At 39.5% G+C, this 144,179-nt stretch overlaps 4 protein-coding genes and 2 long non-coding RNA genes across 12 annotated transcripts; 4 read left to right on the top strand and 2 right to left on the bottom strand.

Annotated features, from left to right (window-relative positions):
* Positions 1-3,082: 3,082 nt before the first annotated feature.
* On the bottom strand, positions 3,083-9,494 carry LOC115021839 (uncharacterized). The gene is made up of 3 exons (XR_003833758.1): positions 9,387-9,494; positions 7,499-7,639; positions 3,083-3,185 (listed from the first exon to the last, which is right to left on the bottom strand). It is a non-coding gene; the product is annotated as an uncharacterized LOC115021839 (long non-coding RNA).
* Positions 9,495-19,741: 10,247 nt separating this feature from the next.
* On the top strand, positions 19,742-20,835 carry LOC115021648 (uncharacterized). The gene is made up of 3 exons (XR_003833750.1): positions 19,742-19,998; positions 20,076-20,260; positions 20,564-20,835. It is a non-coding gene; the product is annotated as an uncharacterized LOC115021648 (long non-coding RNA).
* A 12,377-nt stretch (positions 20,836-33,212) lies between these two features.
* LOC115021849 (DEP domain-containing protein 1B) lies at positions 33,213-42,625 on the top strand. 2 transcript variants are annotated; one of them, XM_029452568.1, is made up of 12 exons: positions 33,213-33,394; positions 35,455-35,720; positions 35,843-35,987; positions 36,139-36,266; positions 36,828-36,958; positions 37,050-37,097; positions 37,375-37,515; positions 37,604-37,770; positions 38,892-39,068; positions 40,026-40,208; positions 40,375-40,576; positions 42,063-42,625. In XM_029452568.1, the coding sequence occupies exons 1-11, from the start codon at positions 33,347-33,349 to the stop codon at positions 40,537-40,539; spliced, it is 1,599 nt and encodes a 532-aa protein (XP_029308428.1). In that variant the 5' UTR covers positions 33,213-33,346; the 3' UTR covers positions 40,540-40,576; positions 42,063-42,625. The 2 variants fall into 2 exon arrangements, with proteins under 2 accessions (XP_029308428.1, XP_029308427.1); XM_029452567.1 differs by having other exon boundaries at positions 40,375-42,625.
* Positions 42,626-54,596: 11,971 nt separating this feature from the next.
* LOC115021715 (galanin receptor type 1-like) lies at positions 54,597-65,480 on the bottom strand. Its single transcript, XM_029452332.1, has 3 exons — positions 64,545-65,480; positions 64,391-64,456; positions 54,597-55,299 (listed from the first exon to the last, which is right to left on the bottom strand). The coding sequence occupies exons 1-3, from the start codon at positions 65,208-65,210 to the stop codon at positions 54,979-54,981; spliced, it is 1,053 nt and encodes a 350-aa protein (XP_029308192.1). The 5' UTR covers positions 65,211-65,480; the 3' UTR covers positions 54,597-54,978.
* Positions 65,481-79,230: 13,750 nt separating this feature from the next.
* Positions 79,231-125,910, top strand: LOC115021505 (myelin basic protein-like). Of its 2 annotated transcripts, XM_029452001.1 has the most exons (4): positions 79,285-79,344; positions 90,014-90,072; positions 97,322-97,466; positions 125,508-125,910. In XM_029452001.1, the coding sequence occupies exons 2-4, from the start codon at positions 90,028-90,030 to the stop codon at positions 125,804-125,806; spliced, it is 489 nt and encodes a 162-aa protein (XP_029307861.1). In that variant the 5' UTR covers positions 79,285-79,344; positions 90,014-90,027; the 3' UTR covers positions 125,807-125,910. The 2 variants fall into 2 exon arrangements, with proteins under 2 accessions (XP_029307860.1, XP_029307861.1); XM_029452000.1 differs by lacking the exon at positions 90,014-90,072 and having other exon boundaries at positions 79,231-79,344.
* On the top strand, positions 125,783-140,943 carry mbpb (myelin basic protein b). Of its 5 annotated transcripts, XM_029452004.1 has the most exons (7): positions 125,783-126,054; positions 134,523-134,624; positions 134,809-134,835; positions 135,465-135,494; positions 136,306-136,389; positions 136,537-136,555; positions 139,506-140,943. In XM_029452004.1, exons 1-6 carry the CDS (start codon positions 125,935-125,937, stop codon positions 136,537-136,539), a joined length of 366 nt encoding a protein of 121 aa, XP_029307864.1. In that variant the 5' UTR covers positions 125,783-125,934; the 3' UTR covers positions 136,540-136,555; positions 139,506-140,943. The 5 variants fall into 5 exon arrangements, with proteins under 5 accessions (XP_029307864.1, XP_029307867.1, XP_029307863.1 ...); XM_029452007.1 differs by lacking the exon at positions 135,465-135,494 and having other exon boundaries at positions 136,315-136,389; XM_029452003.1 differs by lacking the exon at positions 136,537-136,555.
* Positions 140,944-144,179: the final 3,236 nt, after the last annotated feature.

Genomic DNA, 144,179 nt, shown 5'->3' with positions numbered 1-144,179 from the left:
TATGTTTTGTATCACAAATGTTCAGAAATTGTAAGATAAAATATTCAAATGAAGCATATTTATAATCTGAACATTGGAATAAGCTAGGTTGAAAATTCTTGATAATTGTTTTTACAGGTTTTTACAGAGGGAATTTTAGCTATCTCTTTGTACCACTGCATAAATCAGAAAATACTGTCAACAGCCTTTAAAAAATGAATTAAAAAATGTATTTAAAAGTTTTAGTTAACAGATATCACCATGTAACTTCCCCCGTTGATTACTTACATTATGACGGTTATTTTTTGTATTACAACTTTTCTCAAAGGTTATGTTTAAATATTTAAATGGGACATTATCTAATGCTAACTTTTGATGAATTTTGAATAAATCTACAGACACAAATAGACGAAGTGTAGTAGATATTTACTCTCCACTAGTCGGAAAGAAGACATGTTATGGAAGCACAACCCAAACTCTCAAAATTACAAAAACGATGTCTTTGAAATCCCTCTTTGCATTCTGAATATGGTTGCTGTAAGAAATAAGGCAAGTGCCAACCTCTTGAGTGAAGATGCTACATTTTGGAGCTCAAGTCAAGAGCACAACCAATGATCTAAACCTTTTATTTGGAATTTCATTCCAAGTACTCCCGCTCTTTGCGTTTGTTTGTTTCCAGGCCTATGTGTCTTTGAGCCATAGAAAAGCGATAAGAACACACATTAACACAGATCATCACAAGTAAACCCTCAGAGGTACAACTTGATGCAGTTAAAGGAGAAATAACCAATCACAACTTTGGCTTCACTGAAAACCTTAACATGATTTGCAGCTAAGTTAGAGCCCAGTGAGCATGTGTGTTATCCAATTTTCATTGTTCTTTGGGATTGAAGTGATGTTCCAAATCATCTTATAGGCACAGCTAATGTGGTTTCAATTGATCACAGGTTTGAAGGAGAACCATTCGCTCATTGTCTGTCAGGTGCCTGAGGATAGCATGTAGCAAATGTATATTTCCCATAAAAACTGAATATGTGAGCATTAAAATATACACCTGGGTTTTTCTAACTGCACCCAGGTGATCACCACGTTTCTTCCATTTACAGCAAGTCCCCTCTTCCTGAGCCATGGATACTCCATTAAAACCCCACTTCACCATAAGCCCCAGTGGATAACATAAAATACTGCACTTCTCTGTATTGACTGAGTAAAATGAAATAATCTATGATGCATGAACAAGCTCTAAATGAAATAATAATGTCCTTAGCGGTGAAAAACGGATTGATGGTACAGTAATTGAGCAGATTTATTTCCACCCGCTGGAAAATGGGAGGAGAGGGAGGTGGCGGTAGTCTGCTGAAAACTGCCCTGCTATTTTATTTAATCTCATATTGAGGGAATTATTGGCTGGTAATCTATTGTTAAACATCATTTAGAGTGATGGATTGAGAGCGTCAAGCTTTTCCCCACGTAATCAATTCATATCTCATTAGCACGTATTATTTATGATTCTCATAATGTCCCTGCGGGGATAGGGCTCAGGGAGAGCCGGCCCCACTGGAGGTCTCAGCTGTTGCTGGAATGAAGTGTGACATACTGTAGCTTATGACCTAATAACTGCATATATAAAAATGCTTTTGTTTGCACTATTGATTTGTTTCTGGCCATTCTAGAAAAGAATTGAAAAGATTGAGGGTCACAGTGCCTCGTTCCCCCTTTAGTACAGCCGAGAAAAAGAACATTGAGAGGAAAGAAAAATAGAGCAACTCTGTAAGGTGTGCAATATGTGTTTCCCATATTACCGAAAGAGAATCATAATATGTCTGATTGATTTAGGTAGCACACACATGAACTCATAAGTAGAACTACCATGTACAGTAAATATACTGGGAATACTTACTACACAGTGAAAATGAATATTTTCACCATGAAGACGTGAAATTCAGTTTTTTTCTTAATGTCAACAAATCCCATGTAAATGAACTGATCCTATTATATTAGTCCTCTGTGACCTATAACTATATTGTTGTCCAAAATCTACAACACTCAACATAGGCACTTCGTTACTGCCGCCGAGGAGGTTATGTTTTCGGGTTGGTTTGTCTGTTTGTCAGCAGAATTACGGAAAAACTACTGGCCCAATGTTCATGAAATTTGGTGGAGGGGATGCAGCATGGCCAAGATACAATCCATTACATTTTGCAGCAGATCAGAATCCAAGGACAGATGCACAAATTATCTTTCACTTTTGTTAACGTTGCAATATAGGGCATTTGTGCTGCATTAATGTGGTGTCGGAATAATCTGAAAAATGATTTCCTCAAGTCAGAACATCAACTCGGAAATAAATAATAATGAGTTGTTTAAACACTCTGAGCAATAAAATACAACACATGATCTTTGTAGGGTCCGTGTTGTTTCCACATTACGGCTTAAAGTTCGGAAGAGCCCCTTCCAAACTTGGGAAATGGGACCATTAGAGGGGTAAGTTAATGCACCATTAGCCTTGGTGGAGGTCTGCGCTCTCCGAGTGTCTTTCGGGTATATTTTAAATTGTTCCCGCATACACTGTCCTGGCGTTGGAAATACTCACTAAGGCACCAAATGTGTATTCATCGGCAGCCAAAAATATTCCAGAGTTCTGAAAAGGCCTCAAGGAAATGTGCTTTATTCCTAAACAATTTGGCAAGCTGTCATCATACAAACTTAACCACAGCACTTGTACTGATAAAGTGACAAAATCTCTGATTCAAACCGTTGATAAACCTGTGATACATCATGAAAATATCCAGCAAGAAGAGAGACACTAAAGAAAGCGTCACTCTTCTGAAATCAGTAGAAATGGATTACCATTCGTAAAATCTGTACTTCCCAAAATGAGAATGAGTGTGATGTTCTGACAATGAAAAAGGCAGAATGATTTTTCCCCTAACAGGCTTGAGAGGTCTTAGGTCTGAGATCTGTGATCAATATCCTGGACGGGGGCATGCTGAGCTGCAGGAGCTTTCCTTCTGTTCACTGAGCCAGCACAGAAAAGGAAAAGTGTCATATTGTGATCTTTATCCAGTAATCGCCCTGACACACAGTCAAGTGATATATATGTCCGCTGGTTTGCTCCGGGGCTCCATGACTGTCCGCAGTGTGCAGCGCAGCTATAACATCTCTGCTGAGCCCTGCTAGCACATGGCAATAGAAAAAGCTCAGAACTAGAGGAGAATGGAAAAAAGCAATTACAGACAAGTTATGTTCAATTGGACATTGTTGCAACAAAACAGTCCAGGAATGGACGGATACTGGTGATAAGTTTTGGGATCAGTCAATGTTTATTTTCAGCAGCCACGCAAAACAAGCTGTTTGGTTAAGTAGATGCACCACCTGTTCCAAGGTAACCCTGCATGCTCTCAGTCAGCACTGCACACACCTCGAGTTAATCCACACAAAACCTCATGCACACCAGTCACAATATTTATTCCATGTCCGGGCTACTTCAGCATATCCTAGTTTGCACTGGGCAGAAGGCTTAGAAACTTTATACTACCTCACTTTACTTTTAGTTCTGCCACTAGACCCCTGTTGGCTTTTATTCAAACCGACAACTGGGTGAACTGCACACTAGGGTTGGGCCGGTGTAAAACATTTTAAACACGTTTGATATTAAGCCAAACACTGGACTGGACTACTGAATTTTACTAATTTCTACCGCGGTGTTAACAAGTTGCCTCGTCTGTTTTGATGTATTTATCCAAGATGGCGGCATGCACAGATGCGGCAGCCAGGCGCTTTAGCTTTAGTTTTCTTTGAGACAAACTCTGCCATGCCTTGTCTCATCAGCCCACAAAACACATAAGCCTTATAGTAAACAAACACAACATGTGCCGCGAGCATCTTCCTGTTGCCGGCTGCCTCGGCCTGTCATACATAAATATTATGTCGGTTTTATAAACAAACAAAATATCATTTTAATCACGTTGTCGTATTGCTTATTACTAATGTAATACAAGTTGGATTTAGCGGTGTGTCGCTGTAGGCACAGATTGCTTATTTTTAATTTGCCAGAACGTGTCATAATGGAATCTGCCGGTTCTGTCGATTTGCATAAAATCGAACCAGTTTAAGCTTGTACACCGGCAGACCGGATCGGCAAAATCAGAAAAATCGGAAATCGACCCGACTCCACTGTGCACACTGATAGGGAATGATTCGTTGTCAATGCATTACCTGTAAGCGATGAACTAATCAGTATTGTAAGATTTTGGACTTTATTCCTACAGTATATCTTTACTCTCTAAGTGATTTGTTCTGTGGTAGTTAGGGAAATAGCAATCACCTCAACGTTTTGAGAGACTCACTTCCCTGTGAGATTATTCAACAACACAATCATCATTCCCTTCTTGCTATGTAATCATTTGCATAACTTTTAGGTGGAGGTAGGGGGAAAAAGTCAAAACTAGTGATAAACCGATTATCATTGTATTAATATTTAGCAGCTAATATACAACTTCTGCCAATTTATCCAAGTGGCCCTTGGATAAATTGGTATAATTACTTGTACCTGCTGCTAACACACAATAAGGTGATCCAGGACAAAATGTCAGGTGTTTTTTTATGGTCACAGGAGAAGCCAGGTTGCTTGCATTGACAGTACTTGGGTCCATGTTATGGATAAAACATGGGGAAACCAGAAAGTGGAGGCATTGGGTATGAGCATTGGAGCCAATGGGAATGGACCTGGATGCTGTTAAATTTTAGGACTTTGCAGGAACAGCAGACAGGTCTGAGTGAACTCATTATAAATGTGAAAATAGATTTGAAAGAAACTTGAGTGTTTTTTATCTCGTTATCCAAATGCAGTCATCAGGCTTAGCACTCGAGTCAAGGTGGCAATAGCATTGCCTTTACAAAATAATGTGAAGCGACATGTGTACATGGCAGCTGAGTGATCTGAAAATAAACAAACCCCTGTCAAAAAAACATGTTTGTCAGAAGGCTTTCTGTGATACACGCAGCATATTCCAGAGATTGGTGCATCCAAAGCCTGAAAACCTGAATACACAGACTTGACTTGAGCACCACTCTAGAATCAGAATCATGTTTATTGCCAAGTAGGTTTTCACATCCAAGATAAGCAACTTTAGAGAAGCTTAATGAATCTATTAACACCATAGATATATTTTGTATCCACACACAGCCCTCCAAGGTGTTCAGTGAGATTACTTTCCTCCATGTGTACATCAGCTGATTTTGGCTGATTTCTGAAGTTTGTCGACAAACAAGCATTAAAAGAGTATGAACAAGTATGAACAGAAGGAGCTTTCCACCTAAAAGCGAGGCGTTGGCGTGTGTAGTAACAGAGCAGTGTAGACACTTTGAAGTCCCCTCAGCGTGCCATCACTACCACAACGAGGATAAACTGGTGCCAGAAGCACTCCCCCATTCGGGGATGAATGTGGCGGTTTCTTTTTAGCCAAGATCTTGTCAGTATATTTACATAACCCAACAGCTTATGTTCCATGTAGCGTTTTCTGAAATGCAAACTGTAGACAAAAGCTCACACGGCTGACCCCTTGATTAGTCGAGTAATCTGTAATTTCGGTTTTAGTCGACTAACTTTCTTTCGCCGTCTTTTTTAGGCTTTTTTCATGCTGAGTAACTTATTTCCAAGTAACTTATGTGCACATCTCTGGTAAACACAGTATTTAAAGTGGTGCTTTTGCAGGATTGTTTGTGGAGTAACTCAGTTTTTCAGATCTTAAATCAATCCATGCTACTTTTTATTTCTACATTTCAGAGGGAAATATTGTACTTTTTACTGCACTACATTTCTTTAAAGGTTTTAGTTATTTTACAAATGTAAGATTTTGGCATACAAAACATATGAAGAATATAAATCAAACTACTACTGCACCTAATAATACATACAAGTAGAGATAAAGCAATGCATTGATTAAATTGATCAGTTGATTGAAAGAAGATTAATAGTAGATATTTTTATCAGTTAATACTTACATTGTATGTTTGAATTTGGACTATTGGACAAGACAAAAGTTGTGAAAAAACTAAGAACAGTCAATCAAATCGATAACTCAAGACAATAATCATGATTTTGAAGTAATCCAAAAGTGTTTCAATTAGATTGCTTTATTTTGTAATGCCATAAATTACATTACTAATTACAAAACTTGCCGTGTAATTTGTATTAAGTAACTGACTGCATTTCAAAGTAACCTGACCCAAACCTGATTAACTGTGTTGTACTTGTGAATTAACACAAGTAATTAAGTTTGTATGTGTGGTTTGAATATTCATGTCAGTTGTGTTACATTTTGGACCCTGTGGTGTTTACCAAGTACAACAAGGATGAGAGGGACTGGAAGTGTCAGTGAGGTAAGGTGTCACCAACACCTTTTCTTATACAAACCTGACATCTACTGGGCAACTACAGGATTATCAATCAGAAAGCATAAAAAATAAGTTTAGCAATACAACAATACTATACAGCAAATATAATTCAGTTACATTATTTATTAAGAAAAACTGATATACAGTGTGTAGCATCTCAGTTTTATAATAACATATAAGGATTCTAGGATCATTTCTTTTCATTCTGCATCACATTGTTGCACAACAAAACGTGTAGTCCATTATGCTACACATGAAAACAATGACAAAACAGAACAGAACAAAAGCAGCAGTAGTAGCAGAAGGTTTTGTTTTGTTTTTGCATCAGAAGGAAAGTAAACAAACAAAAACACTGGTGAATTATCTGGGCGGATAATAGGGCCAGTATCTTTAACATAAAAAGATTCAACATCAGGGAAACATTGTCCATTAATGTGGACGTTTGGGCACCAAGCATCATCGACGTAAACACAGTCCGCCTCCTCTCATCCTACCGGAGTCCTGCACTCTGTCCTGCAGTCCTCCGTCAAGTGGAACAGCATGATCCCTGGATGACATGGTGGAGCCACACAGTCCTATTGCCGGGTTAGCCTGAGTCTTATGCGACCGGACTGTCATATTGTTTAAGTCTGTGTTGCTTTTCCCATGCTCTAGCATTTGAGAAGCATCTGCTAAGTTATTCATAAAGCCCCATTACTCCTTATGCATTTTTAATTGGCCAGACATAGCCTTTATGTCATGATATGGAGGCTTGTAATGAATATTTACTGTCCAATTATTAATGTCCGGGACGATTAATAATAACCTGAAAGGCATGGCACATTAAATTCCGCCACACTATTCATTCTCAGGATAAAGGTTGTATTATATATTGATGGATACATTTAATTATCATAACGCTGAGTAATATTTGAATCATTGATCTTGTTCTTTATTCTTTGACCTTCATTGAGGTCGTGGGATATTTTTATTCGAACTACTGTAGAGGAATCAGTTTGGTTTGCATTTGCTCGGAAAAAAGATCAAGTAACTCCGTAGAAGGTCTCACTCCATTTGTCCCTTATTGGTTGCTGAGTAGAATATCATTGATTTTTTTTTCCCCCTGACCAAATGTCCTTACCTTGAATGTCAGAGATGTTCATCACCCTTTTTCCAATATTTGTTCACCATCGCTCCGTCCCATCACTCACACAGACTTCCAGTGTATTTAAAAATGCACCTTCAGCAGCTCCACGATAGGTTCGATGATTGCCAGCTTTTACTTTTGAGAAAGATGGGAAAAAAGAACAAAGAGGAGACTGTCAAGTTGGAATTTGAAGTACAAAAATGTTATCCTGCTGTATTGAGGTTGGCAAGTTAAGCATTTTACAATAAAAAAAAGATTGTTGTTTTCACTTACCGATCACTTGCGGTAACACATATGCAGAGTTATCCTATCTGCTGTCTACTTCTATTATTTCTTTAATCACATTTACAGACATCAGACAAGTGATACATGGACGTGTCTGCAGCCATGTAGTGAGGACAGTAAAACACACACACACACACTTCCAACTAATTGTATTAAATGACCATATTGAAAAAAGTGAGATTTTAATGTCTTTTTTTATTTTTTAACAGGTCTAGGTGACTTATAAATACTGTAAAAGTATCAAGATGCTCAATTCTTGAAGAAATGCGCACAACCCGTATTGAGAGACTTTTCCCTTAAATGATCAGTCACGACTTCTGTAAGGTTATGGTGTCATAACTTTACAATAAAGTGCTGCTACACTTTTTTACAGTCATTCCCCGGCTGCAATTACGGTGTGGAGACGTGGAGAGCATAGATACAGAAGATCCGGAAACTCTAACCAATCAGAGCAGACTGGGCTTTTTCGAGAGCGCGGCCTTAAAGAGACAGGCGCTAAAACGGAGCGTTTCAGACAGAGGGTAAATACAAGGATATTCAGACAGACTATATGAGAAAAATTATGTGTTTTTTTAACATTAAAGCATGTAAACATATTACAGTATAAACCTTTAATACAAGTACAAACCTGTAAATGAGCATAATATGTCCCCTTTAAAACTTCATATGGAAAATTGGGTCACTAATTGTATCAAATTTAAGTCAAATTGAACAAAAAGTGTTGAAAAAAAGAAAAACATTCTTTATTGAAGATATGTCAGCATGTATGTGGGAAATTTTGATCTCCTTAATTGAGGGAAGGTATTGATATCAATCCCTTTATTTCATGGAAACCCTTTTTGACTGAGCTTTGGCGATTGGATGTCTAGAGATGGATGTCCTCTATTCTACAAGACACCTGTCTCTTATCTCCCCAGCTTATCTGTGAGGATCGAAGCATGCAGACTCTTGAATTACCTATCCATACAATGTCATCTGTTTGTCCCCCAAGTTGGTTGTAACCCGACCTTGAAATCAGAGCCACCTAAAATAAATAAATGAAACCCTAATCAAAAATGCTACTCTCCTTTTGGATGGGTGTCAAAGAGAGGAAGGATGATCCATCCTGATTTGATTTTGTTTCCAAACCACATGATGCATTCGGACAATTAAAATTTCAGCAAGTCATTCGCTGATAGCCCTGTGAGTGAGTGCCGCTGGGCCGGGTCTTGGGTTTTGGATTTCTTGTGGTTCGGCCGACACTCCGAGGGCAGGTTATTTATTTTGGCCCGCTGCCATCGTCTGAGGAAACCCATGTTTCTCTGAGTGTGTGTCTGGAGTCACAGAACAAGGTCAAAAGTGTTCAAGGAGCAGTGAAGAGAACCAGTTCACTTTAACAGAATAGGCTGATGTGTATTCAGTGCTTTGTTCACCTGTTGTTGTCCTCTATAGCAGCGGTCTCCAACCTTTTTTGCGACACGGACCGGTTTCATGTAAGAAAATATCTTTACGGACCGGCCTTCAAAGTGTGTGTGTGGGGGGGGGGGGGGGGTAAATATGACGGAATAAAATGATACGGCCGGCATATAAACAAATATAAAGTGCATCAAAAACTCACCATTATGCTGTATTAGTGAGAGCCCTGAGCTTGTGTCTCTGCAACGAGCCGGTCCAATATAGGGGTATAAATTCTTCACCAATAGTAAAATGTTTCTTCTCTTAGCGACACGGTTATGAGTATAAGTTATAAGTATGACGCTCTCAGTGCATTCGCATTTGTTGATGTGGTGGCCATAAGTAATTGTTTATGTCAAAAAACTCCAAGGGCTTGTCTTTTAATGCCGGGTGCTGGCGTTATGAAGGCTTCGTTGCCTCATTTTCAAGCCTATATATTATGCAGAGCGGCGCATGAGAATCACCTGTAGCGTTAAACACGTATTTTAAGTGACTCCTGATATTGTCTTTTAAATGTCTTCTCATTGGGTCTTTTCCCTTTTCCAAAAAGCTCTTTAAAGACGTTTGTTTTCTACTCATTGTTGCTTGTGGGCTTAATTTTTTTAAGTAAAGTATCACGTGACTGAGACGAGCGTCTTGACATATGTCAAGAGACACAGACGCACAGACAGATGTATCCGGTGAGTTTTCAAAATAAAACCTCTTTCAAAATAAAATATGTTTTTATTCAATCTTTCTATGCGGCCCGGTACCAAATGACCCACCGGTTGGGGACTACTGCTCTATAGTGTTCATTTGTCATCTGATTACACATTCATTAACATTTAAGTTAAAGTGCAAACCAGTGAGATTTGCACTGTCTGGTGCAAATGAGGAATTCCATTATGTCACTTTTACTCATAACACTTGCATGCATTAGTAGAATAAATAGACACGTTTTTAATGGCACCTCAAATAGTGCATTCAGCTACATACTTCACTTCTGAGATAATATAACTGTCCTTAAATAAATACAAACTAAAACCAAACTAAAACTGGCAAAAACTCTGAAAGAAATCAAAAAATTAACTAACATGAAATTGAAATGTCAAAAGTAAAATGTAATTCAAAACTAAAAATCTAAGCTATTAAAAACCTTGATACACACCCTATCATCAATATGTTACATAGAATATGTTTTACTCACTTTACACATCAACACCAACATGGATTAGGTTTATAAATTATTATCATATGCCATATATAGAAAAGATTTGTAATTGAAGTAGTGGTTGAATATAATACAACCTTTTCAGGTACTTACTATATTATGTTTTACTTCACTACATTTATCTGACAGCTTACTTAGAAAATATGATGCTTTCTAACTATTAAATGTTCAATGTGTAAAATATGCCAACAGCGAGTGAAGAGGTAACAGTGTTGACGTTATGTCAAAGACGTCTCTGTGTTGTGTTGCAGAGATATCTACTGAAGTTAGCATGCTAACTGACAGTTCCAGCCATTAATGTCTCAGATGAATAGTGAGTCACTGTAGCTCCAGTCTGCCCTCAGACCAGAGGGAGAAGAAGTACAGCTGCCTGACTTGGACAGACTCAGGGCGTGTCAACATTACATCCATGATCCCTGCACGTTTTGATAGATTGTTTTGGTTTAATCCAAAGTGACTAGAAAAAGACTTGCACTCACACCTCTTCCTCACCGTTCTGTGGCTGCTCCGCCGGGAGTAGAGTGTGCAAGAGAGACGGACAGATCTTCCGTTAGCAGTTAGCAGATAGCTCTGATTTAGTCGACTTCCCATTGTGAAACTTTCTGTTGCTGTTGTTGCACAGGTTAGACCCAGCGCTCCATCAGCCCACTGTTACTCCCGGTACTGGGATATACGCCGGAAGTATCCTGCTGGCCGGACCCATGCCCTACATACAAACTCTCAAAACGTAACGTTACACTGAGCGTACAGCCCCCAGTGCCACAGTAAATACACAGATATCTGAGCCCAGTGAAGATTATAAGATAGCGGTGTTATTTAGATCGGCTCTCAGAGTTTCAGCAGTCTGCTCTAATGAACTGACTGACTGACTGACACAGGAGTGAGCAGGTGGCTCAGAATTACACATTGCACCTTTAAACCTAGCTCCATCTCAAACAGTAAAGTGCTGCTGACACATTGGTGAATCTGTAATATTAGTCCAATAGTAAAATCTAGAATATTAACACACCCACAGGATATATGTTTCAGCATCATTAGCACAGTATGTTTATATTGGATACTTAGTAGATCTAGTTTACAATACTTGCATATTGTTATATACATAAGTTTCATTGCAGGACTTTTAATTGTCATGGTGTGTTTTCACAGTGTGGTATTGCTCCTAAGAAAAGGAGCTGAATACTTATTCTACCACTGAATTTGAGGAACATTTTTAATTTGATGACACCTGTTAGCTAAAGCCTAATGAAAGAAATACAAACTCAGTCACTCAGGCCGTGTGTTGAACACTGTGTGTTGTCACTGCAGAGTTTCTGTGTTATAGCTGTAATACTTTGTGAAATTAGCTTAATATTCATCATGTAAACTTGAGTGAATCATGTCTTTCAGCTTAAAGTGGATTAAAGGGAATTGCAAACATTTCTGTGACTTCACAGCTTGAAAATGTATAAGCAATTCTATAACTTTTAGTACATAATAAAACCAATTTCAATATGTTATACGTACGAATAAACATGTACAAAGACATTTATAATGTCTTATAAATGCATTCTTAAATATTCACAGTTTTCTGGTTGCTTGTTTGGTTTTGTGGTGAGTGTGATTGCTCTAGTTATTAGTTAGATTAGAAGTCTTACCAATTTAAAAGTAGTGTTAACTATGTGGCATTAGAGCAAGCAGGAAGTTTTCCTTCAAATTGAACAACAGCAGACTTATGTCGACGTGTGTGTGTCCCTGTGTGTAAATGCAGCTTGTGTGCAGCCACTTGTGGAATGTTTTAGCAGCCATTGTGGCATAGCGCTGCAGAGATAAAAGAAAATTAAAGTGAATGTGATTAAGATGAAGTCATCAAGTATAATCTGCTGCTGCAAAGCAACACTGCAGGGACTTCTGATAGGGGATACTTCTGTGCTGGGCACTGGACGAGCAGATATGGCTGTGCAGCAGTCCGTGACAACCTTTTACCCAGAGGGGTCCATCCACAATGAGAGTGACAGCGATGATGATGTCATCAAAATGGGCCCCGGCACGATGTGCTTGAGAACGGTGCTCGGCAATGGGGGAGTTGTCGATTTAGTAAGCAGCGAAGCATGGCAGCTCCACTACAGGCAGTGCATAATTCCCAGCAACATGGGGAAAGGACATGTGCTTTAAAAAAAAAAAGAGAAAGAAAGTGTATGGCTTCACCATGAATAATGAAAATACAAATGGCGTTTTTTTCCTCCTGGCTGGCTAAGGGTTTTGTTTTTCTTATTACACTCCATTGGGTTTTTTCCTCATTGAATTTTAATCTCAGAGAAACAAAGACCACTCTTCAAAAACAAGTCAACAGGAAATGACTAAACGAGCACTCCTCCAGGATTAAAAGCAGTCTGGGAACTTTCTTTATCGGTTTTGCATTATTGTCTGATTGTCTGAATAGAAGTTGTGGCAGTGCTTTAACTGAGGCTGTAAAGAAACCATATTTCTTTCTGCTCATTTCCCCGGTGCTTTCCGAAGGTAAAAGTGATTCATCAAGACATTCTCTTTTCCCTTGCCAGTGGAAATACAAAAAAAAAGAAGTATATGTGCTAAACATATTCAGGTTGATCAAACATAAAAAACATCAACTGACAGAGCAGACAGGTAAATAGCTAGAATAGATTTAGAAGAAGAAACCAACAGACAGACAGGTGCTAACAGACAACATTAGTGCAACTAAAGCACTGTGTATTCTTTTCACCATCATTCCAAACAATGATGATATTATATTCCTGCCCCTCAGGATGGTCTTGGTGGCATTAGTGTTGTTTATTCTCATGTGGAAGCAATAAAGTGTTCCATCAAGACACAATGCTGCCATCAAGTGAGGGACTGTGAGCATTACAGTTGCTCCCTGAACTCATTTCCAGACAGGTACAATAGTGCAATTGATGTAGTTTTGTACAACTTTAAGCTGCTTTTGTCTCGATTGTTTGTTTGTCCGTTTTTTTTTATTGTTTGGTAGGTTTCCATAAGGTGTTTGTATGTCAAAACCTCAATTTTAGTGAGAACATTGTACATGTTACTCTTTAATGTGAACCTTTGCACATCAGCTGGTAGAGTGGTCGTCCAGTGGTGGGAGGGTCGGTGGTTCGATCGCCAGCCCCTGCTGTCAGCAAGTTGAAATGTACTTGGGAAAGATACTGAACCCCAAATTGCTCCCGATGGCCAACGGTGTGTGAATGTTCATTACTACTGACGGGCTGATGTGCACCTTGTGTGGTAGCCACTGACTCTGTATGAAAGTGTGTGAATGGGCGAATGCTGACGTGTGTTGTAAAGCGCTTTGAGTGATTGCAAAGATTGGAAAAGTGCTATTTAAATTAATAAACTGTACAGCACTCTCATTCTGCAGATATTACAGTTATATTGCCCATATTACAGTTATATTGTCCATATTAGTTATATTGCCCATATTACAGTTATATTGTGCATATTACAGTTATAGTGCATTATATTTGTTGTATATTTTATAGCATCTTTCTTCATATTTGAATTGTAATTTTTCTATTCTATATTAATGTACTTGAATGTTGCAGTACTTTGCCTGTATTTTAATTTCTTCTTAATATGTTTATTGTATGCAACAAACACCAAAGCAAATTCTTTGAAAGTGAAGAATCTACTTGACAATAAACTGAAGATGATGAAGTTAATTATCAATTGCTGATGAACAAGACTAAGAGTCTACAGCCAAGATACCGTATGTGTCACACATTAAGTCAACTCTACGCGTAAAGAGTTTCTTTTTAAATGTGCTACTCAAAGAAACATTTCACGGCATGAAACCTTTTTTTCTCTTGAACAATCCCTTCATCCGTGGCTCTGTTAAAACAAAGGTTACATCAGAAGTGGATATCACTCCTCCGTGTCTTCCCAGCAAATTAGAGTCAGGGGGCATTGAGGTATGGGCTTAAGGGGCTCTCTGCAATGGAAACGTGCTTTTTCTGATTTACCCCTTTAACTCAACAGTGGTGTATTTGCTATGCCTGTCACATCTTACTAATGAGAACATCCCACATGGCATTACTTACCCGCAGAATAAGATATAAGAGTTAAACCTGCAGAGGTCACCATAACACTGTGTATAAAATCTCCAGAGCATTGTTCTTCCAGCTTCCACCAATGAGAGGGCCAAACACACACACATGATGATGTGATGTTCTCACCAAAAGGAAAACGTAAACATTGCTCTGTGTAATGAGGTACTAGCTAAATTATAAGTGATTTCGAACAGGAAGCGTTTCACCGTCGATTGTGGTATATGTAATTATTATAAGACACTATAAAGACATTTCTATTTCAAATCATCATTATCAAATGTTGAATGACTTTCTCCAGTTAAAAGATCAATCTGAAAATATTGTATAAAATATTTCACATCAAACCTTCATTGCTCAAGAACTCATATTGCATCATGTCGCCTCATGTAAAATAATATGTATATGGAATCATACAGAAGCCCTGAGAAGCAAAGAGAAAAGACAAATGTTGGTGATCCATTTTCTAAGATCTCGTTTGTTTTCTATGCTATGTTTATGACGTGCCAGGATATCCTTATAAAGCTCCTCTGTAAAAAATGTTTTACCAGGTTCACTTTACTAACTTACTTTTTTTCATCTGTAAAACAGGTGCAATTGTTTTGTCAGGATAATTTTGTTTGTGTTGTAACATAATTTGCTAAGTAACAGAATACATCTATCTTGTGTTTGATGTAACATTAACACGAACACAGGAGAGAAAAATATTTCTAAATACTTGACATATTGACAAATATTTCTCACTTGACTCTCCAGGTTTCCGTAATTGGACATTAAATCAATTGTTTTGATGGTTAAATCAGAGTTCACAACACTGCAGCAAGACTATTAACTACATGTAAAAAGAGAGGCTCTTTACTAGATTCCACTTATTTCATCGTTGAATTAATGCTCTACCTCCATATATCTCAAAGCACTTTAAATCAAATTTGATATGTTGAAAGCTAAGTCACATAAGTCACATAAAGCAAAAGGCCAAGAGATGAATATGATTTGCAGCATCAGATATAACTCCAATAAAGAGTTAAAAGCACTAAGAGAGCTTTTCTCTACGGTACCAATTAACTCAGTGTTGTGTCACTGAGGAGTGAGGAGTGATGAATAGAAGATGTTGCTTTTATGCTGCAGAGAGAAAGAGAAATGGACTACAGACTGACAAAGACACTGTCAACCTGATTAGACCAGGTAAAGGTGTTCCGTCTCCATGGTAACAAGCATCCAAAAGAAAGAAGACGTGACTTCAATGAAGATCGGCCTAATTCTACTTAATGGTTTAAGCGGAAGAGCAGAAATCTGTGGGAGGATGACACATGAGCACAGCCTCAAAACAGGTGTCAGAGAGTCTCAATATGATCGGACCTTCTCTTGGCTTCACATTATCTTCAGATAATGGCCCGATTGATCAGGGCCAGGAGACTTGGCCTTTTGCATGACCTGGTACTCCTTGGAAAGCGATGTTTTACTTGCTTCTTATGCTCTGGAAAAAGATACAAGGACGCACAAGGATGCATATGTATGCAAATGAGGCAATGAGACATATTCATAAATGGCAGCACCTGCAAAATGCAGCAAAGAACTAGAATTATCGCATGTGTGGCTGTATGCATCCGCTAACCAGTGTAGTTGATGTTTAAATCCATGTCTGTCCGTTTGTTATTTTATTTTATTAGAAATTTGTGTGAAATTGTCATAATTAGCACATGAAGTCTGGAGTTATGGCCAGAAACGTGTTTTGTAAGGTCACAGTGACCTTGACCTTTGACCACCACATCAGTTCTTCAATAATCAGTTCATCCATGAGTCCGGGTGGACATTGGTGCCAAATTTGAAGAAATTCCCTCCAGGTGTTCCTGAGACATAACATTCATGATAATGGGACGGACGTACAACCTGAATGAAATAATACTATATAAGTATAAGAATATTCAGCTTTGCTAAGGAAAAGAAGCTGCATTAGGCTTATTTCTGCTTCAAGGATACGCAAAATGGGTTTTAGTGAGAATGTAATATTACAGGGAAACTCCACAGGGTATTTTTGATTGCTTCAATAACCTTCCTTATGCTTCAGCTGCAAGTGTTGCATCTAGTGAATACCTTTGTTGAGGACTGTATTTCAATGAGCCATCATGGTGGAATTTGAATGTGAGCAGTAAAGAGGACCGATAATTAATGTATCTACAGGGATGAGCAGATTTCACACAAACATGTGTACAGGTATGTTTATGATGTTCAGAGTCTTAGTTGAACATGTTAGCAAGCTGGGGCTGATGGGAATGTCAATAGTTTTGCAGGGTTTTGTTCATAAACCAAAGTATTGGACTAACGGCAATTCTCACCTGATAATGGCTCCATGGGTAAAAGTCAGAAGACCACCAGTTATTACAATTCACACTCAAGAGACCATACATGCCTTTACAAAATGTCATGGCAATCCATCTAATATTTGTGCTGTGCGGTTGAAAAGTCAAAAGTGAAAATGTACCTCTCAGAGCACCAGTTAATGGGTGGACTATTAATTTTGAACTCTGCTGGTACATCTAATTGTTACCTAACTTTGACACGTTTGCAGGAGGTTTGCACAGCTGCCTCTCTCCTGCCAGTGTTGGGTGATCTCATCCATTCTCAATAGCTAAAATGTTCCCATTAAATAGTCACACTACACCATTAAAACACAGGGGGACTCGTTGATTCTAAAGATGCTTCACTTTGAAGCTCAAGAGGCGAAGAGGTTAGCTGAGAAGTTTGATTTAATTAGAGATTATTGAATGATGACTTTTATTAACTTCTTAGATACACACGGTAGCCTGTGACTCACCCCACTCATCATTAACCAGAGATTGCAGCATCACATCTAGGTGTTAATCAGTTGATAATTTGCCAAAAATGACTTGCTCTCACTTCTTCATGCAATGCCCTCCATAAAACATGTGCTCTAGTGTGTTTCTGTGGCCCTGCCCACTGCCACTGGTGGTGGCTTTAAAATATATATAGTGAACCCAATATTTCAAATTGGGAATAGGTTTTTGAATACTCAATACACCTGCACCTTGTCCCCTTATACATCACCGGCATTATTAATACTATGGGAGTAGTAAAATGTAGTAACATACATATATCAACACTATTAGCTGATCTTCACAGTTCCCATGAGTTGATTGGAGTTTATTCAGATCACCTGCTGGCTCCTAATTAAGAATTGAGAGCAGCTTGGAGCATTTTCCCTCTCGGCCAATCAGAGTGTGACAACGCCCTTTCTTTATATATATTTTCAGCCAGACACTAGGGCTTTCCCGTTTTCCCCTTTGAACATCCTCGATTCCTCTTCTTTTCGAGGCAACAGGCTTTTAACAAAATGAGAAATCCTTTCCTCGTCATTTTAAAGCGATGTCAAGTAAATATCACGTGATGCGCAGCTGTGTCAACTCATATATTTACTTTTAATTCAATTCACGACATGTCTAGAATGACAAGAATGTCGGCTACAGATGCCCGGCACCACAATATAGTGAAGAGGGGTAAATAAAAAATTGTGAGTCCCAAACTTTTTCATAAAATAAAATAGGTTGATTTAACCAAGGAATAGCCTCAGAAATGCTGAATAAAAACAACATAAGCCTATGGTTTCCAAATCAAACAATGCATTTATTAATCAGAGCACTAACAGAAGAATGTGGGTAACACTATTAGAGACAAAATATATTTAGAATATTTTATTTACCCCACTGCCACGTGAACCACCAATTAAAGCTTGGCGAGCCGCGCAATGAGTAACACTGGTGTAAAGCATAATGTATACCTCAACAGTAAATTCAGAAAAGCAAATCCAGACTTAAGAGGGAATGGGTTTTGTGAAGGGGGAAATGCTTGATTTGTCTAATTATTATACAATGGTGAACATGTTTTTATGTGAACAATGTATTTAACAGGAAAAATAATTTGCTTTGTGGCAAGAAACTGCTTACTTCAAAGCACATTCAGTCTGATCTGTCTTTTCCAGTCGTTGAGAGATTTTGCCTGATGCGAAAGTTGTATACAAGGATGCAACGGAGACAGAGGTAATACAAAAATATTCAGAGACCTCATTGGACGAGGCAACGTGGCGCTGACAGTTTTCTCAGGTGATTGTAAGATAAAAAAGACCAGTATAATCAATCACTGAGCAGAATAAAATTATCAATATCTTTTCTTTTTCTTTAGAGTTCTCCGGATGGTCCTTTATCCTCTGCTTCTGATAAGTTCAAGCTTCAAGCTTCAGCTCAAGTGCATCAACTGCGAATGTTGATGAGGTTCCGAGCAAGAGACAAAGAATCGAGGATACACTTGATGCAGTGTCTGCTAAACAGGTCATAACAAAGCTTGGGCACATCCCCACTAAAGCTATAAGAGAAGAGTATGCTCTTGGGATAGTGACGCCGTTCCATTCCATAAAAGATCCATATACTTAGAAAGGCTATGTAATATTCCTTATTATTGTTTTCCTTCAAGGATACGCAAAATGGGTTTTAGTGAGAATGTAATATTACAGGGAAACTCCAAAGGGTATTTTTGATTGCTTCAATAACCTTCCTTATGCTTCAGCTGCAAGTGTTGCATCTAGTGAATACCTTTGTTGAGGACTGTATTTCAATGAGCCATCATGGTGGAATTTGAATGTGAGCAGTAAAGAGGACCGATAATTAATGTATCTACAGGGATGAGCAGATCTCACACAAACATGTGTACAGGTATGTTTATGATGTTCAGAGTCTTAGTTGAACATGTTAGCAAGCTTAGTACTAAACACAAAGTACAACTGGGGCTGATGGGAATGTCAATAGTTTTGCAGGGTTTTGTTCATAAACCAAAGTATTGGACTAACGGCAATTCTCACCTGATAATGGCTCCATGGGTAAAAGTCAGAAGACCACCAGTTATTACAATTCACACTCAAGAGACCATACATGCCTTTACAAAATGTCATGGCAATCCATCTAATATTTGTGCTGATAGTGTGGTTGAAAAGTCAAAAGTGAAAATGTACCTCTCAGAGCACCAGTTGATGGGTGGACTATTCATTTTGTTTGCATGAAAGTTGCATATCAAACGTGCATATTATGACACAACGGTGTTTGTATGACATTGACATTTGAGTTCTTTAAAGTATGACCAAAATATTTTTTTGTTTTATTTCAGGAACACTTCCATGATGCTGCAAGGCAGCACAGGATACATTTCTTGGCGTCTGAAAGCAATCCAACGAAAGATTTGTCGAGGATCTGCACCATCACCAAATAGCCCTATGGACACTTCTCCCAAATGTCCAACGAGCTGTTAATGTAGAAAGACAGCCGGGTGGGGATGCTTGCCAAGAGGACGTGTCTTTGCTCAACCATACCACAGACATTTCCCTGATTTTTCAGAAAATGAGAGAAACTTTTCAGCACCGTCAGAAGCGTGTTAATGACCTAAGCAGAGGTGTTGATATCCTCTGCACCTTCCCAAGATTCCTGGATAGCAAAGGATTGGTAAGTTTGGAATTAAATGTTTACAATGGCTTGACGCATTTCCTGTAGTAGTAACGGTGATATCTTCTTTCGTAAAGGTGGTTCAAGACTTCACCCTCCTATTTGATCATGAAACATCCTCCAGGCTCCTTCAGAAATGGGATGTGTTCTTCAGTCCAAATGTCATAAAAGAGGCTAAGCGGCTTACTTCAACACCCAGAGTTGCATGGCTTGTTGCAGTCAGCAGAGAGTCCCACAGGAAGTGATCATGATGAGACAACAAGTGAGTTGTATTTGTTTAGCTTGTTTAAAGCAGTTGTCATATCTCCAAAAAGACTTTTAGTTTTTCATAAGGTAATTATATTATTAAGGTGATTATAATTGTCACGTCACCTTCTTAGCCACATGTGTAAAAGAGGGTTGTTAAAAAGTGAATGAAATTGAAATGAAGTCTTCACAAGCATTCCCATCTTGCACTAGCCAGTAAGAAGATGTTTGAATAACTGATCACTTCTATAATGTAGATTTCTCTGTGGCTGCACATTATTCTTGTTTGTAATGTTAGGTTTCTTTATCTCAACCCTAGTCATGCTGCAGTTTGGAGGAGCATCTCCGCAACCAGCAGGGTCCTCGCTGTTGGGCGTCAGAAGAGCAAGATTGACAGCTTCTACATCACCATGGATAAGCATCTCATCCCACGCCAAGCAAACCGCTCCCTACTTTGGGGCTTTCGACAAACTTTCCAAAACCATTTTGTGTTTATTTTGTCGTATGATGCTGCGTTACTGAATTTTTACACATTCTTGCAGACAACAGGGTATAACATTGATGTGGGGAAAATTAAGGAGTCAGTCAGAGTCAGAGACTTGAGAGCCAGACTGCTTGACCAGCTAGTACCGGTCTCACGCTCTGAGTAAGCGTGAGACTTGTATATATATATAAATACATATATGTATATATATACATGTATGTATATACATACATGTATATATATACATGTATGTATATATATATACGTATATATATATATATATATATATATATATACATATATGTATATATACATGTATGTATATATATATATACGTATAGATATATATATATATATATATATATATATATATATATATATATATATATGTATATACATATATATATATATATATATATATATATGTATATATATACATGTATGTATATATACATGTATGTATATATATACATGTATGTATATATATATATATATATATATATATATATATATATATATATATATATATATATATATATATATATATATATATATATACACATACACATGTATATATCACTGTGTTATAATTATTGATGCATTAAGGCATCATTATTGTTTCAGGTGGTAAAGGTGGAGTCACTTTTATTTACTGTATATATGGCTGGGTAGCCTCACCTATAATAATACATCATTATTAGTTGATTTATAACTTATATTAATCTAAATCTGTAAACAGTAATTAATGTCAAATAAATCTAATGAAGTAAAAAGTACAACATTAAAAAACCATCAGGGTTTATAAAAGATCAAATGTTCAGCTCATTTACTGATGCAGACTTAAACACATGCATATTATCTATCATATAATTGTCTGCACTTTGTCAAAAATACAAAAGTTACCCCGATGATGGAACTAAATACAATATTACAATTGCACTCTCGCAGTGTGGTCATCATACCTGTCAACATTGGAATTTCAAAATAAGGGACATTTTCTGGCGGACTCCGCCCTTACCTTAACAGCTCTGAGCCAGCCAGCCCCAACCCATATAATGTAAATGTAAACACATAAGGGACGGGTTCAGGAATTACATGTTTATTTAAAGTATGTATTACTTGTACAGACATGTTTATAAGATGTATGTATTTTAATCGCATGTATACATTTTATTCAGTGTGGGAGTCCCTAGCATCTTCAAGGGACCTGTTGTAAACAAAGGTTGCAGACTTTGTCTGCCTCAAGGCTAGCTGAAGGCTATATTATTTTTAAAAACATTGACATCTTTACCTCAGCTGTGGTCACTTGGTTTGCCTCTGAAACAGTTCTTGTCACAAATTAAGTCATTGACAGTGTATGTTTTTGTTTTTGCTTGTGCTTGGACGATTGTTCATGCTGGCGAACATCGCTTTTTCCGTCGTGTGCAATGCTAAAATCTGAATGGCACACTTTACAAAAAGCACGAGTTGTCCCGACTTTGCTTTTTATTTGTCTTCTTCTGTGTTATTGTTCCTGTTTTCTTCTTCTTCTGTGTGTTTACTGGCAGATAACTTTTTTCAACTAAAGTTGCCACATGCTTTACCGGAGGCCACTTTACCACTGTACACTTTTTTATATTAGGCCTATTTTTATTTTTGAAAGGTTAAAAATATGTGATAATTACGGGACAATATTTAAAGACAGATAGATAGATAGAAGGAAAAATACGGGATAATCCCGGGAAGAACGGCAGGGTTGACAGGTATGCTACAGCCCCTACACACAGCACAGCTCTGAAACAACAGCTAGCAATAGTCTGTATAATGTATCTCAGCCAGTAATTGTGTTGTTTTTGCTATTTTACTATAGATACATAAAGCTTAAGAGAGGGACAGAGTGGGAAAACAATACAACTCACACAATATATATTTGAGCCTTTTTGTATTCTATTTATTTACACAAACGTTGAAAGGTAGAAAGTCGGATCGCAAATCTGATCATCTTAAATAACTATAATTATGCATACAGAAGGAACAGTTATATTTGTATATTCCTGCCGTGGTTTGAGATCATTTCAGCCTCTTTTATACACCACGGTGCCGAAAACACTTTCGCTCATAGCTCCTCCTTCAATTTTAGGTAAGGGTAATTAAAGTTATCCTATCTTAAGGCCCTGTCACACATATCCGTATGGCAGAAACGTATGCTGGCGTATACGAAATATCGGTAATACATTGATATATATTAATGAAAAGTTGTGATCGTTCTTGACCGCCCTTCGCAAAGTACAGTGGAGGAGGGAATGTGAATGCGCAAAGCAAAACAAATTTATTTGTAATAATGAATTGCTTTATCTACAAACAATTTTGCGACCCCCCTGCAGTACCTCCACGGACCCCCTGTTGAAGACCTATGCTTTAATGTAAAATACACACTGTCTGTCTGAATATACCTGTATTCACCCTCTTTCTGAAATGCTTCGTTTTAGTGGTTTATCCTAAAGAGAAAGCATGTGACATAGGAAGGGGAGCCAAATCTGAAAAGCTTGTTGAATCCTATGTTTTCTGATCTAGCAGCCCTCAAAAAAATTACTACCTTGTCTTATTCCACGTTTTATAGGTTGGGAGGCACTCCAGATAAGCATCTGTATGTCCGTTTTTATTTTCCAAAACCTTGTATTGTGAACTGACATTAATAGAGAATAGTTGTATCTCAGGAGAGGTTCTTCATCTTCATCGGCACAGGTAATCTACCTCATGCTGTGTCCAACAAGAAAGCAGGATGTAATTAGTTGGACCTCTGTCTCAGGAGTATTTCATGGAATATAGGAAGCACTGGCACCCCAGGGAATAGATCAGATGTGGTTTCTTTCTGTTGTTTTGCCAAACCTAATGTGTGCCAAGGCATATCAATACATGAAATACTAGTCACTTCAGTTATCACCACACCAGCTGCAGCTATGAGCTTGCTATAAGCCAGTGCAGAGTGTGAAGAGAAATAAGTCTCCAGGATGCTCCATGTGGACAGGAAGAGTTAAATGATGACATTTCCCTCCTGCTCTGATTGGATATTTCGCCCTGTAATAGGTTATTACAAAGTCCCGGTTGAGAAGACTGATAGACAGCCTTACCATCACTAGAGTTGATCATTTGACAAATCATTTTTGTTTAGGAAAGAAAAAAGTTTCAACTTGCAGAAGAATTTGAAATGTGTTTATATTAATATTTATACAATTTTCATCTTCAAATAGGAAACTGTAGATGTTTTGGCTATTTTTATATGCCAGCATTTTTGGTACCACTTTACTTTAGCCCCCCCTATTTAGCATTCAAAAGCAGTGCATACACCTTATTACATGGTTTATAACACACTATAATGTAGTTCTAAGTAGTTCTATTTTTCAACAAATATACCTCCTCCTGTGCTGCGTTGTTGACAAACAATTTTTTTCAAACCTGTAAAAACAAAACAAAAACAAAAAGAATTATGACGAAAATGTATTCCATTTTTATGTAAACAAAATAAAAGTCAAACGACAATGTGCAAGATGGGAAGATTGGAGAAATGAATTACTCATTTCAATGCAAAGTCTTATTCAGCGTATTATTCAACGGCCTGCATGCATCTGTGAAGTCCCACACCATTGTAAATAGGTGCTGTGGATGCAACATATGTCATTGAATAAACATAGAAAATCTAAATGATTTGCAGCGTCTTGGGTATGACTGAAATTGTTGCCACATCGACCAGTCTGTCCATCATTCTGTGCATTTTCCCTCATTCACATCTTCTTGACTTCAGTCAGTGATTTTCTTGGATGACCAGGATGATTAAAGACAAGTTTCAGAGGTGATTATTTTACTCTTTTTGATTGACAGATGAGATTATTATTATCTCCCTGCCACAAAAATCTAAATTCAAAGCCCTTTTTACCAGTCGTGTGTATCAAGCTAGAAATGTTAAAGTGGTGAAAAGACCAGGCTATCACCTGAATCAGAAGCAGGCAGGGGGAGGGGGGTGGCTCCCCCCACTCCCTCTCCACTCATGCTCTCAAAGTTCATTTTGTTGCATTTATGAACTGCTGGAGTGTTCTGAGGAAATGAACTGTGGATTTCAACACACTTTAAATCACATCTCACGTCTCATAGCCTACTGGCATTTTCAAATTGCTGAGAAAATTGCCATCAGCATACAGTTCGTGTGTGAGATCATGGGAAGTGTTTTAATACTTTAGTTTGTGATATTTGTAGCAGTGAGAAAAAACAGTTGTGCTCATTCGCTCCCCACAGATCTAGATTGGACAGCCTTTGTTTACCATGATGGTCCTTTTTTCATTATTTGCTGAGTCCAATAAGTCACACATCTTTCCAAGCTTAAGTATCTTGTATGAAAATCTAATACATTTACAATAATACATGTTGTTTATATTCTTTTGCATATTGATTTAAGTACTTTTATTAAAATACAAGGTCATTTCTTATTTGATTAGCTTGGTTTCTTCCCACGAAGCGTCTGAGTCTGACAGAAGCATCGAGGAACTCCCAGGGCCAGGTGGGTTCCCAGGAATTGATTTGTGGCTGGAGCAAGCTCAGGACAGGTGGACTGCTGAGACAGGAACCCAAGGCTTATGGACGGGTGTGGAGGCTGGATGCTGGATGCTGGCAGTCTGGAGTGAAACTGATTGCTGGCAGGCTGGGAAGCACACTGGGGGCTAGCTAATAGGGAAGCAGGTTGGGGGCTACCAAACTGGATGCGCGCAGGCTTGGAAGACAGTTATACGATAGTTCCTGTTTCTGCCGTAGAGAGGGTTGCCGCTGTACTTACACCCTACACCCTAAAGAAGGGATGCTCATTCAGCTGTCCTAAAAGTCGCTATCACATCAACGCCTAATTTGAATAATAGTAGGAGAGCGGAATAATGTTGTGGGAGAGATTTTTAAAAAGTGTGTAAAAAACACCCTAAATATGTCTAGAACTACAAATGAACTTGTATTTATTTTTTGACATTGAAATAGGCCATCACTTATCGCTGTCGGGAAACAGTTTTCCAGGCGGCTCTTCATAACCCCATGTCCGGTCATCTAGGATACGACAAGTCATTCAATCGGATCATGGCCCGATTTTATTGGCCGGACATTCGCTCAGACGTGAAGCGGTGGTGTGCGTCTTGCCGCGAATGCCAGCTGGTTAACCCGCCGGCAACCCCAAAAGCGCCGTTGCGGTTCCGTTTGAAAGAATTGGCATGGACCTCATCGGGCCATTTGACCGGAGTGCACGGGGATATCGCTTTGTGTTGGATAACGTGATATCCGGAGGCAATGGCAACTGTTCCATGTTATCTCCCGAGTTGGGATCCCGAAAGAGATCTTAACTGACATGGGCACGTCCTTTATGTCACGCACGTTACACGAGCTGTACGGACCGCTTGGTGTCTGCTCCATTGGGACTAGTGTGTACCATCCGTGGACAGACAGGCTGGTGGAGCGGTTTAACAAAACGCTGAAGAACATGGTCCATAAGTTTGTTCACGATGATGGCCGTAATTGGGATAAGTGGTTAGACCCTCTGTTGTTCGCAGTGCGGGAGGTGTGGAGAAGACTCTCCCTGCTCTCCATCCTCTCCGTGCTCTCCATCCTCTCCCTGCTCTCCTCTCTTCTGCCTCAGTCTCCTTCTCCCTTAAACAAAACAAAATTTTAGAGTAAGTTTAGCTATACACCATTAAACAAAAGCAGATTAAGTTGCAAAATAAGTACACATATTATAAATAATAAAATATGTATAATCAATCTCAATGATTGCACTTCATTAAGATAGTTGACACTGTCAACTACAGTATATCTCAAAAGTGAGTACACCCTTTAGATTTTTGCAAATATTCTGTTATATCCTTTCAAGGGATAACATTATCCTACTGAAACTTTGATATAACTTAAAGTAGTCAGTGTGCTGCTTGAATAACAGTATAGATTTATTGTCCTTTGAAAATTACTCAGTACACAGCTGTTAATGTCTAAACAGCTGGCAACAAAAGTGAGTACACCCCATAGTGAACATGTCCTAATTGTGCCCAAAGTGTCAATATTTTGTGTGACCACCATTGTTATCTAGCACTGCTTTAACCCTCCTGGGCATGGAATTCACCAGAGCTGCACAGGTTGCTTCTGGAATCTTCTTCCACTCCTCCACGACGACATCACGGAGCGCACGGATGTTGGACACCTTGCACTCCTCCACCTTCCTCTTGAGGATGCCCCACATGTGCTCAATTGGGTTTAGGTCTGGAGACATACTTGGCCTCATTGAAATGCAGCTCCCCAGTGCCGGCAGCACTCATGCAGCCCCAGACCATGATGCTGCCACCACCATGCTTGACTGTAGGCAAAACACATTTGTCTTGGTACTCCTCACCAGGGTGCCGCCACACACGCCGGACACCATCTGACCCAAACAGGTTTATTTTGGTCTCATCAGACCACAGGACATGGTTCCAGTAACTCATGTTCTTGGATTCATTGTCTTCAGCAAACTGTTTGCGGGCTTTCTTATGCATCGGTTTCAGAAGGGGCTTCTGTCTGGGGCGACGGCCATACAAACCGATTTGATGCAGTGTGCGGCGTATGGTCTGGGCACTGACAGGCTGACATCCCACTTCTGCAACCTCTGCAGCAATGCTGGAAGCACTCGCACGTCTATTTTTGGAAACCAACCTCTGGATATGACGCTGAGCACGTGGACTCAACTTCTTTGGTCGACCCTGGCGAGGCCTTGTTCCGAGTGGAACCTGTCCTGGAAAACCGCTGTATGATCTTAGCCACTGTGCTGCAACTCATTTTCATGGTGTTGGCAATCTTCTTATAGCCAAGGCCATCTTTGTGAAGCGCAACAATCCTTTTTTTCAGCCGCTCAGAGAGTTCCTTGCCATGAGGTGCCATGTTGTCCAGCATTCAGAGAGAATTGTGCCCAAAACACCAAATTTAACAGCCCTGCTTATCATTTACACCTGAATCCTTGTAACACTAACGAGTCACATGACACCAGGGCGGGAAAACAACATCATTGGGCACAATTAGGACATGTTCACTATGGGGTGTACTCACTTTTGTTGCCAGCTGTTTAGACATTAACAGCTGTGTACTGAGTAATTTTCAAAGGACAATAAATCTATACTGTTATTCAAGCAGCACACTGACTACTTTAAGTTATATCAAAGTTTCAGTAGGATAATGTTATCCCCTGAAAGGATATAACAGAATATTTGCAAAAATCTAAAGGGTGTACTCACTTTTGAGATATACTGTATCTTAATGCATGGGAGGAGAGTTAAAGCATTTGCCATTGCTCATAATACTACTTTATAGTTAATATTTTGTTCATCAGATATATATTTCTTGTGTTGAAATGGTAAAATTGAATCTGAAATACAATCTTGGAAAGCCTGCTCTTTTAACAGTTTAATAATCTCCTGTGTTACAGCTAAATAAGGTGAGTCAGTATTTGAGTGCTACTAACCAATGTGCAAATGAATAAGGTTAATTACTGACAGTAAGAAACTACATTTTGAAAACAGCTGTAATTCATTTGAATATTGGGAGTCAAGTAGGTACTGGCTGATTATTCAAAGAGTAATCCTCAATACTTATTCACATACAGTAGCATGATTCAAATGAATGCGTGTGTGGAGCAGTGACCTTGGAGCGTGTACAGATGTGCCTTTCAGCTTCATTTGCTATGACCTCATACTGCACAGTGCTAAAGGCGGAAAATAAGAGCTTATCTTGTTGTTGTAGTAATTTACTATCTGATAAATAGGTAAATATGATATAATATAAAAGGGGGAGATGTCTTAATCATAGTACCAAAGTAGAGGAGTTATGAGAAAGATCATAATCATATCATTCTTTGTGCAGATATTGGCTAAGCTGTAAATGTGACGGTTTTGCAAAGTCATCTGTGAGGCAGTGTTAAATTGACTTTTAGACTTAGTCTATTTACCATCTCTCCATTTGCTCAAAGAGACCAAGGGCACTTGAATACAAATTAAGTGATATCTCAGTATGATCACTCTCCCAGTGCCGTTTTGTTATTAGAATTCAGCAAATGACACATGACTAAAGAGAGCGCTGAGTGCAAGGCCATAGCCAGCATGGAAAAGTGGTAGTTTACTGTGTTTTGAACCTGCAATAAATAAAATAAGTGTTGCCAAATGGAGGCAATGGAAACAAGTTGTAAACACAACATTGACATTTCATCATCTTTTAAGTTTCAATGGCAAACTTGTTAGCAAACAGTGGGTAAAATAGATTTTTAGAAAAATGCTATGAGAGCAGTGAGAGTGATCCAAAACAGGAAAATAAAACATGAGCTGAAACTCACTATAAAAGCTCCATAAAGTGGATGGGAGCTGCAGATTGAACTGTAGGTTCATCACTTACACATTGTCTCATTGTTTTCACAATGACAGTTGATTCATGAACACTACAAAAACTAGAAGGGCACTCAGAGTGCGCAGACCTCTGCCAAAGCTGTTTTTATAATGGAAAAAATGATGTGCCCCGTGATTCCAGATCCACTCCAAAATTGTTCCGTCTTGGCCAATTCTACACCCTTCCACCAAGTTTCATGGAAAGCCATTAGTTTCTGTTATTCTGCATAGCCTGCTTGGCGGAGGAAAATATCAATTATAGCTGATTTAATAACGCATTATATATAATATGTGTTTGACATGTGAGGTTATTTTATGCCAACATTCCAATGACATGTTGCCCCTACAGGACGTAGTATCATCACAGGTGATCTTTCCTTGGTGCCTTTTTGTATTTGATCTGGACAGCTTGAGCTACCAACTTTTGCACTGGCTGTCTTTATGTGCAATGCTTGTTTTAATAGTCTTCTTAAAAGCTAAAGCCAAAGGGATAACACAGACATCAAATGGCATTATACTCTTTAAATCTCTACATGTGGTCTGAAATTGAGTTCCTGATCAATCTGTAGAACTTCAAATAGACCGATAACAATGTCATGAGCTTGCAGTTTAATATCACACGGAGTAGCAGCTGTCTGAGTTCAATGTTTCTCATTATGTGCTCGTGTCAAATAGTTCTCTCTTGCTGCACTCGTACCATGCCTCCTCCTACTTGATGCATGTCGTTTTTCCCACCAGTGCACTCAAGACAAGTACATGCTGTGCCACAAAGGCCCAAACCTGATTTCCCTGATCTCTCAGCAGTATGGCCTCTCTCAAGTCCTCTGTCAATGAAGCTGCCAGTCACATTGGATAGTGACAGGTCTGAGAGTAAGGATGTCTTTCACGCAATAGGAACAATAGGTTTACCTGCCAAACACAGAGCTGTACATCTCAAAAGCAGTGCATTTATCTTTTTGAAAAGTTGGCAATATGTTGAATGTTTATTTCAATCGAAATGTTACTCTAATGCCGGGTTCAGACTAAACATTTATTCTGACCGTTACGATGGTCACTGTGTCAGGTTAGGCGATTACAGAGTCATAAGATCTTGCCGAGAGACGTGACAGACTACACGATCAATCAAATCTTGCCTTTCACGACACGCATGATGTCATCCATTAGTCCATGAGTTTCTAATGGCTCAATCTCAGAACCTACCATGCTATATTTTTTGAGGTGAAGCCAGCACATATCCGTGCCAAGATTCATTTTCCGTATGCCAACTTTTTTTTAACAAGTAGCCAATTTACAAGCTAATAAAAATCTAAATGAAAGCCAATAACATTACAGGGACTACATTCAGTTTGGTACAAATATATCAACCTTCACTCTCCCATCTTTGGTTTCTCATTAACTCTGTATCCAAAAATAATCTGCCCTTATCAAGACGGCGCCTTCACACCTCCTCACATGTCCACTCAATGGTGAAAATTATCATTTTCCACTGCCTCTTAAAATCCGGGCGGTGGTAGCTCACTTTCAACAATTCCCCAGACAACACAATCAGCACAATAAAGCTGTCTTTCCTCTCACATTGTGTCACTGCTTTGCACTGCTACACGTTGAGGTCACTGGTTGTCTTGGTTGTAATGTTAAATGTGTTTTGCTGCAAAGCTGATAGAGTTAACAGACTGCCTAAGCTGATTCTACAAATATTGACATAGTGGGGTTGAATACTACAAAGTGTTTTGTATTTGATATTCATTTAGTTCACTTTGTAGATATTTGTTTTCACGTTGACATTAAAGGCTCTTTGTTGATCAGTGTCAAAAAAGACAAATTAAATCTACTTTGAATGTTGTAAGAAAATAAAACGTCTAAGGTGAGGTTGAATACAATCAAATCAAAATTCAATTGTGCCAATACATGGCATAATCTGATAGCAGAAATCTGATCGGCATCATATTGCGTAATCTTGATTCAATGATGTGCGAGTTATTGCAATGAGTTTTGTCCTGCTCAGGCACACAATTTCTTATTTTCCTCTATCGATCGCTGCCTTGACCTCCCATCTCGTTATTGAAGTCTTCAGTATCTTTACTCTTGGCCTCATCTTGTTATCATTGTGACCTTTCCCTGAAAACTCAAGGATGAGATATGAGGCGCAGTAACGAGCCATATTTATCAAGTGGAATGTGTAACTGTGTTTAAATGTAGACTACGGGCAGTCACTGGGTTCATCAGAGCAGGTAAAGAGATGTTTCATTAAAATAGCTTTTGACACCTCCATAAGGCTCAACAGTGATGTCAGGCATTGAAAAACCCAAAGACAGCTAAAGTTACTACACCAAGGCCCTAGATCTCAGGCTTATTTAGTTCCAAATGTATTCACGATGACTGACCAAGCGAGAACAGCTAACACCAATCTCTGACACTCGTGCTTGTGGACCTTTAGCTATCAATTGTATCCAGATGAATGAGTTTATTTTTCAGCCTTGACTTGATTAGGCTGCATTCAACAGACCTATGCCTTTCCTATGCACTAGGAATAGTTTATATAGCAACTAGAATGCCAGTCAGTGGGCGTAGACCAAGGCTGTTTTCAAAACTGAAAAATAATGTAATCTGTTACAATGTTATGATCTAATACAGAAGTCTTCAACAGGGGGTCGTGACATTTTTGGTTGATTAGACAATTTTGTATTAAAAAAAGAAAGAAATTTCAACCAACAAACATATTGTAGCAAACGGATAAATGGAGGCAGAAGACATTATCTTTCAGTCAGCAATGCACACATTCAGTATTAATTGAATAGCTTAGTATTGAATGCACAATAACAGGGTAGCTATGTTTATACATGGCACTAGGCCCAGTTTAATATAAAACACAATGTTATACAATATAGTAGAGGGTCCCTGCTCCATCTCTCCATCAGTTTGGGGGTCCTTGGCCTGAAAAACATTGAAGACCCCTGATCTAATGGATTAGTTCTGAATCCCTGTTAAGCCATAGCTTTGTAAAAAGATAAACTTGGTAAAAAATGACAGTGCCCTGATGTATAGGCTCCCCACCTACCTATACTCATTTATCGTAGGGAGCCGGATGACCAATAATATTTATTTCTTACATGCAGTAAAAATAAATACACAAAGCACATGTTTTTCCTTAGTGTTTTCCTTACAAGAACAAGGTCATGTTTAAAGAAGTTTACTGGATTTTTCTGAAAAACTGTAAGACTCAAAGCTTCACTGGTGCTCTCAATAAGTGTTTCTTGTTCTATTCCAATTAAACATTTGGAAAGAAGGTTATTAAAGGGGTTGTGCAGTCATTCTCTGTGGACCGCTTCAATTAGTAAGTGCCACTGATTTGGAGAAGGTCATCTCTGCAATTATTTCCTTTTACTTTGTCTAATAAAACTCATCAAGACAGTCCTATCATACCTGCAGTCTAACCCGAAAGCTGTATAAAGGATTCTATGGGGGGAAAAAAAAGATAATTTCACTTGCTATTTGAGTATATTTTAAAAGTAATGTCAACATGCATTGAGACTTATTGTGACTTGACTCCACATAGGTTAACATGTATAAATAGCTTCATTACACTGATCCTAACTTATTACTTTTAATTCAAAATGAAGCAGGGTTGACTGACCAAAGTCTGGCCCAAGGACAAAAAAGGCAAATCTAGCAAAATGTAAAATGTGTCACTTATTTTTATAGAAATAGTACCTGAGCAATTAGTAATATCTGTATGTCATTTTTTGCTAAGTAAATAGTACAATAACATTGAAAAATAGTGTTCATTTGTTTGATTTTTGTTGTGAAAGTGTATTTAAAATAGTCTTTTGTGCGTTTATATGATCCTTGAGTAAACAGTTTTATTTTTATTTGTTTAAACCTCATCAAAATGTAAATGTATATTATTATAGTAGGAGTAGCCGTAGTAAAAGTAGTATATTAGTAGGAGTAGCAGCATCTTTGGTAGTAGCGGCAGTTGAATGTTGATGCGTGTATTGTCTTTCACAAAAGCTGCATTCTGTGTAGTCACGTGACCAGCTCGCTGTCTAATCACGTCGTTCAAATGATGTGACGCAGGAAATTCAAAGTTGGCAGCAACGTTTCTGTTGAGAGGTTTAACCTGTAGCATAATTTACTCCAGCCGAAGGCTTAGAAATCTTTTTAAAAGTTGTAAATATCCATGTTTTCATACGAGTGACGTGGGTTTTCACTCAGAATGGACGGTAAAGTCATAGGAACGGGTCCGTACAGGGCAACAAAGCTGGTGAGTCTGTTGGTAACGTTAGCAATGCACAAACAAATGTGACGTTGAAAAGCTTCATGCTAAGCTAAATGTGTGAAGTTTGCTTCATGTTAAGATAACTTACTTTCAAACTTAGTCGGGTTTAACGGTAATTACATTTAGCCAGCAGTCGTTTTACTTGTACTCTTGTAGGGAGTTCAAGCGTTATTAAAATCGTCCTGACAAAATAGGAAGGCTCGCAAAACAGCATTAAAAGTATGTTCAACAAAAGCAACTTTTGTGAAAAAAATTGGGCTCTGCCTTCAAGTGGGTAGACCGTAGCATCATAAACTCAATATGCTAAGTTTTGTCGTAACTGTTTCCCCAACTATGCCGCAATGTAATTTAGTATTTATTAAAACCTAATTTACAAGAATATACTAAGGTGTTTACACTTCGAGTAACTGCTGTGTTAATGCATCATGCGTCCTTTCATGTAAAAGCATCATACAAAACATACCATGTTGTTACTGGCTCGCTTGCTGTGGCTTGGAATCTTTAACCCCTTTTAACTCTAACACATTACTGCATAGGCTACATTATTGCAAATTGCAAAATCGAAAACATGCATTATTTATAGGCTATTCCTGTTGTAACATGCAATATCAGAACATGCATATATGTAAAGGCAAATGTGATTGTTAGTGAGTTAATTCACCCACCTGATGCTGTTTAAATGTTTCCTGTAAACCTCTTTCATACCAGACTCTTGGACTTGATTCAAAATGACTGAGAAAGGTGCAGGTGTTAATACTAATGTTAACATGGCTGTGTCCCAGGGAGCTGCCAGCATGCACAATAACAGGACCCTGAAACCAGAGCAGCTAAATGGAATTCAGCTGTTATTCATTTTATTATTTGCACCTGTGCCTTTCTTACTGTGATGTGTCAAAATGTCAAATAAAAAGATGGCCTGACACTCAGTGTCAAGACAATCTGTACTGGAAAGTCTAGTGCTGATCAGGAATGATGAAATGTAGACTTGATCGTACTATTTCTTTTATCCTTTTCCTGATTGGTTTCTGTGTCGTTCATTCAGCTAGAGTTAGGCTGAATGCAGTATATGCTATGTCATTGTAGGCTTCTGTCTATCCTGTTCGGCTTTTGTTACCTATCTGGTATTTTTATCAACCTCTTTGTACTTATATTAGTTTTATTCTATTTAACTATTACTCTCCAGTTTACTTCATATGTTCTTTTGCTGTAACAAGGTACATTTCCCCGTTGTGGGACTTATAAAGTTATAACATTTCGCTCTCTACACTAGTTTAGTTTGGGCTCAAGGCCAGCTTCTTGGCTTTTACTTGTCTTAAATGTTTACATTTGTCCCATTCCACAATTAGCTCTTTTCAAGATTCAGACCAGTAATTTGCTTCCTACAGTTTGATACTCTCCTTGGTTCTAATGATCTTGTGTAGCTGAATTCTCTGCCTGCATCTTTCTGCTCTTATCTCCATCATTCTTCTCCTGCCCATCTGGATACTTTGTGAGATCTGATCATCCATATAACCTTGGCACCATCCAAATCACTACGGGGAGATACTTCTATTTGTTGGGATGTCTGCCTACTTTTTGTTGACTAGATGAATGTGGCCTGGATCCTGTGTGTGATTTCAATCACTATTAAGAGAGACAGTGACTGTTGCATGCACAGATTTAGTGCTTCAACATAAATATAGTCTGAATGAAATGAGAGACAAATGCTAACAGCCTTCTTCACATTGAAAACAGGAACTTATAAAATGCTGCTATCTGGGCTCTATCAGCTGTGTACTTTGTTGATTAAGTTGGAGGGAAACATTTTTTTTCAATTGCGTATGTAATGGTTTTACAAGTGTTTCTGGCAAAATTATGATTTTGGCTTTTTTTACTGAATAAGATCTGATCTGTGAACACTAAAGTGAAATATTTACATGCGATATCTAACAGTATATTTCACTAGATTGCAAAGGAACACTCTTTGTCTGTGACACAGATTCTACAGCATTTGTCACACCACATTTTCTCCCTCTCTTTGTCACATATGTCTCCCATTTATGCAGTGGAATGAAACCATAAAACTCTTCCGTGGAGGCATGCCACTGAGAAGGCACTGGGCACACTTCCGCTACTATGATTGCAGTTTCACAGGATCTGAGGCAGTGGATTATTTGCATGAGCTGCTGAGGCGCAACTACAATTTTGGGCCTGAGGTGACTCGCTACCAAACTCTGCAGTTACTCAGGAAGTTCCTCAAGGCCCATGTCATTGAAGACATCAAAGGACGCCATGGGACCGAGGACTTTGAAGACAATGGCCATCTGTACAGGTGCTACTTTGTCATCCTGTACTGTCATTGATGTTAGTTGATACACCATTGGTGTTGTTGCTGCATCTTCACAGTTTTTCCCCCTTTTCAGCTGAGCCCATTGTTGTTGTCTTACTCTGCAGGTTCCCAACACTATCTCCCCTGAAGTCTTTCCCAACAAGGCCTCTGTTGAGAGACAGCCGTGACCTTCCCAGACTCATTCGTTGGGATGACTACGAAGAATTGCCTCAGCGGGAAAACAGTGCACCCCTGAAGTCTGCTGTCATGGTGGGAAAGAGACAGAGATGTTTCAGCTATTCCACTGCTTGCTTAGACTGTTGTATTGGATTGTTATGACACAGAGCTGTTGGTGTTTCTGCTCACTCAACGTAAGTCAAAAGTAACCTTTTCATTCATGTCTCTGTTCCTTTTTGATCAGACCTCAGATTTGTGGAATAAAAGGCACAGTGTAGCTATTGGGGATGTGCATGAGTGCAAGCTCATACGAAGGAAGGAGATCACTCCAAAGCAAGTGGACCACATCTGGAAATCCATGACAGCTGAGCAGTATGTAACCCTTTTACATCACTTTGTAAACACTTGCACCGTTCATGTTGTTTGTATCTTTATGCTCTAGATCAGTGGTTCCCAAACTTCTTTTATACCAGGCACCCCTTCATGGCATCTATATGCACAATAGGCTGTTCTGCAGCCATAGATTTAATATTAATATATAATGTTATGTTTTATGAAATCAGTGGAGTCAGTCTAAAGGGGGCTTTGCAGATTTATAGTAGTATAATCTAGTATATATAATATTAACATAAAATGTTAATTATTACATTTTTCTTCAAAATTAAAGTGGCTTATATTTAAGATGAACAAGTTCAAACAAAACAAAACTGTTAGTTGTTTGCTGTAGACTCACTGACGGAGCATTGTTGTCTTGTTTTTAAGTAGAGCTGATGGAGCCACATCACACATGTATGCAATACCACAGTGAATGTGGACAGTGATGTATATTTGTTTTCCACAAGCAGCAAAAACCTCCCCGTTAGGACATTAGCCGCCCCCAGGGTGACGCGGGACCACTGCTCTACACACTTGATGCCAACTCTGTTGTTTTAGTTTACAGAGGGTGTTGGGCCTGAAGTCATTGGATGGAGTTTTAAACCTAACGCATGTGAACGGCAAGCACATCGTTCATAACGTGTTCAGCGTTAATAAGGCGGGCATAGTCGTGTTGGAGAACAAAGCCGGTATGATGCATTTGATTCATATTTTGAAAAAAGCAATTGTTTTGTTGCAACTCAAACATTATGACTGACATATCTCCTTTTGCATCTCCAGAGGACATGCCGTATTGGGTGGTATCAGCAATGAAATGCCTCGCCAATTGTAAGTATACATTTCATGCTCATTCTCAAAATGACTTAACAAAACAAAAATGACAATCTGCTTTGGAACTGCAGTGGGTCAAAGTACCTGAAGGACATAAGTAAAATCTCTAAAACAATGAATTAAGCCTGTGAGCCTGAAGCTGAAGCTTAAACTGATCATTTGAAAGAAGGTGCCATATTTTCCAGATGGTTGATATCAATATTAACTGTGGCTAACTGTAGGTTTCTCATTGTGTGTATGAAGCACTCAAAACTGCATCCGTCTTCTTCCTCAGGGCCTAATGGGAATGGAAGCAAACAACCAGTGTATCCGGGTTTCGAGAGGGATGTTCTGAAAACAGTAGCAGATTACTTTCAGAGGCTCAAAGAACCGCTGCTCACTTTCCATCTATATGAAGTTTTTGTCAACATTCTCAGTGAGTGCTTCATCATGTGGATCTACGGATATTTGTACGCTGTGTGTCTGCCCTCAGGCGTAGGACTCTTCACCTTATGTCTCTGCAGGTCTGCTGCAGGATCAGGAGGTCGCCACTGAAGCCTTGCAAGTCAGCTGTCTCTTACTGCCACCGGCCAACCGAAGACGCCTCCATCTTTTACTGCGTCTCATGGCCCGGGTCTGCCAGAACCCCCACCTGCCTCCACTCAATGACTTCATCACTACCTGCACACTGGTACACAAACCTAACAGTTATTACTACGAATTCAAATAGGAGTAGGATTGTTGGGAAATCCCAAACAAACTATTTTATACAGATATGATAAATAATTAATACAACCGTTTTATTAAACGTTTTTATATTGTGTAAGAGAGGTTTCGTTTGCCATTGTTTGTATTGGATTTTGAAAGGTGAACACCTCTGACTCGGTCTCCAAGGGAAAAAAACATGCAGGCGTCGTGGCAGAGAGAAGCTGTGGGGGGTTTGTCCAGAATCCTTGCTGCCTATTAAAAGTCAATAGGAGGGGAACAATCATTTCTGGATTACAGAACGGTCTGAACCTGCGGTACATATAGTAAGAGGGTTCCTAGCGATAGACCTATGACTGCAAAAATAGTGTTTGTTGCAGCTTTATTGCAGTAAAATTAAATTTGGAGCTTCATTCATAACGTTGACATCAACAAATCAACATTTAAATGCTGCGTATTTTCTTTTCTTTTTTCTTGTCTATGATTATTAGAAATTCGAAATTTTCTGAAAAAAAGATAAATGTAATTGTTTCCAAAATTCACAACATGTTTTAATATAATGAAACCTTCTGCTTGCACTGACAAGTTATATTCATATTCTTATATTCATGAAAGTTAATTTAATAAAATAAAAAAAGATCACTTTATTCATATTGAGGATTTTGTTTAAAGATAAAAAAAAATGGGGGATTGCATAAAATATGACTCAGACATTTGAAGCTTCATTCAAAAAACCTAAATAGAAGATTTGACTGTAAAACCAAAACAAACAAAAAGACTACGGTACAGCCCTCGATGCTACGTACACCAGCAATATAGAATCATCTGAACTTAGCCTCCAGAACCGGCACATCTAATATTGATGTTTTATCAGCAACTCAGACTATATTAAATATATATTTTGCTGTATAGGTAATACTTGAAGGCTCAAAGCGAGCCCAGTCTGTAACCCTGCATATAACATTTAAATATTAAAAGCTTCATTAAGGCGGTGTGGGGTCCGAGGCTATAACTGGATTTATTGTTTATTGTAATGTAATTTGTATAGTTGGTGCTTACTGTAGCTGGAAGTTGGTTGCTCACCCTCCTGTTGTGCTCTCTGTCCAGATGGTGCAGATGTTCTCACACTGCGTTCTGGGCTCAGTGGATGAGATGGACTTGGACGAGCTGCTTTCCACCAAACTGGTGACCTTCATGATGGAGCACCACAACACCATCTTCCAGGTTCCTTCCAAGCTGCGCTGCCAGGTCCAGGAGCACCTGTCCCACCTCAAAAGAGTCCAAGTCAGTACACTCTCTGCACTTACAATTCATTAATGAATGAGTCCATGTGTACGGAGCCTTATCTGCATCATTTGTGAAGACAATGTACCGGATTGGTTCCATCCTTTTGCCAAACACAAAGCGTGGTGAAGTGGTACAGTCACGGGTAAATGTAGACATTAAAGACGCATAAAATCGAGATATTACATAAATGTTAATGTGAGTAGAATTAGAAGTAGAGTGTCCCATCTGGCAAAATTACTTCTTGCATTTTGCATCTGTTCCAACACCTACATTGGATGTTTTCATTTTGCTGTATTTGCAACGTCTCTGGGCGTTTCTCTGCCCTCGCTCTGCCTCTGCCTCCAGCTGTCACCGCTCGGCCTCTGCTCCACCTGCCTGGCACTGTAATTGGTATCGTCTCAGTTGGAAGCTTGAGAAGCTAAATTCTTCTGTTTGGAAACTAAAATACTCTGCCCATTAAAGCGTCTCGTGCTAATTTAAACAAGAGTCATGTGTGGCGTTGCAGCATCAGAGCTGACACAGGCCGATCAACAGTTTTCTCAGATGTTGTGCCTGCTGTAGTCAGAGGGCTCCTTCTCCTTTTATTGTATTCCTCTGTGCCGTTTGTTCATATTGATGTGTGCATGTGTTTTCTTTTGGCAAGCACATCAGAAAATGTAGAACAGTATGTATTGACAGTCAACATTGTTTGGCCTAGAAATGATTGATTTGATCTTTTAGTCCAACAGTGGAAGCATCGTAAGTCAGTTCCTACGGTTACTTATTGAAAGTGTTTTTTGCATTAGAACTTTTGGCCTTGAGTTGTATTGTGTGCTCATGATAGTTACTAATGAGGATGCAGTACATTTCCTTTACGTCAAGCAAATATCCAGAATATCATAGTTTGTGTCACACAGTGTATCACTAAATATGTTAATTAATCATAATAATCGAGTCCTCTGTGTCTACCATCAGATCAAATACGCAGGTTCAGACACAGACTTCAGTGCATCTCCAGCTTTTTGTAAACAGATCCGCAGGATGGAGTCTGAGGATCAGAAGGTGATAGGAACCCAGACCCCCCTGCAGGCGCTGCTGGAAGGCCTGATTGCAGACAAAGAACTTCCTGCCAAGGACAAGAGGAAAAGGCTCAAACAGGTACAGCTACACTAATGTGCTAAAAGAGAAATGCCTCTTTGAAGTCGTGAAGGGCAAACACAGCAACATCACACTGCTCTTGATCAAAATGTACTTATGAATGTGTTTATACATTCATGTCTTTGCTGTTCATGTACAGTTATGATGCATATCCTCCCTTTTTCAGTTCCAGAGGTCGTACCCAGATGTCTACCACAATCGACTTCCCACCGAGGAAAGCAAAGCTGCTGTAGTGCCTGAGAAAACCCCACGACTCAAACCTCATCTCATGTTTTTCAACCTCAAGAAACCCTTCCAGCCGTTCCAGAGGAGCTGGAGCTTTAGGGCGTGATCAGGCTGTACACACAACTCATGAGACGAGGAACAATGTGGCTGTAATGATGCTTTGGGCATACAATTAATGTTAAAAATAATTACTTGGCTGTTAATTAGCACTGTTGAACTAAGATAATAATTTAAAGGGTCAGTTCACACAAATACACATAATGGTAGTAATAATAATAACACACCTACACTGACTCTTAGTGAATTGACCCTTTTCACATTACATTTTTACTGTGTTGCTAGAAAACTTGAGCAAAGTATAGGAAACGATGCACTGACGCTAAAAGAACCACTGATGTTTCTTAAAATGAACTAAAATAGTTGTACATTTTTTACTAAGATACTTTATGTTAGAAAGATCTATTAAGTGACTGACATTGCCCTCCCTATAACTTCATTGAATGAAATGCATTTCAAAAGTATTACTAAGTTATTAGAGGTTGCGAAAACTTAATGATCAAAGGGCGTCCTACTCTTGAAACATTTGTATATAGTTTTCTACTGTAACACATGTTCAGATACATTTCTTGGCATGAAATAGCCTTCAAACAGATTATGTAATTTCATGAGATTGACTCTTGCAATGCAGAAATGCATTTAATTTTACATTATGAATACTGTTTATGTAGAATGGTCATTATGATGTTGAATCTAGGCAACTCCAAGCTTAATCTAAAATGTATATTTTTTATATTTGTCAGTTGAAACTGGAGAAGGCAGTTTATTTGTAGCATTATTGGGCAGAAATTCCATAATAACATTTTAGCGTATTGTGTTTAAAGTGGTACTACACGGTATGTTGTTTTCTGGAAAAGGCAAAAAAACAAAGCGGCAGACCTTGAGAATAAAGCTCTCATCCAGCATCTCTGTCCGTATTTGTATCAGGATATTATCGAAGGCACGTACAAGCGCATTAATATTTGCAGAACAATAATAGGAACGCTCTCTCTCTGAGATCACGTGTGATTGGAAGTTGAGTTTTCGCTCAGTCCACTTGAGTTACAATATGCTGAAAGGTTATTATGGAACCTTTGCCCAATGATGCCAAAAATATATGGCCTACAGTATCTCCGCTTTAATATCAATGAACATATCAAGGGCTTGCTAAGAAAGGGAGTGTGTTACTTGTTACAGAGTAACTGAGAAGCTCTACTTGAGCTTTATCCATATCTCTATAATTGCATTTGTAACTGCAAAAAATACCTCACAAATGAGGGGAAAGCTTCAAGGCCAGGGGGAAATGTAGTTTAAATTTGCTATAAGAAAAGTGTACAACTACACTTAATAATTTGTATATATGTATATGCTGAATCATAATCTCAGAAGAAGGAAGGAAAGCAAAATCAAACATTTCACTTGTTACAAAATGTCCTTTCTCTCTAAGCCCTCCTTCCACCTTACCTGACGGGTCCTGCTGTACGTGCACTCTTAAAACAACTCATTCCATGTTTTATTCTGGATATAAGAACTCTTTTCTTGATGCATGTCTTTCATGGTTTTTCAATGTCATTTGTTATTTTCTGTTACCAGAGGCCGGCACTACGAAGCAAGTTCAACAGACCAGGATATCTTTGTTGACTTAACTAACCCTCACAACCGCGATCCCGCTAAGCGGTCCTACGACAGTGGTTCTCAACTCGGTGAGTGAACCCAGATGTTCTCCGTCTGGCTATGAGCGCGTTCACATAAAAGGGGCGGGGTTTGACAAACGGGTACAAGTGTGCTGTCAGCAGCGCGTCATATTGCACAAATGAAGCGTAAACTACTTTAATAAACAAATGCGTAGAAGTTAAACACTTAATCCGGGCTATAAAGTAACAGTTTACTATACTACTATAATTACATTAGTCTATTCTATTAAATGAAGGAGTTACTTAGACCAAATTATTATCATACAAGCCATAAGAATACATGCAATACTTTCAGCGGCAACCCCGGCTGTGTAAAACTCATGGGAGCAAATAAAAACATCATTCAAATCTGTAAGCAGACGTGCTTTCATATATTGATAATCACCCACAGCAGACAGTCTGGGACTGTCGGCAAACGACCCAGACGTGTTGCACAGCAGCTGACGGCTCAAGAAGCTGACATACAGTGAATATATATATATATATATATATATATATATATATATATAAAAGCATATATATATTTATATTTGTATATAAAAGCATATATATATTTATATTTGTATATAAAAGCATATATATATTTATATTTGTATATAAAAGCATATATATATTTATTTGTTATTTGCCCCCAAGTCCGTTTCACACCACAGGGGTGCAACTGAACAATAAGACTAAAATATTGCCATTCACACCATAAGAATACATCCAAGCAACACATTAATATTACGGAATAAACACATGTAATTATAGATACACGCCCTATACGGAGCAGTGATATTATAAACTTGTTAATTTACGCATTCACACAGTTGGAAATAGTTGACCAGCTCTTCTTACTCCATTTGGCTGTTTAGACTGTTGCTTTTAGCCTGGATTATGATTTAATACACCTTATAACTTCATAATATTTTACGATCCGCGCACCAAGCTGTGATTAGTCAGCAGACGGTGTTTTTACACGAGTTGATCTTTAATCCCAGAACCACCGCCGTAGGTCTGAAGACCCAGCAGGGTTAACCTGCTTGGTAGTACATGTCTCTGCTGTTCTGTCATCACGTTGTATTTCACTTAATTTTAGACTTTGAATTGTTTATTTTTATAATGACTACGTGCTGATATTCCTATATGGATTTTCTCTAAATGCACTTGAACAAATGTATTAATGCTGGAATAACTGTTACACTTGAATTGCTGCTCTGTGCTGGAAAAATTCAAAAGGATGATAATGAATTAACATTGATACTGATTTTTCTATAAATATTGTAATTGTCAAATGTAACCGTGTTGTTCCTCGTTCTTGGCTGTTATGTGCAGTTGCACATGAGGCACATGCAGGGAACATGAGTTGAAATGAGACAAACATTTACATGCATCCTCCTGTCAAGGATTGGGATCTGAATGAGTGCTTTAGTGTGACAGCACAAGAGATGCAAGTCATCCTACACATTACAACACTTTGGAGTCATCACCGCAGATATAATGCTGGCACAAGTCAATGATTATAGAAAAGTGAGACCATGATAGTGGAAATAGTGGGCGTGTTGGAAATGTTGTGTGACAAAAGCCGTCAACAGCTTGTATTTTATATTTGCCTCGGTGTTGCTACCACAGCATTGTTCAGCGTTCGGTTGTAAAAGGCACACGAAGAAGTTGGCTGTACAGTTTTTCCGCTAAGTACGTTCTTTTTTCTTTTCTTTTTAAGCAGGGTATTTGCAAACCAAAATTAGCATTAATATCACAGTACACGTGAATTACCGACGCACCTGGGCAACCTGGATCCGCCGGTCCTCGCTCCTGTTTATCTCTACCCTTCAGTCCAAATGGTCACTTCTGGCTTCAAAAACGACAAAGTTGAGGCTTCAAAGCGGTGACTTCAGTGGCTAAGTCTTCTTTGTTCATACAGTATATGGACTTAACTCAAACATATCATTTGGTGCAGTCATGGAACCACACATTTTAAAAAGCTACTGAACTACAACACCCATAATGTAGCCATCACTAATGAATGCATGTCTCTCAGGTCTTAGTTAGTAGCAGGATAATGACTCTGGATATTATCTGTGGCTAATAATGTGGTAATATGGAAACGTGTGAAATGATCACAGGACTCTAATGAATAGTGAGGTCTGTGGTCATTATGCTTTACGGTATTATCATGGATTAATATTCCAGGCTGCAGTTAGTGCAGTAGGTGTTCCATTCAGGGTGACTGGGAATAACCGACATCTTAGGAAAAGGAATTAACTCCATCATAGGGGACCTCTTCAGCCTTCTTCGTAAGCCATGAGGACAAGACCTGAATACAAAGCTGCCGATTTGCTGTCATGCATCACGATTGTATAACTGGCATAATGTACAGCTGCTGACAGGGCGTCACACGCAAACTACAATGGCACTCGGAGAGCGCAGACCTCCGCCAAGGCCAATGGTGATCCTCCGATGGTCCGAAGTAAGGAAGTTGTTCTTCCGACTTCGGTGTGTTCACAAACTTTAAGTCGTAATGTGAAAACAACACGGAGGCTACAAAGATGTGTTGTATTTTATTTATAACATGTCTCGTGGCTGTTTCCAAGTTGGTGTTCCGACGTAAATCTTTTTAGTCTGATTATACCAACACCACATGAATGCAGCACAAATGCCCTATCTCGCAATGTTAAAAACATGTGAAACATAACTCCTGTATTAGCTCCGTGATTCAGATCTGCTCCAAAATGTAATGGGTTTATTCTTGGTCCATGCTACACACGACCACAAAGCTTCATAACAAGAAATCCTGCTGACAAACATCAGCTCCTTGGCTGAGGTGACCTTATTAAGCCAAATTGACAGCGAAGGGAAAGAAAGAAAATTCTAAATATTTACACTCCTAACATCAATCCAATTTTCCTAAATACTGTCGTTAGCACTTATTGACTAATTCTGCAGTTTTTGTTAGCTCCCTGCTATGGCTAAGTGTTGGTACTGAATGCTCCAGATCTTGGATAAAGCTGGACTCGGGTCCTCACTGTATGTCATGTGTTTCCTTTGTGTGCAGTTTACACTCACTTATAGACTAGATTGCCAATAGGGCAATTACTCTTGATGTTTTTTTGAGGCGAGCTAAAGTTTGACATTGTTCTTCTGCAGTTGTGAGGCTGTCAAAGCCGCATGCGCACATACAAACATGTTTGGTATAATGTAAATCAGCCCAAGCTGTCCAGTTTGAAAGTCCACGCTGTTTCCCTAATGCTTTTCTGGGAATAGACATGTAGCTGTGTGCCGTAGTAATTATTTGGAAGGCTTTTTGCTCTAGACCTGAAAGCAATGCATCACAGGGATTAAGAAAATCCTGTCGTACATGTCATTTTGTCCCAATATAAAGTGCAGAAAAAATGTTTTATATATATATTTTATGAAATATTGGTTGCCAGTTTTCCTAGCGCTGCCAACACTAATTTGTTGGATTAAGTCTACTCCTGCTGCTCCAATGTTCGTTTTTGCCAGCAACAGAAACATGATGTTGGAAGTTAAATTCACTTATCCTAAATTAAAGACCCTGTCACATATCTGTATGACAGAAACGTATGCCGGCGCATTCGAAAATCTGTCAGAGTCCAAATACGTCCAACTTTTCATCGGATCGGAAAAGTGAACGTATACAGATACACATGTCTAACCTATTGATAGAGTATCACTTACTTATACATAATGTATCAGACGAATACCCAACGAATGCATAACGTATACAAAAATATGTTGTTTGACATACGTATAATAATTAGTTATGTATACGTCAGCTACAACACCACTGTGGAAAAGATGGACGTATTTGGACTCTGACACATTTTGAGCTACTTTTCATATACGCCGGCATGTTTCTGCCATACGGGACTGTGTGACAGGGCCGTATGTCTGCCGTGTTCGGCGTAACGTTTGCGTCCTTCAAGCGATCACAACTTACCCTTAATTTATATCAACGTATTGCCGATATTTCATATGCGCTGGCATACGTTTCTGTCATACGGATATGTGTGACAGGGCCTTAAGGGGAAAAATAAATTTGTTTACACACTAACTGTGTCTCCACTAATCATTCATTAATTATAATGACAAGAGCACAAACATTCACACCATGATGTTCACCTGCTCTGCAGAGAGGCAGGAAAACAATTTTCTGCTACTTTATTTCGACTACTGGAGGCATCATACATGTTACTGTCGGCACAAACTGATGCAAACACAGGTGCAGAGGAATGTAACATTCAAAGCATGTCATTTTCTGGAAAGTTAGGAAGAGAATATATTTTTAATGCAGCAGCTTTCTATTCATTTAACAGGCAGCTAAATGTATAAGCTATGAGGCAGACAGACACGTTAAACATGAAGTAAATTAGGAATGTTAAAGGTTCAGGAAATGAATAGTGGCTTATATGTCATGTGAAATGCTATAATACACACACTTGGTGATGAGCAAACCTTTTCAATCCGGTGCTCTATTCTTTTGGATTTTATCTCTGGTCTGCACAGCTGCTTGGTGAAGCCAAACTTGAATCTATTCTCGCTCCATCAATGTGAATTAGATAACTGCAAATTAAGAGAAACATGAGGCTACGCTGTGTGTACGTGGGTAGAGTGAGCAACATGTTTATAAGTGAGTGAGATGTCTTTAAATCTACGTGTTGATTACTGCGTCGAATGTTTTTCTGCTGTATGAGCAAGAGTGCTTTTTGTCTTTTCCTTTTGTGGCGAAGACAACACAACGTGAGAGGCTCTACGCTTCTGTGCTGATCTCAAACTGTCAGTGTAAGATTAGCATTAATAAGCCAACCTTTCCTCATGAGAGAGAAATAACAAAGCATTATGTATTAGAGGGCAACAAAAACAAACATGAATTGAAATGAAGTGTTACTTGCGTATTCTTCCCGTATTTCTTTAATGAAAGCAGAATCCTTTCATTTGTTTTTAATGAAAAGAGAGATGAAAAATCCCACAGGTTGCTGGACTTGAATGTGAAGAAGAAGAAAAACAGGCAATGGCCCTGACGTCTGCAGGATTCATTCAGGCTCATGTTGAACGACCTCGGATGCTAAACCTACTGGTCCGTGTCAGTGCCACTCAGATATCTGCCAACGTCAGACAGAACCGCAAGAGTGGGGAATGTCAAACAGTCGCACCAGAGGATTAATGTGATCATATTTTCAGGAAAATTATCATTTAGTACAAATAAGTGTAAATGTGTCATCTGAATTTCTTTTTACTCCTATTACATAATTAAATTACAACACAAGCCCAACTGGAAGCCTGTTTATATTCTGCATGAAAACATTGAAGGTCATAAGCAAAGCTCATTTAATGAATAATTGATGCATTTGAAGCTTTCGTATCTCTCGTGCGTGCGACAGCACAGACTAAAACCAAATGCTCACTAAGTGTCACAAAATGGTCAAATTATCGTACGCTACAGCACTTTTTAAAATATTTTATCGTGCAGATGGCAGAACGATACGATAATTATCGTATATATCTGGCAACACTGGACAGAAAACATAAGTAATGAGTATTCTGGTTTACATTTTAGTAAAGTAAAGGCCCTGTCACACATCCGTATGGCAGAAACGTATGCCGGCGCATATGAAATATCGGCAATAGGTTGATATAAATTAAGGGTAAATTGTGATCGTTCGAAGGACGCAGACGATACGCCGAACACGCCAGACATACGGCCCTGTCATATCCGTATGGCAGAAACATACCGCCGTATATGAAAAGTAGATCAAAATTTGTCCAAATACGTCCAACTTTTCCACAGCGGTGTTGTAGCTGACGTATAGATAACGTATACATAATCGAATTATTATACGCATAGTCAAACATTAATAGCGTATCACTTACTTATTTAAAACGTATCAGAGCGTCTGGCCAACGGAGCTGGAAAAGTGCCATCTGGTTCACGTCATGCTGATGCTGGAGAACGGCTAGAATGCTGAACGCTAGCTGTACTGTAGAAACACGTTTAATAAGTTACTCCGTCGTCAGGCATCATCTTAACATAAGGGTAGGAATAGGGTATCCACTCGTTATCAATACATTGGCTGTAGGATTCACCGTCGGCCGACGTAGCCTATATCTAACGTACCTCTAACGTAGTCACGTAGGTATTCACGTAGGTAAGTATTCACATACGTATTCCGTATTCACGTATATCTAACGTAACGTAACTTATGTGTAACGTCTGCATATCGTCGGGTACGTCCGGTAATTTTGAACATGCTCAAAACATCAGCGTTCAACAACGCACCCCAGCGTAACACAGTGAGTTCTTAATGAATACTACTTATACCTTACCTTATATCTACGTAAACCAGCGTGTTGCCCATATTTTGTATACGCCATATTTTGTATACGTTATGCATTCGTTGGGTATTCGTCTGATACATTATGTATAAGTAAGTGATACTCTATCAATAGGTTAGACATGCGTATCTGTATATGTTCACTTTAACCGATTCGATAAAAAGTTGGAAGTATTTGGACTCTGACAAATATTCATATGCACCGTCATACGTTTCTGTCATACGGAGATGTGTGACAGGGCCTTAAGGTATGTAAGAGAGAGATGAGACTCCAGATGCACCACGTGTTATATGTACCCAGGACTGCTGTATAATGAATCCCTTTAGATCTTAATTTGGAGGCTCGTTGTCGATTGTTTATTATTATTACTATAGGTAACGCCCCCTAAACACTATATCAAGGCAGATGTTGTGCCGTGTGCAAATAACTGACACATACCCAGGAGTTGTGAAGATGCCACCAAAATGTCTAAATATAGTGAAATGCAGGTAGTGTTAAATAAAATTAACAAAGTAAAGGAGATTTCAGTACTAGAGTTTTTATAGTCTTAATTAGAATCAATGGACTAATATTTATTGAATAATCCAATCATTATATATTACTTTAAAACATATCATTTTAATTTGATTATATGATATTCATGCATTATTTTATGTTCCTCAAATGTAATACTTTCATTGGACCCTGAAAAGTAGATGTGTTTTTCTTGGTTGAGTGCTCTCGACTACAAAAAAATAAAAATAAGTGGATTGTGGATGTGAACAAAAATAAGAGGACATTAGTTATTATATCGCTTCCTGCGTGATGCCCAATGTCTCGTTTCCTTTGTGTTACTTTGATTGTCTTGCTAATGCTTCTAAACCCACAACTCGCCTTCATTCAAGGGAAATGGAAGAGACTAGCTGCAGTTGAGATACAATCCACCATAGTTAACATGAATCTTACGAGAATGAACACGAGGTTCTGTCTTCTGAAGGAAACACACCTGACAACGTTTGAACGACAAAAACTTTAAACAAAATCAATCAAATGTTTGTCTTCATCATACGATTCTAAAAAAGGAGGAGTTGCTATGTGGTAAATAAAAGCAAAGTAATACAACCAAATGATCGCTTTGTTAAATAAATGGACACACAATACAAATGTTAAATAGCAATAGCCAATGCCTAATGATTTTTTTAAGCAATATTTTCACATCTTAAAGATTTTTCTGAATCGGTAATCATAGTAAGGGGAGACTTGAATACAGTCCTCAAGCCAAAACTAGACTGATCAAACCCTGGAAGCACTCACAGAACATGGCGCTCATCTGATTCTGCAAAGAAAATAGACTATTTCTTATCTCAGACCCATTAGACAGCTCCTGACTATTGCACCCCCCACCCCACCCCACACACACACTCTCCCACTCAAGTAGGTGGCAGTTCAACACTTTCTCTCCAGAAATATCCCCATCTGTACTTTGGGAAAAAGCAAATGCAGTTCTTGGGGGACATATCCTATCCTAAAACATGATCAAGAAAAACAACAAGAACTGAAACATCTATACTTCCAACATCCCCCCCCCCCCCCCCCCCCCTCCAATTGTTTTTACACCAACAGACCCCATTTCTTCATGTAAAGGGTGACGTTGAATTATTTTGAGCACAATGAAAAAATGTCCTCGCTAATCAACTGAAAACACAAAGAAAAATCACTCATTACAACAAAGGTCATAAACACAACTCTTCCTCTCTTTTCACTATCAGAGACTTTACTATTCAGATAATATATCAAGTATTTACAACATTCATTCCGTCCTTGATCGCATTGAGCTTCCCAAATTATCCAAAGAACAAGGCTTCAACAATTGTTAAAAAATACAATCTTACTAAGCAGGAAAGACAGAAATAACCTTCTACTGTCCAAGTACATTTAATTTATAAAGGTTAAACAACAACCAAATAGATTAATTTGGCAGATGATGATCTGCCCCTTACCTGTCCAACACAACAATACAGATGCACATACACACAAGCCGGTGACATCCGTGTCCAAACCCCACCTTTCACTCCTCCCTTGTTATCTGTTCATTAATTATTTTTCAATATTTCAATGTATTTTTTTATTTTCTCTCCCTTCACACACAATCATACATATAAATGCCATATTTCTAAAACGATCACATTTATTTAAGTATTTTAACTGAATTATAAAATGAGAATTATTAAGACTATCATTTTATCCTTGTTTGTTTTTTTTCTATATAAATATATATTGTATATAAAACCGTGTCATTTTATTTCAGTAGAGCACCTGTGGATACAACTGCTGCTAATAGTTCCAGCTGGTTGAGATTTGTTCCCATGTAAAATAAATCTATTCTGCTTGATCCATTAGTTGCTAACAGAGTTGCCCTAATAAAAAAGACCCTTGTTATAAATATTTACGGTACAAGGCACCATGGGAAGACTGTTTTCTCGGGCCTCTTAGGGATCATTGGGTCGAGTTGATGCCAGGAAATCTACTTCACAAAACCAAAACTCAGAGGGGAACCCGACTGGTGGGAACCACCACTGCTATGTTCTTTCTTTTGACCACAGCCCATTGTGGCAGTGAGGGAGGTGAGGGGTGTTTAGTGTGAGTGAAGCTAAAGAAAAGCTCCTTTTTTATAGAAGTGAAGGCCTCAATGAGACGCGATTTCTTCAAGGAAATGACACAACGTTTAATATAATCATATAATATATGCAGCACTGCATAAAGACACAATCAAAAGCCTGGATATATTGTGAAGCACCGTCCAAATATCGAGTACTTCAGAGAGCCTTTGCTGTTTTTTTTACATGTTGCACTTTCAAGCACAGAAAGATTCAAGTTTTTTTATTTTGACGGCACAGCTGAATAAATACAGGAAACAAGGTTAAAAATACACACCAGGCAAACACACAAAGCACTGAAAGCTGTACACACAGTACCAACTAGGTGGATGAATAAATAAACAAATGAAAGAAATGTGAATCCCTCAAGAAACTAAGAAAGAGCGCCTTCACTGTCCTCACTCAAGGCTCTGTGCGTTTCTTCTCATACTCTTCCTAATGTAATCTTTTAATGAGAGATATTTTCATTTTTAGCACCAAAAACTGAAATAATGTCTAGAAAGTTGTATTTGACATCTGTGCAGGAGCTTTCTCATACATTGCTTTTATGTGAAGTTAGTGTACTGTCACTATAAAGTACTGGCCATTACCTCAGCAGGAATTCCTCACACATTTCTTTCTTTTGCGTTTATGAATAACTCAATAGCTTGAATAAGGTTTTCTGTGATTTAAAGTATATTATGTGTATAGCTACAGATAAACACCCATCTTCCAAGATTTAGGCCAATGTTTTGTTCAACGACAACAGGAATGTACACTATTAATCATAAATATTGTATTTTGTTTTTAAATGTATTTTAATTATAAAATAAGTTATCCCATTATTATTTTTGTTTTCCTCCTTTTTCCTGCCTTGTTACCCAGCAACAATATCACTACTGTAATTATTCAATTATTATTCTGGTGATCCATTTTCTAAGTCTGATGTCAAATGTTTTCTCTCCTCTGCTTATGACTTAATTATGTTATTTTCTTTTCTTTTTAATCTGAGAACCTGTTTCACCGGTTTTTACAGATAGAAATGATCCAGGCAACACCTTTGTTTCTCCTGCTCTTACGTCATAAACACAACACAAACACAATTTAGTTCATTTCCAGAAATGGATCACTTGCCTCTCTGTGCTTCCATATATTTGGGTTCTTATTAATTAAATAAATGCTTACATTTGTATTACAAAAAGTACCTCCGTATTCTCTGACTACTTGTCTTCCTCCCCTGTATTTACATATTTGACTGGGTTTAGGTATGCAAAACAAAATAATATACAATATAGCAAATAATTACACCATAATGTGTGTGCTCTTATCTAAAATTCTCTTTTTGAAGGAAAACAGCACTATTTGTGCTCCACATCTGTATCATCTGCAGAAATTCCATTAATTCAAAGTGCAATATGTGTCCACCGTTATCTCACCAACAATTAGCCATGTCCCTCGCACCACCTGGGTTACATTTCCATGCACATGCCCATTTATATCAAATAAATAAATAAGGTCCTCTGTCCTGTGTAGGCATGGATTCCATCCCACATATGTGCAGTCAGTGCTATAGTACTGTCTGGGACTGTCTTGCCTATCACAGATCCTCGCTGACGGGGAGGATGCACGTCTGCTGATTACACTGATTAGTTCCATCGTTCTAGATCAATTGGGGTTAATCAGTCAGCTGCATCAGATTCAAAATCCCTACTGAAGTTAACTTCCTTTTTCAGATAGAATGCATGAATAATGGATGTGACACATTTCTTAAAGTCCACAACTTCCAAAATACTGTGTGACACTGAAGGTCCAAGTTTAAGGTCTCCCATGGTTTTAATGATGTTGTAGTACTGAGGTAAAGCTGCTGTGCGGAGGCTTGGCACATCACATACATAACGCATACAACATTAGAATTCTTTATTTCCACAGTATCTGTTAGATTGTTTTTCCTTATGGATAGAAAGATGGCTACCAGAATGTGTGCAACACAAGCTTTATATGTCCCACAGCCTGTTCATACAGCAAAACACAATCTGAAAACTGGTAACATAGCATAAGAGTGAGGCTGTATCAGGCAAATGTGAAAAGCAGCTTTGTGTCCATAATATTTACAACCAATTTTAACATACAGGAATTAATCATACTTAGTATAGTGGCGACCTTTTGTCAACAGTTTTGAACAAGTTACTTGACAAATGTAATCAATTACTCTTTACATTACCGTCATTACATAGCGCAGCTCTGACAGAGCGTTTAACGACACCAAAACCACACACACACACACACACACACACACACACACGTCGCATCTTCTGTAATTAACATGAGAAGAAATAGAGAAGTTGCAGTTATTTAACAAGGGGCCAGCCTACAGTTTGGAGGTACTGCACGCTGCTTTCCAGGGGCCGGCTTCACAAAGATATAATAAGCAGTGTTAATGCACGTGTAAGCGTAACCTATACCACCAACTTTTGACGAAACTACGCTCTCCGTAGTCTAGTGTGTTCGCTCCAAACCAGTTGATGGAAACGCGGCCAATTCGCTTTACATTTTTGCAACATTTCAAAAGTTTGCTTAAAATTCGATTGACCATTGATTGGAAACACGATAACTTATGGATCAGGCGCGTGCTAAAGATGTTTTTCCACGATAATATGAATACGCCTAAGAGTCATGCTTCCATGATAACAATCAGTGACACCCGCTGACCAGCTGCACCCAAAGATTCATCGTCAGACATTTTGTCTCTGTCTCAACTTGTCTTGTCTTCAAAAACTTTGAAGACAGAGAAGAGCTGTACAAAAGCAAAGTCATGTGTAAGATATGTTAATATTTTCAATAATGCACCAGGTTAGATGGTTCTTTGTACAATTTTCAGCATTAATTCTCTCAGAATTTCTTTCATATCCGAGCAAAATTGGCAGTGTAAATGTAATATCCCTAAACAAATCGATATTGAATCGAATTGAAGTGAAAATCGGAATCCAATCTATTCGAACGCAGATTCTGATTTCTGGTAAAATAGCAAACAAGCCACAATACAAGCAAAGTAACTGTTACTGGGATTAGTACATGTAATGTATAGCCTATACTGAATTTGAAATTATAACCCCTTACTCATTTCTCAGAAAAGTCATTACAAAGACGTTACTGATCAATGCCCAACACTGTTCTTCACAACGAAAAGACAAAAACAACAGTTTTACTTTAGCAGGTGATTGTTGTGTTACTATATAGGCTACAATGCAATAAAGAATTGAGATTTTTAAAGTACAACAACCTCATTTTTTTTTTTTTTATGTATTTGCTTAGCGCTGTAAATACTGTCTCCAATCAAAATCAGTTTCACTTTAGATGGATGGATGGATGGATGGATGGATGAATGGATGGATGGATGAATGGATGGATGAATGGATCGATGGATGGATGGATGGATGAATGGATGGATGGATGGATGGATGGATGGATGGATGGATGGATGGATGGATGGATGGATGATGGATGGATGGATGATGGATGGATGGATGGATGGATGGATGGATGGATGGATGGATGGATGAATGGATGGATGAATGGATGGATGAATGGATGGATGGATGGACTTTAAACACAGGGTTTCCTGAGTTTCAGACTCCACAGTTTATTATGAAACAGACACTGATCAAAGAGGGAGTAATCATCTCCTCCGGTCCTATAATCAACAGCGCTTAAGTGGAAACAGTACAGAAATATCCACGCAACCATACTACCTACAACAAACAATCCAAACACCCACTCATGTCCGATGGATCTGTCACTAGGACATTACATTGAGTTTCAGTGGGACAGTGATTCACTTTCATGTCATCATCCGCACCTCGTCCGTCAGACGTTGGTGCAGTTAGTCGAGGGCGGAGTGTCTGCTTTGCTGCGGATCTCCTTGATGTCGTTGAGCGGGGAGTCTCTGCTGCCGATCTGGCATTTGAACACCTGCTTGTATGCCTTCCTGAAGTTCTCCGACAGGAAGGCGTAGATGACCGGGTTGACGGACGAGTTGCTGTACGCCAGGCAGTGGGCGGCCACCCGTAACACGAAGGAGGCCTGGTTCAGCGGGAAGTCCCCGAACTCCACCCACAGGTGAACGACGTGATGAGGGAGCCAAGAGAAGCAGAACACCACCACCACCACCAGGACTGTCTGGGCAGTCTGGGAGACACACAGGGAGACAGCGAACAGAGAGAGGAAGTCAGTGCACTCGGGGACAACAGGGACAGAATAATGGAATATTTCACTCCCAACATGACAGTGATTGTATATCAATTACTCACCCCATGTTACCTTGTTACCTTTTTATTTTTATTTTTTTAAACACTGGCATATTATCATTGTATCGATGGATGAAGTGTTGCCTATTTAAAACACTGCAGACACACAGCAGCATTAGCATTTGTTTGGAGTCATTTTTCGGACAATCGTCTGAATATAGGTCCGATTGTGTCTCTCCTTGTAGCTCTATATATCTGGCTTATTAGCCGCTTAATGATCCACCATGTTCACCAGCTAGTGACTCACGTTGTACATCTGTCATGTGGATCGAGCAAATGTTTGGTTTGGAGTTTTTTTCACAAAAAACAACTGGAAACAAGGTTGATACAAACAGTTACGAGCCGAAAGAACGAAACCATGAGCGAAAAGATGCGAGAATGCACCATTTGGCTCATTTACTTGTCAATGTCTCTGGGTTTGTTATTATCATCATTATCATTTGATCCATTGCTAATATAAAATATTGATTAGTGCAGCTTTACTGTACTGTACTGCAGTTACTTCTTAAACCCATAGTGGACCCGTGTACATTCAATTTCACACTCAGGGCCTTATGAAACCCATGAATGAATTACATTAAACTGGCCTAGCAGCACGTGAATCATATCATCCTATTGTGATTTGTACAGTATATAATGTAAGTAAGATGTCAACGGTGACAGAAGGAAGTCACGGCTGCTGCTATACATAAACAGCAGGACACATGTTCTCTCTTGCAGATGGCGCCTTTAACCTATCCTCATATAAGACACAAGACATATACAATTTAACAAGATGTATTGAAAATTATGACCAGATATGTTTTATATAAAATGTGGTAACTTCACCTCTTAAGACCTACCCCTGGGAAAAAACAGCTAAAATAACATACCCAAAATGATCGGCCTTGATGTTTTGGCCATGTTTACTGTTTACATGTTGACTGTTTACTTCAAAACACTATTTCCATGTAGCCATGTTACAAATGACATACAACATTGAAATACTAGTAAACACAATGAATAGTGATCAATATTAATATATTGCTGAGGAGCTCCATGATTTACAGGTAGATAAATAAAGGATGCCAGGCCCCACATTGCTTCATCAGGTATCCCCAGATTCCTCTCATCCAGAGGAACACAACAGCGTAAGCCTCAACGCTGTCAGGGGTTCGATGCAGCCACCAGGTGGCCACGAACAGCCAGAACTCCCACCAGTACAAGTCAGTAAAACTTGACGAATGGCTGCAATCTCTGAAACATCTTGTGAAGAACACAGGTTTATGCCAGTGTGACTGTAGGATGTGAAGTTTGACTGCATTGATTGTTTGTAACAGCGGACGCTGTGTGTTTCGCATTCAGAAATGATGAAGGTCCATACTGACGTTAGACTGATACTTGATGTTGGACTGATGCTGCCATATTTAAAGTCCCACTACATTTCCGCTTCAGTGGCACAGAAAACACATTCCTTTCACATAGTTTGGCAATGTTCCATGAACACAGGAACAGCTAAAGAGACAAGACGGAATATCAGGCGGCCAGAAACAAGACTCCCAATGAATGTTAATGTTGCTCTGTGTGAGCTGGATGTGTTAACAAGTTCACATTAACAAGTTCATAAGACAACGATATTTAAATGTTGTGTTTAAAGTTTGTTGAGCTGCCTCAAAATGGACAAAAATGACGACGCCGTACTATGGCCATTTCTAGGTAATAATAAAATACGGAGCCAGGAGTGGGGGGTAATATTCTGAGAGGAAACTCAGAATTTCACAGATTAAAGTTGTAGATTTATGAGTTTAAAGTGGTAAATCCTATATTCTCTGAATTATTAAATCATTAATTTGCAAGAATAAAAATCGGGAACTTTGTATTTTGAAAGTTTGTCTCAATTTAGACATAAACATGTATTTTTTTAGCAGTTTTTTGAGGATTTTGAGTTTTTTCTTGCAAATGTATGACTTTATAACCTCAGAGAATATTTGAGTTTCTTTCTCGTAAATGTATCATGGCCCTAATACAACATTGTGAAAAATATATTTATTAAGAAAATGAACACAGAAGAAAGTCAAAATGACAAAACGCTTTCCAAACCTTCCAACACAGATCAAAAACCAAAGTAATTGTGGGTACAGTTGTACCCTGAAACACCACAGAAGAGCAGGATGACAATAACGAACATGTCTCGTGCTCACACACACACACACACACACACACACACACACACACACACACACACACAAAGAGGTTCCCACAGAGCAGCATGTTAGTAACTATGCTTTGTTTGGATAGCCTCCATAACACATACATATCTTCACCTCAATCCCCTGGGAGCCATCAGTTAATATAAACAGCAGCATCACCACAAGAAGACAGAACTAATAAAACGCGTTTCTTCTCCAGCCACGCTGGCTCTGCTTGTAATCCTGTTTTGTCAATAGCTGCTCACTGAAATCATTTATTTTAAGTTTGTCAACATGTATTTTTGACATTGACCTTTTAGGTCTATCTTCTTGTGTGTCAGTGATGAAAGCCAAAGATGAATACACAAGGAGACAAGACAGACTTTACATTGTACGTTTCAGCATATTTCTGCTTTTTCCACAATGACTGGCTCCATGTAGGTATACACATCTCGTGGAGGAGGACAAAATAAAAACACGAGTCATTCCCTCATCTCTGCTGCCCCGACCCGAGCCGACATACAAACTATCAAAACATAACGTTTCACAGACCGTACAGCCCCAGTGCCTCAGTAAACACACAGATATCTCAGCCACATGTAAAGATAATGAGACAGCAGAGTTATCTAGAGAGTTTCAGCAGTCTGGTCTAATGAAGTGACTGACTGACTGAATTTTATCAACAATAGAAGATGTATATATATATATATATACATATATATGTATATATATATATATATATATATATATATGTATATATATATATATATATATATATATATATATATATATATATATGTATATATATATATATATATACATATATATATATATATATATATATATATATATATATATATATATATATATACATATATATATATATATATATATATATATATATAGCTGTAGAATACAATACACAATATAAAGAATACATTAGAATACACTAAACTTAGAATACAAAAAATATGATAAACTACTACAACTAAAATATAAACACGATAACATATAGTTGTCTTTTTGACTAACTGATGGTTTTAGTGATTGATGAATTTATACAATTAAATACTACTATAGACTACTAAATCACCTGTACTCCTGGACCCTGTCGTAGTGGTGAAATACTGCCCCCTATTTATTTGGAGCAGGCGGCTCAGAATTGCACATTATACCTTTAAAACACTATTATGGAACTAAAGATTTCGCAAAATTAAGTTTTCACAATTCTTGTGAAATGTTCCTTTAATGTTACATTAAATGACTATTGAACTGAGAAATGATGTGATGTTGAGTGACGCTCTTTCTTCATAGTAACATAGCAAAGGAAACATTTTAATGGCCGTCTCTGTCGAAGACGAGCAGTTTGGTCTCTGGAGCTGTTTGGTCGTTAGCTGTCCCTGTTTCACTTACAAATGCTGTTAAAACATTTTCAAGACAACTTGGCCAAATATTATTTTCCCTAATTATCCATAACCATCTGTGTGCTCCTTCTGGATGCCTGCCTGACTTATGTAATTGAGAAAAAGCTCTTAAACCTACAGTTCTAATTACTGACTTTTTGACCTCTCTGAAAAGCCAACAAAAGCATTATTGTTTGCCAAGTAAAATCTACTCTGGTGTTCATTCCCAAGCACATTGACCAGAAGCCATAAATCACAATAACATTTCAGATGACCTTTATCTGAACACGACATAAAACCAGAGAGGGACAGATTTCTATAGCGTGTTTGTCACAGAGGACTTCTGGAAATATTAAGAAAGATTTACTACTACGTTGTTTCTTTAGGGGTGATTTTGTCTTTTGACTATGAGAGGCTGTCTAATTCCAACTGAGGGTGATAAGAAGTTTGTCTTTATGTATTTCACAACAGCAGTGGGAATGACCTTGCTCTTTACAGCTGTCATTGCATTTTGCAGGCCTGGTGTTGAGCTGCAGAGACTCCAGTGAACCACATAAACGATTGATTAAACACTTATTTGAACAAATTCTCCCCGCTCTCCTCCAAGGACACAGTGTAGCCCGCTGCAATCCCTTGATTCGTCTCATTCGATGTTTTGTGAAAAGCACTCCTTGTTTGTATGACATATGATGATGATGCTTTACGAGAGCACATGGAACGCACACTGACCCCTGCAAACATGACACCAACCTCATAATTATTTGATAACACGACCCTGATTCAGAGCAACCACAATTATTCCTTTGTTATGCTTTAATTAATAGTTTGACATTTTGGGAGATATGCGTATTCGCTTACTTGCCGAGAGCGAGACGAAAGATCGGTTTCACTCTCATATCTGTACGGTAAATATGAAGCTACATCCGGAAGATAGTTAACCTAGCCGTACGCAGGGTGAAACAGAAAACCTGGGTATTCTTCGTGTGCAATCACGTGACAAAACTGTGTGAAGTATGCGTGCGACGCCATGTTGGATGATATACAAATAAAAAATGGCGTCTAAAGCGAACAACCAAAACAATACAACTCCGACTTCTTCAAAGTATTATGACTCTCTGGAGTCCTCTGCAAAGGCAACATTCAGAGGAAAAGTCCAAATGTGCGGCCGTGACCCGTACAAGCTAAAGCCGTCGGATTATATTGAGGATTTAGATTTAGATTATGAACTACCTTGTGCTACAAACGTCGTGGGCAACCAACGCACAAATGAAGGCATACTAGAGCTTAGATGCTTATAATTTCTTTGTTTCTGACTGGGTTGGTAGTCTTCTTACCAAACCACTGAAAGATAACAGGGTGCTCGTCCATGCCCGTGTAAATCACTCTCAAAGAGCTCGAGATACACCGCTCAAGCCGTGGTTTGTGAGTGAGAAGAGCGGCGATGTTATCTTCGCACACTGTGATTGTATGGCTGGATTAAGCGAAGCATGTTCTCACATTGGTGCTTTACTTTTTGCAAGTGAAGTAGTCTCAAGAATAAGCCAAACAAAAACATGCACAGAAGAAAAGAGCAAATGGCTGCTATCACATGTAAAGAAAGTGCCTTATTTACCAGTCAGTGATATGGATTTTACCTCGGCCAAAAGAAGATAAAAAACACTTGGTTGTGAGGTGAGAGACGGCAAAACACCTAGTCAGTCCAGAGGTAAAACGAGAACAAAGCTGGTGGCTTCATCTAATGAAGATATTGAGATGTTTTATTTTGGCATTGCTGCTTCTGGTGTAAAAGCTGCAGTACTAACTCTTGTTGCATTCATCCCTCTTTTGTGGATCGTTGTTTTTGATGATTGTAGGAAATCTAAAGAAGCCGTTTCTCTGGGATCACGAGTAGCGTTATGACCACAATTATACACTGCGCACACGATTGGCATTTTCTTTCAATCTTAGACGTTTAAATACAAAGAAAATTACGAAGCGTTGCAGCAACTCACACGTGAACGGCCGCCGTCTTGGTTGTATATATCATCCAACATGGCTGACTTCCGGTTTGGGAAATAAGCGTGACGTCACATGCACACGAAGAACAAAAGAAGTGGACATCGCGGTGAGGATAAAAAAACGACATATTGTGCAGCCCTACGTTATACCTTGTTTGTTTTATCTGTACAAAAACTGAAGAGGAGCATTGATTTGCCGAAGTCTTGTTGCTAAAATGAGATCAACAGGCAACCAGCGGCGACTTAAGGCAGTCACTGCCTGAAGAAATAGTCCCTCACACAGCCGTCCGTAAAACTGGACCTTGTTGTTTTTGTTGTTGATTTAGTTTTTTTCCATTATTATCCATCCATTGTCTGTAACCACTTATCACGTACAGGGTCACGGGTCGTCAGTCAATCACAGGACATGGGTAAACTTACAAGGTTGAATGTTATGACTTTTAAATGTGTTTATAGGTGAGAGTCTGTTTACATGTCGGTAAACAAACTCAATGGACTGCATTTATGTAGCACTTTGATCCAAAGCACTTTAAAGTTTGTCTCACATTCACCCATTCACACACACATGCATGCACACACACACACACACACACACACACACACACACACACACACACACACGCACACACACACACACACACAAACACCCACACACACCCACACCCACACACACACACACACACACACACACACACAAACACCGATGGCAGTGAGACATCTGGAGCAACTGGGGTTCAATGTCTTGCTCAAGGACAATTGAACATGTTGTTTCCGACAGAGCCAGGCAAGCATTTCTTTAGTCTGTTTGCTAAACTAAGCTAACCAGCTACTTGTTGTAGCTTCATATTTACAGTAGAGACATGAGAGTGTATTGATCTCTATGGATACAAATAGCGTAGTTCCTAAATGGTAAGACTACTCATTTTAATATAGGCATTAGGCAGTAAAAGATTGATTATGAGGACTATCAATGATATTTTTTTTACATTGGTGACAGCTGCTAGAAGACACTGTTGCGTCATTATGCAACACTGACCAGCAATGAGATAAGACTGGGACATTTGAACCCAAATAGCTTGTGACACGTCATGTCAAAATTGGTTTCCTCTTTTCTTTGAGGGATGGCATTCATATTGCAGTTTATTTCTAATAATTTCCAACGCACACTAATAATCTATAATCTACATATATATATATATATATATATATATATATATATATATATATATATATAATAATAATCTAATCTAAGTGTTTAAGAATACTGACTATGTTTCCTGTTGTTACTGTATTTTTCAGTGTGACTCTAAACAGGTGGTTGCTGTTAAAGAATGTGCTCATCCAACCAACCTACTGGCATAAATAAAGGTTCATTAATACGCAAAAAAATACCATCGTGCGCAACTGTAAATGTGTCTTATTTTCATTAAATATTTTCCTTAAAACACTGGACAGAACAAAGACGAACTGCCAAGGAAACAGATTTGGCAATGGCACCATGCTTGTATATTTATAGAAAAGTCTGCATGTGGCAGCTTCTAATATAAAATCAATCATGAAGTTGTTGATAACTTAATCAGATTTAATATGTGTGTGCAAACAGTGTGTTCTGGCATCAGCTAGAGTTTAACAGTAGCTATCGTCCCAAGGTAATTTATGTAATACAGTCCGGCTTTAATGCACTGTTTGTCACAAAGCTGTCAGCGTAACCTTCCCTATGTGTTGTCTCCACCGGTGCTCTGTACAGTGAGTGCAGTAAATCATTACAATATGTGGAATTCCTCTTTTAAGCCAGGTGCAATAAAGCACGCATGTGGTGAGGTGCACATCAGAGCACATTCACATCTTTCTCACGGCAGCCCAGCACTCTCGGTTTCTTAGCACAATGCCGTTATCAGATGGTGCTGCTAAAATGACCAGCCGTGAAGGATGCGAATGGACAGACGGACAGAAGGACGACAATCAAGCAGGCGACAGCAGATAACTGTCTCTCAGGGAAGCAAAATGAGCAAATTACCTCCATAATGAAGGCTGGATGGGGGTTTGATTGCACATTGCCCTTTTGGCCACTTTGCGCAAGTGTGCCAGTTACCAGTAAGCATTAGAACATTAATATTTATCATTTTAGCCCTAAGGAACAACAGAGATGATGGAAATAGTTTCCTCCGAAGGTGCAACATGTGGCACAGAGGGACTGCACCCCCTCGCTGAATAATGTGTGGATCAGAGTAGCTATGAAATATATCTTCCTAAAGGCCAAAAACACTGACCCCTGCTTTGAGAGGAACCATGTGTCGACACAAGGCTGAGAGAGAGTATTTCAGTAAAAATAATAAGTAAAGAGTGACATCTTTTGACAGCATAATAACGTCATTGGCAACATGGCAACAGGAGTCGGTTGTCACACGGCTATTTTCTGTTCCTTTGACGGTCACAGAAACAGAAAGGGAACATCCAAATGTGGCTTTCTTGACTTGTACTTATCTACTGTGTTAAAGATGTGTTAACACATCTTTAACACAGTAGATAAGTCACCGTCTTTTTTGGTGAGTGTAACATTTCATAGTATTAAAAGTTAAAAAATGGACTGTGGGCCAAACGTATTATAAAACTGTTAGATAGAGATATTTAAAATAAAGTCTTACTTCTAGATATGAGACATTGGAATCAGTTACATTTTGATAAAAGATTTGAAAGTCTGTGATAAGTGATGGCAGCTGGCTAACATCATTTTATCACACATTTGGGTCAAATGCGAGCTGATCGGCTATTATTGGGACTTTTAATGCATATTTTGTTGGGGTATTTTGAGACAATAAAAACTATTCTAAAATATTAAGAACAATGTTTATATTGGGTCAATGGCAAAATAAATTAGACATTTCTACTGATGCATTTTTTTTTCAAATAAATTGAATAACATTTTCAAATTGTTTCTATTGGTTACTTTCATTTAACATTGTGCCAGCCAACCACAAAACGTGTTAGTTGGCACAAACGTACAACATGACTTTAATCACAAATCACTAAATTTAAAAAAACATTTGTCTGGTTAAAATATTATAACAGGAATTATACATGAGAAATCTGGCAGAGAGTAGAATTGAAGGATTCAGGTTGTCACTTGTATGTAAAAATGTTTTACGCCATAGTTATTTTTTAGTGATTCACATATGATTTTGACTAGATTTCTTTCACGAACTTTGAACTTAAAATTGTGCAATTGTTTATTTAACAATATGAGCAAATGTATGTAATTCTCAGTAAGTCAACAGGTAACAAATCAACCCATCTGTCATCTTTCATCCAGTGTGTATCCAGTGTTTGTTACTGATTAAAGTCACACGCATATGGCTGTAATTCATGACATTTCCAACCCCCTCAAAAAACATCTTAATACATACCTTTTTCTTTGATGCCTCTGACTTTTTGGACATATTTCTCAGTTTTTTGTGCAAGTGATTTAAAACCTGTAAGCAAGCAAATAGAGGTAAGATATATTTGTGTTTAAAAAAAACCCCCGTCTATAATTATTCAATGATGATAGCTTTTCCTTACCTTTGCATAACAGAAGGAAATCAGCAGCAGAGGCAAAACATAACCAAAAACAAACTTGAAAACCACATAGACTTTCTTCTGGTTTTCATTTGGCCACACTTCCCAGCAGAAGGTGTGATTCTCCCCTCTGTGAGAAATGTTCTGGTAATACATGACGGGCGCAGCCATGGCCAGGGAGAGTATCCAAATCACCACCACCCCGATCAGAGCGTGCTTCGCCACTCGGATAGAGGAGGACTTTCTGGAGTGCACGATGGCAATGTATCGGTCCACGGACATGGCAGACAGAGTGAAGATGCTCACCAGCATGGACACGGTGAAGAAATAGTGGATGAATTTGCAAATGAATGCGCCCAGGACCCACGTAGGCATCATGTAGATGGTGGACTGGAAAGGTATGCAGAAGAGCAGGTAGGACAGGTCAGCGATGCTCAGGTTGAGGATAAATATGTTGGTGGTGCTCCGTGGTTTCCCGGGTTTGCTCCGGGCCAGCACCGTGATCACCATGGAGTTGCCCAGCACACCGAGCGTAAAGATGAGCCCGAAAACCAGCAGCGTGATGAAATTATCCGTGCCGATCCCGAATAAAAGTTTCTGGTCCTCTTCCTCCACTCTGCTAAGGTTACATGGCTCATCCAAGAGCCAAACAGACTCGGATAAGTTCATGATTTATTTTTTTCCCCCTTTAGATGATCTTGAAACGTTTGGGAGGTATGTGCCCCCGTTTTAAGAGCAATGATTTGTGTTCCCGTGCGTCTCCATGAGCGCTCCTGTACACTCGTGTTGCTTTCTTGTGTCTTTATCAAGGTTCCTTGAGAATCCCCCGCGTTATCTTACACCACAAATGAGTAGGATTAGCTATCTACGTCTATGTACAGCATGCATCAGTCTCTCCGCTGCGCGTCTTGGAGTCTCTCCTGGTGCGCAACTGATGGGTCTGCGCACTGATCCACTCTGTAGTCTATTTCTTTGCGTGTGGACTTTTCTCTCTGACATTATAGCAAGGGGCTGGGCTGTGGCTTTCACGTCAGCACCGAGTAAAACACCCCCCAAATCATGCTGATGTAAAAAAAAAAATTATCAAACGGATACGTTTTTTCTATATTCCTGTAGCCTACAATGTGGATGCCAGAGGCCAACGTCATTTTCTTAGTCAGACTCAATTAGTTCCGACACAGTATGGTTCAGGTGCAAATATTACAGTGATTGTCAAAATTGCTTTTGGTTGCAGTGGTTGGAAGACATAAAAACAACTGAGTGAGTGTCCCTCTGTCCCCTACCAGAGGCATGGACACTGGGCTAGTGTCCCTTTGTCCTCTACCAGAGGCATGGACACTGGGCTAGTGTCCCTCTGTCCCCTACCAGAGGCATGGACACTGGGCTAGTGTCCCTCTGTCCCCTACCAGAGGCATGGACACTGGGCTAGTGTCCCTTTGTCCTCTACCAGAGGCATGGACACTGGGCTAGTGTCCCTCTGTCCCCTACCAGAGGCATGGACACTGGGCTAGTGTCCCTTTGTCCTCTGCCAGAGGCATGGGCACTAGGCTAGTGTCCCTCTGTCCTCTACCAGAGGCATGGACACTGGGCTAGTGTCCCTCTGTCCTCTACCAGAGGCATGGACACTGGGCTAGTGTCCCTCTGTCCTCTGCCAGAGGCATGGACACTGGGCTAGTGTCCCTTTGTCCCTCTACCAGAGGCATGGACACTGGGTTAGTGTCCCTCTGTCCTCTACCAGAGGCATGGACACTGGGCTAGTGTCCCTCTGTCCTCTGCCAGAGGCATGGACACTGGGCTAGTGTCCCTTTGTCCCTCTACCAGAGGCATGGACACTGGGTTAGTGTCCCTCTGTCCTCTACCAGAGGCATGGACACTGGGTTAGTGTCCCTCTGTCCTCTACCAGAGGCATGAACACTGGGCTAGTGTCCCTCTGTCCTCTACCAGAGGCATGGACACTGGGTTAGTGTCCCTCTGTCCTCTACCAGAGGCATGGACACTGGGTTAGTGTCCCTCTGTCCTCTACCAGAGGCATGGACACTGGGTTAGTGTCCCTCTGTCCTCTACCAGAGGTATGGACACTGGGTTAGTGTCCCTCTATCACCTTGTAAACAGACTATTGTTCCCTAGCTTTATACCAACAACAGTCTCGTTAGTCTGTCTTGCTGTGATTGCCTTATTTGTGTTTCATCCTCTGTTGTCCCAAAGGGGAATTAAACTTTGTAAAAATGTAAAACAACATTTTGAAAAAAGTAATGAATACAGAATAATAATGAATACAAATGTATATAAAGTCAATACTTTGGTGGTGTGTGTGCAGTGGTGGAAGAAGTATTCAGGTACCAATGAAAAGTATTTCTTGACCAAAGGGCATCCTGTGCGCCCTCAACATGAGCAGATTCCCCAGACGACTGAAAGGTCGTCTTGGAGTTATTGATGACATTTTCATGTGTGAACTATTGACTTATTGTTCACTGTGATGGAAACCCCACTGAGCTCATCATGCCATGGTTCACCAATAACACGTTATTGAGATAGTATAGCAATAACATCTATCTCCAGAATGACAAAGACCTGTATGTGCCACAGCTGTGATTTACGCTTACTAATTAACAATCAGGACATGTGCTGACATGTGCTCTAATGTGGTTGATCAGTAGTAATGGTGTACAATTATTTTTTAAACTATTGATTAGTCAGCCATTCATTACTTAATATGAATCTATTAATTGTTTAGTATATATATATATATATATATATATATATATATATATATTTAGTCAGGAAATAGTGAAAAATACCATTATAATTTCTCAGATCTCAAGACGACATCATGAGATAATTTATTTTGTCCGACCAACAGTCCAAAATCCAAAGATACATTTTTAAAAAATCAAATCCTCAAAGCTGGAGATTTTGGAACCAGATGCTTTGGCATTTTTTCAAGTGATTCATCAAATATATAAATGCTTGACAAAGTATATGTTCCCTGCTGTTTGTGGTGGAAGAAGTACTCGGAACCTTTAAGTAAAAGTAGCAAAAAGTCCTCCATTCAAAATCTTACTCATGTAAAAGTACAAAAGTTTTAGCATCAAATAAAGTTAAAGTACTCATTATCTCAGAATAATATATATTTATTATTGAATTATAATTATTGATGCATAAATGTGTTCGTCACTTTAATGTTGCAGCTCGTGAAGGTGGAGCAAATACTAATTATCATATACGCTGCTGGATATCTTAGCCTTTAATAATGTATCATACTTTATTTGTTGATCTATATTTTGTATATTAATAATAATATAATAAATAAAAAGTAACTAAATCTGTCAAACAAATGTGGTTTAGTAAGAAGTATAATAATTGCCTCAAATGTACTGCAGCATGAATACAGTAGAGAACTTAGTGACTTTCCACAAGTAGCAGTGCAATAATAATTTAAATACACTTACATCTCCCACAACCTTAAACCTGAAGTAATGGAGTCTGTGTTGTTTCTAGAAATAAAGTCATGCAGGGAAAGTTTGTGCACCATTTTGCTCACATTGTGAACATGTCCATAGCCCATCCATTCAAATTTGCTCTGATTAAAATAGTTCAAAGACCCTGAACGAGCCCTGTATAATATTTAAATTGATTTAACTTTGGCTCCACCTTGGGGCCCATTGCTGTGGTGTTTGATTATCATATCATGATTAAACATTAACACAGGATGTTACTGTGACATCTTTATTCTATAACCTGCATTAACAGATTCTTTGGGCCATATTTTATTTTGGGGGGGGGGGGCAATATTGACATATTATCACCTTTTGAGTTGATATGCTGAACTTATTAGCAAACAGTTGTTTATTTATGGAGGAGGAGTATCATTTGGAGTCGTGTTTCAGACCACCTGGTGAACGTTACTCCAGTAGTCACTCTCTATTAGCTCTGTTTTTGGTCTCTACCAGCTCCTGAGTTCTGGCTCGCTGCTTCTGTAGGTGCTGTTGTTTTTCTTTGTCAGTTCAGTGGCGGTCACTGCTTGTTGTACTTCAAACCTCCCACTGAACAATCTGGCAATGTAAAACAAAGCATTCCCCCTGTGTTAGACAGGACTGTTCCCAGGAGAAACCTAAAGGGCTTAGAACAGCAAATCCAAAAGCTTTTCTAAAATGGATATTCTATTGTGTTGTATCAAGGTTAGAGTTAAGTAATTTCATAATATCAAATTCAACAGTTTGAAATGCAGAACCATGTATTTCAAAATATTGTATTTAATTATGTAAGGCAAGACAAAAAAAAAATGTTCAAGCCCACACCACCTCAGTAGCACTTACATACACCAAACATTTTGTTTTTATTCCCATCTATATTCTGAAGGTTTTTACCGAGGTGTTTGTTCATATATCATTTATAACAAAAAATGTATTCATTTTTTTATTGCTGTTGAAATTACTTTCTGATTTATGGCTGCTGACAGCATTTTCTTATTTATGGAGTGATAAAAAGAAAATTCACCCTGTAACAACCCTTGTCATATGAAAATGAGTATTTTGAACCTGGCTTTATCCAATATTCAGTTTTCTGTTCTGGAAGTGTTTGCACATTAGCACATATCTAATAAGATAATGCTTTATTTGTATATCTAAACATACAATTTCAGAAAACTAGTAATACTAAAAAAGTATTCCCTTAATGTAAGTAATCAACTAGGGAAGTTTCATGGTCACATTAGTTTCTATTGTCACCCTATTCCCCTGTAGTATCTCACCTGAACAGCTTACATCTAGCTCTACAGCAAACTGCTAAACCACCTTTTGGATGTCAGACACTCTTCAATTATTTTTCATTTTGTTTTATCTGCCTTCTTAAATCATATCTCATGACTCTTCTTGCAGCAGTAAGAAGTGCTGGTGGCATTTCCTAGTGGACAGTAATTGCTTCCATGTCAGAAAGCGCGCTCCTTTTCGCTGTCCATTATTTGCCTTCCTACTCCCCCACTGACATCTTTTATATTGGGTTGTGTCCCATTAGATCCCAGCTGTGTTAGAAGGAATGAAACGGGTGCAGATCCACCGAGCTCTGCCAGCAGTGATGGCAACGGAACTGAAAGGCGTAGGTGAAGACGGGCCCGGACGGAATAATACAGTGGTTTCTGCTGTAGTCAGACTTTCTGTGCTCGCTGTGCCTCCCGGCAAACAGAAACCGTATACTGACAAGGGGCGAGGCAGAGTGGAGAGCACACATATCACCACAGCCATCCATCACATTTGGACATAATTAGATTGACTGTAACCTCTAAATGGTCAGTGTAATTGTTATTCAAAGGTCGGACACATAACAACAACCAAAGAAAAACAAAATTATTAAAAGGTTATTGTACAGTATTATGGCAGAATATTTTGTGTATACTATTGACTTTCTTTAACTGTCTTTGTTATTGCTATATTTCAGATGAAAACAACATAGTAGCTTTAGTTTTTGAGATACTTCTACCCGAGGTAGTTTTTTATATGGATGCTAAAAATATTTTTCTGCTAAATTAAATAGTGAAAGGAAAGCATCTGCCTTATAACATGTATCTCTGGAAATTATTATAATTTCATCCATATTGTATTGAAGGCTGTTATCTTATCATAATAGTAGATTGACATTTTTTGGTGAATGGTACTTTTCTCTATTTTCGGATTTGATGAGGATTCAAACATCAACCAAATAAAGTTATTTTGCAGGAAAAAATGTATTTCACAACCATCCATTTAAGAAAGGGGTAGGGGTATCTCAACGTTTAGCCACCTTAGTGCGTCTAATATTATGTTCTACAGTAAATATAGGATGTGTTCTGGAAAGACATAACTTCCCAACCACAGTTCTTTGGGTTCTTTGGCTTTCTTTTCTAATAACTGTCCTTGTTTGTTTCTAATATAACTGCTGCCACAAATATCATTAATGTACTTTTATGCCCAAACGGACCAAATCCTACATTTCCCATAATGCAACTCAATCTCAGCTTTAGTTAGACTTCCACGGTCTGGTAAATACCCACGTCCTTCAAACTCCATAGCCCGTAATCAATCTGCAATCTTTCGAAATTGTATAGAAGTCTATGAGAAAATGACCCTACTTCTTACCCTTGATGTATTATCTCAGTAAACATTTTCCTGACGCGGTAATTGTCTTATTGGTCGTTTCACGTCTTCTTTAATAAAGCAGGATGATTATTTTGTAAATTGTGTTCCAAATTAAAATAAAATAGACGATAAAGCAGAGTTTGCTTTAGGGCGTGGCTACCTTGACCTCGTGATTGACAAATTGCTACCGTGGCGTAGTCTGGTTTGGTTGTTGTCCGTGTTTTTATCCTAATATTTTCATAGAAGGTAATTATGGTCATCTCAAAATGTCTTGTTCAGTGTTCCTTTGTGCTTAGCTCCACCCTCTCGTGTCACTTCTAATTCCAGAAATCCAAGATGGTGGTTCACAAAACAATATGTGACGTCTTGGTGACCACGTCCACTTATTTTACACAGTATATGGTAAATACCCACGTCCTTCAAACTCCACACTCCAGTTTTTCCATAAAAATGTTGTCGTCTTGATGATGTCATCAGGGTTATTTCCTCAGACTTTAGAAAGCTCCATCCAGACATCATACAAGTACAACTCCTCATGCGTCCCTTTAAAATGGTATTGTATCTCAAATATCATATCGCCTCATAGATAGATAGATAGATAGATAGAGAGAGAGAGAGAGAGAGAGAGAGAGAGAGAGAGAGAGAGAGAGAGAGAGAGAGAGAGAGAGAGATAGATAGATAGACAGACAGACAGACAGACAGACAGACAGACAGACAGACAGACAGACAGACACTTTATTTATCCCGAGGGAAATTCAGGCATCCAGTAGCTTAAAAACATTTACACAATTAAACAATTACCCAGAGAGCGCTGGCCAGAGAGCGCTGGCCAGAGATCGCTGGCAAGAGAGCGCTGGCCACCACAGACTGGTAGAACATCAACAGTAGTTTTTTGCAGATTTTGAAGGACCCCAGCCTTCTCAGGAAGTACAGACGACTCTGCCCTTTCTTATGAAGAGTGTCCATATTTGCCGTCCAGTCCAGCTTGTCGTCCAGCTGCAGGTCCAGATATTTGTAGGACTTGACCACCTCCACGTCGACCCCCTCGATGGACACAGGTTGCAGGTGTAGCCTGATCCTTTGGAAATCCACCACCATCTCCTTGGTCTTGGAGGTGTTCAGCTACAGATGGTTCGACTTGGACCACCTCACAAAGTCCTCCACCAGGCTCCTGTACTCCCCCTCTTGTCCATTCCTGACACAGCCAACGATCACAGTGTCATCTGAGTATTTCTGTATGTGGCAGAGCTCAGAGTTGTGCTGGAAGGTGTAGATGGTGAACAAGACAGGGGAGAGTACCGTCCCCTGTGGCGCTCCAGTGCTGCTGACCGAACGTGCAGCCTTTCAGCCTGACATACTGTGGTCTCTCTGTGAGGTAGTCCGTGATCCATCTCACCAGATGTGAGTCCACCTTCATCTCTGTTAGCTTATCTCTCAGGAGTGGGGGCTGGATGGTGTTAAAGGCGCTAGAGAAATCAAAGAACATCATTCTCACCGCGCCACTCCCCTTGTCCAGATGAGAGTAAGCCCTGTGTAACAGATAGAGGATGGAGTCATCCACGCCCACCTTCGCCTGGTATGCGAACTGCAGAGGATCTTGTGCATGGCGGACCTGGGGTCTGAGGTGATGGAGCAACAGCCGCTCCATGGTCTTCATCATGTGTGATGTCAGTGCAACCGGCCGGAAGTCATCTGGTTCCCTAGGGTGTTTCTTTTTGGGGACAGGGATGAGACATGAAGTCTTCCAGAGAACTGGGACCCTCCCCAGCCGCAAGCTCAGGTTAAACATAGACTCAAGGGGCTCCCCGAGTTCAGCAGAACAGGCCTTTAGCATCCTTGGACACACTCCGTCCAGGCCAGCTGCTTTACTGGGACGCAGTCTCTTCAGCTCTCTCCTCACCTGATCTTTGGTGATGGTGGGGGGAGGGGTGTTACATTATCCATGGTGATGATGGGGGGAGGGTGGTTGTCAGCCTGGGTGTCGGTGTTGGGGGAGGTGAGGGCAGGGGCGGGGGTGTGTAGGGAGGTGCTGGGTGGACTATAGATGGAACCAAGGTTTTGTACTTCCACCGCTTCGCTGCTAGCTTAGCCTTTACCTTCGCTCTAGCTCTGCAGCCTCGATACGCCCGTCTCAGCTCCTCCGGTACGGGGTGAACAATACCAGCTTGCCCCATTGTGCGAAGTGAAAGCAGCTTCTCCTTTGAAAAAACAAGTTTCCCGCCGCTTTGTTGCTTATCGTAAAATAAAATATCCATAGGATATATAGAGTTATGTACTACAGAAAATTCAAATGAACTAAATGAACTAAAGTTCTAAAACAACATGAAAAACACGGAGCTACTGGAGAGGCTGCCACTCGCTTCAAGGCCAACTATATGATATAGTCATATTTGTCCAGCAGCCTTCACAATAGCTTGTTATTTTCTATTTTAAAATTTCTAAGGATATTTTATGTATATCTTCCACTAGATGGGGCTGCATTATATTGAAGACATGCATTTCAGACCTAAAATCCAGCTGTGTTAGAAATCTATTGTTAGCTTAAAGTGCATTTGGGTGTCCGGGCCCTGCTGCATGACAGACTGTCTCTGGCACTAATTCCTTCTCTGTGTGTTTGGCGGGTCATCGGTGGAAATAATGAGAACACTGCACCAGCCAATTTGATTAAGCAAAGTCAATCTCTGTGGTTTCAAACAACAATTGCAAATACAGCTCCAACATTTGAGGATGCGTAATCCCATAATGAATATGCAGTACTGTCAGTTTCACAAAAACTCGTGCTGTAAATTTAATGTTTTGCACATCAGAGCAACACTTTGTATGAATTGATTTCAGCACGGTATGCTATTTTATGAATTAGAAATGCTGTCTCTGTTTCATAAGTATCTCCAAACTAAATCGGGTGTGTTTTATTGCACCTTTTCTGCCACAAAGATAAAGTCGGTCAGTTTTAAACATTAGTGTACTGCTTTTTCAGATAAAATAAAAAATGAAAAGGCTGTTATCGAGGATTGCCATAATTGTAGCCCAGAAAACCTAAACAGAGACAGTGTTCACACCACAACTTCAGGACAACCTTGAATTAATGTGTTGAGTGTGTGTTAGCCGCAGACCGCTATCATAGTGACCTTTCAACAAATTCAGAGGAAACTAAATCATTATATTTTGTTAAGCTAAATTGTTATATTTTGGGGTGAAATGTGTGGCTAATCTGGGCATTAGCTCCAAAAATCCTTTGTATCCAAACTTTACCACCGTATCTATCAGTCTTACCAGTCAAATCCTGTGTGAAATGAGAGTTTTTGTGTGAATGGTTTGCATTTATTGCTCTGCCTGGCAGTGCTCGTGGCTTTGCTCTGTGTGTGAGATGTTATCTCAGCTTTTTCCCCTTTCTATGTGATTAAACCCTGAAAGGTGAAACAGGGCGATGTTTAATATCCATCAGGTTCCTTGCAGGTCATTAGCTAAATGTGTAGAGATAAGGTGCAATTGCTCCGACATCGTCCCAAAGTGCCCTTTCGGTGGAAACCACATTACCAGTATAACCCTGAACATTTAGAATAATTATAAAAATGAGACATCTCATCTTTAAATTGAAATCTCTGCATGAATACTGAGGTTGCTGCCTCAATTACTTTGCCAATTTTACACTTCCTGTCACCGCTTCACGCTTGGCCGGTGTCACTTGTGGGTGTTTTCTCAAGTCTCTTTTGTACAAAAACATTTGAGCAATTATTCATTTCAATATTGTTTTGTAAACTTGTTTTGCATTTAATATTTTTTATCAATTCACTCAACATACAAACCACAATCAGTTTCTACGCATAGAAAGGCTATTGGCAGGCCAACAAGCCACCTGTACCAATAAGCAGTTCTAGATCTGAATTCATGATGAAACTATTAAATTAGCTCAAGAGTAAAACATTTATTGGAGCATGGTCAACTCATCTGACACTTCATGGACAACCTGTTTAAAAATGATTACATCATCACGGACATCAAGATAACATCATAACATTTTAAATCACATAAACATTTTAAAAACACACTACACCTTAGCTTAATGTCATCATTTATTTCTTACTTGTTCTAAACTGCATAAATACCAATACTAATATACTGTACTAGTACACTGAAATACACATATTTCTCCATGTATGAGTATTACAATAAATCCTTTTTATTTTGTCAATGTATCATAGCATGCCATAAGTCGTACAATCTTACCCAGGTGATTCTAACCCCAGGGTCTGAAAAGTAAAGTCAGTGCAGAAGTGCATTAAATCTATTAATATCTCTAATAATGGCCAGCAGGGGGCAGTGTCACTGTTTTCAAAAATATGTCTGATTGTATAGAGGTTTATGAGAAAATTACCCTACTTCTCAATTTATTTATTGCCTCGGTATAGATTAATACACTACAGCATGATGTTCATTTTGTAAATTATAGTCCTATTTAGAGTTGCCACGGTGTTTGGGTGTTGTCCGTGTTTCCGTCTAAAACGTCTTGTTCAGTGTTCGGTTGTTCTTATATCCACCGTCTTGTGTCACAAAAAAACAAGATGCCGACAGCCAAAAACGATGGCAACGGCCAAAATGCCAAACTCGCTTCAAAGCCGTAGTCCACAAACCAATGGGTGATGTTAACACGACTGAGTCAACTTCTAGTTTGTAATGCAGAAGCACGAGGACAATATATTCATTAGGGTTTAAGGCCTTTGTGTGCTTGAGAGTCATTTCATATATTTTACTCTATTTTATGGTTTCAGAAATCTTATTACCTAACAGTACAGTAATTGCTAAACAACACTGAAGTACTTATGAAGGTGATGGGGTTAAGATAATCAAGATATTTAAAGCAATTATCGCTTAATGAAAAGTAACAGTTTTCTTCCTCATTCAGATGCTAATTATATACAAATTGCTGAAGTAGAGTTGTAGGTTCTTATATATCAGATGTCTTTCTTTGCCCAATAGAGTTAACACAAGACAGCCGTGTAGAACATCACACTGTAAGGCCTTTACTTGCTGACATCTATACGGCCATTTGTGGTTCTGTTCATATAAACAAACCAGAGAAACGAGGCGACACACTGTCTACGTATAGCTGGAAGATCTTCGAACAACATCTAAATGATCCTTTTTGTTAAGGAGGAGAGGAAATCCATATGTTTCTGTATGCATGAGGACCTTCAATCATGCTAATTACATTCTGGACCAATACAGATGGGAGCAAGACACCTGGATATATTTCCAGCATGTCATCAAGCAAAACATCCAGTGATACATTAAAACATGAAATTATGAGGATGCATGTGTTTCAGGCAATTTAATTCACCATCTGTCCTCGTCTGCAACAAACACCCTATAATTATTGTGGTGTTGTATTTTCAATCGATAACCGAGGATATCATGATTTCTAGTTTGAGTAAAGGAAATACGAGCACACGGTTCCCTCAACACAGATACATAGACGACAAACAACTCCCTCTTCCGCTGAGTTACTGTGATGGATAGTCCATGCAGTTTTACACCAATTACCCCAACTGAGGCCTGGTTATTTCCATGACAACGAGTTACTGTATCTCTGTCGAAATCAGTCCAGGCCCAAAGCTAATGGGTTATTATTTTATGACTGTTGATGCTGAGTCATTTTCTCTGCCTTGGGCTGATCTCTCTTGGTTCTGGCTGTAACCCCCCCTGCACCCCACCACGCTACCCCTAACCCCCCACTGCCCAACTCCCACAGAACCCAACCTCTGCAGTCACAGACGCAATCAGGAGCTCAGATTCAGATCCTCCCGGATATATTATCCCGGGCCATTGGATTTGGCAAGTCATTGCTGCATCATTGTATTACAGCATCAGATCTGATCATCTTTAAGCAGGATTGCTATGACTTGATACATTTTTATGTGACAAACTGTGGCTCAATCCCAATGTCCACACGCACAGAATCACAGGCTTTGAGGCGCATTCCCGCAAACTACATTTAAAAGCACCCAGCTATTTTCATTTTCATTTCGATCTAACAGAGATCTTCATCAGGCATGGTCAAAAATGACAATCTTTTGTTGGATTCTTGCCTTAGTTGGATTTTTTGATTCAGCACCGGTGAAAGATTTTTGGATGTGCGTACCCTACAAACAAGGAGATCTGCCATCTGGGTGTTCAACCTTGCATATATATTGGGTGTGCAGGGAATGCCCACATTTACAAAGAAACACTAAATTAATCATTTAAAATGATACATAAAAACCACATCAAATCAGAGGAATACAAACATAACATGACACATTTGGCAGAAGAACACAACTGTTGCCTCTGCTTTATCTCCGTTTGAAGAGAATAACAGCTCATTGTATTGCTTTAATTAAAATAATTCCCCTACAATAAATTAGTCAGTTATGTAAAATTGAAATGCCTTTTGAGTTTTGGCAATGTCCTAATACAACCGTGTAAATCAAAGCCTTACATAAAACATCTGAGAGAGCGGTGAGCCAGACTGAAGAAAAAGCTCAACACGTAATCAGAATCAGAATCAGAATCTTTTTTATTGCCAAGTAAGTTTTCACCTACAAGGAACTTGCTGTGGTACGTAGGTGCTAATCGTCAAATATATAAAACATTTACATTATATACAAAATATAGACAGAAGGGACAAAATATAGACTGTAGACAATGTCCAATATACAATATAAGCATTACGTTAATGTAATGTGTAGAGGGGGGGAGGGAGAGACAGTGTCAGCGGGGGTCTCTGGCCTTGTTGATGAGGCCGACTGCAGAGGGGATGAAACTGTTCTTATGGCGAGAGGTTTTGGTCCTGATGGACTGCAGCCTCCTGCCGGATGGAAGTGACGAATGACACGCTGCAGTCTGACCTTGTCCCGGTCAGTGGCAGCAGCGTACCAGATGGTGATGGAGGAGGTGAGGATGGACTCGATGATGGCAGTCAAAAAAGTCAGCAAAGTCAAAAATACAATTAAAGGTCAAAATGGAGTTTCATCTCTGAGGTCTGACCAGAGTTGGACTTCACTTTCAAATTCATGGAATGTTTAGCAGTTTTGCTTTGGTGCTCTAAGAGGATAACAGTAGGAACATTTGGTGCCTTGAGATGGTGAAAGTAAAAACAATGTGTTCTTTCGCAAGTAAACAGCAGGCGAAAATGGAATTCCCATGTCACACAGACACTTTCATCAGGTGTGGAAATGATTATGTTTATATGGAAATATGTTTCTCAGGGACAACAAAGAAAAAAAAAATGGACCATGGGATATTTATTTGCAGTGTACACAAAATAAAAGTGCCTCTTGTTGTGCATAGAGCACTTTGAGCCATATTTGCAGACATTAGTAAGTAACCAATGTATATTTAATTGCATTCCACTCAAATTTGTCAAAATATAAGGTAAGTTTAATATTTGTGTTTTTCAACTATGAGTTGCATCATGGTGCAGTTTTGGAAGAAAAGGTATTCAGATCCTTTTATGATGTAAAAATACTCTTTTACAAGTGAACGTAAATTCTAAATGTTACTTAAGTAAAATTACAGGAGTAATGTCAACTAAATGTACCTAAAATACCAAAAGTGAATTACTCAGAATGCAACAAATTTGCTCTTGTCGGTGTTATAATGGTGCTATCATTACTGATGCATTGATGGGTGGATTATGACACAATGCACCACTGGGTTAAAAGCCTATTTAAGTAAAGAAAGAAAGAAACTTTTTTGATTAATTTTCAATGTGGGCCGGCTGCTGTTCAGTATACTATCCATGAATGCATTAAAATGTAAGCATTGTTTTCATTTTTTAGAAAAAGGGTGGAATTTCAATGACTTTATATATCCTTCTTGGTAGTTTAATTTATGGATCATATCTTGTTTTCAATTGCAAAGTTGAGCAAATAGTGTTATTGTAAATATACTTAATTACAATCAGCCATGTAGCAGGTGTAGCAGAACATAACACTATAGCCTACCCTAGGCTACTTTATTATATGATTACATGTTTCACTTAAGAGAGGAACAGAGGTATGGTTGCACAAAGTGTTGATAATATAAATATTCTGCTATTTGTTTCAAGTTTTTTATACTCATATTCACAACAATAACAGAGAAGCAGCCGTTGGCAACGACAATCCTACATCCTAGGCTCCCTTCAACTGCACTGAATGAAAAATGTTTGCAGCGAATGCCACACCTCTTCCTCAACAACGGTGCCCTTGAGCAATGCTGTGGACATGCAGGAAAAGAGACGTCTTTAGCTTACTGTCACTGATATCCTGCAGCTGTGTGAGTCATTTTATGTATTTCAAAATCACGTCTCTGTTTCGCGCGTTTATTTCACCCTCCTACCATGAAGCACGAGTTACTAATCATGCACAGACGTGCACCAACGAGTTTTTTAGCCCGACATTTCTTGGCGGACTAAAGCTGCATTCCGCCCCACCCCTTACAAACAAAATCATCCCCACTGTACCTAAATCAGGAAGCACCACCGAGACACGTTTTTTCTCTCCATTTTTTTGTTACGGAGACTTTGGTGAATACGGCAACGGCGAACCATAAAGGAGGAAAAAGTGTTATTGTTGATGCTGTTGACGACCACCGTCGAAGGAAGACTGACAGTTGGTTACATCCAGTACAAGGCTCAGCTGTGGATGCATTTGACACAGACTAACCGGAGAAGGGTATGTGCACAGTAACATTAACAAAAACAAAACAAATGCATGGTGAGAAAGCCAGTGTAAAGACAGTTACATACATGTGTTGGAGACATCATTACTATCGCATTACTGTTTTTTTCTACCGCAGGATACGTGGTGTAAAGATAGTAATGTTATCCCCGTCGACTTGTTTACAATGCGTAACAGCCCGTTTCAAAACCTGCAGGGAAAATTTACTCTACATGTCATTTTGTTTGCACGTCCCAGTCTATCTAAACTCGGAATGACTGTTCGTAGTAAGTGTTGTTTAACAAGCATCTATGCCACCAGACAGTGTCACTGCTTTGTCATGTGCTTTTGACACCGTCTCCCTCCACCCCCACCACTACTACAACCACCACCCTCCTTGTTGCCTTCTCTCTCGTTGAACCAATCACAGTTAACAGGGAAGGCAATTTAACGATTATATGCTTAGTGACAATAAAACACGCGGTGTTAAATAAGGCTAAAGGGTTTATGTCAATCATTAGAAGGTTTTCTTTAATTCGGCATAGATACGGCAAGCCAAGCAGGAATTTAACCTAATAAAATTAAGAGTTTTCTAATTGCTCCACACTGTTTGCTTCCGGAAACCCCAGTGTGTTTTCGTAGAAGTGGACCGTTGGGCCAACAGGTAAACCAGTTATTTGTTCTCAATTAAATTTAATATGCGTCTCGTATATATATGCCGAATTTATCATATGGTTATAAAGTTTCCTGTGAAGTATAAATTATGTTACACAAGTCATGTAATTATGCACCAAACTGTGTTTTCTTTAAATTAGAAGATTTTAAATTAAGTTTTGCACTGTAGGGCTGTATGAGAAGGGAACATGTCATCAATGGTTTAAATATATTGCATTTTATTTTTCATAGCCTGTGGATAGACTGGTCCACTGGTTTTAGGCAGCCGAAAACAAACACTGTTAAGCATGGAGGACATTAAGTATTACGTCACTCTGCATCTTAGGCGAGGACTGTTCAGCAGGAAGTTCCACTTGTTACTCGACTTTACATCAAAACAGTGAAGGCCTTGAACAGAAACTATCCAGGCTTTATGGACTGCCAGGATGTAACAGCAGCATACACAATATACCCTAACCATACTATATAACCCTATGCGATAAGATACGGGCTGTCATTTTTTACACATACTGTAGTTAGTTTCATGTAAAAAAACAACAACAACAACAAAAGAGAGTGGGCCTAAGCATTGACATGCTCAGTTACTGTCACTGCTTTGCACATTCTATAAATAAAGAACTCGCACACATGAGTGGCTGCTCACGTCTGAACTGCACTGAGAGCCTGCAGCCCTGGATGTCCTCTAGCCAGGGAACATTCAGCAAGGTAACCTCTGGCTCCATTTGATAAAAACTACATGCAGGTTTAATCTTCATCTTTTTCATCCTTCATTAGTTGATAAAGACAGAAACCAAAGCAGATCATGTTCGTTGAAATGCTGAGTGACAAATATCATACTCAATATCATATCAGGTGCACCATGTAGCCTGAAAATCACATGGCATGACATGATTGTATTTGTTTCGCTTTTGACACAGATGCGGCAGGGTTAGAACTCTCTTTGGAATGATCTTATCAATTTTGTGGCATGTTCAGGATTACTAACAAGACAGAAAAGGCTTGTATTGGTGTATATGTAGTGGGATGCCAGCAGTTGTAACCGGCACATAGTTTGAGGAGAAGCCTCTGCTTGCCTGTGACTACCTGAGCTGGGAAGGCCGCAAGAATGCATTCCTTTAAGATTTCATTGGATTTTCCTCTGCTTAGCCAAGAGAGAAAATGCCAAGAGGTATGCTCAGCCATCACGTGCGTCACTCTGCATTCCTTAGTCTTTCTGTTCAAGACAAGCGTATACCAGCCAACTTTGAAGGGACAGCTCACCCTAAAATCATAAATACATATTTTTCCTTTTACTTGTAGTGGTGTTTATCAGTCTAAATTGTTTTGGTGTGAGTGCCGAATTACACCGGCCAACTGTATCACCGCGCAGAAGGAAACGTGAATCTATGCGTGGATGAGAGGCTCACTCGTTGGCGGGTGTAGTTCGGTAGAAAGAAAATATTTTGCACATGCTCACAACAGGGTCTGGGTATTATCTGGAGTGCCATCTGGTTTCATAATATTCAAGAAAAGGCAAATAATCTCTTTCCAACCCTCTGCAACTCACACCTAAACAATCTAAATTGATAAATAGCACCACAGGTAAGAGTAAAAATATTTATTTTTGATTTAGGGGATTTTTCCCTTTTTAAGTGTAGTTTGTCAGTCAGTTGAGTGAGAACCTAGTTGTTTTGTTAGATATATTGTTTTCCATCTTGCTCACACAATGTGCGTTTGACTGCACGCAATGTCCGTGTTACGCAGGTGATACACTGAGGTTAATCAACTTCCGTCCAAAACCCACAAACTTCCTCTCTTATCACACTTCCCCTCCTGTATGCGCCTGTTCTTGGCAGACAGGTTGAGTCACATTACCCGCTATTTCATCAACACCCCCCTCTGCAACACCGTGTTGTTAGTTTTCCGCAAGGTGTGGTGCCGCCAGTCAACTCAGGGTGCTACACCGCCATCCGCGGTGGCGTCACTCGCAGACTGCAGTGCGTCAGCTGTTCCCCACAGGAATCACAGCAGATGGTGGAGCTGAATATTTTTGCCTCCAGATCCAAGTTGAGAGGTTGTAGCTTGGATTATTTGAAAACAAACCCCAGTTGGCAGTGGTTGTGTTATCTCAATTGAGGAGCGTTGAGTTTAAGCTTCAGGCCCTAGGCTATATCACTAGAACACCCTAGAGATTGACGGGAGGTTCCCATGCATAACAAAGTAAAACAAGTATATGCTTGAATTAATCAAGCAAATAGCTATTCACAGCATTGGACCCCTGGGAGTATTGTTTTTTTCCACTGGAGTCAAATATTCCCTCAGAACCATATGTGCTTGTTCAAGAGGAAAGTCCCACAGCGGTCCTCTCAGAAATGTAAAGATGTTGTGTAGAGTAACAGCTGAATATTTGTTTGTACACTCACCCCTCCTCCTGCAAAAGTGTGTGTGTGTGTGTGTGTGTGTGTGTGTGTGTGTGTGTGTGTGTGTGTGTGTGTGTGTGTGTGTGTGGTGTGTGTGTGTGTGTGTGTGTGTGTGTGTGTGTGTGTGTGTGTTGTGTGTGTGTGTGTGTGTGTGTGTGTGTGTGTGTGTGTGTGTGTGGCTCAAGCCAGACAGGAATTGTTGTCTAAGAGGAGTGATGGCGCTCAGGAGTATGTGATCATAGCAGTGATGGGTATCAGCCAAAAATGCGGATATGATTCAAGTGACTCCATGGTCCCTCCCTCCTCGGTCAATGTTGCTACACCTGACATACTTTCTGTTCATAAAACCTTTCTGAGAATTCTGACGTAACAACAAAACAGAGGTAGACAAATGAAGGCTTTTCATTTACAGCCTGATAATGACAACCTTAGCTAGCGAGTTAATTAAGCTACAGTTTGGTCAAAAATGCTGTCACCGCCTCCACTTGATGAGAATCTTTTTAAAGGGTTTAAATATGAACTTGATGGCAACATAAATGATACTTTGCTAGAAGACTGAAGGTAAAGCTTTATGTAATCTCTATAAACAGATATCAGCATATGAATGCAGAATCTGGAGGCAATGGGACAATATTTTGGTATCTGAAGCGTTCTAGTAGGATTACCCAATCCTGTTTGAGCTGGTTTGGCTGCATGCAGGTTAACAGTCCATGTTGAGAAAAAGTGGAGGAGCACATTGGCCGAAATGCACTTTCGGAAATCATCAGCTGTCATCTGATGACGAGTAGTAATCTCAATAAGCAGATGATAGATATACAATTTGGTCGTAGACATCATCTTCATTTTCCATTATTATACCAACTCGCAGAAGAAGGAGTCTTGGCCCATCGGAAATCCCCAAATGTTGTCCAGTGGAGAAATAATTGTCGGGCCGATAGTGGATGGGTTCTGAGATTGTGTCCCTGGCAAAAAGACAGCATGCTTGGAAATTGTTGTTGCATGTAGAATACACAGAAATAAAGACACATCGGGCCATCAGAATAGGATGGTCCGGCAAAAATGTTTAATAGCAAGCTATGTAGAGCAGATAAATACACCATTCATTCCATTCCTTAAACTTCTGCTTTTATGTTTTTTGTTCTGGCTAGGAAAAACATACACCATCCTCAAAGCTCTTTACGTGCCAAGTATCGCTCTTACTCGATCTTTCACCTTGACTTTTATTGAAACCGCCCTGATCTGGCCTCACAGAAAACAATCAAGATGAGGCAGAAGGAGAAGGAGAGAGGGAGCGAGGCTTCCTGCAGCATGCACTCATCACTGCACAAGCCAATGCGCTCCCTCAGGGGCAGAGGTTGACCTTTGACCTCAAATCTCTTGTCAAGAGTAGAGTACTTTCACTGGTACATGGGCAGTGCTTTACTCCATCACTATTTCCCATTGCATCACTCTCTTGTGTCCCCTCTCATTCCCTCTACACTCACAAGCTCGCTCCGTATTCATTACGTAATTGACTCTCAGTAGAGTGCAACACGGTGCAGTCACTGAGGGCAGCTGGAGTGTTAAAAAGAAGTTGTTGTCTTGCAAATTTAAAGCGAAACAAAGGAACCAGGCAACGGCAGACAGACGCACGCGTGTTCCAGCCACTTACAGCTTTAGTGGAAGACTAAGAAATGGGTTTGTCAGCATGTTGTGCAGCATTATGCCAGGCAGGCTTCTTATCAAATCAGATATGCATGCAGTGGTTACTGTAGATTAGTGCTGTAGTCACTATAGGATGTTTGTTGAACGCCGCTGCGCTGCTTTAACTCAATCAGGAAGAAGCAGTTTTGAATGCAAAAAATCTTATGACACTGGCCTGTATTTTAACTTCATAATAACAACAGGATGTATCTCTGATAATAAGATGTCACTTTTTTCCGTTTCATTTTTTGTGTCTTCCGCAATGTTGTGACCCGGGCTGGTAGGGTTACTTTAAAAATGTATTCCCATACAATTACTTGTTCTAAAACATCTACAATGGTGGCAGCCCTGGTATTGAACTCACAACCATCCGGAGTTGTATCTGGAAGCCGTAACACATTATTAACTCTGATTTAAGGCTTCTTTGACACACAGAGTTTGTTGCTGAGCGACATGCAGGCTCTGCATGCATAGCGAACCACCAATCACAATCACTCTTCATCAAACAATTAAAACAATTAAAGCGGGCACCACTAGTCGCCGACTACAACCTGAAAATGAGCGAGGAACAGGAGAAAAAAACAAAAGGATACAGAAAGGATGATGCTGAACAAAAACAGGTACTCTGTTGTCATCTGGTGAAAACGTTCGTTCTGTTACTCCCCAGACATAGTGTACCTGTCTTCCCCACCGTGACGTTTATATTCCCCAAATATTTATTTTTTTCATCTGCGCCTTTTGTGGGAAGCTTCTACTTGTATGTAATGCTTGTACTGTAGCGGGTGACACTTTGATGTTCTAACAAGCTGCACACAAAGAAAGAAACGCAGCACATTGTTTACTGGGTTGCTCACATCCAGCTTCTCTCTGTCATAGGCCTATAGAAGTCTTGTTTAATGCTCGCCGATCCTCGCTTTGAGGAAGTACCCTTCAGACAACGCATTCCCGGTGGTGTGAAATCCATTTGCGTGGAGTTGTTTTGGCTTTGTTTGTAATTGTTTCTCCAAAATGAAAGCACAAACATACTTACTGCAGGTTAATAAAGCAAGCCTGATTGCTCTCAGGAGTTTTATTGCTGTGGTTGTTGTAAAGTATTCCCTTTTCATGTTCACAGAGCTACAGTTGGTGAAATAAACAGCTGTAGCACCTCTATCCCCCTGAAAAACTAAAGAATTGTCATTTTTAATCGGTTGATACAATGTTACCTGAACCAAATTGACAACAGGTGGCCGAGGTACGATTCCTCATGCAATCCAACAACGCTGCTATCGCACAACTCTCTCTTTCAAACAAACTGTCAAAGCGCTGGCTATCTTTTCTTTAAAGATCTCTTCCGTCATTTAGGTGCGAAACTGAAACAAGAAATGTTCACGGAGAACAGAAAATAGGGCCAGGATGTGCTGCAAACAGAAAACATATGGGGGGAGATTTGTTTAAATGCCAACTTGCAGGTTTGTTTCCCAAACTAATAAGCTCCTTTTTGTTATCTGCATTAAAGCCGTGTATAACATCAGTTCTTATGAGGATGTAGTAGCCTCAGGTGATGGACAGCTTGGACTGATAGATAATTGCTCATGAGTGGTAATGGATTCTTCCAGGTGCCAACCTATTGCGAGAGCTATTTCCATCCTAATGGTATATTTAAAAGGCAAACAGGCAAGAGATGCACTCAGACACACCTGGCAATTATGAGCAACTTATATGGGTTAATTTGGGAAGGAGTGATAAAAATGTTTCTCTCGCTGCAAGTTTCCACCGCCTTCCTATCTCTGTCTAAATTACAGGGCAATGTGTGAGGAAAAAGTAAAGGCCAGGCAAACAAGTGTGTATGTAAAAAGTACTGCTGGTGAGTTCCAATTGCAGCTTTGTATCACCCCCCCCTCCTCTCCGCATCTCACACTCTATTATGCAACAATCTTTTGCATGTCCTTGCAGGATCTCAGCTCTCGATTGTGTAACACTTGAGAGCGAAAGTGGCTGCAAGGCCTCACGTTAGGTAGCAAGAATCCATGCGACGTTTCCCCACGTTGAACAAAGTGGATAACAGCTTTTACGCTCAAATGAATGCACGGCCACCGGCAATATAAGTGTGTCCCTTTTTGTTTACTCGAAGGGGAGTTTGTGATTTACTTTTGAAGCTACTTGGTTGTGCTTTCTGTGACTGTTATGTCTCAACCACCAGCACACTCGCATATGATTCAACACATTCTCCTGGGAAGTCATGAGTTTTTCACACAGCATTGTTTCTCTGTAGAGCTAATCCGCTTTAAAGGCACAATGAGTAGAATGTGTCGGTTGCGGTTAGTGAACGCAACATTCAGAGTTGGTCCCTCCTCCCGAGGGCTGCGGTGCCTGCCAGCGGCCAGCCCCAGATTCAATCTCGTTATGAAACATGCATTGTATATTTAAATGTTGGCGTCCACCATTTTTGTAGACTCCTATTGGATCCGTGCTTAACATCTGGCACCGATCTTTTTATAGAGATTGACGGCCAAAAACTCCCCCGAACACAACAATAAAAATAAAAGAGAAAATGCAGGGCTGCAGGGTCTCTGCAGATAGAGACACTGCTGCACACTTCTAGTACGAAGATTATGAGTCGATCACTATTTGTTCACTGTATTTAGTGAAAACATCAGCTCAGGTTGAACAGATGTTCTAACACACACTAATACTGTCATGCCAAATGTACCGTACCAGGGAATCATTTTTCTAATACCTTTTTAGAAAGAGGAATGTCGCTTAGGAAGTTCATAGCTTTTGTTTTGATGTTGAAGACCTACTTGTCCTCAACATTAGCTCAGTAACTGCCGTGGTGCTCCCCACTGTCCGACGCACCGTTCGTGAATATTTCATTTGTATTCGTCGGGCGGACAGAAACACGAACAAATGAAAGCTGATGTTGCTCTGTGTCTGCTGGATGCGTAGTTAGGCAACTGATAGCAAACGTTCACCACGACTTTATATGGTGTTGATATGCGTTTACAGGTAGTTCCACTGCTTACAAGTAGCCTAACAAGTTGCTCAGGGCTGTTAAATGTCTCATTAATATAATTATGTTCAGATATGAGAAACTCTTGTTTGAAGAGTTTTGTGAGTCTTCAGTTCCTGGGAGCATATCTAATTGCTTAAGTTGGTCGTTTAGTGTTTTCTTTGCTAATAATGTTCCTTTGGGTCTCTAGCTGTTTACCTTGAGCCATATTGCTGTGATATAAAATAATAAACTCAAAGCTGATTTTAATCACATTCCTCCCTGAGAGCACTAATAAGCTGCTGCTAGTGTTAAACAGTGCTCCCCTGTGCTCCCCTGTGCTCCCCTGTGCTCCTCTGTGCTCCTCTGTGCTCCTCTGTGCTCCTCTGTGCTCCTCTGTGCTCCTCTGTGCTCCTCTGTGCTCCTCTGTGCTCCTCTGTGCTCCCTGTTCAGGGGACAATGGATGTAAGGGCACTCAAGGCTTTAAATGTATTCACTGTATAAAAAAGATTTTAAATCGTGCGTGAACCTGAATGTGCAGTACTGACTTGGTCGTGATTTAATTATTTATAAACGATTGTTCAAAGGTTGTATTAACATATTTTTGAATCCTTTGGACTGATTGCCCTGTGAGTAGGGACTATGAGAGGCTTGGTGCATTTGAAATTTGAATAATAAAGCTGGCGCATAACTGTATTCATGAATGAATTAAGATCAATTTTAAACATTACTGGCATCCGTATGGAGATTCTTCCCTTCTTGGCTGTGCAGCCAGCCATAATGTTAGCAGCCTGTGCCAACATCAATATAACATTCAATAAACTTCATTACCAAACATTTGTTACCACAAACTGTAGTGTAGCATTAAGACTTTTGACAAGGGATACCATGTTGTTTCCATGTATGGTTATTAAAGAAAGAAAAGGAATTGGTCAATGTGCCATGGGTGATGAAAGCCTTTTTTTGATGGCTGGAAAACTCTCCTAAAAGCCAAACGTGCAACATGCTGTGAGTGCAGAGGAAAGACCTTTTTATCTTCGAGTGGTAGGAGCAGCCGGAGGTTTTGATTCATGCAATATTTAGCACCGCTGTTTGATAAACACGGTTAGAAGTTTCGTCTTGTCTCACTTGAACCTTTAAGAAAAGTATGAACATTTGTGGTTGATTTTATGTTGTTAGTGAGCTTTGAGCTGAGATACCTGAGACTTCTCCTTGCTTCACAAGCATTTCCCACTTCCACGTGGAGATGATCCTTTATTGGCTTCCTCTTTTTCCCTTTAGGGGAGTTTACCTTTCAGGACATGTTTGTGCTTTTCAGAGACTTGGCAGTACACCTGATGGCTGTTTGTTTTTTAGTTACTGCTGCTGCACTTGAGTTGACATATACTGTTGTCAACAGAATGGAGACACAGTAACACAGTTGACAGTCTCTTATGTGCCTCCTCATGTTTTAATACTGCACAACTACCTAGAATCATAATGGCTGGTGATTGAGCAGCATTTTGAATGATAAAGTAGCACTCCTATTTATTCTTTTTTCCATGGCCACCACACATTTAGTCAGGTGGCACAGATAATGAGGATGAGACCGATTTTTAAAAATAATAAGTTGTAAAAAATCGGAATCCAAGTACATACGAAGCATTTTCGTTGACTCTCGTGCAGTTTGTTGTGTGAAAGCAAAGTTATGGAAGCCCTGAGAGGTGAGGGAAACAAGATTTGCCAGGTGAATAAAAAGCTGTCAGGATAGGTTGTTTTGTTTTTGGCTGATGATATTTATTTGCGTCAGGATCAAGTGTTTGTTGTTGTGATACTCATTTCAGGGTTGATAAAGTTTATATGGCTCAAAATCTGGAAGAAAACAAGGTGAAGGTGAAGGGTTATTTACACAAAAACGGCAACACAAATGTATAATTTGAGAGTCGATAAGAGCCTGACGGCGAAATTGTATAATCTGCGTCATGTTTTGCCTCCACCACGCTCTACCCAGGTGCCTCGCCTAAACCAAACGGAGTATTTCCAAGTGAGAACACGTCAAGCTCCTGTTGTGCTACTAGTGTTATTTGAGAAAATGTGTATTGTCTGATGAGCATTAAAACAATAAACTCTTAGAAAAAGTAATCTGACAAAAGAAAGAAATCACCTCCAAAAACCTTTCCCCACCTGTTTTACAAATGAAAAAAAAGATTATCCTGGTCCTTCAGTCACGCATACAGGATTGAAAACAATTTATATCAGACAGAATTTATTTTCTAGACAAATAATTTTAGCATAAATTCAAAAGTACTACTATTAAATCCATCTGCTGCATCTTGTGAACCGCTCAGGAAGCGATCTCTGATAAGAAGTCTGCATAAGCGGCGTATAGCCTATATTTATGGAAGATAAAGGTAACCATGGTAACACGTATGCACGTCACAATATCTGTGCTGGATTTGAGCTGTTATATCAGAAAGTGAGAAGGAGTTTAAACATTTTATATAAAGATTTTTCTCTCACTCACTTCAAGTGTTCTTCTAGTGTGACCTTTTAATGATCCAACAACTTGCTCTACCTCCTGAGCCACAGCTGCCTCCATGTGAGCCTGTATCTGAGTTATATTTAAAAGTGGGGGTGCAAGATCAGGGACAGATGAGGAGAGATATGGCGGGACATTTTTCTTTTAATTAAAAACTGAAAGTGCCATTTCCTGCAATATAGAGCCTTAAATCATGCCAATAAGGCTGCTCTTTCACTATTAAGCGCAGTAGATATATTTATATATTTCACACCAGCCCAAACGAAGCGCCCTAAACTAGCAGACGCACCAGTGTTTTTATAGCTCTGTGATGCTACAGTTTCACACACTGACTCGAGGTAGCCCATCTTGCTTGGATAAGGAGGAGGGCATAATGTTCACATAACTTTGCTGTTTACAGTCTTCTCCTGGTTTTAAACTCGTTTTTTGTTGTTGCAGTCTCTGTCAGCATCATGGGCCAGCATCTAGGGAAGAGGGAGTCACCCGCAGACAGCAAGGTAAGAGCCCTCGCTGCAGGTGCTTTAATGTCTCGTTCTGTGCATGTGGAATAATAAAATCTTAACGTGTGTTTGTAGGTGTTTTTTCCATTGTGCGCTGAGAATAAAGCATGTGTTAGAGAGTTTTCTTCAACCTTATCAGTGTGAACACTGGCTTTTATCAGCAGGACTTTGGACTCTGTTTAGTCAAAGTGATTCCTCACCTTCAGCTTTCAGTCAGACGTTACAGTGCGTGAGTCTTGAATATCTTTTTGTAAACATCAGATCTCATAGTAACGCAGCACGAAGGCTCAAAATACTAAATGACTACTAAACTACTAAATATCTCTATGGTTGATGCTCAGAATGTTGTTTTTTATTTGTTTGTGGTTACAACTCTCCCCTCCGGCGCTTGGAACGAGAATCCAGGGGAGTGCCGGCATGGAAGCTAAGCTAAATGTATTTTAGCCTCCTAACAAAAACAAAAGGCGTGTACGTTATTTTATGAATATTTCCACCACTATATCTTGCCATTAGACAGCTATACAGTTTATATTTTTGACGGTGAACTGTAGCCGTTTGATCCACCTCTGAATCCGAACTAACCAAAGTCGCACAATATAAACAATATAACTAACAAGCTAACTGATGAATTCAGTGGTACACCAGCACCCCCCTGTGTTCTGCGAGGTAAATGGAGTCTGGTGGCTTTAAACTGGAGTAAAAACAGGCAGTGTGAAATACAAAAACCTACATATACTGTTTCTTAGATAATTTATTAATGCTAAAAGATGTTAAGAGCCACTTTGTTTATTTTGCACAGTACAGTAACTGAAGGATTTTAATGTAAAAGAAAGAAACTACTGAATTTGAATAGTCAGCTTTCTCAAGTTTCTAAAATAGCTGGGAAACTTTTTCCAACATAATATTTTGCACACTGAACAATTGCTTTTCTGTAACCATCAGCTTCCCACCCTTAATTGAGCCGGGTTTTCATGGCAATATCCGAAGCATGATGGCTTTTATACGTTGCCCGATAATAAGCCCTCACCTCAACAACACCCAGAACCCGCTTTGAACTGGAGGAAGTAAATAGATGATTGTGTGCATCAAGGCTGACACTAAAACCTCTCCAGGTACACGTCTCATTTAACCATTACCTTTGGTCCGGTGATCATCAGGACTCTGTTTGGCTACACCCACAAAGTTCAGCTGTCTGACATTGATAATTGACGTCCAAAATAACAGGCACCAAATCCTTATATCCACAGCAAAAACAATGTGTCACCCTGTCCATGTAGAAACTTTCTATCCAAACAAAAGGGATAGTTTTAAAATATTTTGTTGTATTGCTGAGTCAGATTGTATGCTTAAAACAGTAAACTGGACTAGAGGGAGACATTGGGCTGGTTGATGGATTGTGTTTGCTGCTGTTGTACGACTTTATTCCGTCGTCAAGTGGGCAGGAGCAATTATTGCACTGTAGAGCATAATGATGGACCGGTGGGTTTGCACAGGTTGATAAAAACAAAGCCTTTACATCAGTGCTATAGTATTAACATGAAGTATGAAATAATCTTGAAGGTCTAGCTCTGCTGCGCCCCAAGGTTAGCACTTGACAGAAGATGTCTGCCTCTAATATTGCTGTAATTAAATAGAGCAACTATGTATGAGAGACTTTTTCTTTCTGCACAGAAATGACAGATTACAAGCCAGAAACTGTTCCCGTATGCCAAGTGTGGAGGAGGATCAGGCTTAAACTGAGACAGTAATGTCATTTAATGACATCATGTCATTAACCCCGGCTTTCCTTAAGTCCTTTTTGTCACAGCTTTTAAAAATTACTCCGGATATAATGACTTTGGGCCATTTTGGCTGAGGCTGCGATCAGACTTTATGAAGTTTCAGTGAGCGGCCCTATAATGCCAGACTGTGAGCAAGGAGGTGTAGAAAGAAAAACGTCTTTTAAGGCTGCGGGCAGCAACGTAAAAACCTGCGGTCTGCCTGTGTGGTCTGGCTTGCGGCCGACTACCTGGCCGATGCCTGTAATGGGCGGAGTGCACCAGCAGGGAGGCTGATGGCTCAGCCCACACAGGATTTGTTTCCTTAGTCTGCAAAGCATACTATGGTATATGGAGAGAGAGAAGAGAAGTGGATTCATTTGTCATGTGTGGAGCTGCCATGAAGGGTGTTAGGGCAGCATGTCGCACCAAAGCTATATATCTTTATCTCTATCATTTGTTTCCCCCTTTCTTTTAGGCTCAATTCATCATGACATCAAAGTCAATTTAAAGGTCTGGCAAAACAGCCAGTTGTCATAGTGACAGCTAGGCAGGAACAGAGTGTGACAGAGTAAAATAGGTTGTGTTGAGATGCTGTTGTCTGAGTCGTGATCCCTCTCCCAGCCCCTCATCATTTCAGGAAGGGTGAAATATACCCATACCTCCTAAGTCACACCGCCATAACAGTTCTGGCAAAATATGTCTTTGAAATGTTCACACCTCTGATTTTACAGCTTTAAATCCCATTCTGAATCACTGGATAATAACTAATTGCTCCTCAATGTTGTGTTTTTGCCAGAGGAGAAACAAAGGCACATAGTTTGATGAAATTGATTGCTCCTGACGCACTGGACGGTGTGTTGTCAACACTGAATTACAGACAGTAGATGGTGTAGTATGCTGAGATCTTGACAGATTTAGTTGTCACTTCATGCAAAGCAAATAATTCAAAAATAGACCGTTACTAAGCCGTTTTGTATGACAAATGAAGTCATCTCATAACGCAATTTGTTTGATCTGACTCTCTGGGTTGACACTATATAAAGAGAAATTGCAACTAGTGATACAACAACCACTGTTAAAAATAGCATATATTTGCATTGAACCATGTATTTCTGACCCCATTGTGGGGTGATCTTGGCGTGATTACTGGCCAACCATAGAATATGTTACACATCAGATCATCATAGAGCTTCTGCTCAGCTACAGTGAGAGGAATCGATATTTCAGCTATCTCAGACATCAACAGTAAACATCAGGATGTGGTGTCAAGGCCTCATAATCGAAGTGCACGCTTTTCCCCCCCTCCAGCGTTAAAATGTTCTACTGATAGTGAACAATCAGAGAGAGATCCATCGCAGCAAAGACACAGAGCAATTTCTCAACTGACAATAACCTCAAAAGACCAGGATGCAATGCAGCCATTGTGCTTTTCTCATCTTGAAAACGAACATGAAAAAGAGATTGCTGTAACTATTACCAGTGCTCTCTCCGCCTACAGGTATAACCTACAGTTCACAGTCTCAGGTTGTGTATAGAAGAAGCATGAGGTTGTACAGTAAGCTATTAATTTTGCATAATACAGACATAACTTAATGGAGAAGAATTAGCTAAAGTGCATTTATAATAGGTGGCTGCCACCAAAGAAGTAATGTTCTTCTTCTACAGTGAGTAAGTGCCACTTATGACCAAATCACCTGTAAATGGGTTGAAGCACCTGCTTATCATCTCCGATAAAAAGAAACCAGTAGCTGGAGTTGTAATAAGATTTAAAAGTTAAATCCTGTTGAAAAGGCGCTCTAGATTTGAAAGGCTAAGTAGTCTTTGCTGTAACGAGGCTTGACAGGCGGTTCACCACTTCAGAACCATGCATGTTGGAGAGATTATTTTACGGTGTAACTTCACAATATGATGTATCTTTGTCAATCCCTCTGTGTGCCTGGTTGTGATACAGTCCTGGTACTGAAACTACTGTATTGAAGACCAAAGTCTCCAGATGAGGGAGCTTGTGGCTCAGCTACACCATTGTAACCTATTAGAGCGCTCTATGTGAGACAGATCCACACATCTGATGATTCCTCATTCTTTATTTTAATATTTCTAAATATTATGTGATGCTGTTTTGACTTTATTTGCGTTACAGGATATTTACTTCACAGTAGGAATATTGTGTTCCAGTTTCCTCTTTAAATCTATTGAATCCCCTGAATACCACATTTGGCTTTTCTCTCAGTGACTCTGCGCTTGCAAAATCTGAGATTAAGACTATTGCACCACAGTCGGAGTTATTTTATGCCACATTTCCACTGCATGGGACGGCTCAACTCAAATTGACTCGCTCTTTTTTGGTTATCTATTAGTAACAGTTGTGGGACTGTGTTACCTTTCTTGGTAGAAAAAGAACAAAAATGAGAATATACATGATATTAAAGAAATTAAGTAATTCAAGTGAGATTATCTCCGTTACATTGGAGTTTTCACAGAGACAACATCTAGCAGCCATTAGATTAGAGGAACTGCATTTTAAGATACTTAGTCACTGGCTTCAACATTTCACTGTGGCAGTTTCCATCACCGGAATAACCGGAGGCTACCAGGAAAACATGAAAGATTGCTATAATGGAATAAAAGTGTGATTCTAATTGAGCTGTTTCCCTGAACTCCTTAACATGCCCCTAGGCCAGGCGATGCTTCACTGTGTTCGGCACCGACGTATACAGAATCTCTGCTTAACAAGACCTACGTATAGTTAATAAGCCACCAGTGGGAGGTAGGTGTGAAGTCAGGCTGACAGCTGCTGCCCACGGACCGCATTAGACCACATATTTCTTGTCTTCCATTTTTCTCCCAACACTAATGATGGCCAGATAAGATGAGATAGAACTTTATTAATCCCCAAGGACACTATTGTGCCATAGATTGCACCGAAATAACAACAATATGAGAATTAAAAAGCCCAAACACTGGGCTTATTTCGTCGACTGCATCGGTTTGGTATCTTTGTGACTAACCATGCTCTGCAGAGGGGGGAGAGGCGCGGTAAAGGGTGGGTCGATGCTTATTCAGTGGCGCAATGCAATATTGGTGTGAAGAATGGGTGCAGCTGGTGCAGTCTGCTCAGAGCAGGTCAACTTGCTTCCTCTTTAGTTCTGTGTGAACGTTGATGAGATTTAGAAAAGGACCGATAGGTTGGTTGCTGACATATCTTTAAGATGAATTATGAATTATTGTTAAAGATCAAGGCTGACGTTCCTTTGTTTATATTATCTCTGTAAGGCCATGTGTCACCCCAAAGTAACGTTAGTGTTATTTATTTGGATATGCACAATGTCTACTTGACTGCGATCTGCGGCGTGCTGCTAGGTTCATGATAATAGAGCTGTCAGTCTAATATGTCTGCAAGGCTGAAGAGCTGAGGCAGATATGTCTAAATATATTTATATATAAAATAATTGCTTTGAGTTTTTAAGTGTAATTCTTACACATTTGAGGGCCCATATTTATCATACTTAAAGTCCCTGAAAGTCAAAATGACATAACTGAATTGACAAATAAAATATACAAAAGCGAGGCACTTTGTTGACCTTTTACATGATTTGCATGGGTAAGTGTTTGCTCACCGCACTCATCCACGTCCCCGCAGCTCACAGGGCTGTGTTACAGTTGCGCTTCTCTGAGCACGCTGCTCATCATTACATGAGCATACAGAGTTTTTGAACGGCTGTGTTGATACCCCATGTTGGCAAGCCCACTCGGAAGAGGAAGCTGGGGATATGAGTGCACATTGTCATCAGAGAGGCGGAGGAGGAGGGAATCTGTAAGAGGATTTATAAAGCGTGAGGATTAGCATATGCAGATGTTTAGATCTTTTTCTTTTGGAAGCATTCAATTGAAAAAGTAAACTTTACTTGTTATGAAAAGCATATCTATATAGAAAATAATGATCATGACACAGGGACTTATTAGTTTTAGAGCCAAGTGACGGGGGATTAATTTGTCCCACCCAGTGACTCAGAAGTGCCAGTACAGGTGGGTATAACGATTGATCTTGAAAAATCCTTAATTTAGACAGCCTGAATCCGACCAGAGCTGACGGGGAGTTACTGCTAAATCAATACTTGGATATATCTGGAAAGCCTGATAAGACGGTGTATGTTGTTTCCACTCAAAGATTAAATGGTGTCATTTAGTCTTTGTTTCCTTAGTATAAGCTTCCCCCTGGTGACGTCATGACCTTCTTCAGGCGCAGCAACATCAACTAGTATATACATACAAGTACATGCATCAACATAGAATCAGGGCTTTTTGATAGACTAATAATACGATTACATTTGATTTGTATAGCGCCATTTTTGTGCTTCACAACATCAAAAAATTAAAACAGAATCCAATAAAATGACCAAATAAAAGCAACATGATAGAAGTAGACATTAGTTGATCGATTATTAAGGTCATTTTTCATGCATAAATGAAAGGGCTGTTTTCAGCCTCTCAAATATGGAGACTTCCTGCTTTTCCTCTTAGAATCATATTAAAGTGAATATCTTTGGGTTTTGGACGGACAAAACAAGACATTTAAAGACATCAACTTGGACTTTGAGAAACTGGGATGGACATGTTTCACTATTTTCTGAGACCAAACAATAAATGAATGAATCTTGAAAAATAATCTTCAGATTGAAAACTAACGGTTTTCAAACCGATTTGATGAAGATGCAAAACATTTTAATTAAATCACAGAATTTGTATTATGATCTGTTTCTGAAGGACATTCACAGCTCTTGTTGCAGCTGACACAAGGGACTAGTTGGTCACAGCACCAACAACAGCTATCATCTGTGAACATTGCAATAGCTTATATCCATTCTCTGCACATGCTTACACTCTATTACCATCAAGGACTCGAGTTGGCACTCTTTAAGTATGCATTTACTTGTAGATTATTGATAGTTTTTTGATGTTTTTGACACAGTGCTATCATTTGAGACTTTCAAAACATGCACATTTCTGATTAAACCATAAATACTCTTCCTAACTATTCAAAATGTCTTGTTTTGAGGATGTACAACAACTATAAATGATCAGTACATTATTGTACATTAAAAATAAATCAAATTTATAATCTTGCCCATCAATCCTAAATAAATATTTATGACAATTTTACAAGTCATATATCATTATGAACGTTTAAAAACAAATGTTCTTGTCTAATCCACTTGCTTTTACAGAATGAATCCTTCCTAAAATCCAGATCATTTAGATTTTTCAAATCTCAATATATACTGTATGTGATTTCAGAAAAGAGTGTGCCACCTTCTTTTGAATGTTGGATGAATAAGTCTGAGCATAATTCTGCTGTAATTATATAGGCTAAATAGGTGTAACTATCCCCGTCATCCTCTCACTCTCTGTTGGTCTCTGTCCTTCCTCTGTTGCTATGGCACCTCAGCACCTCACCTCTTCAATCTGTTTTTGTGTTCCCATTAAAGGCTCCGTCGCCTGAACCCGAAGCAGAGATGACAACAGCAGCAGCAGCAGTAGTAGAAGCAGCAGCAGTAGTAGAAGCAGCACCTGTAGAAGCAGCAGCAGAAGCAGCAGCAGAACCTGAACCTGAATCACAAGATGAAGTCTTTGGTAAGGCGTTCAAAATACATCTTATTGTATTGACATGCATATTGACATTACTCCTAACTCCCAGTGTTGGTCAGGCCAATAAAAAAACAATTGACACACTAAAAAGGGATATACTTATGTTCTTATCCTATTTAGCTGTTTTAATATTGAATAGGAGAAAGTTAGTATTTCGCACATTTAGGAGACTACACAATTATTGAGCGGACTAAAGAACAGGTGAAACTTTAAACTAGTGGTGTTAGAAAATATACACTTAAGTATCGCAATATTATGTTTTTATAAACGCTATCCATTTTTTATTTATAGTTTATTGCACACAAAGTAGTGCCATGATGTTACAGGAACTGTAATGAATGCAAACGCAGACCCCCCCTGTTCTGAGTTTTTTGCTCAGACGTTTATGCATATGGTGGTGTGTTCTTTTTACCACGACAGTTTTTCTAAAATGAGCAATACATATCGCTTTGCTTTCAGCATCGCAATACATCGCAATATTTTGCTTCTGTATCATGATGTTTTTCGTATCACCAGATTCTTGCCAATAAACAGCCCAACTCTAAACCCAATCAATAAAATGTCTTCTACTGCAAATGTAGTCTCAATGCTGCGCAGCATTGGTGCAAAGTGAAGATACGCAGACGCACATCATTTAAATTAGTAACGCTCACATCTGACGGTCTGTAAGATTGTGAATACTGGTTGGATAAAAAGCTTTTTGAAGGGAGATATCATCAAACTAATATTTTGTTTTTGTCAAGAAAAGTTTATCATTGAATGAAATATCAGCTTTGTGGTAGTTTCTGAGGCCTAAGTCATAAAGCACAGTGGGAAGAAACCAGTAGAATCTGGAATGACTTAACATTGACAAGGGAGCTCTTTTAACTCGGCCATCTTAATATCTTTTTGGCTTCTTTTTATTTCAAACAATAAAAGGCTTCTGCTTCACAACACTGGTTCAGAAGCTGCTAATCCTGCAGCGTGACATTTGTTTGGAGTGAACGGTTACCATGATAAATAAAACTTAATGGTTTGTGGAAGACAATCTTTCCTCATAATGAGAAAATGTCAGAAGAGTTGAGTTCCGGGCACTTCAAAGTTGTTGTTTTTCACAGTTTTGCCCTTAGAGAAAGTCTCCCGCTGCCATTCACTGTGACGTGTGGGGGGTTAAACAGAAAGTCTTTGTAATACTGCAGCTCAGCAGATGAGGGCAGAGTTTGTTGGCACTAAGTTGATTGATTTCAACACTAGATGCTTTTACAAATGATGATAAGGGGATTATCCTGAGGCCAGAAGAAAATTGCAATTGCTAGTGGGAATTTGATGAATTCTTCTTTTTTTTAATGAGGCTCTTATTTAATTATAATCAAAGGCAAATCAGATTGGATTCTCTGCAGGGATATAAACTGTAACGCATGCATGCTGCATGCATAATAGATTAAGCTACAGCACCAGTACCATTCACATTGAATGAGAAGGTGTGTCCAAACTTTTGACTGGTACTGTATATGAAACCAATGTCTTTTTTGTTGTTGTTGCCACCTTGAATGAAGCCATCAGTGTGTCTGAGGCTCCCCGCTGCCTCTTGTCAGCATTGACAATAGGAGCTGAGTGAACATGGTGCCATGGTGAAGGAAATCTTTTTTCTTTCACATACAATATGTGCTGTGGCCAATGCCCAGAGCCAAACATCACTGTCTTCTCCTAAGCGAACCTGTTGGGACTTGTTGGTATGGCAAAAAAAGTAATTGCACAAAGGGATGAGGAGAGGTATACGTTTGGGAGTTGGTTGTTCGTTCTGCAAGAGAATAAAACCCTCAAGACGTTGACCACATTTGTGTAGGAGGAGCGAAGAACTTTCAAGCAATAGGCTAAGGAAGACAAGCGTGGCCTGTTTTCTCCCTTCTGTGTCAGTCTCGATTGTTTTCAGGGTGAGCTGAGGTGAAATGCAAGAGAGGGGAACGATTTGGCTACGTGTTCTGACTAAAGGAGCGCCAGCACAACAGATAATAGTTAGTTTGGTGTGTGTGTGTGTGTGTGTGTGTGTGTGTGTTTTTTTTTAAAGGGTTGGATAGGAACAAGTATTTGCCCTTATTTTGTATCTTTCTATTGGCATTCAAAAGGGTAACATAACAATGATTCCCTTTATCCAGACTTTTCTTCTCAGGGCCTCTGAACCTTCACCGGCAGATACAATGTGATTGAAACCTCCAGAGGTGATAAAATAAATATTAGGTGGATTCATAACTAGTAAAACTATTAAATAAATAGTTTGAAGTGGGGTTGTATTTGGTACTTCTTCATAGTCTGTGTATTACCTGCAGTAGATGCCGGTCGCCCCTGGTTTGGAGAAGCGGACAGTAGTTCCAGCATGGAAGCAAAGCAATGTGCTGCTGTGAACGTGGGCAGCAGCAAGGCGCGTTTAAAAAGAAATCAATATCCCTTTTAGTTTTCACTGCTTTACCTTGCCGTCAGACAGCTCTTACCGACGGGGAACTAAAGCCGTTATCTATGCTCTCTTCAAAGGCACCAGACTCCATTGACAAAATCAGTCATTTTACCTTGCAGAACACAGTGGTTGCTGCTGCCTTGATTGGGTGTTTGTGTTATTGTGCGACTTTGGTGAATCCAAACTAACCCTTTAAAACACCAAAGTCCGACAATAACGCAAACAAACTTACAGATGGAGGCAGCGGTAGGTAGAACGATTCAGTAGGTAGTAAGTAAATTTCAACACGGCGCTTATAAACAATATTGCTGATTATATTTAATAATAGTGAGCAGGGCCCACAAACAAAGCTCTAACGAATATTGACGAATATTATGCAAAACAATTTCTCAGCCTGCAGTGTGTTTGTCCGTGTGTGTGTGTGTGTGTGTGTTGTGTGTACATGCATGATTGGATTTGTGTTTGTCTATATTGATGTCATGTCAGGGCAGCTTGTTTGAGTATGTAATCATGCCTCCTTGTGCAGAGGGAAACTTTACCAGATAGCCAGGAAAGTTATACCTTGCAGGGGCCTCGTCAGATTGATCTGTTAGCGACTCGATGCACTCCTTCTCCTGCAGCTAATGACTGTGCTTTGTGTTTAACACTTGCCATTAATCAGCATGGAACAGACTCAGAGGATCCATCACTGACACATGTGATCCTTAAAAAGAAACACCCACACAACACACGATTACTTTTAGCCTTTGGGGATGACGTGGTTACCTAGCACAGACATCAAATGATCTGACATGCATGTCAAATAGGTTACTGTATAACCCGGCTTGCTTATTGCCTCACTTATGTAATGCCTCGATGCTGTTATTTCCCACACTAGTCTCTTAGTAGACATCAGCTTCCTCACACAGATGCTTCTGGCAGCTCATAATGAGAACACGAATGCATTTGGATGCAGGTTTAAGTAGCAAACTCTTTAAAATGGAAGTTAAGGAGCAGACTGCAAATAGACTCCCTGACACTGAGTGTACACTCCCTACGCTTTCATCATTTTTTTTGTCTTGCCTGATCAAGGTCTAGCAACGAAACGTCGCAAATGCATATATATTTTATAAACCGTGTGCAGGAGTCTTGTTTGCAACTTTTGATCTACCCGCTCCTCTCCTACGCACATGTCTCTTGAAATAGATGTGCAAAGTGTTCCTCAGGTAAGCAGCAGACTAATACGTGATCTGACTGCAGTGTCTAAACACGCTCATTCAGGTGTTCTAACATGTTTTTATAACGATTCATCTGGTAAATGAAGACGTGAGCAAAAGCTTAAAGGCTGAACTTAAAGAGCAGTCTGTCTTGATTTAGGTTTGTTAGAGGGGTAAGTGGAAATAAAAGCTCTACTTTGTTTGATAGCCATTGTTCAAAAAGCTGCCTCGGAGCACCGCCATATAGATTCCACTCTGATGCTTAATGTTTAACTGATTCTTTGCTCAGTCAGCACTGCTTTCTGATAGTGTGTAAAACCCCCATTTTCTTATCAGTTTCTAACTCTTACTGAGGGAACATAGCTGTTAGGATACATTTAAAACCTTCCTCTTACCTGTGCATCAAGGCTGAACTAATTTAGCGCCATTAGGTTGTTTCAGGTTGCGGGTAAAAGAAAATAAAAGGAATTTTTGCCCCAAATTGGTCCAGGGTGAGTGGTTTATGACGGGCAGGTTAGCTGTGCTTTATTAGAGCCTATTTTGGTAAAGTTGTCATCAGTAGGCGTCATGACTCATCCTGGCCTGTCCAGCGTCTGGGGATGTCTCTATTCAGCACTTCCTGTTTGCGCTGCTTTTCCACTGAAGGGCAAACACCACCATCAGCTGTGCGGCTGTTAAAAGCCCATTACGGCCCCATTACCTGACCCAGCCTGCAAGCAGGCCCCCGCTCAGCAAAACAGACCCCCTCTATCTGTCTGTCTGCCTGTTCCGTCCTGACTCTCTTTGGGTCACTGTTTTCTTCATCACCACAGGCACCACTTGGACTGTGGTTGCCTGACCAGCCATTTGTTGGGCAAAGTGGCTTAGTTTTTAATGTTTAGCATTTCTAAAAGAACAGAACAGAATATTTAAGCTCATAGGCTAGAACATTCTTTCATAGTTTTCTGTTTTTCCTGGAAGAAGTAGAACTCTATGTGGCTTGCATCTTTCTCTCTGTCTGTCTGTCTCAATGTTTTTTATGGAACAAAGTTGTTATTGTCAGTTTCCCACCCCTTGGCTGAGGTAGTGCTGAGGTTGAAGTGCAGCACTTAACCCTACTTCAGAATCTAAACACAATTTAAAATGTCCTACCTGTGTTCTCTGATGTTTTTTACCCAAAGGATTAGAGAGTTGAATATCTCTAATTCTTCTTGTTAATGCCAGAATTTCTTTGGATATGAGTTCATATCAAATGTCAGAGGATAATATATAGACAATAGGTTAAAAATGGGTATTACCTTTTTAAAGAAAGTACATTCAAGGTCAGATGCTCATTATCATTAAGCTGCAAGGCTGTCAGGTTAATACAAAGATAACTAGTGTAATGGTGCAAGTGCAGAGAGGGCTCTTTCTCTTGGTTTTAAAAATATTGGCTTTTTCTTATAATTAGTTTGTTGTTGTGCTTCAGTCTCTTCCTACACCCACACTCCTGAACATGACTTTAATGAGATGAATCAATATGGGTTAGCTAGACTCTTACAACACACACGTACATCAGTTTTCATACAAATGAGTTGGTAGAAATGTACTTCTTAATATTCCTGTATTTAAACTAAGAATAAATCACAGCAGCAAACAAAGGCTAATGCCTAATGCTTTGCACATTTCCTCCCTTTATCGAGTATGCCTTCACCACAGACAAGAGAGGAAGGAGCTAGAGGTGGAAAGTGACCACTCCTGAGTGAGCCCAGAGGTTTTTAGCCTCATCTCACATTGTCTGTGCAAAGAAACTGCACACTGTCTGTATATATAGTTGATTGGATTATTCAGACACAAAAGAAAGCGTAATGCGCATAGCAAAATCATGATAACTGTATAGGTCATATTTACATGATCTCGTGTTAATGATGGAGGTGTACAATTTGTTTACTGTCCTTAACATGTTAATGCCAGATGATGATTTAGAAATAGGAGTAATAATAATAATAATGAACCTGATGAAAGGCACAATACTGTTTCATGATATACTTTAAAAATGTTAACACATTGTCCGTTTCTTTTGAGTTCCTTTTTCTTTATTAAAAAGAAAACATTACTGGAATGGATAGAATTACCTTTTTGTTCTCTCACTGGATTTATACTTGTATCTTTAATATCTTGAAAAGAGTTGAGTTATAAAAGCAATACATCAGAAAAGCCAATATTGCTATACGCTGTATACTATGTAATCGTTACTAAAGTCTGTATGAACTAATACACAAAGATTCTCAAACCATTTCACCTTAACCATTTGAAGTTAATTAAATGTAACTGGTGTGCTGTATATGCTATACAAACCAGTCTATGTTCCACAGTGCTGCTTTTTTGCAACTGAAAACCTGCTGAGGAAAAATAATAATAGAGGGAGTACATGTATAGCAACAATGAAAAGTATCGTATACGGTAGAGCGACGATTATGGAATGCAAATATATTGACTGGCTATTGTGGAAAAACACCTTTCATAGAAAGTATTAAAAATGGACTGGAATGAGAATCCTAAAAATTGGGAATTGTGCTACAGTTCTCATTTTATGGGTGGATAATACCTCGGATTGATACAAAAAACAGCATTTGCATTTTTAGACATATGGAAATTGTTAGGGAGTATTTATACAACGATGGCACCTAATAACACCAGCTAAATCTAGTGTTCTATCAGAGTGTTCTGCACTACTGTGGTGTCACTCCACAACCCCTGGAAAGTGCAAATAACAAAGATAATTGGTTTCTGTTCCCAATCTTTCAAAATCAAAAGAGGCTCATCATTTCAAAATGTAACAGCAGTTGATGGAAATAAAATAAAATAAAGCCAGCGGCTGACACAGCTATGGACATAACAAGATAAGAGTCCTCTGAAGACCAATTTCCATTTCAGATTCATTCTTTCTGCAGGTCACACCATCAGGGATATTGAATGATATTGGTGTGAGCCAGTTATCACTTATTTCATACTCTATGTGTTTCCCTTGTAATTGCTTTTGGAATCTACTCGCTAACCTTGTGAACTTCAGGGCGGAACAGGCTGCTTCAGGTTTCATTGATTTGGTTCGAGCCTGGTGGGGTTAGTCAAAGTGCTCTTCTCTAAGAGAGTGAGCAGGGAGAGGATCTGAAGACTCCCCACATCTCTCTTTGTCCGTTCGTTACTAACTCTGTAGAGAACTTCTGAAAACACAGAACATGCTCTTTAGAAATTACATTTTTCCCAATTAAATATCTGGTTTAGTTTCTACGGATGAAGAGCTCTGTGATGGAGTTACAGCAGCTTGTGTTTGAAGTACCGGTACACAGCTGGGTTTGCATAGCTGACATGACCTTCATCTGCTCCGCACAGCTCCCTATGCTTTCTGCATTAATGAATGTTCTTATTCTGCTCCCTTCATTGTTTGCTTCAAACATTGAATGTAATATTTTTTCAGTGGCTAAACGAGTAGAGAGAGTAAAGATTTTTAGTTTTTCGGCTCCATCAGACACAAATTACTTACGGCCTCATAGATTATCTAGTTGTCTTTAAAAAAAAAAAAAAAAAAGTAAACTGGTCTATTATACTTTCATGAAACCAAAATAATTATACTTTGAAATTATCTTCTGGAAATGGCTTGTAGCTCTTTCGCACACTCCCTAATTCATGTTTAGAAGGCTGTAGATTCTAGAGGGAACCTTTTTTTTTTTTGCCGAACACAAATCAAAGTGCTTTAAATACTGCATTAACAGCATTGAAAATGGCATTTTAATTAACAGAAATGCAATTTAGCATGTGGGTGACCATCAAAAAAGTGTTTGTCATTTCAGACATATAACCTTTTTAAAACTTGATATAGCGAACTTGTTAGCATCCAGTAGATGCAGAGCCACATTAGCATTAATTTGCTGTCCTGATTAAATTAGCCTGTTAAAAGTCTCTTATATTTACTCCCCTTTTTTTAGTTCTGTTTTGGTCTACGCCAACTCTCGAGGGAAATATCTGTTTCTCTAGCAGTTAAGCTAAAATCTCTACTATGTTCACCAGCTAGTCGCTAACTTTCCTGTTTTAGTGGCTGGTGTTGGAAAGGTAGTATCCAGCCGGTTTATCAGTTTGTTTTATTGCTAACAGCTGCCTGCTGCCTCAAACAACACCGATGAGAGCGACTAGAGTAAGAAGTAAAGTTGTAAAACCAAAACAATTAGCTAAAATACGCTAAGATGCTCCATAGAGCTGAAGGTAACTGCATAGTTGGTTGGATTTATTATTAACAGGTATGTTAAATATTCAAATACGCCCATGTTTATACGATATATTGATATGGAGCATATAGTTCATATTACTATAGTCAGCAATCAGTTTGCCTTCATTGCTAATTTTTCTAACTGAAATTAGTTGTAGAAATTAAATATCTTGTTTAAAATATCGATGCTTTCAGACAAGTTACGGTGTATACTGTCAAAATCATGCAGTAAATATTCCTTACTTTATATCCTCTCTACCTCCTGCCACCATTTATTTGCCTTCTACCGTTGGTCATTTTAGCATCTACACTAAAATTAGGACTTTTTTGCTAGTGGGTTTTGCTAATTTCTGTCTGTGTATTTTCTGTATATTCTCAATGAGATTGTCTAAGCACTGCTGACTGTGCATACAACACAGTATTGAGAATACGTATGAGTGTGTTCCTCTGCTGTGCATTTGTCTGTCAGCTGTACACGTATATAAGTGCAGTGGCTCAGTCATTTGTCTCTGTGGCCGAGGCTGACACTAGCTGGTACGGGCCCTGGCACTGCCAACACGAAGCACCTCCTCCACCACTCAAAAGCTCTGATTGTTAAAGGGCAGCTTCCATCACTGGACCAGTGTTCTTTGGTTTGACACCATTGTTCAGATTCTCCCTTTCTGTCCCCTCTCACCTCGCGTCCTCGCCTCTGTTCTCTTTCCCTTTCTTTCAGTCTTTTTCTTTCGCTCGCAGATTGATCTCAAGATTACATGTACTGCATGTACATTTTGCTGTACATTTTCTCTTATGACTTGCCAGATTTTACAGGCATGTTCATTGCCTCGTGTCTGCACCTTTTCGGAATTGATTTCATGACAGTCCTACACCATGTATCTGGGCATTCTGTGTCAACACGCAGACGCAGAATGCCCACGTGTGCTATGTTGTAAGAGATTGTGCCTCGGTGAGTTCAGGAGGCCACGTCATCTGGCCTCGACCATCTGGCAGGACAATCACTGAGTGTGTATGTGTGTGTTAGCAGCTGTGTCCGTGGCTACAAGAGTCCACGGGGAGGGGATGATGGGTAACCAAGAGAGTATAAAAGTACTACCCTAGCTACTGCATCCCATATGTCAGACAAGATGAACTGGAGTCCTTTCCCCTTGGAAAAAAACATAACTTAAAGTGGTATCTGTGTCTGTGTTCAGACATTCTATGTTTTATCCAGAAACATACAGATTGTGTCTAGATCCAGTTGAGTTCATACCTGGCATTAGATTCTGTCTCAAGTGGGGCCCAACTGACTGCTTGTCATTGGATTTTGCTTCACTGCTCACATTTGATTTTATCTTTGGGTCCCCTCTGACAGATGCCAAACAGAGAAAGATCCGTATGCATGCTCACCAAACACAGCTGGTAGAGACCACTGTGTCTATTGGCTAGCTCGCCTTGGGTCCAAATTAAAACATCTTGTCTGATCCTGATACATTGTTGTTTAGGAAATAAAATTCATTCATTTGTGAAGAAAGCGTTGGAAACGACTGATCCAGCATTTTAGGCTGTATCGGAGGCATTACCGATACTGGTAACAACTCGAGATGGATCAATGCTTCCTCAATGCTTTTTGGGTGCACCCGTTATGTCCGCTTGTGATCAGATTGCCCAAGAAGAGTTTTTCAGATTGTGTCTGGGACAGGGTCACCAATCTTTTTGATACTGAGAGCTACTTCAAGGGTACTGAATAATACGAAGGGCTACTTATTTGATACAAACTTCCTGAATAACATAGTTGTACGGTTCACCTTTAATATTATCATTAATAATAATCATAATAAATATTCATATATGTGAAGAGACTGTCTGATCACATGTTAATGTTAATTATTCCTCACAATAATTATTAATAATGATTTACCATGGTAGGAAACATATTTAAACATGCAACATTATTTATTTATGTTCTCAATCTATTTCAACATTTGAAAGTCAGAGTTATCACATCTCTGATATTTTTGTAAATATCTTTATTGACAGTTTTGTATGAATGAGCACATTTGTAGCATTTTGTTCAAAAACATACCAGTTATATCTTTGTATATTGTCATTCACTTCTGTAACATTTTATAGGAAATCATTAACTGTCACATCTTCAAATCATATCCTGTTTGTACAAACACTAACTTTGTAACATCGGAGAGTGGAGATTACATCAGAACCTTTCTTCTCGTCTTTGAACAGTGTTTTCAATAACATCATTGTACCTTTCAAGACCTCTCCGTCCTAAAAGGCTTTCTTGTACTTTATTAAAAAAAATATGCAGCTCTAAATGAATGTTACGGGTCCCAAAGTTGGTACCACAGCAACAATAAATGATTCTGTAAAATACAGAGTGCAGCAGCAATGAAGACACGGAGCAGTCCGTCATCCAGATTGCTTCTATTCAAATTGACAAATACAAATATCAACATTTTACTCTAACAAGTACAGCTCTGTAACATCTTACTGTTGTGATTTTCAGCACTGAACAATGTATCCATTCATTTCTACTATTTATACACATAGTAGACGAAATACAGATACTGTGCAAAGTAATTAACCTTAAAACTAGGTGACCTGCCTGTACGACTATACTCAGGAAAAAGAAACCCATGCACCTGCGGCGTATCAAAGAGTTTCTACAGTTCGACAAACCACTTAAAACGATATCAAAATATCTTAACACTCGTCCAAATAAAGCTCAGCTTAAAATAAGTTTACATTGATAATTTTACTTTAGTGCTGCTTACATTCAACATCTCTCCACAATACATGTGGAAAAGTAAAATGACGTGATTGTCACCTACATTAATAGGGATAATATTTTGACTGGAAAATCCATGAAATTGACTGTTCAGTTTACTAAATTAAATAAACACAAAATAGTTGCACAGTTTTGGGGTGGGCCACATGAAGCTTCCGTTGCTTTCTGTGATTTGTTCACCGGCCTCGTGAAAAGAGATGCTGCTGCCCAAAGCTGCCTTTAACTCCCGGCTTGTTCTGCCCGCAGACCGCAGTGCTGCAGCTGGGGAGTTAGTTAGTTAGCTTCTGTGACACGTACAGAAGTGTCTCCACAATGTGCCGCTTTGCCGTCGCCCCGCAAATGAGACATACACACTTTTCTTACACTGTTGTAAAAAATTATTCTTCCTCCCAATCATTGTGAAAATAGTTAGTTTTCTTTCGCTTTTCTGCCATGTTCCCACTAGCTTGTCTCAGCGAAAAGGGAAATGGAGATTTGGCTTGCGTCCTACAGGGTCAGAGTTCATATATACATAAAACATTTTTGTTTTTTAAATTCTATATTCGATATTGTCATTTTAAAATAAAGAATAATTCAAGTTTATTATTGATTTAAAAAAAAAACCAGCAAAACAATTAAATACAAATTTTAGACTGAGCTCCATGGTGACTAGTGCTATTTTTAGAACATGCTCTGCGGGCAACTCACATAGTGCCTGCTTTGGCAACCCCTGATCTGGGACATAATGTTCTCAGGATGAGAAGTTTCTTGTGCGAGTGGTCACGCAGAAGAAATTAAAGTGTAATGTCTCAGTCGAAGCCTTTGACACAAGCATCTAGCCGGCTTACATCATGTCCACTGCTCTGTTGAAGTGTGTGTAAATGTTTTGACCTCTCATGTCTCCATGGGTGAGGAAATGTCCCTTAGCACTACGCTGATGGCATCAACTCATGTTGAGCTCTATTCTTCTTCTGTGCTGTCCCACTCTACTAGAGACACCCATTCATACCGACTGCCAATGAAAACCTCATCCTCCTTCACAAACACTTTTGTCATGATATAGATATAGTACTGCATTAATACACCACAGAATTGAAACTAAGATTCATGAGTGAGCTTGTAGAAAAATGTAATTATCCTCAAATCATAGTATAATATATTGCTGCGTTTAATCCAGAAGTCACGGTAAAGTCCCAGCAAGTTGTAAGGATGTCTGTGCTGAAGACTTTTTGACTTATTGAATAGACACGCAAAGAACATTATGCCCCTTATTAGTCGACTAATTGGTCGTTTTGGTCTTAGTTGACTGAGATATCTTTAGTGTAATATATCTGGGTGTAGCTCTACCCTCTTGCGCTACTTCTGGTTCCAAAAAAACATCGTTTTGGTGACGGCTAAAAACAAATATTGCTATGCCCAAAAACAAAGATGGCGGTCAAACTCGAGGCTTGAAAACCGTAGTCCACAAACCAATGGTTTATGTCCACTTCTTATATACAGTCTATGTTTGAATCACATTCTTCCCTATTTAATGTCGCTGCACAAAGTGAGGTTAAAAGGTCATGAACATGGCCTGCGTTATAAGAAGGGAGTGGCTCTTATCTCGTCTAGAAAAATCTCTGGAGGACTCGCGTCCTGAATGCCAGATGGGGTTTCAGAGACAGAGAGGGGCTTTTTACTCTAGGCTTGTGGGTGCTTCAGATCCACCATGAATGCAGCGGCAGAAGGATTTTCGCCCCCGGCTGGGAGGTTTGGTCCGAGGCCACATAGCGATGGAAGGTTTTTCAGAGGAATGCTTCCCATGCCTCAATCCCACCACAGTCCTTGTTGTTGTCCCAGAGGCTTGCTACACATCCTCTTCACAACAAGGAAGAGGAGGAAAAATGAGGAGATTGGTGCCCACACCCTGCATACCTCTTCCCTTCTAGATGCCGATCTTTCCCCTCTTCCAGGGCACTGAATACCTCTGCTGAACAGAGCAGATCAGTTTTTGGTGTCTTCACCTAACTATTTAACGTAGATGGTGCAGAACAGTGGTGGTGGTTATTGTTCCGGGCACAATAATCTGCAGTAGATCACGTCATTTATCTCCTTCAATTTTACCAAAATTGTCGTGTAATGTTGCCGCTTTAGTTGTCACAGGGACATCTTGGAGTTGTCATGGTGAATTAATCAAGAAGAGTTGACATCTGCTGGGCCTCAGGCTACATTATGAGAAGTGCTGAAAACGAGGGCAGTATCCTGTGGTGCTAATAAAGGCAGGCAATGTGTTTGACAGAGCGAGTGCAGCAGATTCTGACCTTACTTCTGGTGGTTTAAGGACCTCTCTACTAAACCAGTGATGGACAGGCCTTATCTAGGGATTTCAACACATGAATAACTTCAATATTTATGAAGGAGGCATGACAAAGAGAGCTCTCAGCTGAACTGTGCATCTCTCTGCAGTGTTATGAGCCACTGGATAATTGGCCATTAGTGTTGTTTACAAGTTCCACCTCTATGGCACCTAATGTATATAGTGCAGGACTATACAGAGGAAAAAGATACGTACAGCATCATATTTGGCCTTTTATCACCCCTGTCTCCTTACCTTCTGCTTAGCTGCATCTTAGCGAACAGTGAAATCGAAGTATGACATGAGAAGCTTATTCCCTTTTTTGAATATTCTCTTTTTTTCATTTTCATTCATGAGTAATGTAATCATAACAAATGCTTGTGTAAAGTTACAGCTGTCTATATTTACGACAGTGGTGTTATGTTGCTTTTATGCGTTTTTTCCTTTTTTTAAAATCCTGACGTTGATGACTATTGATAAAAGGGATCTAAAAATGTCAAAGATGTACTGTACCAGATTTCAAGAACAAATGTTTTGGTGTTTTTACATATCATAAATGAAGTCTTTGGGCACAAAATGGTTTGTTTCCAAGAGACCAACACTCAACCGTAACCTGCCACAGTAAGTAGTAGAGAGTGTACAGCTGTCCAATGACTTCAAATCACACTGAAACAGATTATACATTTTACTTTGTGCATCCTAGTACGCAATGGTCCGTGTGACATAAAATGCGTCATCAGGGGGGTACTCAGGCTCTGCCCACGTACCTGGTCAAGGGAACATACTGGACACGCAGACTTCAAATCAAATTTATTTGTATAGCCCAATATCACAAATTATACATTTGTCTCAGTGCTTTACAGACTGTACAGGTTACGACACCCTCTGTCCTTAGACCCTCGCATTGCACAAGGAAAAACTTCCTAAAAGAAACCCCATAATTAAAGGGGGAAAAATGGAAGAAACCTCAGGGAGAGCAACTGAGGAGGGATCCCTCTCCCAGGACGGACAGACGTGCAATAGATGTCGTATGTACAGGATAATCAACATAGTACAAATACAACATTTGACAGAAAATGATGTGTTGAAAAAGAGAAAGTATGGATGAATCCAGGAAAATGTCAAAAAGGCTTCCCGGTGTCCAGCAGGACCAGGGAAGCAGGCACAGCCACGATTCCTGATCCTGACGTAACATTTATCAGTGGCAACCTGCCACATGAGAGACACAGAAACTCTGGGGATGATTCCCCGGATGATGAGTTAGTAACATACATTTACATAAATGCATACAGATGGAGAGGGAGGGGAGGAGAGAGGAAGAGAAGGAAGAGAGCAGGGAGGTGTCCCCTGGTAGTCTAAGCCTATAGCGGCTTAACTAGGAGCTGATCCAGGGCAAACCTGAGCCAGCCCTAACTATAAGCTTTATCAAAAAGGAAAGTCTTTAGCCTACTCTTAAATGTGGAGAGAGTGTCTGCCTCCCGAACACAAACTGGAAACTGGTTCCACTGGAGAGGTTCTTGATAGCTGAAGGCTCTGGCTCCCATTGTACTCTTAGAGACTCTACAAGTAACCCTGCAGTCTGGGAGCGCAATGCTCTAGTTGGTTTATAAGGTACTATGAGATCTTTAAAATATGCTGGAGCCTGACCATTAATTGCTTTGTAAGTCAGGAGAAGGATTTTGAATTCTATTCTGTATTTTACCGGGAGCTAGTGCAGAGCAGCTAATACAGGAGTAATATGATCCCGTTTCCTTGTTCTTATCAATACACGTGCCGCTGAATTTTGGATCAACTGAAGAGTCTTAAGCGACTTTTTGGGACAACCTGATAACGATGAGTTGCAGTAATCCAGCCTTGAAGTAACAAATGCATGGACTAGTTTTTCTGCATCATTTTGAGACAGGATGTGTCTAATTTTTGCAATGTTACGTAGATGAAAGAAGGCAGTCCTTGAGATTTGTTTTATGTGGGAGTTAAACAACAGATCCTGATCAAAAATGATGCCAAGATTCCTTACAGTGGTGCTGGAGGCCAAATGAATGCCATCCAGAGCTTCTATGTCATTAGAAAATGCGTTTCGGAGGCGTTTAGGGCCAAGTATAATAACTTCAGTTTTGTCTGTGTTTAACATCAAAAAGTTGCTAGACATCCACGTTTTTATGTCCTTAAGGCATACTTGAAGTTTAGCCAATTGATTGGTTTCATCTGGTTTAATTAATAGATATAATTGGGTATCATCCGCATAACAATGAAAGTTTATAGAGCGGTTCCTTATAATATTGCCCAAAGGAAGCATATATAAGGTGAATAGAATAGGTCCAAGTACAGAACCCTGTGGAACTCCAAGGCTGACTTTGGCTGTCATGGAGGATTTATCGTTAACACATACAAGAACAGAGACGAGTCCTTTGTCTGATGCCAATAGAAGGTCATTGGTAACTTTCACCAGTGCTGTCTCTGTGCTATGATGAACTCTAAATCCAGATTGAAAAACCTCTTGTAGTAAACAGAACTTCTATATGTCCGTAGTGTCTGTAGCTGTCACAGCATCCACCTGGGAATATATCCGGGGATTAAGTTGTCAGACTGACTGTTGCAATTGTTAAGAGATTGCTTAGGTGTGCCGAAGGTATTATTAAGCTCTGCTGGGTGCTGATTGATTGCCTGACCCATGGCAGTTGTTATTAAACCAAAGGGGAATATTGAGTCGTGGAGGTTACAAGTCAGCGTGTGATCGACTGCAATTTAGACATTGAGCCTCGGCCCAATTAAAAAGTCACACAGCTGTCAGCGACCCAGCCACTGCAACTAGCTGGCAATGAATAAAGGTTACATTAATACAAAATATAGTCCTGTATGATATGAAGAAAATATGTGATAACGTTGTTGAATATCACGATAAAGATATAAATTAAAATAAAAGGATATTAAAAAAACAGTGACTTGCGGGCAGGGGAGGCAGAGCATGAAAAGTAAAAAAAACTAATAACAATAAAATAAATAGAAATGTATATTTGTCGACTGGTCTGTGCTATCACTGCATTTTCTGTATGATTCCAATCATTTTTGATCATTTTTATAGTCAAAATTGCTGAATTTGCGTATTCTCTGTTCAGATACAGGAGAGATGCGAGCTGAGGCAGCGACGAGCTGAGCCTCCCCTCGGATTGCGCAATCTCTCGCAAACTAGGTTGAGCGCGTGCTTGTTGCCATCTCTCTGTATGTCGCCAATATAATGTTTACAGACACTTTTATTATACATCCTGATTTTCCATAGTCCAGTTAATGTATGTAATGTATGTGTGTAACATATTTAGTCTTGCTGATGTGACATAAAACCACAATGAAAAGACACCAGGTGAGGCAGACAGTACTATCACTTCACTGCTCTGTTTTTATTTTATTTTACGTTTCTATTCTTTCTTCTGTATCGATGTTTCGTACAAGCTACTGGATGCCTAAATTTCCCTCGGGATCAATGAAGTACCTATCTATCTGTCTATCAATGTAGATATCCACGAGCCAAAGAGAACTCCAATCAACACTATCATCTTGTTCTCCCAGCTCCATTATGTTGCAGTCTGGCCTTGTTATATTACATTCACTGCAGGTCCACAGGCTACTGTCCAAGTTGTCATATACTGTACCAGGATACTGTGCTAATTGTCTTGCCCTTTTCCCATAAAACATGCACATAAAAAGTGCACATAGATTTGAGGTACTGGGAACTGCAAAGCTACACGTTAGAATTGCGTCTATCACATTTTGCTCACATAGCTAAGACTCTTATCTAGAGCCACAACACAATTTTTTCACAAATGCACATTGGGCTCCGACTTATCTTTTCCTACAGAAACCACGCTGCTTTGTTCATTTTAATAACAATATATTTTCATATTTCACATTTGTTTTTGCAGACACTGGAAACAGCTGATCAAAATCACAAGTAGCTATTAAAGGATCATTACCAAGTCGATTTGTATCTAAAGTCTATTGGCAACCAGAGAATATCAACAATGCTATCTGATCCAGTGTGCGGGGGCGGGGGGTAATGGACGCCAATCAGTCGGTCTTATCGTCACTATATTGATGTATATGCAATCTAATCTAAGCAGAGACTCATTTAAATCACTAAAAGGAAATGATCACAATAATAAATCCCAGAACAATAATACTGCAGTGTTGTTTGCGTCTGGAGCTTAAAAACAATTTGGTTTGAGTCACTTTATTTGTCCACAAGATATCAATATTAGGAGACTGAGTTGGGATTAGCCAGAAATGTAAACTCTGTAATCGCTGAGTCATTGACATTGATCAACAATCCTATCAATGTGTTATGGTCAGCTTGTGCATTGGGACGCTAAAACCCTGACTCATTGCACCTTTAATAAGTTAACTCCCAGTTAATAAGAGGGAGTCACTCTATAGCACATCACCTTTTTTTGCAACCAACCTGGGTGGACATGCAGTCAGTATGATGCTGAAGTATTATGGATTTTGGAGGGCTGGTAAAGTTCACCCATGTCGGGCTGTTTTTCTCCCTAATTTGTATTTTATTAGTATTCTAGTGGTCGACGGTGGCTCCGCTGGCCTTAGAAAAAGTGAGCAACAGGTGATGGATGACTGGAAATTATTGGAAGAGGACTCATGGAAGGCCACTGAACAGGCGAAACAACAGCTCTCGTATTTGTTCTACGCTTTGCTGGTCAATAACAGCCACAGCGGCTCTCCTGGGAGGGAACAACATTGTAATATGACGTATTTACTGTTGGTGATAAAGACTGATGAGTTATATTTCACATTCTTACATAGGTTTATGAGGCCTATGCTGCTGCAGTGGGGAGATATATATATATATATATATATATATATATATATATATATATATATATATATGTATAATGTAATTATAGTATATATTATGTATGTATAATGTATGTATAATATATGTATATAATAATGTATGTTGTATGTGTAATGTATGTGTAGTGTAGAGATATAGGTATAATGGGGTGTATATATATATGTGTGGTATATATATATATGTTGTATATATATATATGTGTCATATATATATATGTGTAATATCTATATATCTGTGTATCCTATCTCTCTCTCTGTGTCTTATCTTCTGTGTGTCTCTATCTCTCTCTATCTCTCTCTCTCTCTCTCTCCTCTCCTCTATCTCTCTCTCTCTTCTCTCTCTCTCCTCTCTCTCTCTCTCTCTCCATCCCCTCTCTCTCTCTCTCTCTCTCTCTCTCTCTGTCTGTTGTCTCTCTATCACTCTCTCTCTCTCTCACTCTGTCGTCTCTCTCTCCGTCTCTCTGTGTGTATATCTCTCTGTGTCTCTCTCTCTCTGTGTTCTCTCTCTGATCTCTCTGTGTCTCTATCTATCTGTGTCTCTCCTCTTCCTCTCTCCTCTCTCTCCTCTCTTCTCTCTATTCTCTCTTCTCTCCTCTCTCTCACCTCTCTTCCTGGTCTCTCTCGCTCTGTGTCTCTCTCTCTAGCTCTCTCTCTCTGTCTACTCTGTTCTCTCTCTCCGCTGATGTCCCCTATCTCTCTGTGTCCATCTCTCTGTCTCTTCTCTCTCTCTGGCCTCGGTGTCTCTCTCTCTGTGCTCTCTGTCTCTCTCTCTATGTCATCTCTCTTGTGTCTCTGCTACTGTGTGTCTCTCTCTCGTGTGTCTCTCTCTCTCCTGGTGTGTCTCTCTCTCTAATTCTCCTGTCGCTCTTCTCTGTGTCTCTCTCTCTCTCTCTCGTGCGTCTGTGTCTCTCTCTCTCTCTCTCTCATCTCTCTGTCTTGTCTCTGTCCTCTATCCTGTCATCGCTGTCTCTATCCGGCTGTCTCTCTCGTCTCGCTCTCTTTCCCTGCTTCTTCCCTCTCTCTCTATCTCTTCTCTCTCTCTCTCTCTCCTCTGTTTTCTCTCTGGTGTCTCTTCTCTCTGTTCTCTCTCTGTGGCCTCTCCTCTCAATGTGTCTCCTCTGTGTTTCTCTCTCTTGTGTCTCTCTCTGTGTCCTCTCTCTCTCTTGTCTCTCTCTGTGTCTTCTTCTTGTGTCTCTCTCTCCTGTGTCCTAGCTCTCTCTGTGTCTCCTACTCTCTGTGTCTCTCTCTAACTCGGCTTGTCTCTCTCTCTCTACGTGTCTCATCTCTCTCTGTGTCTCCTCTCTCTCTCGTGGTCTCTCTCTCTCTCTGTGTCTCTCTCCTCTCTGTGTCCCTCTTTCTCTTCTCTCTCTTCTATCTTCTCTCGCTCCTCTATCGCCCCCCCGATGTCTCTGTGTCTCTCTCTTCGCCAGCTCTCTCCCTCTCTCTATCTCCACCTCTTCCCCCCTCATCTCCCATCTCCCTCTCTCTCCTCTACCACATATATATATCTTCTCTTATCTCTATATTTCTTCTCTCGGATCCTCTGTGTCTATCTGTGTCATCTCTATCTATGTGTCTCTCTGTATCCATCTCTCTCTCTCTCTCCTTTTTGTATATCTCTCTATGTTCTCCTCATTTCTCTTTGTCTCATCTCTCTATGTGTTGTGTCTATATATATATCTCTGTCCTCTCTATGTGTGTGCTATCTCCTAGGTGTTCTCTTCTCTCTCTGGTTCTATCTCTATCTGTGTACTATTCTAATATCCACATTATATCTCTCTACTGTGTATCCTGTGTGTTAATCTATATACTCTCTATATGTATCTATACTCTCTGTGTGTCTCTCTATCTCTCATCTCTCTATATCTATGTGTCTCTATTCTCTATGTCTCCTCTCCTGTGTTATCTATATCTATCACTCTCTATCTTCATCTATGTTTATCATTCTCTCTATCTGTTGTCTCTCTGTGTCTCTTTGTCTCTATCTCTCTCTCTTTGTGTCTCTGTGTCTTCTCTCTGTGTCTCTGTGTTCCTCTCTCTCCTGTTTTCTCGCTGTGTCTCTCTCTCATCTGTGTGCCTCTCCTCTCTCTAGGTTGGTCTCTATCGCTCGTGTTCTAGCATCTTCTGTGTATCTGTGTCATACTCTCCTTGTCTCTGGTCTCTCTCTCTCTGTGTCTCTCTCTCATCGCTCTGTGTCTCTCTCCTGTGGTCTCTCATCTCTGTGTCTCTCTCTCTCTCTCTGTGTTCTCTCTCTCTCTGGTGTCTCTCTCTCTCTTGTGTCTCCTCTCTCTGTGTGGTCTCTCTCTCTCTCTGTGTCTCTCTCTCTCTCCTTTGTCTCTCTCATCTCTCTCCTCTGTGTATTCTCTCTCTCTCTTGTCTATGTGGTCTCTGTGTCACTCTCTCTCTGTGTCTCTGTGTCCTGTGATGTCTCTCGCTTCTCTCTACTCTCTCTGTGTGTCTCTCTCTATGTGTGTCTATTCTCTCCTGTGTAGCCTCTCTCTTGTGTCCCTCTCTATCTCTGTGTCTCTCTCCTCTCTTCTCTCTCTCTCTCATGCTGTGTCTCTCTCTCCTCTCTCTCTCTCTCTCTCTCTCCTCTGTGTCTCTCTATGTGTCTCTGTGTGTCCTCTCTCTCTCTCTCTCTCCTGTGCTCTTGTGTCTCTGTGTCCCTCTACTCTCCTCTCTCTCTCTCTGTTTCATCTGGTCTCTCTCTGTCTCATGTGTCCTCTCTCTTCGTCTTGTCTCCTGTGTCTCTCTCTCTCTCTGTGTGTCTCTATGTGTCCTCTGTCTGTCTCTCTCTTCTCCCTACTCTCTCTCTCTATCTCTCTCTCTCTCTCCCTCTTCCCCCTATGTTCTGTGTACGCGCTCTCTCTCTCTCTCCTCTATGTCTTCTATGTTCTCGGTTTATGTGTGTCATCTCTCTCTCTCTCTCTCTGTCTCTGTGTCTGTGTCTCGCTCTGTCTCTCTCTCTCTCCTCTCTCTGTCTTCTCTCTCTCCTCTATCTCTCTCTCTCTCCTCTCTCTCTCTCTCTCCTTCCCTCTCTCTCCTTCTCTCTCCTCTCTCGCTCTCTCTCTCTCTCATCTGTCTCTCTGTTCTCTCTTCTCTCTCTCTCTCCTTCTCTGGCTCTCGGTCATCCTCTCTCCTCTTCTCTCTCCTCTCTCTCGCTTCTCTCTCCTTGGTCCCTCTTGTCCTCTCCTCTCTCTCTCTCTCCTGTCTCGTCTCCCTCTCTGTCCCTCTCTCTCCGGTCTCATCTCTCTCTCTCTCTCTCTTCCTCTGTCTCTGTCTCTCTCTCTCTCTCCTCTTCTCCTTCTCTCTCATCTCTCTCCTCTCTCTCCATCTCATCTGTCATCTCTCTCTCTCTCTCTCTCTATGTCTCTCTCTCTCTCTGTCTCTCTCTCTCTGTCTCTCTCTCTCTGTCTCTCTCTCTCTCTCTCTCTCGGTCTCTGTCTCCTGGTCTCTCTCTCATCTCTCCGCTCTTCTCTCTCTCACTCTCGCTCTCTCATCTCTCTCTCTTCTCGCTCTCTTCTATCTGTCTCTCTTGTCTTCCTCTCTCTCTCTCTTCTCGTCTATCCTCTGTCTAGCTCTTCTCGGCGTCTCTCCACCTCTCTCTCTCTCTCTCTCTCTTCTCTCCCCTCTCCCTATCTCTCTCTCCTCCATCTCTCTCTACTCTGTCTCTCTATATTATCTCTCTATATAATATATATATCTACATAGATATATATGTATATATATCATACATATATATAACATAGAACATCTATGTATATATGTCTATCATATATCTATCTGTGTATATATATATGTATCTTTAATGGTATCTATGTCTCTCTATATCGATATGTGTATATAATCTGTATATGTTATATCTCCATGCTTATCTATTATGTGTGTGTGTATCTATCTCTCTATGTGTCTCTCTCTTGTGTCTCTCTCTCTGTGTCTCTTCTCTGTGTTCTCTCTCTCTCTCATGTCCTCTATCTCTGTCTAGATCTGTGTCTCCTTCTCTTCTCTGTCTCTTGTCTCTTCGCTCTCTGTGTCTCTCCCCCTCTCTCTATCCCCTCTCTCCTCTCCCCCTCTCTCTCCCCCCTCTCTCTATATCTACATATATACATAATATATAGATATCACATATATATATAGATACATCTTACATATATTATATATACACATAATATATATATCAATATATCATAAATATATATATACATATATTATATATACATATATATATTCGACCACATATATATCTATACACATATATATTAACACATATATATATACACATATATATATATATACCCACACACATATATTATATATACATATATATATACATAATTACATATATACATATATAACATAGATCATATCTTTATCACATATAGCTTATATATCTATTATCTATGTTATATATATATAGTATATATCATATAATATATATATATATATATATATATATATATATATATATATATATATATATCTTATATATAGATATATATCTAATATGTGGTATATATATATCTCAATATATATATATATCATAGATTGTATATTATAATATACTATATATATATATATATATGTGTATATATATATCTATCTGTGTCTCTATATATATTCTATGTGTATATATCTATCATAGCTGTGTATTATACATATCTCTCATGTTGTTATATATCTCTATATCTATGTGTATATCTTATTCTATATCTGTTGTCTCTCTCTCGTCATCTCATGTGGTATATATATATATATACTAATATGATATATGTCGCACTCTGTGTATATATATTATACATCTTCTCAGTCTCTATATCTATCGATCTATCTTGATATCTCATGTATCTGTTCTTTTGTATCTATATATTGTGTGATGTATCTCTCTCTCTTTAGCTATGTCTCTCTCTCTCTGTTTTGTACCTGTACGCTTATCTTGTGTCTGTCTCCCTGTCTCTCCTCTCTCTGTGTCTGTCTCCTTCTCTCTCTCTCTGTCTGCTCTACTGTCTCTCTCTCTCTCTCTGTCTCAATGTCTCTCTCGACTATCTCTGTGTCTCTCTCTATCCTCTCCTCTCTCTTTGGTCTCTCTATCATCTAATGTCTATCTTGTCTCTCTTTCTCTCTTTGTCTCTCTGTTCTCATGTGTATCTGCTCCTCATTTCTCCTTCTGTGTCTCTCTCTCTCTCCATCTCTCATCTCTCTCTCTCTCTATCTCTCTTCTCTCTCTCTCTCTCTCTTCTTATCTCTCTCTCTCGCTCTCTGTCCGCTGTCCTTGTCTTCTTTCTCTCTCGTCTGTGTCACTCTGTCTCTCCTTTCTCTCTCTCGTTCTCTTGTCATCTGTCTCTCTCCTGTCTCTCTCTCTCTCTCTGTCCTCGCGTGTCCTCTCTCTCTGTCTTACTGTCTCTCTCTCTCTGTCGGTCTCTCATCTTGTCTGTCCTCTCTATGTCTCTCTGTCTCCTCTTTCTCTCTGTGTCTCTCGCTTATCTGTCTCTCTGTCTGTCTCTCTGTCTCTCTGTCTCTCTCATCTAGTCTCTCTTTCTCTCTGTCTCTCGTTCTCTTGTCTCTCTCTCTTGTCTCTCTCTCTTTTCTCTCTGTCTCTCTGTCTGTGTCTCTCTCATCTTCTTGTGTCTCTGTCATGTGTCTCTCTCTCTGTCTCTCTCTCTGTAAACTGTCTCTCTCTCTTTCTCTCTCCTCTCTCTCATCCCTCGTCTCTCTCTCTGTCGCTGATATCTCTCTCTCTCTCATTTCTCTCTGTGTCATCTCTCTCGTCCTGTATTCCTCCTCTTCTGGATCTATCTGTGTCTCTCTCGTCTGTCTCTCTCTCTCTAGTCTCTCTCTCCTCTTGTCTCTTCTCTGTCTCGCTCTCTTCTGCCTCTCTCTCTGTCCTCGCTCTCTCCTCTGTGTCTCTTCCCTCTGTCTCTCTTGTCTCTTCCTGGTCTCTCTCTCTGTCTCCTTCTCTCGTCTCTCTCTCTCCTCTCTCCTCTGTCTTTCTCTCTCTCTCTTTCGTCTCTCTCCATCTACCTGTCTCTCTCTCTCTGTGTGTCTCTCTTGTGTCTTCTCTTCTGTCTCTCTGTGCTCTCTGTGCTCTCCATGCTCTCTGTCTCTCTGTTCTGTCCTCTGTCTATTCTCTCTGTCTCTCTCTTATCCTCCCTCGTCTCTCTTCTCTGTCTCTCTGTCCTCTCTCTCTGAATCCCTCTCTTCCCGTCTCTCTCCTCTATCTCTCTCTGTCTCTACTCTCTCCTCCTGTCTCTCTCTTCCTCTCTCTGTCCCTCTCTCTCTCTCTCCTACTCTGTGTGGGTCCTCTCTCTCTCTCTCTCTCTCTGTCTCTGTGTCTCTCTCTATTCTCTCTCTCTGTTCTCTCTGCTGTGTCTCTCTCATCCTCTCCCTCTCTCTCTGTCTCTCTCTCTCTGTCTCTGTGTGGTCTCTCTCTCGCTCTAATCTCTCTCCTCTTATCCTTCTCTCTGGTCTCTCTTCTATCTCTCTCTCTCTCGTCCTCTCTCTCAATGTCTGTGTTCGCTCCTCTCTCTCTCTCTCCTCGCTCTCTCTCGCTGTGTTATCTCTCTCTCTTACTCTAATCTCTCTCGGTCTCTCTCTTCTGTTGCTGTGTCCTCAATCTCTCTCTCTTCTCCTCTCCCTATCTCTGTCTCTGTACCTCTATCTCTCATCTGTCTGTTTTCACGGCACCTGATGTCCCCCACAAAGCAAAAAAACTGCACCCTGCTAACGGCGTGCAGAGAAGCCGCTGCATCCAGCTAAAGAGAGCCACTTACTGTTATTACATCTCAACTTTATGAGTTTTCAAATCTCAGGGGAGATCAGGCAAACCTTTTTACTGCAGATATAATAAGTATATGCATCATCAGAGAAGTGTGTACTGCAGTGCACAACAGCTTTAAGGCAGTTTGTTCTTCAGCCGAATACTCTGGCTTGAATAAATACAGCTGATTACCAGACAAAAAATCCTCTCCGTCGATGTTTTATGATGCCATTTTCGCTTTTAGAAACATAAGTAGTTTGCGTTACAAGCGAAAAGAACAAGAATGTTCTGCTTTAGAGCATGCCCCCTGGCTACTCACAGAAATCCAAGCTGAAGTAGTTCTTCCTCAATCTACGTCATTGTCCCTTTAAATGACGGCTTGATGCAGCAAGAACAACAGATTTTGCAGACTGATCACTCAGTATTTATTTTCTTTTTTCAATTGACTACATTTGCATCACTGATTAAGTCGAAAGAGAGATGTATTTTATCAATCACCATCAACACTGATTGGACGTCCTCTTAAAAGATGGTTAACTTACCTTTTGAATACCCCCATATAACTGACTCACGCACACAAAGACAAATGGGCTGAAAGCGACAGCAATTGCACCAATTGCTTCATTTTTGCCATCAGAATAATTTGAAAGGTAATTACATCATTTGTTTTACACATAGTGGCTTTAATATGAACTTCTTCCTCTTCAACTAAAACCTATGTTGACAACTTATTTTTCTAGATTCTAGTCTTTCATTATACAGTTGTGCTTTTTAGAAATAAAGTCCTTACAGAAAGTATTTTAATGGGTTGTATAATCGGCCTTAAAGCAGCTGTGAATTTTATTTGTTTACAACGACAATTTAAAGTGTCTCAAAATGGCTTTTTCACTTTGACAAGAATTTAATTATGAGGAAATGAGACTCGCTGAGTGACACAAGTTTCACTAAGTACTTCGTGTGTGTGTGTGTGTGTGTGTGTGTGTGTGTGTGTGTGTGTGTGTGTGTGTGTGTGTGTGTGTGTGTGTGTGTGTGTGTGTGTGTGTGTGTGTGTGTGTGTGTGTGTGTGTGTGTGTGTGTGTGTGTGGTGCTGAAGACACCACCCTGATAGTATTATCAGATCATTTATATTCAAGCTCTCTTCGGGTCATGTTTAATTTAGAAAAAAAATACTTTTTGGTGTTCTTTCTAACATATGCTTAAACTTCTTAAAATGGCTCTAAAACATACTGGGATCACTTTACCGTAGTTTTTTATTTTTCTTCAAACTTTTTTATTGCTTCACAGATGCATCTTTTTTTAGTGAACATCCTTTTAGCGGGTTAGGGTTACCTGGAAAATTATTTAATCATTATATCATGTATAATAAAGGATAAATAATTGTTTTTAATTGCTGTTCTTTCTCACATAATTCCTGTATTATTGTTTTTAAACCAGGCTCTATTTCTCACTTCTCTACCATGATAGCGAACTAGACTTTATCAAGTCGCTCATAGGAAGGAAGAAAAAGAGCTCGCCTTCTATACCGAAGCAACTGATAAGGTTTTGGTCCGTCCAACATAAGAAATGTTCATGTCAGTTTGCTGACATTCCTCACAATAACACTTTTGAATGCTGACAATGCATATGCATTCAAAACCTTTCTCTTCTACAATCTGAAAATGCTAAAGCTATCCATCTGGATGGAGACAGTCACACATCCTCATCCCTCAGTCTCTCTGCAGGATGAATGCCTACGATAAAAAAAGAAAAATTGGTCTCATTCTCTACAAACTGAGTTATATTGGCATTTGCTCTTTATCTATTTTCACTTTTGATAGACTTGCAAATCTGCCAGGAGGGAATCAAGCTGTAGAACTCATTGGACTAAATAATAAGATTATGACGCTGGTGTTGCTTCTCCAGATGCAATCATTTTAGGAGTAATTCCCTCTAAAACTGTAATAAATCATAACCTTGTACGTGGCAGCTCTGCACCCAGAGACGGCAGCTACGCAGCTCTCGGGCCCCGAATCAGATAAGTGTCAACGTGCATTGGGTTGAAAATCCATACTTATAGGAGTTATTTTAGTGACACTGGCCCCATTGTTTCTCTGTAATAACTATGCAGCTCTGACAACAGGCCACTGTTTCGGACAATATTGGCATGCAGATTCTCTGGTGTAGTGCTACACCATTTCTGTCAGTACAGTGTGGATATTGTTTCGGAGGCAGGAATGCACTGGATGTCCTCCGCTGTGGGAGCAGGCTAACTTAATGGATAGCTGTCAAAGTGGATGTTAGAAAAGCAGCTGTATTTCCATCTTGCTGGAATTAATAGGAACATTGTTTTTACAAGGCTGAAGTGAGATGAGATGTAATGCACCACACAGGGTTGACTCTGTTGCAAAGGTGGTGCAGCCTTTAAATGTCAAGAAATCAAGAAGATTCCTGTTCATTTTAAATGTCATTGTTAACCCTATACCTATACTTTCATATCTCACAGGTACTTTATAGTATTATTCCAATTATTCATGACCTGTGTTTTCTGTTTTAATTAGTAAATGGACTGCGTTTATACAGCGCTTTTCCAATTTTAGCAAGCATTCAAAGCGCTTTACAACACATGTCAGCATTCACCCATTCACATGTACAAGGTACACACTCACACACTGTTGGCAATCGGGAGAAATTTGGGGTTCAGTATCTTGCCCAAGAACACATCAACTGCAGGGGCTGGGGATCGAACCACCGACGTCTGGACAACCACTCTACCTTCTGAGCCACAGAATCAGCGTAGTGCATTGCAAAACATTTAGTGGTATCCCGGGGGACCCCAGTCAAAAGCACCCACTTCTGCCTATACAGTTTAAAAATATGGAACCTTTTATTCAGCTCATGTTGCCATTAGTCCTGATTTAAAATGTCACACACTATCAGGGGATAAGGGCCCTCTGTAACTCTTTACACAATATGCAAATTAACTTTTTTTGTTATAATGGTTGTTTCTTCCAGTCGTACTCTTGGGAACCCCAGGAGGTAAACCTTGTATGCTAAATGTGTTGCTATGTTGAGGGTTAAGTAGCTTCTATTGTAAAATTGTGTGAACCCACTATTATTGTGTTACTGTAATAAAACAAGAACAGTTTTGAGAAGCACTCGAATGCATCGTGCTCCAGTTAAAATAAGCTGGGACTCGTGAGCACACCTGCTACAACATTGTTTTGATTTAAAATGGCCCTCAGAGACAAAGCAGTTCTAAGGAATTAAATGAACACTTTTTACTTGCTCGTGTCTTCAATCTCACAATTCTATATACGTTTCCAGTTATTCAGGTGAGATTTGTCCAAGTGAACAAGTTGCATGTTAGCCCTGCTGGTCTCTGCTGCAGCAGGAAGGGCACAGTCTGGTGAAAAGAGGCCATTGTGCTGCTGCGTTTTGGTGTGTGCCATGCAGGCCCATAGATGACCCTTGTTTTTTCTGCGCAGGCCTGGGTGAGGCAGATGCGGACCAGAACAATGGCTGCGTCTCGGAGAAGCCGGCGGTGACTGACTCCACGGGCGCTGAGGGCCCCCACCAGCCCTGGCCTGACGCCAGCACAGCTGACCCTGACTCCGCCACACCACGCCCCCACCTGGCCCGCCTCTTCTCCCGAGATGCCCCGGGCCGAGAGGACAACACCTTCAAAGAGCGACCCTCTGAATCGGACGAGCTACAGACCATCCAGGAACACAGCGGAGCAGCTTCAGAGTGCGGTTCGGACAGCCCCGAACAGGACCTAGACTAGGATAGCTTTTTTTGTTCCCTCCCTCCCTCTCTTTTTCTCTTTTCCCTCCTCTATTTTTCGGTCTCTCATTTAAGAGAGTGATACGAACCCCACACTTTGACAAATAACAACCACTACTACAAACAACCATGGCATCTGCAAGCAGCTCCGCACAGGCCGCCTTCGGGCTGGGCCGGAGGAAGAAGAGCCCCGGCCTCCTGGATCAGATTGGAAACTTCTTCGGAGGGGACAAGAAGAGGAAGACCAAGGTGAGGAAGCAGGGAGAGTCGAGGTGAAAACTCGAGCCCTTATGTATCTGTTCTTTCTGCTGATTCACTCCCAGAACCACTTTTTACTTCTGATTCTTTAACAGATCTTGTAAGAATTCATTGCAACATATTTTGTCATATAGAGTCGTGTTGGTTTTACTGTTGTTTTTATGGTGAGCCGAAGTCTCACTTTGTCTTATGATTCACACGAACTTGGCTAGGTTGCGAGTCGACACTGGATACTGACTTTGGGTGGGGTTTGTTGTATTTTTTTATTAGAAAGAGCTGTGATTTTTGAATCATTTAGGATACATTTCTATATTGTTCTGTTTATTTCTTTTATTTGAATGGTACTGTCATTAGTAGCATTTCTTCTCTTCGGTTAAATTTAATATATCTGTTGTAGACGTGATTTGGTGGAATTGTTTGCTGTTTGTTTGTTAGAACGTCAAACTGGAGCAAAGAACAGCCGTGGTTCAGTTCAGGTACTTTCCTTAGGGAGGATGATGTGGTAAATTATTTTGGATTTTTTACTAGAGGCATTACTCTGCAGCGAGTTCATACGGCGTCTTTGATGTCGATGTCGCTGTCTCTGGGCTCCTTTTTACACATCTGTGATAAGTCAGCCACAGGGAGGTACTTCTACTGTTCAGCAGTCCGCTACGTGACTTTCAAAGTTAATGATTACATTATGCTATACATGATCAAAGAGATATACGATGTATATTAACATAAAATGACATATATTAGATTAGGAGCATATTATCGTCCCCTGTTTGGGAATATAAAAAAGGGTCTGCATTCTATAAAGTATGAACAGGCTTATCTTATCTTGCAGGCAAGTGATTATGCAACATTAAGGCCTGCATTGCTTTTTCATGACTTGTACCTGCATGACTTTGTTTTTGTCAAGTTACCAGCATTTTGACCAATAGTAAATATAAAAAGATTACTGATCAGGTTTAATGTTGGTTTAGTGTCCGTGTTGCTGTTCTGGGGGAAATTCCATTGGTACTACCGACACCAGTTGGTCCATCAGTTTAGACGGACTGGGATCCTCCTCCAGACATGACGGGCTGCTTGGCTCTGTTAACAACCAGATTGCAGCTCAGTCCACGGGTCGTGCACTCAGTGATGCCCCCTGGAGGGATGACATGGAGTTTCAGCTTCAGAACCAAATGTGGTGAAAGTATTTAGCATTATTATTTTGGTTATCTCGACAACATGCTAAATCCCAAAACCTCCCAAACATGTTGAGTCTTGCAACATAGACATGACAGGAGAGCTGCTTTACAGCAAACTAAATCTTAAAGAACAAAAACATCCTCTCTGATTTTAAGCTTTGTTTCTGTCCAGTGTCAGTGCTGTTATCAGCAGGTATTTGCAAAGAAATCAGAGCAACAGTATGGGAATCCCCCCCACGCCTTAGCTCAACGATGAAAAGGTGTTCAGTGTACGATTCAGGATAATATATGATTTTATATATACCGTATGCTACAACTCTTTGCTTTCTGCTCATCAAATACTGTTTTGCTTTTGTAAAAGTTTACTCGTGAAATGTTCAGGGAAAAATGTCAACAGAACAAAGTCTGAAGCTTTCAACATTAGACTGGTGACCATTTTGCCGCAGTATTTGTTAAATGTTCTTATATTTTATGCTATACAATTGTACATTGCGCTCCATATTGATGACCGGTTTGCTAAAAACAAAGTTGTACAAATATATATTTATGTATATTCACCAAGGGTTTGCCTTCAAATGATGAGCATTGACAGACGGGTTCGCCCACCTCCGTTGCCTCGAGCTAAAGATCAAGCTGCACTAACTTCCTCCTGCAAACGCTTCTTTTTACAGCAAGAGTATCATGAAGACAGATATTTTTTAGCTTCTTTTCTGATCTGCCCTGCCTGTCTGTGCGCACAGATGCTCCACAGACGTTCTTAACACGTACTTTGACGTCCAGGCTGCAGCATCTTTAGGAAAGATTGTGTCCGTGTTTTCTATTGGATCTTCAATATGCATGTTTATTTGCGTAATGCTGAATTGTTTTAATCTGAGGAAGGTGTGGAGATGTTTTCAAATTGATTCCTTTCCATGTTCTTTTGTCTGATTTACTTTAATCCAAGCACCAATCTGGGTTTTGAGAAAATGTTAGGACGGGACAAGAGAGGGAAATGTCATAAGTTTTTGAAATGACGCCAAAACTCCAGTCTCAGGACGTGAAACAAATCTGCATCTGAAAGCTGTCTGATGTTTTATCATTTCAAGTGACAGGGACAGTGATGTACTAATTGGAGGGGAAATTAATTGTGCATGGACACAAGCAGAAAGACTCATAAAGAACAGAGAATGTTTTTTAATTTGCTTATTCATTTAATATGAAATGCAACGCCGGATTACTGTATATAAATCAGGCTTCAGCTCACAGTCAGAAGTCGTGTGGCGCTGTTCTCTAACCCCAGTGTCTTGGATGAAGAGGGGGAGTTTGCGTTCCCTCCCCCCCTCACATCAGTCTGCTCACCTCAGGTTCACGTGTCTCTGACCCAGTCGGAGAGTTTGTTTGAACCAGCAGTGGATCGCTGCTGATCACTGTTTTGTTTTGTAACTCCTTCAACTTTCAGTGTTTGTATCTGTTGTGACCTGTTCCTAACCCGATCCTGTTCTAAAGCTTTTTGGATTATTGCCTGATTAAAACTCTTTAACAACAACCCTCAGCGCTCTTTGTTTTTATGCTTGATGTCTCTTTTTTTGGTTCTTTTTCTGTTATAAAAGTTTAATAAATTGTTTTAACCAAGCTGTCCTAACCGAAAAAACGGCCGCATAGCATAGGTCGTCTGTGCAAGCAGCTCGTTACGTGCCATGTTTATGTTTGTTGTTAGACAGCGGACTCTAGTGGCCGTAATAAGTATGACTGGAGCAAAGGAGGAGGTCAGGTGGGGTATTATAAAGAGCAAGGAGGTTGGGTAACCATTCACAGGACTTTCACCCTATTTTAACTTACCGACGTATCTACATTACGTGATTACTTTAGTATGTAACCACGTCACATACTACGATGTAGTAACTATGTCACAGCCTACTTAAGTAAGTAACAACTAACACAAATCATGATCATTTTCTAAACCTAACCAGGTAGTTTTGTTGCCTAAAAACAAAACAAATTAGTTCAATTTCTTGACGCGTTTAAAACTGCAACCGTTTCACAACGATAAATAGAGCGCTCGTTTTGGGAGTCGTTTGATGTGTTGGGTTTTAACTGCTTTGTTAATGACTGATAACAACCAGCCACTCGGATTAGTTATCACTCCAATTATTTATTTATTTTATCTTTCTCAGATCAGCTCCTAGCAACAAAGAATGTATAAAACTTGAGAGTAAATCAATCACACGAACATACTGCAAAACAAGGTTTAATGAAAAGCAGAGCTGCTGTTTATATCCACACTGATAACACTGAGTAATAGATAACTGGCTCGACTTGTTTGTGTGAGCCAAAGATGAAATGGAAGGAAGAGAGAACTAAACACCTTTCACTCTTTCACTCTTTCCACTCTTTGCCCAGCTTTGTGATCGCCACGTGTTCTTGTTTCCTGGAAACGTGTATGAATTGAAATAGCATCAGCTCGTCACGGGGATTACAAAAGGAAACGAGAAGTTCAGTCGATGCAGTCTCCTATTTAAGAAGTAAAAATGTGTGTTCGTGTTCTATTTGTTGGATGGACGAAGAAACAAGTACAGCCTGGCACAGGATATTAGTGCACAAGGGAAACAAACCGTGTCTTAGATTTTGAGACGAACTAGAAATGATCAATACTGCAGAATTCAAAGCGGGCTTTATCAGTCACACATGGAGGAAGACCGCCTCTGAGCATGTAGCCTCTAAGTTCAAGAAATACAAGCACAAATATTGCTCAAGCATTTCACTTGTAAGATTTGTTAATGTGCTCCTTAGCAAATATAGTTAATGTAATTAGACTTTAGGGACTGTACAACATTTATTTGAGGGGGAGGGTGGCTGAGCAATATTTCTATTTATTTATTTTTTAAAAGCATGTCCCCTCTCCAGCATTAGTATATATATTTTGGAGCTTCCACTTACAAAATGACAAAAGCCTCCCGATAATACCCTAAAGTATATAATACATTTGATTGATACAAGTCATTTGGTCATTGAATACAATAATACAATAAATCTTTATTGTGTACCAGGATGGGAATTTGTCTTTGGCTCACCGAACAACAGACGAGCAAAGACAAGTTAAAACAATTCATGTCAATGTCTTCTTATTTCTGACTCCTTAGACACATTTGTAGTCGTCACAGGGACTCTACAGCGCCTCCCAGAGCTCAAGAGCACAACAAATTTAAGATGATGTGCAAATTTAACTTCAATTTGATAAACACAACAGAAGTGGAATTAGCAATTGCCAAACTACCAAACTACCTTCCCTACCTAAATCTATATGACCTTCCCCTTTTTCTAAACTCCTTGATCATTACCATTCAGTCTCTGAGAAAATGTTTCTTCGTCACTTCTATATGACAGCGTAGATGAGGATTTAATTAGCCTTCTTTTTGCGAGGCATTAGACCTGATTGCCTTCTGAGGGGAACAGCCAGCTGCTGCTGCCATGTTTGTGTCACTCCTCTGCCAGAACATGTTAAGAGTGACTCTCTGTGCTGCAGGGTAGATAACTGATTTCTTGAAAATGAGCTTGCAGATATCTCTGCGTAAAGCCTTGATAAATGTTAATTGCACATTTTTGATATGTTCAGTGAGAAGTTGGTTGGAAGTATTTTTTCATGATATTGATTAGTAATGAAGAAGAATATCCAAGTCCTATCCTCTGCTCAGGATGAATTATTAAGCATCATCCATAATAACACAGATCCCTGACCTCTTACCTCAGAGGAGGCCGTTGTGATCATTAACCTGTCCTTTGGGAAGAGCCACAGGGCACAAATACCTTGTAGCTCAATCTGTGTCCTGAATCCTGTTATCTCACTTTCCTCATTTGAGAGCTCAGATATGAACATTAAAGGAACAGTTCAATATTTTAGGAAACACACTTATTCACTTTATTGCTGACAGTTGGATGATAAGATGGATACCTCTATCATAGCTAATGTGTTGACTATGAAGCTTAGTTTATCTTAGACTAGCATAAAGACTGGAAAAGGGGAAACACATAGCCTGGATCACTTATTAGCTTGTTTGAGATTTATTTAATAATTAGATCTTACATATTAATTGGTGAGCTTTATGGTCGCTGGTAGTCTGACTTAGCTAACCACATGGCTGTAGGGATGGCAATGTTGGTCAATCACCACTTTGGTCCACACTGAAGTATCTCAACAACTATTTGATGGATTGCGATGGAATTGATTCCATACATATTCATGGTCCCCAGAGGATGAATCCTAACGACGTTGGTGCATTTCTTTCTGTTATCACCACCATCTGGTCGACATTTGTGGTTTTAAGTGAAATGTGAAAAGAAACAGTTGAACTGTAGCCTATTGCCTTGAAATGTGCTACATTTATGTTCCACACAACGATCAATTAAAATCAACTTTAGTGAGCCACTTACTTTTTATGGAACACACAATCAGGATATATGTTTTAATTTGTCCAGTAGCCTACTTTGGTTTATGACCACATACCTGCAAAACTGACAGACCCGTTAGCCTCAGCTGTAGGCTACTTTGTGTTTAGTGCTAATTAAAACATGTTAGCATGCTAACATGGTTAACATGGTAAACATTAGCCTATATCTGCTAAACATCAGCGTGTTAGACTCATCAGTGTAAGCATGTTGCCATCATAGCGTTAGCATGTAGCTTCAAGCACCGCTAAGCTTAAGTACAGCCTCACAGAGATGCTAGCATGGCTACTGTTAGTCTTGTTTTAGCTTTAGACAGAGCCAGGCAAGCTGTTTCCCCCTGTTCCCAGTCTTTGCTCTAAACTGACCTTGTCCTGGTCCAATATCTTCATCACAACAAGCTTATCTCCTAGAATGTCGAGCTACTACTATAAGACATTTTATTTGGTCTTTTGTCTACATTTTAAAATACACACACTGTAATTCAACCTATATCAGTTCAGGAAATCCATGAACTTTTTATTTTCTTCTGCAATATGTATTTTTTGTTATAATGATAAAAATGAAAGAAAAATCAAAACTCCATACTCCAACTAGTGTGTGTGTGTGTGTATTATCTGCCTGTAACACATGCACACACACACACACACACACACACACACACACACACACACACACACACACACACACACACACACACATCTTAGCTACTTCAGACATCAAACAGGGATCAATAATTGTAACCCTTCCTATTTTCAAACACTACTGCAGTGAAAGTGTGAGAGGAAGATCAAAGAACTGAACAACTTTTAATTTAGCAACAGCTCCGACTTGGAAGAAAGCCTCAGTGTCACTGCTCACGATTTGAAAGTCTTCTTCATCATTGATGTCCTAAACCTCTCCCATCTCTTCCGCATCGTCTCCTTTCCCTAACAAAGGCACGATAGTGGCCACAAAGGCTTTTCTTTTTTCTCGCCTCCCTTTCATTTCAGCCTCCGTTTCCCATCCCTTACATTTACATCATGACAGGAATAAGAACACACAGAGGCACACACTTATTCAAGAACACATCATTAAGGGGTCACTATTGATGCACAGGTGGAGCTACACAGCTGCAATACACATGACGTCAAAAATAGAAAGGTTATTTACTTCTATTCAAATGATTGAAATAGTCCTTTTATACATTCATGAATAATACAGTTGTTTTCCTCCAAATGGAACTGAAATTATTTTCTATATATAAGCCATGATTGTCTAGATATCCATTTGGGTGAATTCTAGATGAAAACCTTTATTTCCCTCTGTTTCCTACACTGTATTGATCTAATTGTTGGTTGGTCCACTTTCACAGAACCCATAAAAGACAGTAAAGGTGACGTATAATCTAACACCCCATCTCTTGCATTGTGTAAATGTCCCCTCTTTCTGTTACCTTAAGGTTCTTTGATGTGAGATAATGGATGTGAATCAACAGGTCATCGCCCTCCCGCTCCTCCATCCCACACACACACACACACACACACACACACACACACACACACACACACACACACACACACACACACACACACACACACACACACACACACACACACATTATCAGGGTCAGAGAAAGGGATGAATGAGGTAACATTAACTAAAAAAGACCGAACATACTGAGTGGGTGGAAAAAGGATTATTTTAAAGCTAAGGTGGGTAATGTATTTTTCAAATGGTCTTTACATCCCTACAGCAATCAATATCAATCAAAATCAACCATATTAATGCTCTGACAAAAAGATACCCGGTATCTGTGGCTGTCGCATGACTCTAAAAAGCTGACCTGCCTGTTTACCTGCGTGCACTCTGCCCGTACACTCATTACACGTCTCCGGAGTCTTCCACAAGCTGCTAGCTTGACAGCCGTGAGTACTAACAATAGCCATGCTGTTTCATTGTGATAATTTTGGGGCAGTGGCTTTGAATGGAGGGACGGATTGTCAGTGCTGCCAACTTGACGACTTTTTTGTTAAATTTAGATTTTGGAGTAAGTGCTGCGAGCTACTTCCATTGGGAAAGAGTCTGCAACATTGGGCTGGGTTTTTCGATTAGATCATTTAAAAAATCTAGTGTACTCTTGCTGGCATCTCCAATGTTACCTACCCGTAACCCGTCAATGTTTTTACTCCCAGGCTTAAAAGGCCGAGGATATCGATCTTTTTAAACACTCATCTTGACACATTCTTTCTAAAGTCTGACTGAAGAACTGAGCTGCATTGATTTGTTCTTTGGGTTGATAATTAGTCTTCTTTGATCAGATCATACCCTTTCCAGGAAAATATCGGTGTCCTCAACTCCATTTTAATTTGCTATTAACAGCATGTTGCCAAAGGTTTTTGCTAGTTTGGGATGTGGGTTAATGAGGTGTGAGTCATCTGCGACGTAAGGTTACTGTTAATGCGGCCGCTACGGTGAATATCTGTGGCTGGATGGAAGTTATCAGGAGAGTCAGAAGCACTGATCATGAGAATATATTCTCTCAGCAGCCACTTCTGACTTGGCAGAGTTTTTAAGGGTAAAGAAGTTTGTTGAATGTGTTGTTGTTCTCGTCGTTCATCAGGTAAGTGGGACAAGCAACAGTACGACTTACACATATGTTTGCATTATTTTAAGTATTCATCCCCAGGGAATGTTTTACTTGTTTTTCTTAAGAATTCAAGTGCTATCTATAAAATATAAATTATTAAAGACTTTGAGAAAATCCCTTTAAAATGAATTTGGGCATCAAATTCTCATGCGAGAGTTCAGCCATTGTATGCATAACTTTACAACGATTTAACGAGTAGGACTGTTGTTCCTTTCCTCTTCTCTTTTCCTTCCCAGGGATCTTTCCGTGGTGCTCTCTCTCCAGGCCCTCAGAAATCTGCGACTTCCCCACGTAAGCGTGGAGCAGAGAACGCAGTGGTCCACTTCTTCCGCACGATCGTGAGTAATACAAATAATACACCATACCTTTCACAGTAGGAGTAGGAGATTGCATCAGCAGTGTTGCCACCATCCCCGTTTCTTCCAGTCCTCCCTCCATGTTTGTCTCTTTGCTCCTCTATTACTCTCTAATCGCTCACAAACTGTCGCGTCTCTTTTCTCTCTGCGGTTAACTGCTCTTCAGGTGTCACCTGCCCCTCCCAAGTCTAGGGTGAGTCTGCTTTATGTTTCCACTATTAAAGCTGAAAATTACTTTCACACATATACAAATATGTACAAAAGAATATATCATAATGTGTTATTGTTAGATGGACAGCAACACATCCATTGCATAATTTTTTGTATATAAAGGACTTATTAATATCATATTGCAAGTGGTCCTTATATGATTTCAGTAAATATTAAGTCGTGAGCCATTTCATTTGAAACCCATTCACTGCAATTTTGCAAACATAGGATGCACAAAAATTGCAATATCAACATTTTGATATGGTTTGACGAATGCACATACGATAAGATATTCAAGCATTTAAACACAATGCATTAAACGCTTGTGCCTGGTTTATATTTCTGCATACTGTGTTACTGCTGAATGTCACTAAATGTGTGCTCTTTCCAATGTGAGCATCTGCCTCGCTACTCTCTCCTCCCCCCCACATATCTGCCTCCCTTCCCTCTGTTCCTCATCTGCTCCTGCCCCCCCGTGACCCTGTGACTTTCCCTCCTGGACGGACCCTCCTCTCCTTCCCATCCTGCCTTTGCGTTGAGTAAGACACATTTCTATTTGTCCCTTCTCCCTTTTACCTCTTGTCCTTGTCTCTTGTTTCTCTACACATCTAGTGGACAGGACTAGCTGCCAAGATGGGCCTGGTAGGTGGTCATGCCTAATTAAACCGAGGGGGCAAGTGAGGTCATCCTCCCAAACAGCCTTTGTGTGACGCCTGTGGCTTTACTCTCATTTAGCCTCCATCCACCACTTTAGCCGCTGTAATCTGTCCATACATCAGCGATAACGACCTCATTTCCTTCCGATTTAAGTCCATTTCCAAATACATCATACCCATTTTAGAGCTTTGCAGCCTGGCTTATCCATATCATGTGCATACATTGTATATTCATGATAACACAGGCATGGTTCTGCTCTTCAGTAGCCTTGTTTCATTTCAAAACTTCCTCCTTTCTCCTTCCTTTTGGTGTCATTTCATGTGCCATGCGGTCACGATACTGTAGCACGCAGGTACCAGAGGTGGTCAAAAGTGATACTCCTGCATGCTGTCAGAAAGTCAACAGTTTCGCAAAGAAATGACCCTGCGGTGGTTATAAATTCTAAAACCAACTTTTATCAAACTTTGCTTTATTCTTACTCATGCATAATTCAAACAAAGTTCTTCGTTGAAAACATTGCCAGATTTCCATCAATACTATACCCTAAAAGTCAGGCAAAATTGGATTGCACCGTAATCAAAACCTAGTTGCCTCCAATATTTTGGGTTTTGATCGAGCACACAGCTACATCACCCCCGAGCACATCCCAGAGACAGATGCTTTATATTCTCTTCTTTCCTTTCTCTCTGAAATTGGAATCGGTGGCTATCTGTAAGAAGGTCGGGCACATGTTAATCCCTCGCCGTACATCTCTAAGACTCTTTTAACTCACTGCCTCTTTTTCTCCCTCTGACAGGGCGACCAGAAGTCACAGTCTGCTAAAGCCAAGAAGGCCAGTGCAGGGGACGGCAAAGGCACCCTGACTAGGATCTTCAAAATGGTAAAAATCTGCTTGTTAAACACTTTCCAAGTTATTTCCCAGCAACCTCTCTACACTACTTCTCTTTTCTGGAAGTCCAATCACATAGAAAAAGTTATATATCCCTAATCACTTTCTTGCCCCTGTTTTTCATTTCTTCTGCCTCAGTGATGATATCAGCCGCAGAGTGAGTAACTGCTTCGTGATGGAGGCATACTTGAGTTTAACTCACTCCACATTTGTTCAACATTGATATGCTTAAAATACATCCTAATCTCATTACTACTGCAGCAGCAGAATAATAATAAGAGGCTTTCAGAGAAAAGATTGATCATCTTGCATGCTTCAAGCTTTATACCCGCGCTGATATGATCACGTCAAAGATGGTAGATCAAGTTGTTGTAAGGGTCCAGCTGGGATACGGCTAACATACTGTATCTGCTTTACAGGGAGGGTGGTTGCTCATGCAACATTTAAAAGATAACACTATTATAAAAATATTATCAATAACTTGTCAAGCATGGCCTTCGAGTGCTTCAGAGGACACACTGCACACAAATGCTGGCAGAATATAAAACGGACCGTTAGTATAAAAAGCTATCATTCATTGGCCAATTATGTATAAAATCTATTATTATTATTATTATTATCAGGTGACGTTAGGGTTGCTTATTACAATGTCACAGTGTGTAATAAGGCATTAACTGAATGACATGTAAACACAAACAATTTGTAATCCTGTTATTGATTTTGGGTAGTTATATAAAAGTTTTACTGATTTTTCAAGTCTTGAAAAATTGCCGGGTTAAAACATGTACCTGTGTGTTCGAGACATTGACCTTGGAACCGTTGAGTTTTTAGAAAACTATTAATTACACAATATATATATTTTTTTACTGAAGTAGCACTTACAGGTTGGTAACCCCATTTTGCAACATGAAACATAAAATGTCCAAACTACCCACTCCTGGTATGACTCAGTGAAATTAGGTTTTCAAGCTCCCTCACAGAAAGTTCAATCTGATACCGTGGAGCGTTAAATTTCAATATTTCAGCTTCTGCACATTTATCTGCGCTTAACTTCCCAACTTCTTGATTTTGTGATTTCCAGAGAAGCTTCTTATTCGTTGATTTGTTTTGATGTCATGTTAAAGAGTGTCGGATATCATGCTCTGACAGTTTTTACCTGTTATGTTTTTAATAGCCAGCCTCTCTCAATGTACCTTACATTACTTAGTTTAGCAATTACTGAAAATGTCCCTGGGGATGACTCATCATCTTTAGTGGATAAATTGTTGTCACCAAACTCTGGAGATGACAAACTTCTGGGACGCTCTTTTCAAATCTGATGCGGCTAATTAGCGTTGACTCAGTGCCATCACACTATCACTCCATCCGTATCTGTCACACATAACAGAGGTATACAGTGAGCATAAAGCCATAATAACTTTTAATTAATGTTTCACGCTTTGTTTCTATTCATTTTTCTGCTTTCATTTTCAGATTATGCTGTATGTTGAGTTATGTTCAGTCCTCAGCCTTTGTTTGATGAAGAGGGGCAATAAAAGCTTCGCACAATGTGGATTATCTTCCTAAGAAATCCATAAAGATTTGTCTCATTTGTATAATCTTTCTGCCTTTGAGAATCCTTTACTCTTCCCACGTTTTTATCTGAGTCAGAGAGTGGGGTGGAATAAGTACAATCTAGTCTCAGAGACAGCTTTGTGATGAACATATGGTGTCTAATCAGACAGAAAACAAATGGAAGACTGGGAGGTTTGTATATGAAAAGATGGAATGCCGTCAACCACAAATAAAACCCATTTGTTCGTGTAACTACCTGTAGAAACTTGATTATATTTTTTTTCTTTTACTTTAAAGACAGACGAATACCATTTTTCAACACAATGAGGACCATTTTTCTCTAGATTGAAAAAAAAGATTTAAGACCTGCGATGAAAATGTCAGACATGTATGGAAGCCCAACTCTGCCAAGGAAACATCAAAGAATGACAGCATAGGGAAGCTAAAAATAAAAATACTCATGGTAATTCAAAACTATGTGATTCAAAGTCAGAATTATGATTTACTAAGTCAGCCTTGTGGAGTATTAAGTCATAAAGATCAAAGAATATAAGAGAAAACTGACTTAAATCAAAATTATGAAATACTAGATTATGAGATGAAATATTACATTTCTAAAGCTAAATTATAAATCCAAATGTTGACTTATATCAGAATTATGAGATACTAAGATATTTAGGCTTAATATCATATTGACATAGCGTCGTCATTTCTAAATAATTTGATTTACTTTGAGTATTTTTTATCTTTATCATTCGTAACATATCATTTATCTCCATTTGTTTTGTTGTCTTGTATCAGCTTTCATAACTATGCATCATTGCAGGCCTGAAGATTTCCCACAAACTATTTCTCACATTAAAGGGCTACTCTGACTTCCCTATGTTAAGCCCTGGTCTCATTATTCAGTAGGAGAACTTGTAACAGCTTAGAAGTGTAACTCCGAGGATCGATGAAAGAACTGAGAATGCCTAATGAAATACTTTCTCTGTTTTTCCCAAAGTCCTTTAATAAGATTCTTTTTTAACAAGTTAGTCAGACAGCTATTGTTGATGATTCTTAATGGCCTTCATCAATGATGAAGAATAAACCTTTTCTGTTACAACTTATCGCCTATAATTACAATATACTGTAGTAGAAAGTGCGGCTACAGTGCTGTTACAGTCATTCCCCGGCTGCAGTGACAGAGACGCTGAGAGCCAGATACAGAAGACCAATCAGAACAGATTGGGCTTTTTCGGGAGGGAGTCTTAAAGACACAGGCGCTAAAACAATAGTTATATTCAGACAGTATGAGAAACAATAATGTGTTTTTCGAACATTAAAGCATGTAAACATGTTCTAGTAGAAACCCAAATTACAAGTATGAACCTGAAAGTTAGCATGATATGTCCCCTTTAACGAGCTTAAACACTGTCTGCTTAGCTGAAAACTCCCATCACAGACCAAAGGGCCAGACTCCAAAAACACCAGAGTAGTCCTTTAATGCTGATCCACAGCTGGAGGATTGCCGCCTGCATATATTCATCAGATATGTCTTGTGTGTTATACAGGGAAGCAGGAGTGCTTCTCCCAGCAAACGCTGAGGTCCCCCTCTACAACCCCTTCCAACAGCACGAGGGCAGACGTTCAAGATCGCGGGACTAAAGTGGGGAAAAGAGGAAGAAAAGGAGGAACTCTTGTCACCCCGTAATCTCATCTTCCCCTCCACCTCTGATAACACTCTAACGTACGCTAAACCCCTCATCTCATCCTATTACCCCCCCCACCCCTTTGGCTGGTAGATAGCGACACAATCTGTTGCCCCCCCCCCCCCCTGCATGCGTTGTGCTGAGTCTGTGCAGTCATCATCTTTAGCGTGAACTTTTTGCTGATCCCGAAGCCGCTCACATGTGCAGCCCGAATGAACCCCCGCCCCGCAATGGCTCTCTGTACTCGTGCTTGAGTTTTAATGGACGTCTTCGATGATTCCTCTAACAAAAAAGTTGGCTAAACTGAAGCACATCCGGAGCAGTTGAAGGTTTACGGCTGTTGCAAGTCCGACTGACTTGACCGTCATTGCCGCTTGCTGATTAGGCGAAAAGGCCGGGTTGTTCTTCTTTTTAAAAAAGAGCGGTTTTCTGTCTCGTCACACTGTCTTTGTCTTTCCCTCAAACCTTTTCTGTCAACCCAAACTGTGTTTAACAGGTTTTACATTCTCATGGAGAGCCATTTTGTCACTGTGTGTTTTCATTCAAACCTTTGTTCCTTAGCTGTAGTCAAGTGTCCTGTCTTAAATGTGATGTTGATCTATGTGTGTTCATAGGGCCTAAGGTTGGCTGTGGTCTTTGTGGTCAAAAATGTAATTTCTAAACCTTCTAAATCATATTCTCTGGAATAGTCACTGAAAAACATAAATGAGTCACTTTTTCAGTCCATGAGATAATAGTAGACTAACAAATCATTTTCCACCTTTAGCCAGACTCTTAATCTGAAGCGTAATGTTGGTGCTGTAGCATGATGCCAGATTCAGACCTTTCCTCGTTGCATTGTGTAGTCTCTCTCCTTTGTCGTCCCTGTTTCTATCTCACACACGACACACATACTGTAAATTAAATTCACAAAACCCTCGTGCCTTTCCTCCTGACTACCAATGTATGTGCTGTGTTGCCTTCTTGTGGTTAATAAAAAAAAAACACAATTTCAAAAAGGTGCTCTGTAACTAACTTAGTAGTGACACATTACAAGGTGTTGCTTGGGAATGTGTAAGTTGCAAGTTTTCTGAGAAAAATAAACTCAGCACTACCACTTGTGCTGTTCAAACATATCCCACATGTGTTAAAAAGCATCTCTCCCACTGGCTGTGTGTGCTTGAGCCTCGTGAGTGCTGTGTAGTGTTGTTTCTGAATGGATCCTGTGGATGAATGTAAAGATCCTCTTCATTATTGTATGTGTAATAAATCATGACCAGCCACTTAACTGAGAATAAAACAATAAAAACTATAAAACCAACTCTACTCTGTGTGTAGTGTGTGTTTTGTCATGGAGTGGCACGACATGGGCAAATGACTCATCTTAAACAACTGAAGGGGAGGGAAATGGTGTTATTGGGTCACTTCACAGCATCACAGCAAGTAGATATACAACATAGTTGCTTCCATAAAGCCAGAATTCATGACTCATCTGGTGTTCATCATTCTTGCTGAGCTTTCCGAACTACTCCTGACTGGAGCGGCTGCAGCACCATTCAGGCTCGAGTACAATCCCACAGAGTGTATGCCTTTCCATGTCATGTTGAAATGATAAAGAGACAGAGGCTGGCTGTAATTGTAACACACACATAGGAAACTATTTGTACTTGATGTTTCGTGACAGAACATTGTCCATTCCCTTTCAATAATATTTGTTCAATACACATGTATTCCATGAATCAGAGAGAATGCAGGATACTGACATGTCATTAATAAGTAAGCACAGTGAGGGACATTTCAATCCAAAGCTGGTTTGAGCAACAGATATATGTGTTTGAAGAACTAAACACAGCACAACGTTTCCAACACTGAGACAGGATTTTATAACTCTGGGACGTTATCACGGCTGTAATTATTTTATATTTAGATTGCGAGATAAACTGTAGAAATGCAGCATTCACGTTACAAAATAATCTACAACAAATCAAATCAAATCAAATCAGCGTGAGCTTGAATGTATTTGTTTGGCCACAAAATTTGAGCCAGGTTCAACTTTTTTTGCCGGTTGACATACATACATACATACATAGGACGTTTTTATGACATAATATACTATGATATTTCTATGATACACTATACTATTTTCTATTACTATTTATGACTTATTTATGACATACTATTCTATGATTTCTTATGACTTTTTCTGTCAAACTATTCTATGACGTATTACTATACTATCACATTTTAATAACTTACTATACTATGATTTTTTTATGTTATTTTATGATATACTATAACATGACTTTGTTATGACATGCTATACTTTGACTTTTTTATGGCATAATGTATTAGGATTTTTCTTTGACATTTTTTATTACATACTATTCTATGACTATACTATAATTAGTTTTATGTTATTTCTATGACATGCTATACTTTTTTATAGCAATTCTTATGAATTTATGGCAATTTATCATATTTAGCAAATATTATTTAATCATTTTTTTATGCAAGATTTGAGTTTGTATATTTTGAGCTAGAATTGTTGAGCCATTGCGAGGCCAAGCAGTAAATGTCCATGATAACTTCACTTCTTTGTTATTCATTCTCTGTCTGTGGAAGCGTTGCTTTCATCTGGGAGAGAGTTTACTTGACCTTGCAGTATATTTCCCTGTGAATATACTTACATCTTCCTGTCTGAGAATACCTCCTACTTTGATATGTTGACTGTCTTTCAGTGAACCTCCCTTCCTCATGTTGAGATAATGCCATGATGGGAAGAACATTCACAGAACTAAGTGCACCCCCACATTCCTTGTGGTCGGTAATCTCATTGTGTTTGTATAAGTAATATGTATTTTATATTGTTCCTGGTCAGACTCGCCAGTACTTGTTGCTGTGGGAACTCTGGTCATTTCAGCTGCAATAGATTGACTCAGTTTGAAATCTCTCTTTTGACAATTGATTATTAAACCATCAAAGACAACTTGGCTGTAACTTCATTATTTACTCATCTCTCACTAAGAGATTCACATTGAATTTCCATCACAAATTGGTGACGAGGATGGGATCAGACGTCTGTGACGGGACTCCGTAAGAGCACATTCTCTCAATGCTAAAGATAAACATACTAAGCAGAATAAGAAATCACACAATGATAAAACCACAAATTCTCTGTATCCTTCTTTGATCGAGGGAAAATCAAGAAATCCATTTAGACTGGATCCTGATCTGGACGCATGCAGACAGGCTTTCCCAGTCCAAATGAACATGACTCAGATCACCAGCTTGATCCGAGGCTCTGACGAGACCTGTGGCACTTTTCTTTTGCGCCTCACAACGACCTTTGACCTTCACAGCGGCTTGACCAGAGGGAATATGGGCAGTAACCCACTGACCGCCTATGAAGTGCATCTTAAAGAGTTTGTCCTGATTGATCTTTCCATGATGATAAAAAAAGATTAAAAAAGGATGCTGAGGACATCCTTCACATTACAACAACCTAACATTTATCTGACATACCATTCTATGAAATGTCTTATAACCTTTTATGACATACTGTGCTAAGACACTTTTCTGACATTTATGGCATACTATTTAACAATATCCTAGACATTTTTATGTCATTTTCATGACAAATTGTTCTATTAAGTTTAATCATTTTATTATGACAATTCATGACATTTTCATTACATACGCTACCATACTTTGACATTTTTTTAACGTACTGTACTGTGACCTTTTAAGGACATTCTATACTATGATGTTTGTATGACGTATTAATTTGACTTTTTGACTTAATGACATTTTTTATGACATATTATACTACGACTTCCTTACGACTTTATATCATATAACCTTTTTATGACATTTTGGCATACTGTATAACATTACTGCATTTTTTAATACAATACTTTACTATGACTTTTTTTAATGACTTATTTAACAGCTGTTTGATCCCTGGCTCCTCCAGTCCGCATGTCAAAGTGTACTTGGGCAACATACCCAAATTGCTCCCGAAGGCAGAGCCATCTTTGTGTGAGTGTGTGAGCATTAGATTAGAGGATGAGCAGTTTGGCACCAGTGTATGAATGTGTGTGAGAATGGGAAAATGTTGGCATGTTTTGTAAAAGTGCTTTGAGTGGTTAGAAGACTAGAAAGATGCTTTATATAAGTGCATTTACCATTTACTATCACATACTATACCGTAACATTATTTATGACATTTTTTATGGCATACTATCAAATTATTTATGACATATAATACTATGACTTTTTCATGACATACCATGACTCTTTAATGATGACAGCTTTTTGACATTTGTTTATGACATACTATACTATAATTTTCTCATGACATACTATTCTAATCAATTTTTATTATCCTCTGGTAATCTTTATGAATATGTAGTTACATGTAAATTTACTAGCATTACCAGTCTGACCTCTCAACCCTTTGGCTTTTCATCAGTCTGCACTTGAAAAGGAGTACGTGGCTGTGTGATGTCATGAGCTGAGCAGTGTATTGGGAAAAACACTGCATTGCTTTGCTGCCCT

This window comes from Cottoperca gobio, chromosome 16 (genome assembly GCF_900634415.1).
Source record: "Cottoperca gobio chromosome 16, fCotGob3.1, whole genome shotgun sequence".
Taxonomy (NCBI): Eukaryota; Metazoa; Chordata; class Actinopteri; order Perciformes; family Bovichtidae; genus Cottoperca; species Cottoperca gobio.
This window is presented reverse-complemented; position numbering and strand designations above follow the sequence as displayed.

Bases quoted from the DNA above. Each gene is read 5' to 3' on its own strand.
- LOC115021849 (XM_029452568.1), top strand. From the start codon at position 33,347: ATGGACGGTAAAGTCATAGGAACGGGTCCGTACAGGGCAACAAAGCTG. The intron at 37,098-37,374 runs GTAAGTATACAT...CTTCTTCCTCAG, and splicing joins AATGAAATGCCTCGCCAATT to GGCCTAATGGGAATGGAAGC. The intron at 37,771-38,891 runs GTACACAAACCT...CTCTCTGTCCAG, and splicing joins TCATCACTACCTGCACACTG to ATGGTGCAGATGTTCTCACA.
- LOC115021715 (XM_029452332.1), bottom strand. From the start codon at position 65,210: ATGAACTTATCCGAGTCTGTTTGGCTCTTGGATGAGCCATGTAACCTT. The intron at 64,457-64,544 runs GTAAGGAAAAGC...GCTTGCTTACAG, and splicing joins TTTCCTTCTGTTATGCAAAG to GTTTTAAATCACTTGCACAA. The intron at 55,300-64,390 runs GTATGTATTAAG...TGTGTCTCCCAG, and splicing joins CAGAGGCATCAAAGAAAAAG to ACTGCCCAGACAGTCCTGGT.
- LOC115021505 (XM_029452000.1), top strand. From the start codon at position 79,246: ATGCTGTTGACGACCACCGTCGAAGGAAGACTGACAGTTGGTTACATC. The intron at 79,345-97,321 runs GTATGTGCACAG...TTCCCATTAAAG, and splicing joins CACAGACTAACCGGAGAAGG to GCTCCGTCGCCTGAACCCGA. The intron at 97,467-125,507 runs GTAAGGCGTTCA...TTTTCTGCGCAG, and splicing joins ATCACAAGATGAAGTCTTTG to GCCTGGGTGAGGCAGATGCG.
- mbpb (XM_029452003.1), top strand. From the start codon at position 125,935: ATGGCATCTGCAAGCAGCTCCGCACAGGCCGCCTTCGGGCTGGGCCGG. The intron at 134,836-135,464 runs GTGAGTCTGCTT...CTACACATCTAG, and splicing joins CTGCCCCTCCCAAGTCTAGG to TGGACAGGACTAGCTGCCAA. The intron at 135,495-136,305 runs GTAGGTGGTCAT...TCCCTCTGACAG, and splicing joins TAGCTGCCAAGATGGGCCTG to GGCGACCAGAAGTCACAGTC.